This window comes from Manacus vitellinus, unplaced genomic scaffold, assembly GCF_001715985.3.
Source record: "Manacus vitellinus isolate BGI_N305 unplaced genomic scaffold, ASM171598v3 scaffold_6_pilon, whole genome shotgun sequence".
Classification (NCBI taxonomy): Eukaryota; Metazoa; Chordata; class Aves; order Passeriformes; family Pipridae; genus Manacus; species Manacus vitellinus.
In genome coordinates, this window is record NW_021940750.1 from 36,347,639 (window position 1) to 36,488,204 (window position 140,566).

The 140,566-nt window shown below is 44.4% G+C and overlaps 5 protein-coding genes and 1 long non-coding RNA gene across 11 annotated transcripts; 2 read left to right on the forward strand and 4 right to left on the reverse strand.

The window, feature by feature from the left end:
- Window positions 1-959: 959 nt before the first annotated feature.
- On the reverse strand, window positions 960-3,475 carry HSPA2 (heat shock protein family A (Hsp70) member 2). The gene has a single exon (XM_008934686.3). The coding sequence runs from the start codon at window positions 3,424-3,426 to the stop codon at window positions 1,360-1,362; it is 2,067 nt and encodes a 688-aa protein (XP_008932934.2). The 5' UTR covers window positions 3,427-3,475; the 3' UTR covers window positions 960-1,359.
- A 500-nt stretch (window positions 3,476-3,975) lies between these two features.
- Window positions 3,976-13,629, forward strand: LOC108641366. The gene is made up of 3 exons (XR_001921948.3): window positions 3,976-5,232; window positions 9,215-9,298; window positions 12,952-13,629. It is a non-coding gene; the product is annotated as an uncharacterized LOC108641366 (long non-coding RNA).
- On the reverse strand, window positions 9,334-32,637 carry ZBTB1 (zinc finger and BTB domain containing 1). 2 transcript variants are annotated; one of them, XM_008934688.2, is made up of 3 exons: window positions 32,557-32,637; window positions 21,990-23,901; window positions 9,334-11,179 (listed from the first exon to the last, which is right to left on the reverse strand). In XM_008934688.2, the coding sequence occupies exons 2-3, from the start codon at window positions 23,879-23,881 to the stop codon at window positions 11,143-11,145; spliced, it is 1,929 nt and encodes a 642-aa protein (XP_008932936.1). In that variant the 5' UTR covers window positions 23,882-23,901; window positions 32,557-32,637; the 3' UTR covers window positions 9,334-11,142. The 2 variants fall into 2 exon arrangements, with proteins under 2 accessions (XP_008932936.1, XP_017937988.1); XM_018082499.2 differs by lacking the exon at window positions 9,334-11,179 and having other exon boundaries at window positions 20,642-23,901.
- A 3,533-nt stretch (window positions 32,638-36,170) lies between these two features.
- On the forward strand, window positions 36,171-40,556 carry ZBTB25 (zinc finger and BTB domain containing 25). Of its 4 annotated transcripts, none has more exons than XM_018083052.2 (3): window positions 36,171-36,417; window positions 37,613-37,792; window positions 38,964-40,556. In XM_018083052.2, exons 1-3 carry the CDS (start codon window positions 36,362-36,364, stop codon window positions 40,099-40,101), a joined length of 1,374 nt encoding a protein of 457 aa, XP_017938541.1. In that variant the 5' UTR covers window positions 36,171-36,361; the 3' UTR covers window positions 40,102-40,556. The 4 variants fall into 4 exon arrangements, with proteins under 4 accessions (XP_017938541.1, XP_029820206.1, XP_017938542.1 ...); XM_029964346.1 differs by lacking the exon at window positions 36,171-36,417 and adding an exon at window positions 36,895-36,956; XM_018083053.2 differs by lacking the exon at window positions 36,171-36,417 and adding an exon at window positions 37,239-37,535.
- Window positions 40,557-49,084: 8,528 nt separating this feature from the next.
- On the reverse strand, window positions 49,085-53,638 carry AKAP5 (A-kinase anchoring protein 5). The gene is made up of 2 exons (XM_018082159.2): window positions 53,556-53,638; window positions 49,085-53,395 (listed from the first exon to the last, which is right to left on the reverse strand). Exons 1-2 carry the CDS (start codon window positions 53,636-53,638, stop codon window positions 51,469-51,471), a joined length of 2,010 nt encoding a protein of 669 aa, XP_017937648.2. The 3' UTR covers window positions 49,085-51,468.
- Window positions 53,639-57,972: 4,334 nt separating this feature from the next.
- Window positions 57,973-99,910, reverse strand: MTHFD1 (methylenetetrahydrofolate dehydrogenase, cyclohydrolase and formyltetrahydrofolate synthetase 1). Of its 2 annotated transcripts, none has more exons than XM_018082615.2 (28): window positions 99,784-99,910; window positions 91,364-91,448; window positions 88,981-89,040; window positions 88,242-88,295; window positions 87,735-87,871; window positions 87,506-87,606; window positions 87,052-87,188; window positions 85,553-85,664; window positions 80,851-80,978; window positions 80,060-80,157; window positions 78,896-79,069; window positions 78,256-78,392; window positions 77,920-77,966; window positions 75,523-75,630; window positions 75,347-75,421; window positions 73,506-73,608; window positions 72,271-72,347; window positions 71,190-71,330; window positions 68,261-68,329; window positions 67,593-67,704; window positions 67,257-67,396; window positions 66,776-66,817; window positions 65,674-65,774; window positions 64,581-64,758; window positions 64,234-64,341; window positions 63,382-63,534; window positions 59,365-59,473; window positions 57,973-59,189 (listed from the first exon to the last, which is right to left on the reverse strand). In XM_018082615.2, the coding sequence occupies exons 1-27, from the start codon at window positions 99,822-99,824 to the stop codon at window positions 59,384-59,386; spliced, it is 2,808 nt and encodes a 935-aa protein (XP_017938104.2). In that variant the 5' UTR covers window positions 99,825-99,910; the 3' UTR covers window positions 57,973-59,189; window positions 59,365-59,383. The 2 variants fall into 2 exon arrangements, with proteins under 2 accessions (XP_017938104.2, XP_017938103.2); XM_018082614.2 differs by lacking the exon at window positions 99,784-99,910 and adding an exon at window positions 93,439-93,506.
- Window positions 99,911-140,566: the final 40,656 nt, after the last annotated feature.

Here is a 140,566-nt window from a genome sequence, read left to right on the forward strand (position 1 = left end):
GGACACCAACACTCCCACACACAAACGAGCAACAAACCAAAACACGGCGGCCGATTCCCTCCAGCTGCCCACGGCTCCGCAGTTTTTTCCCTTAAAGGACAAGCCAGCCCGAAATGTGCGTGCCATCAGGATCCTCCATGAGAGCTCATTAACTCGCAGCGCCTCGGACTCTGAAACGCTGCCTGCGGAGGTTTTTTTTGCTTTCTTAAACAAATGAACAACTCTGCAGACAGTTTGCAGCAAAGTCAGACAAGTTTAACTACTACAAATTTTGCCTATTCTATTAAGCCCAGCACACCGGCTCCTTACTCAGCGCTCCCAGCGCTGGGGGTGTCTTCGCCAGCTTAACTTTTGATTATCTTAAAGAGGGGGGAAAAACACGTTCAGTAAAGTACTGAAAGCTCAGCGTGCAGACAAGCAACCCAAGAATATCTCAGCACTTTGTACAGCTGCCCACAAACCGATCTCTATTTTATCGAGCCCCACCACCTGCCAAGCAGGACTATTTCTGTTGTCCTCGTTTCCCCGCTGTTCTCCCCCAGCCACACGCACACAACCAGCATTCCCGTGCCGGGCGCTCCAGCGCCAGACACCAGTTGCGGGGAAGAGCAGGTCCTGCCCAAAAACAGCACCCGCACCTCTGGGGAACTTTTCCCTGCCGTGGCAGTGCCGGGGACCACTCTCCCACTGCCCCAGCCGCAGGGTTTGGGGGCTGTGACACCAGCACCCCCTCCCCAACTCCCAGCCCAGGCTGGGTTCCCCTCGGGAAGCCCCCGTGCTCTCTCCCACTGCCTCTCCGGAGCCGAACATCCCCCTGCTCCACTGCCACCACCCTCGTCACCCCAGCAGGGCAGGTCCCAGGAACCACAGACACTGCCAGGAAAGTTTTTCCTCACCTGCCCCCCCACCCCCACCCCCTCCGACTACTACCCCTTCACAGAGAGGAGAAAGAGGATAGATTCATGCTTTAAATACATTTTATTTATAACCAAAATTTCCAGAACCGAATTTGGCATTTTCTCTTTTAATCTTCTGTAAAGATTTTCATGCATAACTTGAAACTTGTCAACTGCAACAGTCAAGTGGTAACTTTAAGAATAGAGACAGAGACAAACATCCAGAGTACAAACAGCTGTATCTGAATTAACAAAACTTGTCTATTACTAACCTTATAAAGCAGGACGTGCCTTCCCTCTTATCAAAACCAAGCTGACAGATCTGCCTTTATACACACCCAACAGAATAAACTCTGTTATCGGCAAGGACGTTTTCCTTAAACGTTAGAAAAAAAAAAAAAAAAAAAAAACAAAGCAAAGAACGGAGCAACTGTCCATAAACCAGTCTGTGCTTCAGTCTTCTTTAATCTACTTCTTCGATGGTGGGGCCGCCAGAGCCGCCTGCCCCGGCCCCTCCGTCTCCCCGGTACAATTTTGTGACGATCGGGTTGCAGAGTTTCTCCAGCTCTTTCTGCTTGTGCTCGTACTCCTCTTTCTCAGCCATCTGGTTGCGGTCGAGCCAAGAGACCACCTCCTTGCACTTGTCGAGCACCTTCTGCTTGTCCTGGTCACTGATCTTTCCCTTCAGTTTTTCGTCCTCCACCGTCTGCTTCATGTTGTAAGTGTAGGACTCGAGGGAGTTCTTGGCTGCCACCCGATCTCTGTTTGCTTCGTCCTCTGCCTTGTACTTTTCTGCCTCTTGCACCATGCGGTCGATGTCGTCCTTGCTGAGGCGACCCTTGTCGTTGGTGATGGTGATCTTGTTCTCCTTCCCCGTGCTCTTGTCCACGGCGCTGACGTTCAGGATACCATTGGCGTCGATGTCGAAAGTGACCTCGATCTGGGGGACTCCTCGGGGTGCCGGGGGGATGCCTGTGAGGTCAAACTTGCCCAGTAAGTTGTTATCCTTCGTCATGGCTCTCTCACCCTCATACACCTGGACAAGGACGCTGCTCTGGTTGTCCGAGTAGGTGGTGAAGGTCTGAGTTTGTTTGGTGGGGATGGTGGTGTTGCGCTTGATGAGAGCAGTCATCACTCCTCCAGCTGTCTCGATGCCCAGGGACAGAGGGGTGACATCCAACAGCAGCAGATCCTGCACGTTCTCAGACTTGTCTCCCATCAGGATAGCTGCTTGCACGGCAGCACCGTAAGCCACAGCCTCATCGGGGTTGATGCTCTTGTTGAGCTCTTTGCCATTGAAGAAGTCCTGTAGCAGCTTCTGGATCTTGGGGATACGAGTAGAGCCACCCACCAGCACAATCTCCTGGATCTGGCCCTTGTCGAGTTTGGCATCACGCAGAGCCTTCTCCACCGGCTCCAGGGTGCCACGGAAGAGATCAGCATTGAGCTCCTCGAAGCGGGCACGAGTGATGGAGGTGTAGAAGTCAATGCCCTCAAAAAGGGAGTCAATCTCAATGCTGGCCTGTGTGGAGGAGCTGAGGGTGCGCTTGGCCCTCTCACAAGCCGTGCGCAGCCGCCTCACCGCCCGCTTGTTGCCAGCGATGTCGCGCTTGTGCTTGCGCTTGAACTCTTCCACAAAGTGGTTCACCATGCGGTTGTCAAAGTCCTCCCCACCCAGGTGGGTGTCACCAGCCGTGGACTTCACCTCAAAGATCCCATCCTCAATGGTAAGGATGGACACGTCAAAAGTGCCCCCTCCCAGGTCGAAGATGAGCACATTCTTTTCTCCGGCCCGGGTTCCTTTCTTGTCCAGACCATAGGCGATGGCAGCTGCTGTGGGCTCATTGATGATGCGCATCACGTTGAGGCCAGTGATGGTGCCAGCATCCTTGGTGGCCTGGCGCTGGGAGTCATTGAAGTATGCCGGCACCGTGATCACAGCGTTCTGCACCTTGCGCCCCAGGTAGGCCTCAGCAATCTCCTTCATCTTGGTGAGCACCATGGAGCTGATCTCCTCCGGGAAGAAAGTCTTCATCTCCCCCTTGTACTCCACCTGCACCTTGGGCTTGCCGCCCTCGTTCACCACACGGAAGGGCCAGTGCTTCATGTCTGACTGCACTGTGGGGTCGTCATACTTGCGGCCGATGAGGCGCTTGGCATCGAAGATGGTGTTGGTGGGGTTCATCGCCACCTGGTTCTTGGCGGCATCACCGATGAGCCTCTCGGTGTCAGTGAACGCCACATAGCTGGGTGTGGTGCGGTTGCCCTGGTCGTTGGCGATGATCTCTACCTTGCCGTGCTGGAATACGCCCACGCAGGAGTATGTGGTGCCCAGGTCGATGCCGATGGCCGGCCCTTTGGCAGACATGGTGTCGGTTCTCTGTGCGCTGCTGCCTCGTTTCTGCCTCCCCCGCCCGTTCCCGCTGCCGCCGCGGCGCGATGTGCCGGGCTGCGCTCCACCGCCTCTTTTATGCGCGCGCGCCGCCGGCTTCTGAACCTGTCCAGGACAGCGACGGCCCATCCGGAGCATGCGAGAGCCACCGCCCGGCCAATCGTCCCGCGGTCGCCGGTCAGCGCCCGCCCGCCTCTCGGCGCGAAGTCAGATGGAACGGAGCGCGCATCCCCGGCCCGGCCCCTCCCCGCGGCGCGATCCTTCCGGTTCTTTCTTGTGCGCCTAATGCCTCAGCAAATCACGCCCGCTCTGGGTGCTCGCGTCCGCCCGCGCCGCTTCTGCTGAAAGTTCCAGTGGGGGGCTGACTAATGCCGATATTGACAGCGGCGCTGCCAATGGCGGGGCGGGGCCGGCTTGGGTGGCAGCTTCGCTCGCCGGTCGGACGCCGCCGGGCGCGGTTGCGGGGGCCGTAGGTTCGTGCCGCTGCCGTCCCCCGCGCCTTGGTCATTCTTGAGTGCTCAGTCCCCGGCGCTGGGGAATTTACCGCTTATTGGTCGCTGGCCGACACAATTTCCGCCTTCTGTCCCTCCTCCATACACACCCTCCTTACATACCCGTTGTGTTTAGGGCTGAACGGCCGCCCCCCCGGGCGCGGAGACCCCCGGTCTGTCATGGCGGAACGTCCCTTACACAAACACACACACTCCGCGCCCTCCCTCCGTGGCTGAGGGAAAGTCCCGCCGAGCCCCTTTTTAGCCTTATTTCGGCCGAACTTGGCGGGCTGACACTCCCCGGTCTCCGCGGGGACAGCGGGGCCGGTTTGTCCCCGAGCCAAGGGAGCCTCTTGTCGCTGCTGAGGGGCTGCTGCGGGAGGGTACCTGAGGGCAGGGAATGGCTCCGGGCTGTCCCCTCCTGTCCCGGCACCACAACTCAGGGAATGGCACCGGGCTGGTCTATCCCGGCATCAGAACTCGGGGTGTAACCCACAGCTCTGCCCTGCTGTCCTGGCACCAGGACTCAGGGAATGGCCCCAGTGCGGGATTTGGGGGCCCTGTTGCTGCGTGTTCCTGCGCGGTGACCATTCTTGAAGCGCCTCTAAATTCTTGTCTGTTGCGCTAATGTGAGATGTCGTCACGCCTACGTTTAGCAAAAGCTGTGGAGCTATTAACTCGGAGCTAGGAAAGTGCTTTGATGAAAATATATTAAACATGAAAACCTGCTGTGGGTCCTCCAAATTATTTCTCCTCGCTTTGAGACAAACACTGCAAAATATTCCACTTGTAGGAAGGAGGGCAAAACACCATCCTGAGACCTTTTTATTTTTTTTTTCCAGGGAGTCTTAGTGAGCTGCTCCTTTTCAGTAGCTGTTTTATAAGTGTTACTAAAAGTCTGCTGCCCTTAGACTTTACAAGGTACATGAGAGAAGGATTAAATTCGCTGTGTGATTAAATCATCTTTCATTAGCTTTGTCCCTGGCCCTCAGCACTATGCTGTAGCAGGCCTTGCAGAAAATGTCACAGCTTTTCCCAGAGTGATCTGTACTCACACAGTTGTTACAGGCACTGGAACTCCAGATCAAAAACATCCTTGTTTCCATTAGTGTGTTTTTCAAAGCTTTTTTATAAGAAATGAGGGCTCCACCTCCTCTGTGTATCGTGTGTATGTATTTTTGAGGTGGAAGAGCCTCAATTTCTGACCATAAATATTGTACATGCTTAAATAACTATTATTCTTCCACAGATCCTGGTCTTTTTTTTTTTTCACACGGGTTCTGACGTTAGAGAAATCCGAAAGAAGTCAATGGAAAATGGAAACCATCGGCTGTCCCCACCTCTGACAGGAGCTGCTCTGTATATGCTGTGTGCAGATTTCTTTGATGGGAAGGGTGTCGGTTTCTCTTGTAGTTAGACCAGTGACTGATTCATCCCTGAACCATCTCTTCCTGTAATTCACTGTTACTTCATTCAGTTGATTGTATTATATGGAGCAGGCAATACAAAGAGCGGAGGTGGATAAATTCCATTTCAGCTGAAAAGTTTATGTTGTTTATTATTTGTATCCCTGTGAGGACTGTCCCTTAGGAACACTAGTAATGCACAAGAACCCTGTTTTGATAGCTGCAGTACAAAGTCAGACCTTGCTATTTCAGAACAAAAAGAGGATTCCTGCCCCAAAAACATATGTACAGAAACAAGAGATGGAAAGAACAAGTGGAGGAAGAAATAACACAACAATATTGATTAGCACAATATGCATTCTTTGCAGCAAAATTAGATGGAAGTGTCATTTAAATATAGCTGTAATCTAACAGGTTTTATCAGATTTAGAAGTGACATTTCATTAATTTGGCCCAAAGCTTTTACCTATGCTTTATCAGCCCAGGCACAAAATATGAGCTCCAGACAACACGTGTTTGGGGTTTCCTTGGCCCAGTAACTAGTTTGGTCCTGATGTGGTTGTGCTGATACCCAAATGTGCTGATAACCTGCTAAAGAGATGTTTCCAGAGACTGGATTGCTGCTCACCCTGAGAGTATTTTCTCAGTCCTGTTCATTTCATCACTTTAATTGTTTTGTTATAGAAATTTTAGGGAAAAGATCTTGAAGGAATGTATGAACACACCATTTTAATGCCAGTGGTGTAAATGAGACACTTGTGGCCATTCTCAGGAAAAATCCAAAGGTCTGTGGACTCAGGCTACAAATATTTAATTCAGCCTGTTGCAGAAGTATTTCTTTTCCAGCTGAGTATGCAGGTGCTGTTTTCTTCTTACACAATGATATGTCTAGGTCTGAGCTGTTTTTTAAGCCTTCATTCCTAATCAGAAGTTCACGTGATGTTCTTGCCACTGTCTCTTACTGATGTCCTTAGAGAAAGTCCCGTCTAACGAGAGGGAGCAACCTCTAAAACCTCATTAGACCTATTCTCTCTTCTCAGCAGAGCTATTACCAGCCTGCTTTTTGTCAGCAGTTTGTGAACCAACTCATCCATGCAGTCATCCTCTCATATGGGAAGAGACACATGATTCTCTTTTATGTTGCTTCATATGCAGTCATGCTACAGGTGAGCCAAACCGACTGGTTTGGAAATTAAAGAGTGAGCTTTATGGGGAGGACTTCAGCACAAGTCTGATTTTCGCTTTAAAAAAACAACTGCTGTTGTTCCCCCATCCCGAATCTGTGAGCTGTAACTTCCAGAAAAGGAAGTCAGCACCTCTGGAAGTGGCAGGTGCCTTTCTGGTCCATTAATTTGTGTTTAGGATCGATAAAGCACCCCTGTCTCCTGTTTGGCAGCGCTGTGTAATACGCTGTAGGCTATTCTCCATTACACCACCCAACCAGAAATGAAGATGATATGTAGATTTCTTCAGTGAAACAAGAGCTCAGTATCTGGAGCAGAACTGAGAACTCAACCCTTATCTTTATCTTGATAAAAGGAAAATTTTTCCCCACGTGTTTCATAAGGCACTGGAGTATAAAAATAGGACTGAACCCAAGTTACAGTTCAATCAGACATCAGCCACTCGGATCATTACGATAAAGTTGAAATGGTCTGTTCAGGTCTGACAGTCAGAAGACCTTAGACCTTAAATTCTGATATCCATTTCCCTTGTATCCATTTCCCTAGTACCCATTTCCCTAGAAAAACTATCCAGAAAATTGCATAAGTCAGATTATATTGGTGAAAATGAATTATTTTATAATACAGCAATCAGTTCAGAAAAGTCTAAGCAACTGCTGTTCTAAGAATGAATAATACTTTGTCATAATACCTTTTCATCACTGAAATTCTTCATCTCACTTATATTTACAAATGCATGTATAGTACTTGGAATTCAGACAAGAACTACCAGTGTATAAAATGACAGGGTTCTTCTGACGAGGTGTTGCATTAAAAATCGTGTTTATGTGGGGGGAACTATGTAATTATCTTGTATTTATGTACCTTCAGGTTTTGTGTGCAGCTGCTCCTTGTTAATTTAAAAGGCAGCCCCAAGACATGATCTTTCTTAAATAAGTGTTCCTTTGTTTTTGTGAATAACAAACAGAGTTCTGCAAATCTCTATAACATGTTTTTGGCAAATTACACAAATGCATGATTAGTACTATGGAAGTATTCAGAAGAGCAGAATATAGGGCAGTGTAATTTTGTACTGCCAAACCAGGAGTTCAAAAATCATGAGTCAGATATCTGAAAATTATAAACCTAGTTTAAAATTATGAGCTTAAAAAACATATGTGGCTTTGTTCACCTTCTGGCTTGTTAATCTTTAGCATATGTTCAGATTACACTTTTAGGATTTTCCATGGAATTGGCAGATCTAATTTTTTTTTAATACATAAAATAGCTGATTACACCATGTCACAACTGAAACCAGGCTGCCGCAGGTTGATTAGACTCAATAAAATCATGGAAGTTGTCAACACTGATTAAACTACTGCTTGATGTTTCAAGAAATAATTATTTTATAATTAAGTGGTTTTAAAGCACATTTATTTACACAGACTTCTGACAGTTTGCTGAGGCATGATTAAAAGCTGAGGTTAGTATCACTAGTGCTAACTAGATAAACTGGTGTGCTGTGCATTTAAGGGAATCAGTTCCTTATTCCTTCCTGTAACTGCAGCCTCCTTTTCTTGCAGTCAATCCCAACTCTACTGACAGTCATAAGCAAGTGACTTTAAAGCAGAAAGTTTGCAAGTAATCACAGAATCAGATCAGAAAAGGACCTCAATAGGTCACTTAGTCTCATTTTGTGTTTAACCAAAATTTCCTTTCTTGCAATTTAAGGCAATTATTTTTATTCATATTGACTGTGGATATGAGCAACAGTTCTGCTGTTTTTCTTTGTAACCAGCTTTTACATATATGAAAATCATTGTGTTTTCCCTCCACCATCTCTTCTGTAAAGTTACTTAAAATCATTCAGCCTGTGCTCAAGGAAGAGTAGTTTTCTGTTTCCAGACATTCATTGCTTTCTTCTGGATTCTCTGCATGCACCCTGTATCTTAGTTTTCAAGTGCTATGATCAAAACTGGAGACATCACCAGCTCATGCCTTTGTGATTCTGAAGGAGCAGATTTATACCCCAGTTTAGACATTTCAGTTTTTACCTTTTTTTTGCAACAGCAGGATGCTGCAGACTCATTTTCAGAATTGATTGAGAATAACCCATCAATTCTTTTCCAGGGAAATTGAGAAGGTAGATTTAGTTTGGATGTAAGGAAGAAATTCTTCACTATAAGGGTGGGGAGGCCCTGGCACAGGTCACCCAGAGAAGCTCTGGCTGCCCCATTCCTGGAAGTGTTCAAGGCCAGGTTGGATGGGGCTTGGAGCAACCTGGTCTAGTGGAAGGTGTCCCTGCCCATGGCAGGGGGTCATTAAGGTCTCTTCCAACCCAAACCATTCTGTGATTCTAAGCAATTAAGCCCCTGTTCCTTTACTTACACGTCTTATAATTTCAGCTGGCACTTGTTCCTATTAAATAGTATCTTACGTTTTCAGATCACCAGGATTATTTTGAATTCTAATCTTATCTTTTAATGTACTTGAATTCTGCTTGGTCTTGTTGGAAGATATTAAAAGGATACTCCATATAGTCCAGGGGGTGAATAAAGGAAACTGAGAATTTTCTCTAAAACTGCTGTGATGGGGTTAAAACAATAATTGTTGGCAGTAACTGTAAAACTGGAAAATGATGATAAATCTTAAACAAGGGAAACAGTGTATTGTAAACACAGACAAAGACCAATATTTCATACTCAGAGATCAATACAGTGGGATTAATCTCTCAGATTTACTTAAACGCTTAGTGTGAAGAATTTTAATAATAATTGAACTGTAGCAGGGCTATAAATTTTTCTTATTTTTTTATTCCTAAGATTATTTGATTGTTATTCATCTCCGTTTTCCCTTTTGTCATTAGCAGGTGAATGGGAAAAACACAGGAGCAGATGAAGCAGGCAGTAACTGGAACTTCACTCTGTTGCCAGGACTGTTATAAACTCAGGTATAAGATGGAATTAAATGAGAATAATAAGCAGATTTGTAAGATTATTTTATTAAAGATACTGTAGCAAAGCACAGAATAAGCTTTAAAGATTATGAAAACTAACTTGGAATGTCTTTACTGATACTCTACATAGACTACAAGTAATTGCTGAGTTACAGAACAGTCACAGCCTGTTCTAGGTGTCCTACACTTTGTATACTGTTGAAGGCCTATCTTTAGGTGGTGCTATAATATTCCCTTCTCTCCTCTGCTTCGTGGTGGTCCTACCATGCAGGTCCTTTCTGTTCTCTATGGAAAGGACATCCCATTTTCATTTAGATTTCCCAACTATATTGTGCCTTCTCCCTATAGAGTCCCCAATGGTATCTGGCTTTGCCCAGATATTCAGTCTTCCCCTTTGCTCCATAAAGCCACTAGGACAGAAGTGTCAGCATTCCAATACTGCACTGAAGGCTTTTAAAATGCCTATATTAATGTTTAAGATGTTATGTGTTAATAGAGCTGATGCCTTCAACATCTGTATGCTGAAACTTTGGGGGCTATGTAATTAGATTAAGCAACCACATTCAAAGATACCTGAACATCTTTTCTTGCATTTGTATAGCAACTTTATAAACTATAAAAGAGTAAATCAAGCACAGACACATGCCCTATACAAGCTGCAATACAGACAATATTGTACACACTTTGTAACAACAGTAATGAAAATGATGCCAAATATAAATAAAATTATAGACAGACTCTTCTTGAGATAACAGTTATAGTGAACAATGAAACATCCTTTTATAATCATGAGTAGAATTAATAAGATGCGTAACTACAGCAGAATATAATCAGCATGTTTAGTCTGCTTACATGTCTTAATTTGATCCACTGTTGTTTGGGGAAAGCAAAAGAAATTAATATTTTTCTAATCCATGCTTGCCCTAAGTTGAAACATTTACTGCCTTAGTGGTCTTTTTGTTAGGTTTGGGAGTTTTTTCCCCCATTAATTTAGCTGGAAACATTAGGATTCCTAAGATGTTCAAATCTGAACATGAATGCCTGATTCTCCTCTTCAAGCCAGCTTTTGCAAGGCTTAGATGCAGAACAAGGTGCACCCTGTGCCCTATGAAGATTATTTCACATTTATTCATCTCCTTGTTGGTAAAAACTTTTCACCATTCTTGTAATAAGACCAGAGCACCATTTCTTTACTTTCCACATACAAGCACTGTGCTTCGTGGAAGGTCCTCTTCAGCTTGCAAATGATGATCATGGCAGCAGGGGGAATCAGGTCAGCTGGATCTCTCTCACCATCCTGTCCTTCCTCAGGGCCCCTCTGTCCTCAGTTTTTAAGATTTTTTTTTCACTCTTTTTGTACTCTTTTCTTTTTCTCTTTTTTTTTTTAACACTTGATAGTTTAGCATTGTACACGAGTATACACTTGTAATGTTTAAACTAAAAAATCTAAACAGTTTTTGACAGCAGCTCTAAGAAGCCTCATTTCAGAAAAGGAGCACTCCAGCACATGAATAGCAAATTCTGCAAACTCATTTCAGTGCAGCCCTGAACACCTGGCATCTGCCTCTTTTGGCTGTCTGCTCCAGGAAAGACTTCAAATTTGTTTGTAACAGGTGTAAATAAGAGTCACAAGGAAGTAAGTTTTATAATACAGAGAAGAGTCCAAAACAACTTTTACTGCATGTTCTAATTTGACTGCTTTGGTGCCTTTTGCGACTGCTGCAGTGTGTCAAAAAAGCAAAGGTGGTGCCAACTCAGATCTGGCACACGTGGTTCTGAGTTTTATGAAATCTTTTGACGACCAGTTCTTCCTCATGTCTTCTTCAAACCTGGTTCTCTCAGTTGTTCAGAAGCTTAGAAGTCCCTATTTCACTACTGCCATGCAGAAAAGAAATGCAAGAAAAATATTAAAAGTCAGAAGCCCGCACTGCAGTACTGTATTTGCTAGCACGATGTGGTCCCTCCCACCTCACCATGTGTGGTTTTACTCTAAATACCCATCCTTCAGTTATATTCAGAGCACCCACCACAGTCAGGAGCTCTTTTTAAATGCCATACAGTTCATTTCCTTCAACCCTTACCCCACCAAAACACAGCCTTAAACAATGTTGTGATATCGTTTCAGAAACTTGTTTGTTTCTTTCTCCTTTGCCTTCCATTTTCAAAACAGCTAAAGATTTGCTGAACAAAACCTTCACTTCCCAAACCTCACAGAAGTTATTTTTGATACTGTGTGTGTTACTTTCCAGTAGTGGTTTATGGCTTGGCTTAGTGGATGCTCAAAAAAATTGCACGAGTATAATTTCCCTTAAGCCTGGACTTCTCATAGCTTGAAACGTGCTCACTCTGGAATACTTCTTACTGCTTCATATTTGCCTTTATTTTTGGTTGTGGGTTTTTTTTCCCTTGCCTAACTCAGACGTAACTGCTATGTATTTACTTAGCCCCCTTCCTCAAATTCTTATTTTAGGTTAAAAGCAGATAAATTATACAAGTATTTAAAATTTCTGTCCCTTTCGACCAAAATATTTTATGACAAATATGAGCAGCTTTGTATCCGATATGAACAAACAAGAAATTGGAAATGCATGAATGTAACTTTTGAGGACATGGGGGTTTTTTTGGTACACTTTTTTTCTGTGGATATGTAAATCACATTGTACAAAGTATATGACTGTTCCACTTCTAATTTACACTTGATGTTTCTATGCACACTGTGGCACTCCTGGCCCAAGTGGTTATGTCTACACTGCAGAGCAGGGCAGGCTTCGAGGCTGCACATGAAGCCGGGTTTATCGGCTCTCTGCATTACTTACCTGCCAGGGCACCCTCAAGGCCAGCTCAGGGCTGAATTTCCTGGCACACCTTTGAGGGGAAAGCCTGGAGAGTGATGCTCCACACTTGGTGTGCACTGCAGGGAGCCCCGTGTGACACATGGCCAGGCCCTCACCCACAGCATGTGCCAGGCCCAGGCTGCTCTGTGTGTTCTGTCTGCCCTCTGTGCCATGTCACACACTTGGTGGGGGGCAAAAAAGCAAACTGGGACAAAAGGCTTTTGTTGCCTGCAATGAGGGTGATGTCAACAGGGGAAGCAGGCCTTGGGCAAACTACTACTGTCAAAGTACTGCTGGTTCTGGTGGCAAATCCATTTGTCTACCTAACACGTTCTTAAAATCTTGGAGGGGAATCCACTGGACCAATGCTGTTATCGCAAAGTAGCTCTTATATAACTTGCTCAAAAGCCAGGAAGTACCTCTTTTCTTTGTAAACTAACAAAGGAGAAAAGCCATTCTAACTACTGTATGCATGTGAGCATTATTTTTCCCCGGGCAACATCAGTGTTTAGCATTGCTGTTTATGAGGATGCCGGGCTGCATTTTGCAGTCAAAGATCTCTGTTACTTGCAGATCACACACAGCTCACGCACACGACTGAACTTCATTACACCACCACCCTCAGACACATTGACTGTGCTGTGTGGGACCACCTCTGAGTGCGGGAAGGTGGGCTGCCTGTGAATATTAAATATTTTTCCAGTGATACCCCACTGGGGTGGGGTGGTGAGCACACAGAGCTGCTGGCACTGCCGACAGCTTGCAGCCCACAGCAAGACAGATTAGAGGTAAAACGCTGTGCCCTCCTCGCAGGCTCTAAAATCCCCCAGCTGTCCTAAGAACGGAAGCTGTTTTGGGGATTCACAGCTGTGTGAGGATCGGCTTCACCCTCCTCTCAGCAAGCGGAAACGTTCGAGCCTTTGGAATGGGAACATGCGCGTTCCCAGCGAGCCACGAGATGGCACCCACAGCCCCATTCCCCGTATCCCTGAACATCTGCAGAATTCCAGCCCTTCGGAGAGGTTAGAGGATGCAGCTCCTTCCACTTCATCAAAGTCAGAGGAAGCCTGTGATTAGCTGGATGTTTACAAATAAAAGGAGGATCTGGAGACAGATCAAAGAGAACTCTCCAGATTTGGCACAGACACCGTATACTTGTGCTAGCAGCATCTGCATGGGTTCAACTGTTACATGAAGTGGCTGAACTTGGTGTATCTCATCATATATTAAAAATGCTTTTATATGCTTAGTGCATTTATTAGAAGTCTGAAGAGTCAGCCAGCTAAGGACCTCACAAAAATGAAAAAACAACACCTCCCAGCAAACAAGATCTTACAGACTCCATTTAAGAGAAGCACCCACTGGGTTCTTCCTCACCCTGTTTTCTGCAGTGTAAAGGGAATCAAGAAGCAAAGCACTGTTCCAAAATCCAAAGGATGTAGTACTTCAGACTCAGTAAACAGGAGCAGTAGCACTCAAAGCCTGTTCTCCAGTAGTTTGGCTGGCCCAATCACACGATATACACTCTTCCCTGGAAAGTCTATAGTTCATCCAGGATCTGAGTTACTTTGGCACAGCCCAAATGACGGGGGAGAGAAGCAGATGGGAGATAAAAGATGTGGTGTGTGAACTACACTAAGTTAATGTATATCTGTTCTGAGGGACATCTTTGTTTTGACTCTGTGTAACAAACCAACATAGCCTGTGAGGTCTGGAAGGCCACACTAGACTATTCCTACTTTCATAGTAGTGCTCTGTTTGAAGTTGGTATTTCTATTTGGGGTCTAAAGCCACACTGAACTTGATCAAATAAACATTCTCCAAAGGAAACTGCCTTTGAACTATTTAACTCTTTGTACAGCAAACTAAAGCTGAAAGAACTGTAACAATCACTGTCAGATCTCTTGTGTCTTAGAGCTGAGTTGTTTTCCAGTTTTTAAGTTACTGTTCATCAGGACCTGTGTCTTTTCTGGCAGAACTGACTGTGGTAGCAACAGTCACTAAAATCTGAGTGAAACACAACCCTGCCTGAAAGCAGACTAGATGGGGTTAACCCTCAGGCTTGCAGGCATGCAGACTGTGTCATATTTTACAGCATATGTAAGTGTACACAACTTCTATTTAATCTACCTGATAACAATGCAGCACAGATATCCGAGCTCTCTCCTGGGCTGTGGGGCATACTAAGACAATTCCCTCATCAGCTCCAAGGGATCCTACCTTGTATTTCCTCTTCCTCCAGTGCTACTGTATTTATCCTTTTCCCGAAGGAGGGATATTTTAGATTCTGTCTCTTAAAATATCTCTGCTTTGCATAATGGCTAGAGAACCTCAACAGTTTGGTAGCTGGGACTCTCTACCAGCAGGTACCAGTAGGAAACCCATAGGGAGGAAGGGAACAGTCATCATCTTTAGCATCCTGAATAAATGCTCTAACGATGACTTGTGTAAAAGGGAGGAGCGTAACCGATACCAGAAGTCTGGGTATCTGCTGCCAAAACCAAAAGCAATCTATGGTATTCAGCAAACTCTATTTTTAGCCAGCGTATCTGCATTTCCACAAACTTTCATGGTCTTTGTGGCTTTTGCCATGGAGAGAAGGACCTTATGTTATTTCTCCCATTCATTTTCTGGGGAGTCAGAAGCAGAAGTCCCACTGGTGACCATCCGCAATGTAGTGGGATGGTTACCTAAAAAGGAGAGAACAGGTATTACTGAGTTGTATAGGTTCAACTGAACAGGTGAGAACTATTAAAAAAGGCAAGTTCTTAGCCCTAGTCATTGCTTTAAAACAGGAAGAACGCAAAGCTTCCCATTACAAAAAAAAAAAAAAAAAAAAAAAAAAAAAAAAAAAAAAAAAAACCCAGAAGGCAGATAGAAGAGTCAAAAGGATGAATTTTTAAAAGAGCAACCCTGTCATCAGGGGAGATGGGGGAGAAGAGAGGGCGAAAGACTGAGTTTTGCATCTTTCACGTTGGCAACACTGCTGCTGCAGAGACCTTGGCAATGGCTGACACTGGTGGCACACTGCCTGACAGACAAGTTGAGAAACCAAGGATTTACAACAGTCCTGATCTCCAGTGGATTTCCTACAATCCACACAGCTTCCAGGATTTGGAGGCCTTTAAAGAATGCTCTCTTCTCACTGCCTGTCAGGAGTCTTGCGATATCGACAGAACCACAAGACACACTTATCTAAGATCATGTCTTATTTGCAAACAAAAAAAGTACACCCCAAAATCTCATTGATGCAAATCACAGTTGAGTTTGAGTGAAAACAACAGCAGCAACAGGACTTTGTCAAAGAGGAAAATTCTTGAACTATTTTATTTTTTTTCCTCCCACCGGAAAGTCTAGATGCAGCATTGTTGTTGTGGTTGTAGCTGCAGGAAGATTTATTATGGTTTTAGTAAGCCAGAAGGCACAGGAAAGGATTAAAACTTTTCATTTTCCTGCAAGGGAATCAAAGATATTGACCACGTCTGAACATGGAGGTTCTTGGGGTGAGGTGTGCCACGCTGGCTACACAAAGCAGACAGTTAAAACCTGGCCTTGGACCACCTGCTGATTTCTCATCTCATAATTTTATTATGTTCCCTTGGATACATTAATATGAAACTTTAAAAACATATTTCCAACTGCTCTTACATAGGGAATGTGCGTGAATTACTGAAAACAGCTTCTCTAAAAGCATGAGGCAAAGTATTGTTTTCCTGTGTCTTTAATTTTAAAAAAACCAACAGAATCCACCCCACAAGACATTTGAGAGCAAAAATAACTGAAACAAATATCTGATAGCTTTTCTCCTGTAAAATTGGCACTGGTCATTCAAGTATATGAAAAGGAACATGGGGCTGTTTGTTTCAGGGCTGAATATTTATAGTCACGATGAAGTGACTCCTGAGTCATGAGCTCTCTTGCCCTGTTACAAATTAAGATTTGTCTTTCTTCATGAAAAAAATAAAATCACAATTAATTCCAGAATTGTAGAAGCGACTATAAAAGTGGCAAAAGACACTTAATTTATAAAATGTGTGCTGATTTCTGCCATCTTTCCCCTACAAAATCTCAGCCTACTCACATGTCTCAAGAATACACTGCACAGCAAAATTTTAGGAGTTTTCTGGAAGCTGGAAGAAAATACACAAAACTGGTTCATAGCCGAGAACTACAGAAATGTCAGCTTTTAAAAACATGTTCCTAATTTCTAGCCTTCAGCAGACTTTATAAAGTCAAATTAGTCATGCTTCATCTTGTAGGCTTCCAAGTCTGTGAGAAGCATCAAACCAACTGAGAACTAGGGAAGTCAGAAGATTTGATTTTTAGCCGTTTCAGATTAAGAAGTACTTAAAAGTCAGGAGCAGGCACACAGGGATAGTAACAGATACTGCCAGCATCTCCTTAATTCACACATGGAATTATCCTGAGCTTCCAGTATCAGACCAAAAATGAGATTACTTTCTCCCCTTACGAAAAGCAGTGAGGGACAGAGGGCAGCAGGAGAGCTCCAGAGCTGCTCCTGGGCCCACAGCTGGAGGGCATGAAGGCCAGAGGAAGGTGGGAGCCGTTCCTGGTGTTTGGCCAGACAAGGGGCCCAGCTCATTCCTGGCCCCGGGCCAGGCCAACCACACAAACCCAGTGGCGTGGAGCACTGCACAGCCTGCTTCAGGGAGGACTGAGAAAACTCCAGAGCATATTTGTGGGATGAGCTGAATGCAGGAAGGTTTCCAGTTCTCACGAAGAGGGCAGAAAGCAAAAATGTGTCTCATTTGTAAGAAGCTGGGCTGCCTTTTTCCTTATCAGGAAACAGGACACGAATGTAAGAGTTCAGCTTCCCCAAGGATGCTTGGGGGAGACAGAGACCAAGTTAAACTCAGGACAAACTTTGAGTTCTGGTACAGCTTGTTTAAGCAAATGAGCCCCCTCCCAGCCACTCATTCCTCCCCTCATGCCACCCCTTCTATTGTGCTTGCACAAGATCTGACACAGAGATGGAGAGGGAAACACAGCGGGAAACTGGTCCAGCCAAAGAACAGCCCCATAGGGAATAAAAAAAAGCCCCTTTTTTGATTCAGTTCATTGTGAAGCGACATAAATACGTGCTTTTTTACAATGGAGAGGGTGGCACACAGGGGATATGAGAGCTGAAACTAATGGGGAGGAAGAAGAGGCTGCCAGGGCTCAAGGTGGCACTGCCTCCAGGAGCAAACTTGTGTCCTCAGCAATAGCTGAGACTCTTGATGGTTTTGCACTAGAGTATTCAAATGCAATGCTGTAGTCAAACTTTTCACATTTATAACAATGTATTTTTAATATATTCTCCAGGGCAGTACATTTTCTGTCTTCAGCTTTGATTAAAAAATATGCTGACTTGTATTTTCACCATCAACTGAAAATATTAAAAAGGGAAGAGCCGTAATAAAAGCCTCAATTCTTAGAATTCTGTGATGTTCTAATCTATTCAAATCAAGATTTCTCCACAGACCTGGCTACAAATATCATTATACACAAATGTAAATACTATTTGAACCAAGAAGTTGCCAACAAGCATTTACAAGTATATATATATATTAACATTTGAAAAATCTCCTCTGAAACTGAGAAAGAAGTGCAACAGCTTTTGTGATATTTTAAAGCTCATTCTAGGTCTTTGCTAACTCCCTTTTTTTACCTTTCAGTAAATCCTGAAAACTAAGAGCTAGGCTGGATACTTATAAATTATTTTCAGGGTTGCAGCCCACACCACTGCCAAAATGAGAAAAACAACAGAACAGAGAGAAGGTCTCCAAAAATAAGAAAAGCAAATCACTTAAAAATATAAGTTAGAGAACCCAGCAAATCTTTCTTTCTGGCTATGCCTTGTGCAATGTGATACACTTACACCTCCAGTTTTAAAGATCCTTAACTGCTTTAACACTCTAACACTCCCCGTAGTGCACTAAGGAGATGCAAAGGAACAATGTTATGTGACTGAAAAGTACAAATTAGAGGAAACAGAACTCTCAATGAAATATTTTTGCTTCCCCTTCAAGTAACAGCAAAACTTCCAGGATATCATAACTGCTGTTGTTTTTTTTTTCATGTCTGCTTTCATTCTGTCTCCACATTAAATCATTTTTATCATGGTAGGAGCATTGAAACACCATCGCTTCACTCTCCTGAGGATGCTGTCCCCATTCTGGGAAGAACACTCGGGACTGGCCAGCCCAAGGCTGCCTCAGCACCCAGGCCTTCTCCCCGTTCACAGCAGCCGAATTCCTTGTCACTCCCAGCCTTTTCTTTTAACGCTGCCATTCTGCTCCCCTGCACACTTTTACATGTCACCTTAAACACTCTCCCCATCCACTTGCAAGCCAGGTTGACTTGTTTATGCCTTAGTACCTTTGATTTGTTCTCCTATACTGCCCTTGATCACTTCTCAGCTACTTCAGTCATTCTGATTTTCTCTGCCTACGCATAAGTAGATCTGCTCCCAAACTTCCCTGCAGTGTAATTCATGCTCTTTTGTGAGCCTTAGTCTGGACATTCATACATGTGAACTCCAAGGTTTTGTTTCATTAGAACAGGGAAAAAACCATCAAGTTCAGTTGGAAAGGTTTAACAAACTGATTTTGTTACTACAACACAGCTTATCACTGAAAACAAAGGTACTCCAAGGTGTTTATAAAGTTAGGTAGTATACATAAATACCATCATTCCCAGTTCCTCCATTTAACTTCTGTAGTTGGCAGGTCTACTTACACTAGGAAGTCAACTGTTTTGGGAAACATTTCTGGGTCAAGTTCAGACCAATACGCTGTAAACAAGGGCTCCTGATCCTGAGCAGGAGGCTCCATAAATCACCCTTAGCCCTTCACTGTATTCAGGAGTGATCCCTTAGATTGCAGAGGTCACCTCCTCCTTTTCAGCGAGGTCTTTAATCTGGGCCCTGCTGTGGCCCTGCAGCCCTTGGGGCAGCGGGACCGGCCGTCCTTGGTACGAGCTCCGCAATCCGAGTTTGTGCCGTAGTGAGCTCATGGCTCTGGCCAACAGCTCTCCCAGCCAAGCTGAGTCATTCTCACTCCGCTCTCACAGGCATCTACAGGACATTTTATCCACTCCTTCAGCCACCCCCTCCATGCCACCTTTGGGATTTGCTTCCCACTGCACAGCTCTAATCCTGCCCCACTGCTGTTGCCACTCCGTCCCACTCAGGATCTCTTCTCCCACTCAGTCTTCCCACTATTCCAGTGCCACAAGACTCTCTCACCAACTCCCCCAGTGCTCTCCAGTTCTCCCTCACTTCCCTTGACTGCTTTTCCCAATCCAGCCACAGCTGATACCGTTAAGGATAACATGCATGTCAGAGAATCACAGTGTGCAGTGTATCAAGCCCCCAGCTCTTCCCCTACAGCACCTGACTAACTGCTTCACCTCTAAGACAATCATTATAGCTAAATATTTTGTCTTTTGAAGAGTCTCATCATCACCTTAGCAATAATTCCAACACTAAAAGGTGTTAAAATACCCATCCCACTTACTCTTCGAACCCCTACACACTGAGCGTCGGCCTGGTTTGGGATGGGGAGCATGGAATAAATCCTAAGGGGGGAAAGTTCTGAATTAACTGAAAAGCTGGAGTGCATCCATGCCTGTGCTCTTTTTGGCCCCAGTGTTATTCAGGGCTGGGTTGGCTTCAGCATCACACAAGAAAACACAGGATTGAGCAGTTAAAGCAAAACATTAAAGGTCTGAACTGCACCAGAAGCAGTCGGTGCCTGGGGCCAGCTGCCAGTTCAGGACTGAGGTCTGGTGGGGGAGCCTCCTCCATCACTGCAGAAATGTACACATCTGCCAGCCAAGAGAAATCCTAATGAACATTTAAAAGTGAATAAATGCAAGGCAATTCATACTAATTTGAATAGTTACAGTGGAGATTCTGTACTGTGTTCACTTCTCTGAACAGTTTAACATTAAAGCTCAATACTCCTCATAATCCCCAAGAAACAAAAAGGAATCCAACTCAGACAGCAACAAGCACATGAAAGCCCTGGACTAGACCCTCAGCTCCTGGCTCCTATTCACAACCCCACCACTGGCACATGAGGTGAACAGAGTATTTCAGTTGGAAGGGACCTACAGTGATCATCTCATCCAACTGCCTTAATTGCTGATTTAAATTACTTTCCTCCCTCCACGTCTCAGTAGGAAATAGCATTACCCACCCTCTTTGATAAAGTGAGATCTGCTGGGAGAAAGTACTGCTAGGTTTTATTTTTTAATCGTTTTCTCCACCATTACACATTAGGATCCTTTCCTCCCCCCCCATCACAAATCACACAATTAACAAAGGTTTAGACAGCTGGTTCCTAAGAGTCAAAGCCAGTAGTTCTCTCAAAGGCCAAAGTGCCTCACTGAATTGATGTCAGCAGGTACTTAGCAGGATTTTTAAATTCAATTAAATTAAGAGACAAGCTACGCAGATTAGGGCTCTGCTAGAATCAGCAAGGAATCTTAAAAGGCATAAAATGTCTTTACATTTATTAAGCAAACTCTGCAGTCTTTTCTTGTTATATTCTTGTTGAAAAACAGAACATTCATAAAGTATCATGAAAACAAGAAGCAAAAAAACTAAGGTTCACATGAGCCACACTCCCCCTTCCCCTCCCCACCCAAGCAATGGGACTATCTTCACACCCATCCTGCTTTTAACTTTCCAACACAAGCAGCAAGGCACGGTTCACAGCTAGGCTGAGAATGCAGTCTCCAGTGCACATGGCCACGCTGCATTCCTAGGAACCCGCCACGGCTGCTCCTCCCTTGTATGTTAGGATAAGCAGGTTAAATATACCCACAGAGGTACAGACAGTAAAAGAAAGGCCAATGTCAGTTGAACAGTTCTGCTAGGACTTCAAGTCTGGAAAACGACCACTGTGCTGGGAACTCCTTGGTTATCCCGACAGTCAGTAACTCCCTTTCCCTTTGTGCACTCCAGTCCAAGCCTGCGAGGTTTAACTGAGCCTATGTGCTCTCACCCTGGGATGCACATTCCAACAAAGCCAAGAAGCAGGGGACCAGGACAGCCAGCTCTGCCTTTACAGCAGAGACAGAGCACAAAGGATTATTTCTTGGCATTGCTGGGTTTTTTTTTTTCATTTGGAAAATTAATTTGGGGATTATGAACAGTTATGCTCTTGCACATTAATCACTGAGATCTAAAATTTTCACATGAAGAAACAACACATGGAAATATTAAAGCACTCATCTTATGGACATGGATCCGAGAACTGTTTAATAGCAGTCAGTGAAGGGGTAACATTGTGCTTTTAATCTACAGTTTAAAAATAATGATTTGTATATCTACTTAGTAAAACAATAAAATTAAGAACAGAAACTGATATTAGGAAACAGTGAAAATGTAATAATTAAACACATGATGCTTTTCAAAGCTATATACTTAATGAGCCTAAATAGACACCTATGGTTAGGAGGGTCTTAAAAAAAATAATAAAAAAAGAGACTTATTTTCAAATTTTTTTTTTCCTTTTCAATTTTTTTCTACTATACTTATGCTTTGCTTTGGTGTTCTCTCTGCTGCCAGCTTAATGCTTTAACAGTATGTTTATGCTTATGTTCTTTTCAAATGCTTGGCATTATAGTGAGATCTCATATCTTTCCTCAAATTAAATTTTGCTCCACATACTCCACATGTATACAGATGAACATCCATGTGCTGCTCCAGTTGCTCATTATTTGGGAATATCTGAAAGCAGACCTGGCATATAGTCTCTCCAGCTGATAAGTGAGATATCATATGCCGTACATGGTCATGTTTTCGGAAGTTTCCTTGATCACAAATGGAACAGACATACCTGGCCATGCCTTTGTGCATATCATTGTGGAGCCGCAACTGGCGCTCTCTTAAGAACTGCTTCCCACATGTCTGACAAACAAACTGTTTTTCCTTGGTATGAACGGTATAGTGTTCCCGCAAGTGGCAACGCTGGTAAAATCCTTTCCCACAAAGATTGCAGAAATGCTTACGTCTGTGATCCCTCTCGTTCTCTTCCAACATGGAGTTCTTGAACAGATCTTGCTCCAGGCAGTTTGACATATGTTCAACCACCAGGTTTTCAGTTTCAAAGCGCTGACCGCAATTAGGGCACCGGAAAGGACAGGCAGAATGCTTGTATAACTGTTTTTTTTGAAGGCTGTTCATTTGGAAGTGACTGTCCCTGAAGTCCTCTAGCATCTCTGCAAACATCATGTCCCTTATTTCCGACTGCTCCTCAGGGTTTTCTTCTAAGTCCATTTTCTCCTCAGAGTTTCTGATTCCGTTCATGGTCAGATCCTGGGGTTCTCCACAGGTCTGTGCATGATCCTGTAACTGCTTGCCTTTGACCAGTATTTGACCACACTTGCCACAAGCACATATATTTTCTATGTGTTTGGATAAATAATGAGAGGACAAATCTTCCTCGGTGATTGTTAGCCCACAAAGTTCACAGGGAGCGTTCTCCACGTCTTCCTGCACTGAAGGAGCCTTCCTGTTAAGGTGCCGCGGACTTTTCAAACACTTTCTTTCATCCTCGTCCATGGATAAACGGGGCTTTAAAGTCTTTCGAGCATTTCTCTTCTCTCTCATCTCTTCCTCGACGTAGTATCTGTAGAGCGGCTCTTCCTGCTCATCATCCAGGTCGTCGTTGTCGGAAGACTCATTGCAGTCTTTATCCGTCACCTTGATAATATTAAAATCCTTCAGCTCATCTGTAGGATTGTCCTCAGGTTCCATCTTGATGATAATCCTCTTCCTCTCAGAAGCTCTGTTTCCTTCTTCACCTGAGGTCTCGGAGGCAACCGTGCTGCTTTTCCTGCTCGTGATGTTTGACACGGGAGATGAAGAATCGTCTGCGGCTTGGCTCGAGTCCCCCTTGTATTTTTCTGTTTGTGTGGAGATCATTTTAGAAGTAGAGTCCTTTTCACTATAGTCTATTTTCTCAGTACTGTAGTACCTGGCACTTTGGTAGGAATGCCTGTTGGTGCACGTTAACACGTGCTCATCCAGTAGCTTTTCACAGCTAAAACTAAACCCGCAGCTGTCGCAGGTGAAGCTCCTTCCAAACCGGCGCGAGTGGGACACGCGCTCTTTCGTGTGAGAGAATTTGGACGTGGTGCTTTTTTTGCAGGCATCAAACAGTTGTTCGGGGAAGCTGCTTAGCTGCAAAGCTTCTTCGTCAGGCTCTTTGTTATGGGATGTATTTACTGTTGAACTTGGCGGCTCCATGCCCCACCTGTTTGCTTCGCTGCCATTTCTAGCGAGCGCGTCTTCATACATTCTCACGCCAAATATCATTTTACTATTCTGGGTGCTAGAAGCAGAAGATGAACATTTTAAACTAGATGAGTCTGTATCCTGTATATCTTCTAGACATTCGGGTACGTTATACAGCTGTAAATAGTTCATGGCCACTTTAAATTGTTCAAAATTGGCAGGGGCTGTCATGATTTTTCCTAAATACATGAACTGTAAAATAAGATCAAAGCATTCAGCGCTAATCTTCATGTTGCTTAGATTCAGCTGGGCTGTAGTGTGTTGATGGTTCATAAAAAACATTCTAAAATAGGAGCTGCAGGCAGCAAGGACTGCTTTATGTGCTTGAAAATAAATATCATCGATAGCGATGCAGCAGTCACACAGAAAGCCCCACTCTCTTTGGTTGTTTAGCTGCTGAAGGACATAGTTGCTATGGCTGGTTCTTGCCATCTTGTACTTCGATTATAGCCCTGCATAGAGAAGAAGATAGCTGTTAAATCACAAGCACAAACCCCAAAACCTACTTGAACGTAGGGAGGAAATGCCATCGTTTTGCTCTCTAGATCTTCCTACTCTGACAGTTTGCGGTACAGCTTCCTGTCTGGAGACCTTTGCTGGTAACTACTTATGAATACTGATGCCAGTGAAAACATCCATAATTCCATGTGCTCACCACTAGACTTACAAGACTAGTAAACTAATAAACATAACTACCACACATGTCAATCAGAGCTATGCTGCTAGAATATAAATTAGCAAATATATCTCAAAGTCCCCCAGCCAAGATTTGCAGATATGAATTCTGAATGCAGAACTTCAAAAACTTCACAGGGTAAGACTTCTGTAAGATGGCCCCGGGACAACACCTATACAAGGTAAACTGGCTGTCAGAAACCACTCTTCAGTCTCAACTTGCCTTTTTACCTGTCAGTCCAACGGACACATGATGCAACTCATACTGGAAAACAGGCCAGGCTCAAACTGGTCTGTCCCTCCTCGTTAAAGGAAACTAAGAGGCATCAGTGGAGCACCCACACAAGCTACTCCACACATTCTGCTCTTCATGGCAGCTCAGGGACTGCCTCAACCTTCCTGCAAACCCGGAACCGCAGAGTCAAACGCCTTCTGAGAAGCAGAGGGCAGCCCGGCTGCGGTGGCACGTCCCACGTACGAGCCCGCTGCAGATGGTGACCAGGCGAGCTGCGTGACAGCCACAGGGGCTGCACAGGCAGGAAGTGGTGCACGCCGTGCCTCCAACTGCTCTCAAAACCACCCGTTCAGAGCGCTGAAACGTTACCAAAACACATAGATGGGAAACCGGACAAAGAAAAACTCAGCAATGGAGAACTGAGAGAGCCCGCGGGGCAGAGGTGGAGCCACGGTGAAATGAAGCCTTGACAAGACTGGGGAGAAAGGCCTGCAAGTGCTGAGGGTTGCTGTAGTGTGAAAGGACTAACTTGTCCTCAGGAGAAAAGAGGAAGAAAACATATTGGTTTATATTAACAAAAATATCCAGAAGAAACGCATTGTATACAGGAGGTGTGCATTTGATTTACAGAAGATAAGCTTAACCAAGTGTGGCCAGATCAACAGTTAGTCACGACTCACTTTACTGATTGTACATAATCTGTTCTAACTGCACAGGGTGAGGGGGTGAGAAACCAAAAGAAGGTATAAAGAACGCCCTAACTAAATGAAAAACAGAAAGCAGTAATGAGCATTCTTAACATTTTGAAAGGTTATCACAAACAATGCAAATAACTGTAAGAGATTTGTACAAATAAAGTACAGGCTAGCAAATTACATATATTAAATGGCATTTTATGACTCAGTGAAATGCATGGATTGATTTGCAACCAACTCTTTCGACTGTTCAAAATTTAAACACAATACACACACAAATGCTCCCTTTTTCTTCTTATTCCCCTAACGGCTTACATCTCCCAGGGAGAAAAATGGATAGAGAAATTAAATTCCACAGTTGGTGTTGTATTCACAAGTCATGGGCGTTGCCTGGCTTGTTAAGCAGCAAGCCTAACACTAAAACCCCGTTCTCCATTCCACAAAGGACTGCCATGGAGGAAACACACTCAAGCTCCCAAGACAAGAACATGCTCACCCCACCCAGCAATATTCCCTACTGCCAACTCGTCCAGCAGTACCTCTGGATCACCACCAGCATAGGACCTTGTCTGGCAACAGGAACCTTGAGATTTGGGCTGAATTACAACTGACTACGAGCATCTGCATGGCAGCTGCTCCTCTCCTCTCAGCCCAACCCTCCACACCCAGAACTCCAGGCAAGCACCCTGCCATAACAATTCTCGGACTGGTTTGGCCCAGTGATGTTCACTGTAGAAATGCAACTCGTTGCATGGAATTCATTTAATGGCTTTCTCACTAACTTGCAAAACAGTGGCTTTGAACATAGGAGAATCTCTGAAACCACTTCACACCTTTTCTACAGACACTGATCATTGTCTAGGTCACTGGGTAATTTCAGATGTTGCTGTGTAGCAAAGCTCTCAACATCAATAATAAAAGTGCACTTTGTATTCTTCCAAGGGGTAACATGTTTTGGACTTGAGGCAATTCATTAGATGCTAAATGTAATTCAGTCTACTGTACCAAGAACAGCAGCTGCATAATGAGGAAGAACTGACTTCAACTTCCACATTGTAAGAGTGGAAACCAGTGAGAAAAGAGATGACAGAGTCTAAGGTACAATTGGCCTCTTGTTGTAAACTCCCAACAGAACAAGAAAAGGCTCAGGACGACTCAGGTTAATCTCCCCATCCATATAAAGTGGCAAGTTTTAAATGTAATGTTTACTTGTGTTTTTTCTACACTAAAAGTGTTCCATCATGTCCACCAACAGCAAAACAGCAGTCCAAGCAGCAAGCCTGTACCAAAAAGGTGGCCACAAACTGTCTGCAAACACCTGCAGACAGCAGCATTTCCAAATGACATGAATGATGAGTGACAGCACACAAACTTGCCTTTTTTAAATATTCTTCCTCTTTTAAAAAGGTGAAAGGTATTTCTCCTTTTGACAGAGGAATTCCTGCAGAGCTTTCAGCATGTGGGTCCCAACACACAACAAAGACCCTTTGGCAATGGTTCCCTCCTAGGAACTCTGGGAAGAAACAGCTGGAGCACGAGGTGGCTTGAGCAGGATGGCAAAGTGCTCAGATACATATCCGGCTTCTACTGCAGTAGTACTACATGTAGGTGTTAAAAGACTGTTTGAGGTTATTTATGTTAATGAAAGTAATGGCATCCTCCCTCTGGATGCTGTATTAACCTGCTGCATGTAACTAAGTATTTACAAATGCCAACACTTCCCACCATGAGAGCCTGGGTTGGGCTATTTAAAACTTTAACACATTTCAACCAGCAAAGGCAAAACTTTCCTTCTGAATTGTCTACTTCACACTGATTTATTTGCCCCCCCCACACCCCTTCCACAGAAAAGGTCAACTAAAGCAGTTCACAAAACGAAGCTCAGAAAAAGCTTTCATATATGTAGATTAATATTCTTTTAAAAATAAAAAATTTCTCTTCCAAAATCTTTGAAGAGACACTTTACGTGGGAGAAAGCGTTATATCTTAGATATGTTGTCATGATATAAAAATCTGCCTGAATTTGGCCAAGCTTGAGGGAGAGAAGATAAAAAATATCAGTTTATTCACACTTAAAAATTTTGCTATTTATTAAAATCTCAGATTACAGCCTGGCTGAGAACATTTCATCCTCTCGCAGCTCCTTTGTACATGGGGGCCTGCCTGAGCCATCCCACCTGCAGTGAAACCCCCTTTTGCACAGAGCTCTGCCATGGTTTTAAACTACAAAGGGGTTGATTCAGACAGAAGAAAGGAAGTTTTTATCACAAGGGTGGTGAGGCACTGCCACAAGGTGCCCAGAGACATGGTGGATGCCCCATCCCTGGGAACATTCAAGGTCAGGTTGGACGGGGCTCTGAGCAACCCTCATCTAGTGGAAGATACCCCTGCTCATTGCAGGGGGGCTGGACTAGATGGCCTCTAAAGGTCCCTTCCAACCCAATTCCATAATTCTATGTGCCCCCTCACAAAGGCAGGAGCTAATAGGAGGGCTTGCTGGAGATTGCTAGGCATGAAAATTGCCTGCTGGGTTTTATCAGCCCTCCTGGTAGCTGGATGGAGAGGATACCTAATTCTGGCTGATGGAGGACCAGACCCAAGAGGGGGTGTAGTGAAAACACAGGGAGATTGGGAAATGTAAGAAGGATGTGATGGAAAACCTCTGGAAGTCTGAAGAGCAGGGAGAGGCAGGCTGGGAGCAAAGTGCTGAGCCAAGACAAGGCGACTGGGATTAGGAAGCAGCACTGGGAATTAGAAGTGGGGGCAATGAGGGTCTAAACAGTGGAGGGAAGCTGCTTGGGCAAGGGACTGGGAAAAGCCAAGCTGCAGGGCCTAGGGCAGAAGGTCTAAAAACACAGATATGCTTTTGCTGGGGAATGGGTGGAAAACAATTATAGCATTTACCCCTTCAGAGCAGGAACTGCATCTCAAATTCCCAATCCTGCCATGCCTTTGCTATCAGCAAGCATCACGGGCTTCCTGACAAACTCCTTCCCATCAAGAGCAAGCTCTCAGAAAGTGATCATTTATCATTATTTTGTTACTTTAATTGCTAAAATGGCATCAATCTGCATTTATCACCCATGTGGGTGGTTCAGCACTGCAAACTATTTTTGAAGTTTGCTTTGGAAAAAAAAAAAGCAGACATTAGAATAAAAACAGGTCTTTTTACAGAAAACACAAGATTTCAAAGTTAAATGTGTACACAAGAAATGCTGTAGTTAATGCAGGATTAAGTCAGCTGCCATTTACGTATCATGTATTATGTATGTACATATATTAAGTACAGATCATAGTAAAATTTTCCTTACTCGGCACATCCTTTTGGTCTGTCCAGGCCTGGATCTGAGCAGCAGCAAGACAAGATCCCTGCTCATTTGGCAAAGCATTTGGAGGATGTGAAGCAAATGGGAGGCAGGGGACAAAAAAGAGGATCTCACAGCAATGAGCACTGCTTGGAGAACATCATCCCATTGCTGCCAGTCTCAGGACAAATCACTTCAACCTTTTTAAGTCTGGCTTGCACTGTTTGGATATCCAATTTATTCACACAGGTAAACACCATCAGCAGTAACCAAGGTCAGTGGGAGCTATCCTCTGTATGTACTAAACACTGAGTATCTTGGAAAATTAAAGCTCCATGCAGGCAAGTCTGCCAATCCAAAATTTTAAATTATTTCTAATCCTCTCTGACTCTTCTATTTCAAAGAGAGGAGAAATGCCAGCCACTTGTCCAATGGACTAGTACATTGCCTTTTGTGAAGCATCCCAGTACTGGAGGAACCAACCTCACAAATCCATAAGGAACACAAGCAGCTCCAATTTCAGCAAGGATTGATTTGTGCAGTAAATGCAGCATGGGCCACATTGTAAGCAGTGCTGAGTAATGCAGAGGTGTTCTGAAAAAATGTGCTAGAAAAGCATCTAATATGAAAATGAAAACTGAAGATATCTGAGTTGGGTATTTTCACTCTGATTTTCAAATTCCAAGTCTCCGTATGCAGTCTATTGCCCTAGTAAATGTTTATTTTTACATGGCCACACTTTGATTCAAGCTGTTTATCTGCCACTAGATTTTTTTTCTTTTCTTTCGAGGCACCACTTAGATACTATTCAGATGTGACCATGAACAAGGTAAGTTGCACTACTACACTAACCAAATATGTTGTTTGTAAGTCTGCTAACAAAAAAAGAACAGGTATTTACTACAGCTCCATGCTGTCATTTCCTTAAATTCAAAGTTTTCTGAGATGTTTTAAAACAAAAGAAGTAAAAGATCCTCAAGCAAAGAACTGGTAAAGTTCTTTTGCTAGCTCCTCTGTCTTTAAAACAGACATACCACAAGGTTCAGAATTTAGGAGCGTTTCGGCTCCTAAAATTAGTAGGTGGTTTTCAAAACCCAGCATTTCCACTGCTGAGCAGGCAAAAACATAGCACTTACATTGTTAGTTACTGGCTGCTTTTCTTTGGAAACCAAGAACAGGCTGGACAAAAGTGTAATAAATGAGTGGAGAATTTGGTGCTAATAGAAAACGAGACTGGAAAACCTCAAGCAAACAACGCCCAGTTACCCAAAGAAACAAGCGTGTGGGCAGCAGAAAGCAAATCCCCCATCGCAGTCTGACACAGTACCCCACCCTGCCATGGGTTCCCAAGAACTCTCCCAAGAAGTATTTTGCCTCTGTGGGTCAGATCCACCAAACAGCCCGGATTCCTAAATGACAGCATCGAGGTGCTGCACAGAAAATCCTACACAAGATGCACAAATTCTCCATATGATGCCCAAGGAGTTTAAGTGTTCAGCTACTGCATCAATCACAGAGCTCTCAACAGGCTGCAACTTTTACCTACACATACTCAATAGGAAGCCACTGAGATTGCTCTGGGACTGCCCAGTCCCAAGTGCCTCAGTTCACACAAACACTGCAAAACCAGCAAAGAACTTGGGGCCAGGTGACCACTGTCCACCTCAAGAGTGGCTAAGTTCGCATTGCAAGCATAGGCTAGGTCATGAATTAACACAACTATGGGAAATCCATGTTCTGCCAGGGAAAATGTAATTAAGCTCCATTATTCAGGCTACGAAGGACTGCAGGTATAATTTACCCTCCTCCCATAGCCCTTCCAATCGGCTGCCTTCAGGTGTGCTAGCTGGGAATATGATTCCAATCTAATCTTCAGACACATCCTGGTGGCTGAATCAACTCATTTAAACAGACTCCTGGACAATGTAGAGAACCAAGTTTTATGAAACTTGGGCTAGATCTGAACCAGGGAAAAGTCAGATGTTCCAAAACCCCCAACCACGAGCTGTTGGGGCCGCTCGATCCCCTCCTCAGCCAGCAGTTCTCCACTGATTCAGCCTCTGTGTCCACAAATGAGAAACAGACGTCAAAATTTAGCAAGTTATGATTCTCAGTTGCTTGCTGAGAATTAGTTAAGATGTGTTACATGGTCTTAGGTAAGAACACTCCTCGAAAGACATGGGATACAGTGTCATAAAAGCTTGACAGAGTAAATTAAGAAAAGGGAGTTTGTGCTAAAGCCCCATCTCAACTTCAAACAACTTAAGATCAGTTCTAGGGAGCAAAAGTACTAGAAAGACCTTATGCAGTCCTTTAAAGTAACTTGCTAGCTACAAAGGACTACTCTAGAAAGTCACAGTTATCTTTTATCTGTCACCTTTACAGCTGCCAGGCAACATGGTAATGATATGTTTAAAAGAAACAATTAGTGGGAAAAAAAATTATACCAAATTTATGCCTTGTGGTAGAAAGATGAGCCTTTTTACCTAGGCTCTCTGAGTTACACAAAGTTTCAACTTCAGGAGGCATCTTGGTGGTTTAACCATGTCTTGAGACCCTCAAATGAAGTCACACGTGCCTTCCAGGAGAACATCCTTGGCTAAATACAGGTCAGACATTAGTTTAACAACTCGTTGGATGCACATGAATGAAGCACAGTAACTTGTGAGACACAAGTCAAACTACAGATTTTGTTGGCTCTTTCTGGTCTTAAATGTTTCACATTTTACTTTCAGCACATTAAAAATAAAAATAAGGCTACTAAAGCCTCCATCCAATGAAATAAGTTTAATATGGGCAAAAAAAGGCAACAGCCAGTGAATTCTGGAGTTCTGCAGTGACACAGCACGCAAAAAGAAAAAATTACCAGACAAATATGAGGATATAAACGGTCTTCATGCAAATTATGTCAGCTGTTGTGCCCACACGCTGTGTCTGCAGCAAAGCTCTGGGTGATGGTGTTTACGGTGCCCAAGCAGAGGCAGGGCAGGACAACCCAACTGCTGGGGAACCACTGGCCAAACTGAAAAATGAACACATGGCCTCTCATGCTACAGGAGTGTGAGGTCTGGAAGGACTCTAGTGGGAGGTCCAGTTGTAACAACTAAGAGAAAGGACACCAGGCTTTTATCAGGTAACCTTCACTACCTCAGTTCTGAGCAGCTATTTTATTTCCATCCAGCAGGTAAATAGCTACTATGGCTTTGTCCATCCTGGATTTTCAGGGCTCTCCACTGTCAGCAAGAATGGAAATCTGTGAAAGAAGCAGCCTCTCACATTCAAGTAAGAAAGCATCTAAAAACCCAAATCCCCGGTTGGCATGAGCACCCTCAACATAATCACTGCAAATTCCTGTACCAGTGACAACAGTAATTGAGTCTGATGAAGAAAAGACTCGTGCAAGCAGAGCTGAAGCATCTGTTAAGTCTGTGATCTTATTCCACACAAAACTTTCCAGCTACTAGGAAGAAGTGTCTTCTATTACTTCTCTGAGCGTCCCACGCAGCACAAACCCATGTCTTCATTACCTGCATCCAACCCCCGCGGGTTGGTGCCTGCTGGTTCCCTGTTACCTCAAACATCAGCAGAGTGCAACTAATACTACTTGTTACTCCTCAAGTTTTCTGGCCAGTCACCCAAAAATCTCTCCACAAGCTTGTCAACTCGCTGTGCTGCTGCCTAGGAAAATCTCTGCCTGTGCTGCAACCGCTCGTGTTTGGCCAGTTTTCCCCACGGCCATATGGTCCCAACGCCTCTCCCCCACTCGCCATGAAAGCTTAAGTTGTAATTTGGTAAAAATGAGAAGCCCGCATCCCCCCCGCTCACGGCTGCTGTGTGGGTTTTTCCAAGAGCTGTAATGAGGAATGTTAAACAAACACCTTTAATTAAAGGAATGTTTGTTTAATGTAATTAAATGCCTAAGGAACACCGCACTGTTGCAACCCCGGATAGTTTTGCACTGTGTCCCGCGATACTCTAGCGCGGGGGAAATAATGCAAGCAAATGACATAACCTGCCAGTAAACATCCAAATATTAAGCAGCATCCAAGCCATGCTACCCATTTACCAAATGCCTACGTGTCAAAAGGAACCGGCACTCATCTGTCAGCTGAAACAAAAAATCCTGAAAAACAGAAAGGAGTAAAACCCCAGCCCCAAACCCACAGCGTTTTCAGTCCCTTTTACTCTCTTTACTACCTTTCTATCCGAGCAGAAAAGAGGAGTCCTTTGAGGAACGAGACTTTCAACACCGCTCCCAGAGCGGCACAGGGCTTGTTTTCTATGTGACAAAAGTATTCCCCTTCCTTTCCAGCCGCCTCCGAGGCGATCCAGCGCGCTGCCAGCCCCGAGTGAAACCCAAGTCTCCCGCCTGGCAGGGTGGAGCATTCCCTGGGGCCGCAGCTCCGCTCCGTTTTTCGCCGAACCACCGCAACTCGCTCGAAGTTTTGGGGTGTTTATTTCGTAAAGACAAAAGGAAGAGAAGCGGCGGGACCCACCGGGGAGGGGGGGCCGGCGCCGGGCGCGATAGCGGCACCCGAGATGTTTACCGCGACTTCGAGCCCCGAGCACCGGACGGCGCGGTGCCCTTCCTTTCCCGCTCTGCCCTACGATAGCACCTCCCTAGGCCGTTCTCGCTCCCCAGGCGCATCCCGGGAACCCCGCCCGCCGGCAGGTGAGAGCGCGCCGCCGCGGCCCCTGGCAGTGCGGGAGGGAGGAAGAGGGAAGGATGGGCGGGAGCTGACCGACGCCGCCGCGGGCCGCGTGGCCCCGCGCAGCCCGGCGGCGCGCTCGAGCGCCCCGGCCTGTGCCCGGCCGGCGCGGGGCGCAAAAGCTCACCGCGGCAGGCAGCCAGCCAGGCACCGGCCGCGGCTGAAGCCCCTACCTGCGCGCGCAGCCCACTATGGCGGGCCGCGCCGGGACACGCGCCGTCCGGGCACTTCCACCTCCGCCGCCGGCGGGAGCTGCCGGGCGCCTCCCGCTCCCCTCCCGGATCCGCGAGCCCGCTTACGCGGCGCGGGGCGAGGCAGTGGCTGCCGAGGGGGGAGCCGTGTCCGCGCCGCTCCCGCCGTGCTGCCGCACTGCTGCTGCTGGCCGCGGCTAGCAACAAAGACTTCCGCCCCGCGCCGGCTGCGCGAGTGCCGCGCCGCCCGGCTTACGGCGCGAGACCGCACGGGGCGGGACCCATTCCTCGGCAAGGCCGGCTTCCGGGCCCGCCGACTGCCAGACGAACTGCTGGCCTCTCCGCCAATGCCGGCCCGGCGGGGCGGTTTCCCTGCCGCGCTCCGCTCTCCTCCCATGCGCCGGACGCGGCGCGGCGCAAAGAGGCGGCGCTGCGGGCCCCTCCCCGTGTGTCCGCAAGCCCGGGCCGCCTGGCGGAGGCCCCCGACCGCGCGAGCGCCACGGGAACCCGCGGCGGGCTGTCTCGCCCCGCTGCTCTCAGCCCCGGAATCGCCACTTCCGCGGCACCACGGCTCGCTCACGGATCGCGAAGGTGTCTCTCCGTTGCTCCGACCAGCGGTGACTGGTGCGGACGGGGAGGCTCCGGTCACCCGTGTGGGTGTCCGGCGCTGGGGGGTTGTACCCGCAGCCCCGCGGCCCCCGCGTGGGACAGTTTAAAGGCGAGAAAACCACTGCGAGCTGCGTGAGAAAGTATCTCCTTCTCGCTGCGATTTCACACGTTCATACCACCGCCCGCCCTCCTGGAGCTTCACGGTGATGCAGGAGCACAGGGCTGGCAGCCACCGCCACACTCTGTCACAGAGCCTGAGGACAGCGCTTTTTTTCATCTTCCCAGGAGCTGTCCCAGGCCCTCTTCCCACCAGTCTCTGGATCTCTCCTGTCTGATAGCATCCAGCTTCTCAGGAACTATCCCATGTGAGCAAGTGGGATTTCCGATCTCCTCTGCTACCTGCCACAGATCTGAGAGAAAACATAAGCCAGGGCAGGCTTTCCTCCCGGTCTTGCCACTTGACTTTTCCACCCCCAAAGTGACATTTGTCATTCAGCGTAAGCACTGGAACTGTTTTATCTGCACAGCTCGGTCATTCAGACACAGTTTCTAGAGATACCGTTGGTTTTATGTTGCTGCAACTAAGATACCTCTTAGCTTCAGACAAGCCCAAAGGGCAAACTTAATCGTAGCAAAGTTAAAAGATTTTATTACAAATTTGAAAATTACAAAAATAACAAAAAAAGCAACAAAATAAAATGCCATAATGTTAAAATGTACCAGCATCCATCCCTGCTTCAATGACCTCTAAGATTTTCCTGAAGCATCCCTCCACCGTTTAAGCAAACAGCACAAACCCAATTAACAAAATCCTAGTCCTTCCTCCTGAGTTCGTCTGGGGATTTTCTATCAGCTACAGAATAAAACGGGAGCTTTCAAAATGTGTCTTTCGGAATGTGGCTCAAAAAAAATCCCCTCTCGCTCTGCCTTGTCTCAGGGGTGTAGTAGCAGTGCCAAGGGGAAAAAAAAAACCCTCTGTGGCTGCAAGGCACCACCCCCACAGAAGGTGGAGGGACCCCCACAATACAACTTCTCTGTAGGTTTTCCTGTTTTATAGGAAGTTAAGTAAATGCCCTCCATAAGCTGACACCGTCATGGTTTTCAAATCACACGGAAAAGTTACTTTCCTCATGGCTCAAGGGTCTTTTTCTCCCCAGCTCTTTACACAAGCCAAGAGTGCCCATGCAGGGTTTCTGCCACCTCCAGTAAGATGGGGCAAAAGGGAGTCCCCCTTTCTCACTGCTCCCGTTCTCTCACTGCCGTCCCACCACACTTGCCTTTCCAATTTCATTTATTTATTTATTTATTTATTTATTTATTTATTTGTTCATTATCTGCTGAGGTGTGTGATACCATCACCTGCGTTTTATAGCAAAACACCAGATTTCATTCCTCATCATCGCTTCCATCAGTTTGGCTCCAGCTTCTCTAAAGCTCTTCAAAGTCCTCTTTGGACTACAGTCAACCTAAATAACATGTAAATAATTAATCATTTAAATAAATAACGTGCCATCTGCAAATAGCAACTCGCTCTGTACGCAGATTAATAAATATGTTAAATAACCCAGAGCATGGTACAAAACATTGAGCCACCTCGTGCCAACCTTTTGCAGAGAAGAAAAGTAGCTACTGATATTTACAGGACAAGCAGGAATATAGCTTCATCATCTCTCAATCCTGCTGCTGCGCAAACACAGGAGGGAAAGACTCTCCCCGAGTCCTGTGAGCTCCTGTGAGAAACAGAAGAAATAAAATGTAGGGCAATGGAAAAGAGAAAGTTGTGCTGGCCAGTGGGATAAGCAGCAATCACTGCATGGATCAAAATGCTTTGAAGCCTATGCTTTATTTCCTCGGAGCCCATCTTCATCCTCTGCTCAGGCACAGGCTGCCTGGAAACAGTCTCATAGACTGCTGGATTTGGGGGGCCAGGGGCATTATTTGCCCTAAATATTCAGGAATTGCAATTATGGGAATGCAATAGGACAACGGACTAAAAAATATCAAATGCTGAGAGAAAACCAAGAGGGATAATCTGAGGTCTTCTAAATGTCTTCTGCAGAGGCTCTGAACCAGGAGGGACACCATGGAAGAGGTGGGTGTGACAGATCTTAGAAACTTCACCAAAGTCATGACAAAAGCACACAAATAGCGATTTTCGCTGCCTTTTCCAGCTGAGAAACAACCTGTGGACATCAAATTAACCTGGTGGCAGCAGGAGGCTGGACAGACTGGAAGTTTAAACAGGTTCGGAAAGCAGTTTGGTAACATTCATTGTAAAGACACCTCAGAGGTTGTACTGACCGCCAGAGCAGCCGGCTGGGGCTCAGGGGGACCCTCAGGAGGGGCTGCTGGTGGCCGAGTGACAGGGGTGAGGGTGGCACTGCTGCCTGTGCCCCCTCCTCTGCCAGGCACCTCACGCAGAGCAGCTGCTCTCGCCTAAAACAACCCCTGGTTTAACCTCAGCGAGAGGCGGGGGGGAGGCCTGACAGGGAAATGGTGTGTCCACAGGATTCGTGGTGGTTAAAGCAGCGCCGAGGCCGCAGACACTGGTGAGGAAGCCAGACCGTATCTTCGCATCCATTCTCACGAGCAGGCAGGCCGGGGAAAGCTCCCTTCCACAGCTGTTTTTTCCGTTAAAAAAAAAACCAAAAAAACCCCAAAAAACCAAAAAAACCAGCCCAACAACAACAACAAAAATCCACTTTTATACCGACAGCCGAGGCGCTCAGCACGCCATACTGTGCCACCGACAAGCAAAGTCCCCCCAGCCCAGGGTGAGCCCGGGGGAAAACACACACTCTCCCCAAAAAAATCCCCCCTACGGGGGTGCCCATGATCCCTCCCTCCCTCCCTCCCTCCCTCAGGAGCTGCGGCCGCGCAGGGGCCCGCGCCCATCGCTGCCGCCGGGGCGCGCAGGGAGCGCCGCAGGAGCGCGCAGGGGCCGCGCTCACTTTTTCCAGGAGAAGCCCATCCCAGCCCATCCCAGCCCCGGCCCCGCCCCGGCCGGCGGCAGGAAGCGCGGGGGGCAGCGCCCACCCCATCCGCCGGCCGAGCTAGCGGGGGCGGGCGGCTCGGCGCTTCCTGGCGGGTAAGCGGGGGCCGGCCGGCACGGAGGGAGGGGAAGGAGGAGGGCGCTGGTCCGGCTCCCCGGGGAGGCTGCGCTCGCCGCCTCCCTCTTTGTGTGTCGTTCGCCTCCCCCCCTCCCCCCCCCCCAAATAATTTTCTGCTGAAACAATAGCAAATATCAGCGTTTATTTGCAAAGGGGCCGCCGGCGAGGCGGGGCGCGGGCGGCTCAGCCCCGCACAATGGGGGCTTTGTTGGCCGCACAGGGCTCCTCTGTGCGGGAGCCGCCGGGCTCGGCCCCGCCGCCAGCCCCGCTCCCCCTGTGCCCCCGCGGGGCAGTGGAAAGCGCCATCGGATCAGCGGGAAAACGAGAGCCGGGTTTAAAGTTAGTGCTGGCACCCCACGGAGCGTAGTTAATCGGCGGGAGAAGCAGCTCCGAGTGTAGCTGGGCAGATGGAAAAGTCCCCGAAAGGTTTTTGAGCTCATTGAACGTGATTTTGGGTACCAGCGGTGGTATCAGTAGGAGAAACTATTGAATTAGGGTGCGGGGACCATCTGGAGGAGGGAAGAAGCTCCGTGACAGGCGCCCAACTTGTTTCAGTGGTGAGAAACCCACATTTGAGCCTCCGGGAGCTCTGTGATTTCTTCATGAGATGAACATCTTGTTCTCTTGCTCCTAGGCACGCCATGGATACCACTGGCCACAGCGTCCTCCTCCTCCAGCAGCTGAACATGCAGCGAGAGTTTGGCTTTCTGTGTGACTGCACAGTTGCCATTGGAGATGTTTACTTCAAAGCCCACAGAGCGGTGCTCGCTGCTTTTTCAAACTATTTTAAGATGATATTTATTCATCAGACAAGGTAAGAACACACACTTCTTCTATCCTTTAATCACGCTCAACGTTCTGCTTTTTCTCCTTTCTAAAGGCATCAGACTCTAAAAGACTGTAAGTGGAGATGTTAGATGGCTTGATATTATTTTCCCAACCCACCACAGGCCTTGGCTCCCTAAACATTCCCAGTCCAGAACGTGCTGTCCTTTAAAACCACTCTCTTAGTCAGCATCGGTAACATCAGGCCCTGCATTTTGGAGATGAGACATTTGTGTGACCTGATAAAATAAACATGTAAGTACCACTGTTTTCCTGCAGTGAGAACCTTGCAGGTTTGGAATCCAGGGATAACCTGGTACCTCCTCTGCCCATGTCCACTACTTTGCATTAGGTTGTAGGCAAGCTGGCTGGGTGGGACTGTCACTTCTGGCAAGATCCGTGGGCTTGAAGTAATCGAGAAACTGTAGCCTTATCGCAGTTCTGCTTTTCAGACTCTGGCAGATAAGGGCCAAGACTGAGATCATCAGTTCATTTCAAGCTGTTGTTGAGATGCTTCACCTGGCCAGGTCAGGAGTGGTTCTGCAGGTATAACAACACTGATGCCAAGGTCTGGCCTCTGACCTGGAGCTTGGTGCTTGCAGTGGATGAAACCTTTCTCCATTCCCCTTCCTTTTTGAGGGTCATGGCCTCCACCACCATCGCAAAATAAGCCTTAGGATCAGCCATGCCACTCTTTGGCAGGAAGTGAGATGAGTTAACTGCCTTTCCCTATAAATGTTGTTTGCTGACACTTAAGCGCAACACTCATAAAGATTACACAGCAGCAGCAGCTGAATTTATTACTTAAACACACAGATATTCCTTGCCTGGTGTTACTGGAGTGGCACACCCTGGTGATGCTTGCATGGCATCACTGCGGTGCCACACAGCTGCGGTTGGCTCTGCATGCGAGTGACGGGGTGACCGGGAGCTGGCCACTCGCACCGTCCCCAGCTGTGGTTGTGCACATGGTCTTCAGAGTCACAGAGATGAATGCAGGCTCAGGCACTTTGCTGTGCAAACAGGGCTTATGCACTTCTGCAGGGCTTGGCGGGGAGTGCTGCTCGTAAACCGGGAGGCAGGCAGCAGCACTGACAGCAAATGGGCAGGTAATGCTAGCTTGGATCCCTGTATGTACTTAATCATCTGTTTTGTTTCAGCGAATGCATAAAGATTCAGCCAACAGACATCCAGCCTGACATATTTAGCTACTTGTTACATATCATGTACACTGGGAAAGGGCCAAAGCAGACCGTCAGCCAGAGCCGACTGGAGGAGGGCATCCGCTTTCTCCACGCAGACCACCTCTCCCACATCGCTATCGAGATGAACCAAGCGTTCTCCCCAGAGCCGGTCCAGTCTTCCAACTTGTACGGGATCCAGATCTCGACGGCACACAAACTGGCAAAGGAACGCCTGGGAGCGAAGGACAGCCTGCCCAAGGCGGGGGGCAGGTCTGCGGCCCAGGGCGATCACCCTCAGCTGCAGCTGTCCCTGGCCATCGGCCTGGACGACGGCCCCCTGGGCCAGCAGGTCGCTCGCCCCTCTGCCCCGCCCGCCGCTCTCACTAAGCCGGCAGAGGAGCGTCCAAAGCTCTCGGTCTCCATAAAGCAGGAGAGGTGCGACCCGGAGCCCGTGGTGTCCCAGAGCTGCACCCCTCCTTCTCCGGAGGTGGCCAGCCCCATCTTTGCCAAGGCCAGCCTCAAGGTGCACTTGTGTCACTACTGCGGGGAGCGCTTCGACTCCCGGGGGGGGCTGCGGCAGCACCTGCACACCCACGTCTCGGGCTCGCTGCCCTTCGGCGTGCCGGCCTCCATCCTGGAAAGCAGCGACCTGGGCGAGGTGCAGCCTCTGGCTGAGGACAGGGAGGCTGAGGACGACCACCGGCTCAGGGCCTTCCTCCTCAAGGAGGATGAACATCAGCTGGAGCATCCAAGCTGCAGCGACCTGGAGCCTCTGCAGATTGGCCAGCTCTCCCTCATCTCCAAGGACCACGAACCGGTGGAGCTGAACTGTAACTTTTCTTTCTCAAGAAAGAGAAAAATCATCTGCACTGTCTGCGGCCGCACATTTTTCCGGAAGAGCCAGCTGCTGGAACACATGTACACGCACAGGGGGAAGCAGCACAAATACAGCCGCTGCCAGAGGCTGGAGAGCCCCGCCACCCCCAGGTTTCATCCTTACTGTGACAGCGAGAGTGTGGGTAAGAGCTCCAGTTTGTCCCAAGACCACTTAGATGAATGTATACTGGAGTCAGATCTCATCCAAGAAAGTGTTGATACGATCCTGGTAGAGTAGCTCTCCCCCTGTGTTGCCTTCAGATGCTGAAACTCTGGATATTTTGGCGTTTTCCACCTAGGGAGTGGCTGCTCTCTGCAGCAGATTTTGTTCAACCACCATTCCCCTCACCCCCAAGATAACTGTGAAGGACTGTGTACTTTGATTTGTGTACTTGCTTTTTTACTTCTCTAACTTCTCTAGTTAATTCCCATCTAAGTCCTTCTTGGAAGCCTCTGTGTAACTTGGTTACATTTTTCCTGAATGTGAACTTATTCCTGCTCTGCTTTACTAGAGTTAATACTGTACCGCTGGGTGTGAGGTTTAAACATTGTCCAATACTTTGTGCGGTGCCTAGGACTGTTTGTATCCCATAGAATTGCTTTTCTGAAACCAGATGGGTGGAAATGTAGAGGGAAATGTGCATTGTGTTTCCCAAACAGTTTGTTTGAAAATAAATATCTCAAGGAGATGAATCCTGAAGTTCGTGTTGTATAACTGCAGTTAATATATCTTTGCATAAATATGTGCAGGAGCCATAAGGCTGCTCTTTTCAAGGGAACTGCCAGTGTTGATGTAGGGGTGGCAACCTTCACTTTGACAAGCCCTGGAGTCCTCGTCAGTACAGTCTTCTAAATTTACTTTTAAACTCTAGGGATTTGCATGTGTTTTTCCTCCTTCCTACTCCTCCCTCGTTAACCACTACTGCATGAGCAGAGACAGATTTTGATGCCCCTCTAGGACCATGTCTCATTACTGGACCACCTTCTCTGCAAAGAGGAAGGAAAAGTGCAAAGAAGCTGTCCTCTCTTCTTGGAGAGGAGTCATATCATCACCTAAGTCTTTATAGGATTAAATACCACGCTCGTATTTTCTGAGTGAAGATGATTTCTGACTCTATAAACAGCTTGGAGCAAACACAGTCTTAAATATTACAATCTGTGTATTTGCTAAGAGCAAACATATAATGTGTTATTTCTTCTCTGCTTGCAGAGCCACCATAAAATGGTGACATGCAAGTTTTTTGCCTTTCATGTAATCACAGAATGGTTTGAGTTGGAAGGGATCTTAAAGATCACGTAGTTCCAGTCCCCCTGCCATGGGCAGAGATGTTTCACTAGACCACGTTCCTCAAAGCCCCATTCAGCCTTTCATTTATCATTGCTTGTTATCTGAAGGGTAATTAACTTCAGATTTAAAGGGGTTTAAAATTGTATGTGTTCCTCTTGGATTCATATTTCGTCCCTCTCTAGTTTTTTACCTGAAATATCCCAGGCTTCCTGCCAGATGGGCTCCAGCCCATCCCACAAAGATGCTCTTAATCACAAGGCCCCGAGGAGGCACACAAAGTTCTTAGAGCGCAAAGCTCTCTTCTGCAGCTCAGAGCAAAAGCCTCGTGAGCTGCTCCCATAATCTCATTACCCAGTTTTTGAGAAGCTGGAGGCTCCCTGCCAGTCCTGGTGGAGCGGAGTCATTGCCTTTGGAAAGGGGGAGCCTGAACAATGGCGAGAACAGTTTACTGTCAGAATGCCTGCTCCAAAGCTCTTTGTAGTCGGGACCCTTGAGCCATCTTCTTTGAAACTGTCCTGAAGCAAGTGCAGCAATTAAATCACTGCCGAATTAAAAGACCATCTGAGGTCTTTGTAAGGGCGGCTGCTGCTTCTCCTGGGCAGGCAGTTACACACTCCGGGGGACGGATTGGCCACCGAGAGCTGCCAAATTGTGTTTGAAGACAAAGGAGCAAAACAAACAGGCTCTGAGCCTGCCCAGATGATGTTACAAAATGCAGGCTGTGGTTTGGGGTGTGCTTCCCTGCTAGCCCCAGTTCTCCTCAGTGTGTGTACCCATTAAAGGGGGCCTGGTGAGAACACGTTTTAACTCTGCTTTAGAAGCCTTTCTTTAAAGCAAGCAAACAAACAGAGCGCTGCTGACACCCAGGGCCGTGGATGCTGCATCTGAGCACGCAGCGATTCACACAGAACGTTTCCTAGAAGGGAGCCGTCTGCGTCTCTCCCGGGCTAATAGCATCGGCTAAATCACATCCAGCACGGGCTGCCTGTAACTGGGGCAAATGCCCTCAGGCTTCCACTGACCTCTATTTCTACATGATGGGTTAAAAAAAAAAAAAAAAAGGTATTTTATGATCATTCCCTATTTGTATGTGCCACTTTACCAAGTGGGCTGGCTTCTCTGGGTGCGTCTGCTGAGGTGGCTGTAGCTGTAGAGAGATTGAATATCTACTATTCAGTCAGTAGATAAGCACCTTGGATCGTTGACTAGATGCCTAACTTGCCTGAAGTAATTGGTATTGAAAGTTAAAGGGCTTTTGATGTCTCTGCAGAGATAACAGGGTAGTGGTAATAGAGCTCAGTACAGGGGACAGCAGCGGGGACAGCAGCAAGGATAGCAGCAGCAGTGCTGAAGGCACCTCTAGGACATGCTGCTCATCTTCAGGGGCATGGTCAGGACTGTTTTGTTCACTTCTTGCCCATTAAAAAGGGAGCTTTAATAAAAACTATGGTTTTGTGTAGAGGAGCCAAGTGTCTCTCAGCTGTACATGCCGTGTATGTGCTGTGGCAGTGACTCCGTGCTGCTGACTGCAAACACACCAGCAAAGCCAAAATCACACCAAAACCTGGGCTGTGTTCATGTGTGTGTCCTGTATGTCTTTGAAACATTACAAAAGATTATTTTTTTGTCACCTTCACACCCCCTTTTAGGGTATACTTTGGTTAAGCTTTGTGGTGCTGAACATCTGTGACATCAAACATCTGCCAAAGGCATTTTTTGCATCGTTTGCAATATAAGAAATGCCTTTTCAGCAGTTTTCTACTGCAAACATTAAAGCACTGTTATAATTAAAGCAGCAGAAAAAGCTGGAGACAGAAGTCGTCAGCTCTGAGTTATGTTAACATGAAAATATCATTCTCTCCAAGTCTTATGAATAGAAAATAATTTTACAGGACAGTTACATTTGCTAAGCAAGGGCAGCAGCTGCTCCTGGATACATCATGAGAAGTTTTATTACTGTAATGTGGAAGGCACTTGAATTACTGAGTGCTTAACCTTTATGCTGGTGGATTCTTGGAAATCAGCCCAACTTGCACGGCTGGGTTTGGCAAATACTAATTTCTTGTAGTGTTTTGTTGCTTTTTTTTTTTCATAAAACCCTAAAACAAATTGTCACAGTGTTCAGAATATCTGGATATCTGTAATTGGTTGATAGATACACATGGGCTTAGGCAAAGAAAGACCCAGGGTGAGAATACTTTAAGGCTGGAAGTCTCAAAATTCCAAGGGATCCCTGGACGTCTGTCCTGTGCTGTGAAGGGGTCCCATCATCAGGGGTATTGAGCTGATGAACCACATTCATTGAAGTGCTTTGTGGGCTCTGCAGCTCATGCCTTACGTAAAGATGGGAAGATTGGGGTTCAGATCCCTGCCAAAGCCCCTGAGCATGAGAAGACTCCTCACTGAGCTCAAATTAACCTCTGAAATGCCAATAAGTGCTGCAGTGGCAGTCATCATGTATCTGGGTGCTGGTCTGAAAGCTGGCTCAACCACCAGAGAGCATGATAGGTAATTTGAAATATTTTGAATTATTTTTAGTACTCTGATGGTGAACAGAGTCCAACAGGGGCCAGGTTTCTTGGGCTGCTTAGGGTGCAGTAAAGTGTGTGGACAAAAGTTTATCCCCTTTGCAGCATGGGGTGTGGTTACTTTACTGAGAAACTTACTTTTCCCTACCTGCTATGGTGGCTGGAGATGTGGTTTAGTAGCACTTGTGCAACAAAAGCATTAGGTTGAACTTTTCCTGAATTGCTGGTGTCAGAGGAGCGAGACTTCTGTGCCTGTTACTTGTGTACAAGTTGTGCTTAAAAGGTAACTCATCCCCTCCAGCATTCACCTGCAAATGCTTGGATTTTACCTCTTCCACCTTGAATTTTTGGTCATCTGAGGCAGAGTGACACTGGCATTTCCCTGCTGCTGCTTGGAGGTGATGCTGATGGCTGGGCCATGTTCATCCCAACTCCATGCAGGATAAAAAAATCCTTCAGCTCCTTTTACCTCCTGCACAGACTGTGGGTAAAACACGTGTCTCCTGCCATCTGGCTGCAGCAGCCCTTCGGGCAGGCTCTTCACTCACATGTTGTCTGTCAAATCACTGCAGAGTCGGGTGAAGGCAGCGTGCAGCGGGTATGGAAGGGCTGGCATGCTCTCTGTGGGTGCAGCGCCCCTTGCCAGAGGGGTTTGGGATGTTTGTGCACACTGAGGAGGTGGAACAGGGAAAGGAAATTTGCTGTTGGGATGTAAACCTGAAGCAGCGAGCACTGCAGTTAAAAATAAGACTATGAAGTACTGCTATTGTGAGCTTTCATTTTCATTACTCTTTAGTGTAATGCTGATACTGAACAGTTTTCTACTATTTTGGAGGCAGAAAGTATTAATTCTGTGTAAGTGACACCTTCAGAAGCGCAGTGAAAAGTGACCTCAGCATGTGCAATTCAGCATCATTGAATGGGACCATGGGCTGTCAGTGGCCAAGGCAGGAGGTTTCCTCTTGGCTTGTCAAAGGCCTCCCACGGCAATCTGCCAACAACAGGTTGTGCCATATCACTGCCACGATCTTCAGATTCCCCGTTTAATAAAACTCAGCCTTTCCTTTTCCCCTCTTGTCCAGGGTTGCCAAAAAGGGCTGCAACTGAGCAGGCTTCACAGCACTGGGAAAATACATTCTGAGTAATTAGAAATCGGGAGGAAAAAGGTAATGAGGATGGATGTGCCCTAAATTATATGCCAGTTAAATATTTACAACCAGAGCTGTGTCAGGACTGAGTTCCCTGAGATGCAATCGCAGCACCTACAGGATTTGCATGTTTCATTAGGACACAGTAATGACACAACTTCAAAAGAGCCTACCAGAGGAAATGTTTCCACTAACTGTTCCAAACCAGAGGCTGCACCCTCTGAACAAAGGCGTAGCAAAGCTCTACGACCTTCTCTGCTGCATTAGGCTGAGTTTCACCTCAGCTGAGATGCCCGTGGGAAGCCTTGTGGGGTTCCAGGCAGCACAGCAGCCCATGGCTGGGTGTACCTCCCGGGATGCATAGGGCGATGTAGCAACCAGGCAGTGTTTAGTCCACATGAATCCTCCTGTTATTGGGACAAACAGCCTAAGAAAACACTGTATAAAGGGCTCTGTCCCTCCTGATGCTGGATTTGCAACCCACCATTTTCAGGATGTAGGCACCAGGACAGGGAAACCAGGGCCACGAGGCATCGGGGGTGATGGATGTAGGAGAAGAACCCCCTGGCAGGCAGGACCGTGGTGTCAGCCACCACGACAGGGATCCAGCGGTGGGCGTGCAGCCTCGCCAGGCTCCGGCCGAGAGCGCCGGGGGCGGAGGCTGATGCTGATGATGATGCTCAGCGTCACCCCCGTCCCCGCAGCCACCCCGGGAGGGACCCGCTCCGGCTGCGGTCGCCCCCGCCGCCCCGCAGCACCGCCGGAGCCAGCAGAGCAGGCACCCAGGCCTGTCATTAGGGCCGAGCATCCCCTGCCAGCCTGTTTTTACCCCCGCGGTGCGGTCGTGAGGCTCTGACTCAGCGCCCTAATGAGCGGGGTGCAGCTGTGCGTTCCTGTTGTGCCTGTTGCACCCCCCCAGCCCGCTGCCTCCCGCCCGCGGCCTCACGGCTGCTCCACACGCTCCAGGGGAGATGCGGGACGAGAAGCTTCCAGCGCCTCGGCCTTCCCCGCCTTGCTCCAGCTAGCAAATGGAATGCAAATTCACCTACGGGCTGTCTGGGCTGCGCCAGGGCCCGACGCCTTCGTGCAGCAGCAGTCTGGGAGCATTTGGCAGGCAGAGAGCGAGCGGCTGAGGCTGCCGGCAGCAGCGAGGGGATGCGCTGCTCCTCCTTCCCTGTGGGGATGCTCAGGAGCTCCGTAGGAGTCGGAGTACTTGCGCTTCCCACCCAGCTGCCATCTCCCCAGTCTCCCGTCACGCGGAGCTGTCACAGCACCGAGCCTTGACGCATCGGCTCCTCAGCCTCGTGTCTTCGCTGAAATGGCAAATGGAGAGGGCGAATGTGACACGAGCGGCTGGGGTTCGAGCACGGAGGTGACATCCCTCTCCAGATTTAAATTTTCTCTCGGGGACAGCGGCAAAGTGGCGCTCAGTGTGTCCATGCACAGAGTGTCCCATGCTGGGACTTAGCACGGGAAAGGCACCACCTGAAAGGACACCGATATCTGCAGAAGGGACCCAGCTGGGGCACCCACCTTGGTGGGGGGATGTCACCTCCTCCAGATTAAAGAGGTTTGGAAGACTGATCTCTGAGAGGTCTAACAGGGTGACTGCCAGCCAGATACTTTCATCTTGGCAATCTGAATTGCAAAATGTGTTATCCTAACGTCTCCCTCCCTTTTGTAATCAGCCTGTTTGTCAGTTTTTATATAAAAAACCCCCTATTTTAAAATGCTGGGTTTGGGTATTTCTACTGAAACCCACTTTTCAGCTAAAAGGAGTTTGACCCCACAGCAGCATCCCATAATTTGGCAAGGAAGAACTGCACTCTTTGCAATTTTCTGCAAAAAGAAAGACACATGAAAGCTGTGCCTCCTAAAAAATGTTAACCTATATTGTTGCTTAAATAACTGTGTAAAAAATAACATCCTCTGACTGATTTGTGGGTTTTTTTAAAATCACATTTAATGTTAAGATTTTATCTGTTTGCAAATGGAAATATTTCATTATTTTAATACCACGCAACAAGAGCTAACAAGAACCATTTCTCTGGGAAATAAAGCTGCAGAGGTAAAATCATATTAAAGCAATTATTTAAATCAATCTGTTTTCTAGGAGCACTTCGTCATTTTGAGTTACTCATGTTGAAAGCTTCTAGCTGTAAGACAGGCAGTATTAGGGCTTCATTGCCCTAACACATGAGTCTGTCAGCAGGGTCTGGCTTCCATTCATCCATCCATCCATCCATCCATCCATCCATCCATCCATCCATCCATCCCAAGTGCTGACCAGGATTTCTGTGTATTTCATGAGTTTACTCAATTTCTTACATACATTTGTGGAAAAAAAACCCAAAAAACAAACCAACAAAACCCCCCAAAACCAAACCAAAAAACAACAACACCAACAAAACCTACAACTGGATTTTCATTTATACATAAGGACACATATGAGAATGTCCATCATTTATGCAGGGATTGCATCCTGGATTCAAACACAAGATTCCTGGCTATGGGAGACTCGGTCCTTTGAAGCGTTACGGAGCTGCCGTGACCTCCAGCAGCTGGAGATCCAGCCCTGTGCATTTCTAATGCACTTTGGGTGTCCCAGGGCAGGAAAGAAAACACAGTATTTGTTTGTGCCATCATTGTCTACCAGCAATTTCCACAAGGAACCTTTCAGTGGATACACTTGCTTTCTTCTGGGCTCAGTGTTGACATAACAGAAAAGCTTTTTATCCCCCTGGAAGCCTTTCTGGGCAAGAGTTATACTATTTAAACACTCTTTTCTTTGCTGCTAATATAAAAAAGCTGTGGGAGATGAAAACATTCAAAATGACACAGCCAAAGCAGGGATAGAGAACTTGTTGAATATACAGCCAAATTGTCCCTGCTGTGAGGAGAGCGCTGGAAACATCTGGGACAAAAGCAGCAGCACAGTCTGTGGCATGAGCAGAAGAACCACTTCCATAATTCAGAGAGCAGCAAGCAATGAATTTCTTGTATTGATAAGGAGCCAGACAGCTAAAAAGCAATTCGAATGGGGCTATAAAAATGATTGGATATCAGGAAAAGTTTCGTCCCTGAGAGGATTGCCAAGCATTGGAACAGGCTGCCCAGGGAAGTGGTGGAGTCACCATCCCTGAAGGTATTTAAAAGACACGTGGATGTGGCACTTGGGGACATGGCAGCCTTGGCAGTACTGGGTTAACAGTGGGACTTGGGGATCTTAGAGGTCATTTCCAACCTAAATGATTCTATGATTTTGTGTTTATTCCAGTTTATTTCAGCTGTTGGCAAAGAACACAGTCTTAAATCCAGGCCACCCTTTGGTGCTCTGGCACAACCACACAGCCACATCTTCACAGGTTTCCTGGCCCAGTACTCCTTTACAATAGTAAATTTATCATTCCTTCTCCAAAGGAATAAATGTTTTATTCATGTTCTACTCCCTAATCACAAGGAAGGAGTAGGGAGTCTTAATTAAGTCATTAGTGGCTGTTATGAGCCTATATTTTGTTCTGTAAACCTGAAAGAATAAATAGTATTAATACTATTAAATATGTATTACCTCTTTCCCCCATATTTTCTGAATGCTGTAGTGTCTAAAGAAATTACATGGAAGATGTTATGCAAAAAAAATAAATTAGGATGTGTGGTCCATTTGAGCCATCACAGAACATGTTGACGCACTAAACTCGCTGCTCCCCCTCCCGAGGTCCTGTCCCTATAACAGACCCCATCAGCACCAAACTGTGCATCTGGGAATGCAGTCTCAAGCCTTGGGAGCAGGAATCATGAACCAGTGGCTCACAGAGAAAATCAAACCACCTGTGTGGGATCAGCAAGAGCTGTGCCATTTCATGGGCAGCGGGGTTTGACCCCTGTCAGTCTGCAGAGCCTCAAACATTTTCCTCTGGCCCTACAGGGCATCTAACAGGGAATTTACTCATGGGACAGCAGGATGGCTTTTCTTAGCTGCTAGAGATTTGTGATCCTTCACAAATTCCTTATAGCAGTCCCTGGGCAGCCAGGGCTCTGCAGTAGAAATGATTAGCCAGCAACCAGAGGGAAAGGTTGCAGAAAGAGCAGAGAAAGAGCAAGCCTCCAAAGAATTTGTGTCTGCCACCAACTTTAGGATTTCTTTCTGCTCACTGTACGGCTTCCAGAAAAAGCTGGACACAATAGGGCACCAGTGTGAGTTAATCCCTTCCCATATAAAATCTCTCCATAGCTGCCCACTCAATCACAAGGCAAGAAAACAACAGGTACATTCAGCTTTAATGAAATAATCATCAGTTCTATGTACACCTATAACAGAGAGAAAACCAGCTACAGAGAGGATGCAAACACAACCCTGGGCACAGAGTAACAGTCTCAGGGCAGGGCTGGACCAAAGCATTTCTGCCATTCTCCTCCTCTTTTGAAGACGTGTTTCGCCTAAAAGGCAATACTGAAATAACATGAAATCCTCCCAAAACCGCTTAGTGGGCTGACAGAAGATGACAGCCTGGCCCCACGGGGTCTTTTCCTGTTTATTTACTAGAACTTGGACATCCTCCTCCACAGCCAACCCCAGCAGGGCCGCACAGCAGCCCTTTGCTTGGCACCGACCTACCACAGTGCCCAGTATAATTCCATAAGCAACCCCCAATATCAGTATGGCTCTTCTTGGGTGCTGCAGCAGCTCCAAAGCTACATCTAAAAGTCCTTTAAAAGTCCCTTTCAAAACTATGGCGAAATACCTGGAAGGACCAGTATGAAGTACAAAGCCATTAAAATTGTACACATTGAATTATCGATATCTGATAACTTAATAAATAAATACACAGAAAAAGAAGACACTTTTTTTTTTTTTAACATCCTCTGATTTTTTTAAGTTTTACTTGCACAGAAATGAGCCGTGGCTCTCGCTGCTCACAGTCCCCTCGTAACAACAGAGATGCTTTATCAAGGTTTAAAATGTGGTTGTACACCAGGTACTAGGGACATGTACAGCCCTTGTATTTTAGCAGGAATCCAAATCCTACGCTGGGAAGGGAAATCTCAGCGCACCGCCCATGGTCAGTGAGCAAGTGCCAGGCGTGGCTGCTATTTCTGTATCGGCTGAGAAATACGCAGGAGAATTTTCTCAGAGGAACACACTGCCTTGCCCACAGCTGGACATAAATCCCAGCCATGCAGACACAATCCCAAATTATTAAAAGGCCCCTTTCTCTCGGAGGGCTTATAGTGGGAGGCGGTGCTCACACACACACGCCATGCCAGTGCAAACCCTCTCGGAGCAGGGCAGTTCATGGGTTTTGATGGCAGTGGGTTTGTCCAGGCATTTTCCAGCCATGTCCTCAGGCCCTCCATGTCTAGATTTTTTCCCTGAGGACTTCAGTAATATCGCTCCAGCATTTCACTGCATGTTTCAGGGCGAGCTACATGGCGTGCCAGAGCTGGCCGGAGCCCGGTGGCAGCGAGCCGGGCATAATGCACGTTTCCCAAGGGATGCCTGGGCTGGGATGAAGGCAGGCGGGCTTTGTGGCGAGCGGGGAGCGGTGCAGGATGGCTGCCGCCAGCACCCAGGGACGCCAGCAGCGCCCAGACCAAATCAAAGCAATTCCAGTGCTGGCAGAACATTGCAGCTACCCAAACTATGCTGACTGCTAACACGCATGCAGCTCACTGCTATTTATATCACATGCCATATATATAAAAAAATATGCTACATCTGAGGACAGCTTCACCACGACACCAGGATTGGGAGGGAGGACGGCCAGGGAGGGGAGAGGAAAGAGGCTGCCTGCAGCAGGCACTGCTCCCGCCCAGCCCACGCCGGTGATGCTGCAGGGGGTTTTTGCCCGTTGAGCTTAATGGTGCAAGAACAGGCCCCCCTGGAAGCGCTGTCGCTTTCCTGGCATCTGTGCAGCCCGGGGTCGGCAAGGCGAGCGGCTGATGCTGTGCTTTAACATGTCTGGAGATGCACAGGCTGCTCGTGGCAGGGGGAGAGGCCGAATGAAGAACACAGAACACTGCTCGCTGCAAACCTGCGGCTTCACACGATGTGACGGCAACGGTGACCGCGGCTTCTGGCGCCTGCAGGTAGCAAATGCCTACAGTTCACAACACTAAACACTGGCCTGAGCCCTTCTGACAGTGATGTCTTCATGTTAACACTGCAGTTGCTTTGCTCTCCCTCATCTCCAACACACCCCAGGCAAACCTCCAGCTGTTCCAGCCTGCCCCCGAATCCTGCCCAGCAGCAGGTCGGGCACTCGCTGCCTCTCAGGACCTTTCTTTAAACGCATGATATATACAGATCTACAGCATGAACAGTGGGGGAACCTGGCATGGGTGGTGGCAGAAATGCAGCCTTGACATAAATATGCCAATAAATGAAAATACAGTCACTGTAACACCTTCATTTTTTGCAGTTGCAGTCAATGGTGTTATCTGAGGCCCCAGGGGACACAGTGTATGTAGCAGGGTCTGCCCACATCCCAGGAGCCATTTCACATAGACACACAACTGAATGGGCATGCAGAATTAACTACACCTTGGCCCTGGGAGCCCTCTGAGCTCTCCACACACACCCCCAGGCCAAATGGAGCTTTAAATCACTCCCTCTGCTCTTCCTCTTGGGGGCAAAGCTGCCATCACAGAAAGCTGTTGTGTTTATTCTGTTCCAGGGCCATTTCATTGACCAGCTGCTCTATGGATGACTGAATGGCCGCCTTCACGAGGGAAGAGGCAGTTTCTATGAGGAGCAATTCGTACTGCTCCCCAGTTCTGTGCCCCTGGTCGCCCAGACCTTTGTCCTCTGCCTGGGGACCGCCACCAGCCTCAGGGCCCTCTTTTTTACCAACATCAGCATTCCGGTTGGATTTTTTATTCCCTTTTTGCTTATTTTGGTGCAGAACTGGGGACGGCTCGTAGGCCTGGTCAGAGTCGGTGTTGTCAGAGTCCTCAGCTTCAGTGATGGTGATGACGATGCCGATGCCGGTGCCTATGTTTGCCTCTGATGTCACCTGATGGCTGGAGCATTCCTGCACACTCGCTCCATTGTCTCTGGATGCTGACTCGCTGAACTCTGATACAGTCTCCTCAGCTTTGCACTCCTTGGGAAGATTTATGCTCTTCTCTGATTCATCCCCTTCAGGCAGCTCTGTGCAGATATTGGGGATTTCCTGCAGACCGGTGGTTTCAGGGGCACTGTTGGGTTGATCCTTGGAAACAGGTGCTTTGGGAGCTTCCCTGCTCTCCACATCATCTGTGGTTTGGGGTAGGCTCCCTTCCTGTAGTTTGTCCTGGGCTATTTCATTAACTGTCCCTGAATCAGTGATCTCCAACTGAACGGTGCTCTCTGTACGTTCCTCCGTGTCAGGTGTGGGCTCTGTCAAGGGCTCACTCTTCTCAACAGAGTTGTCACTTTCCTTTGCTGTATCCTGGTCCTCTTTCACTGTATCCTGGTCCTCCTTCACTGCAGCCTGGTCTTCCTTCTCTGTAGCATGGTCCTCCTTCACTGCAGCCTGGTCCTCTTTCACTATATCCTTGTCCTCTTTCACTGTATCCTGATCCTTCTTCACTGCATCCTGATCCTCCTTCACTGCAGCCTGATCTTTCTTCACTGCAGCCTGGTCCTCCTTCACTGCAGCCTGGTCCTCTTTCACTGCAGCCTGGTCCTCCTGCACTTCAGCCTGGTCCTCCTTCACTTCAGCCTGGTCCTCTTTCACTGCAGCCTCATCCTCTTTCACTTCAGTCTGGTCTTCCTTCACTGCAGCCTGGTCTTCCTTCACTGCAGCCTGGTCTTCCTTCACTGCAGCCTGGTCCTCCTTCGCTTCAGCCCGGTTCTCCTTCACTTCAGCCTCATCCACTTTCACTGCAGCCTGGTCCTCCTTCACTGTAACCTGGTCCTCTTTCACTGCAGCCTGGCCCTCCTCTGCAGAGACTGGGCTGAAGGATTCAGATTTGTCCGTCGGGGCCAAATTCTCTGGCTCTTCACTGGCTTTGTTCAAAACACCCACCACTTCGTTTGCTTGAACACTGCCCTCCGACTCCTCCACTGCTTCCGAGGGGCTGGGTTTTTTCTTGCTTCTGGAGAACCGCACACAGGGCATCTTCACCCCAGAGCTCTCCCGTTTCTTCGGGAGGTCTTGTGCACAGCTCTCCTCAGCATCCACCTCCAGCTGCACTTGGGAATCAGAGGGCACCTTCTTCCGTGAGGCGGATTTCTGCCTTCTCCGAGGCCTCGCGAGGTTTTTGATGGCTGCCCAGGCTCCTTTGGAGGACTGTGATGGACTGGAAACTTTTGCCTCCCCTTGGTCGCCACTGACACACTGGCTTTTCTCCTCTGAGGCTCCTTCACACGCATCCTTCACAGTCAGCCCCTTCTTACAGGGCTTCTTCCGCTTCTTAAAACAGAGCATGGAGGGTTTTTCTGCTTGTTCCTCTGGCGGGGAGCACGTTGCCCCTGTGCTGGGAGTCTCTACCTCCTTTGGGTTCTCCATTTGAATTTCCTTAGCTGCCCTCACCACATTCACTCCTCCTTTGTCTGCGTTGTAGTAGCAATTTTGATCGGTGCCTCAGACACCAGAACTGCAGAGATGCTCAAAGTGCATTTTTTCCTCAAATAGTTCTCCAAATAATGTTAGTTGCTTTGTAACGAGTGGATGTGGCAGTGAAAAGAAGTTCTGCTGGAGCAATCGCATCTGCTTTATAACTCCCACTTTGTCTTATTACTCACTTGATCACCTCTCCAAGGAATCCTGGGCAGACGTGGTGTTGAACAGGCTTCTCCTTGGCTTTGCTGGCCACAGTCACTCTCATCTCCGGAATAAAGCCACTCCAAGTTGTGCTTGGTCTAACAGCAGCGACTATATAATGGTCAGTCTGACATACTTTCTTTTTTCCCCCAAAGGATGACAAATCAAGCCAAGAGTTAACAATTTTTATTCACCCCACGGACCTGGAAAGAACTTGTACTTTGTGAGCTCTCTGCGATTCCACATTGCACAAGGGAGCTTGATTGAAGCACCAGTGGAACCAGTGGCTGTTTTCTGCCCCCCAGTGACAAGGTCAGATGCTGCGCTGCCTTGGCTTTGCTTTCTGCTTCAGTTCCCCTCAGAGGTTACATGAAGTTTGCTGTGAAGCGTGACCGAGGCTTCATCTTTTACCTGGAACACAACAAACAAATGATAAGACCTGTAGAGCAATTAAAAAAAAAATATTGAAAACTTTTTTTTCTCTAAATATTTCATTTTGGGAGGCAGACTGAATGCACTATAGCAGTTTATTTCCACTAATTAGCATCAATATCCGAAGACAAAATTAGGCCACAAGATGTCAACCCAGCGATGTTCCACCACAGAAAGTACTACTTTGCTATTTTATGTGGTAAAAGGGGACTTTTTTTATATAACTTCCCATATTATGGTGAATACATATTACACATGCACACACATATATATATTTTTCCTATGGTTTGCTAAATCTTTTCCCCACTGCTCCATATGCACTCATAGTTCCAGCTAGGGAAATTACACCCTGAGACAGCAGATATTTTTATCTTTAATGCACCATATGACAATATGCAAAAACAGAGAATACAAAAAGGAGGCTTGTGGAATACAAAAGCCAAATCACATGGCAAGAAGGGAGCTTATTTATACTACGTGCATGCCTTCCATAGCAACCTCAATTAACACCGCGTGTGCTCATCAAAGAGGTGATGTTGTAAGATGTGTGTCACCCCTGAAAAAAAAAGAAAAAGAAAAAAGGGAAAAAAATAAAAAAAAAGAAAAAGGAAAAAAACCCGCTGCCTCGAAACATCATCAAAACGTTTTGGGATGGAAAGATGCAAAAATATGTTACCGCAAACAACTTCTGCAGGATGGGCTCGGGGGCTCCGGGCAGGGCTTTTCACGGCATTCTGCACTCTGCTTTTCAGGAGCAGGGTGATTTAAGGGAGGCTCCGGGGCGCGCTTCCCCCGCAGCACATTTGGGGTTTTACAATTATTATAATTATTATTACTATTATTTTAATTATAATATTTTAAGGGAGAACGAGCGGAGCTGCCAGAGCGTGTGCGAGCGCGCACCCGCAAGCTCCCGGTGCCCCGAGCGCAGCCCGGCTCCCGCGCCCCGGCGCGCGGAAGTTTTGGGGGCGTTCGCGGGTGCGGAGCAGGAGCCGCTCGGCACCGCCGCTCCGCCCTGGGCAAGGGGGAACCCTCAAAGCCGGACCCCTCCGAAGGGATGGGCACGGGGGCTCCTCGGCAGCGCCCGCAGCGGCGGCCGGGAACCCCACGCGTGTCGCCGCCGCCCCCGGGTCCCCCCCGAGGCGGTGCCGCCCCCGCGCCCCCCGCGCCCTCACCTGCATCCGGCCCATCCCGGCCCATCCCGGCTCCGCTCCGCGCGGCTGCGCTGCGCCGCCGCCGCTCCGCCGCAGCCGCGCCCCCGGGCCGGCGGGGAGGGCGCCGGCAGCCCCCCGCCCCTCACCGCCAGCCCCCGCCCTCACCGCCAGCCCGGCCCGCCCCCCGCCCCGGCCCGGCTCCGCCGGCACCTGCTCGCAGCCTCCTTCCTCCTATGGGAGAGCATCTCCCCCTGTTCGCTGATCAGCATCCCTTCCTTGTGAGCGTCCCTCCCTGTAGCGGGATAGCACCGCTCTTCTGGCGGGCGGCATCCTTCCCTTCTGGAAAGGCAGCATCCCTCTCCCGCTGGCAGAGTAACCTTTCGTCCCCTCCCAGGCTGCGCACAGCGGCAGCAGACACGAAAACCACGAATACAACTCGGGGCAAAGGTCTTCCTAGGAATCGAGCTGTGGTTTGTAGATCCCAATGCACGGGAAGGGAGACGGGTGTATACCACGCAGGGAGGAGGGACCACTGGCGTTTGCCTGGCGGTGTGGGAAGGAGGGCAGGGGGTCTTGCTCTTGGCAGCTGTTTTTCGGGTCCCACCTGAAACCCACACAGCTTTTAGCACACACTGCTGGGGGTGCTGCAGGAGCTACACCTTCGGAGGTGGAGGTAAGGGCAGCCAGCTCTTGGCTTTAAACTACTCCCTGCCCAGAATACCAGAGGAAGTGCCTCTCTCATATAAGCTTTTCTTCTGTCCAAAGCAGCTGAGATCTGACTTTAAAAAAATCATGTCTCCAGCTGTTATGATTGATGGGAGAGCCTCTGGAGAAAGGACTACCAAGTGCAGCTGATGAACTACAGGAAACTATAGTTGAGATGCCTGAACGTCCCCATTCATCTCCACGGGGAGCTGACTGACGCCCACAGAGGTTTTGCAGACATTAACTGCTTCACAGCGTGTTTGCACATAAGCAACTGGGCAAAGCAGCACTTTGAACCTGCAAGTGGCTTCCAGTGTAGGCCAGGCTTAGAAAAATACACACGGCCTCCCCCCTCTTTGGCTTCTTCACTGGAAAAAAGGCACAAAATGGGTTCGATGGGCTGAAATGTCAGCCAGGAGGGCAGAAAAGTGCATTAAGCATCATGAGGAATTGCCTTTTTAAAAGCTCCCCCGTGAGATGTGTTTGCTTGCATTCACTCAGGATAATAAACTTCATTTGGAAACGGCTTCTCCCCCGGCGTGGGTGGTGGGTTCTAATTACAATCCACTTCTGCATTAAAGCCAAACAAGGCCCCTCAGCGTGAGGAGCTTTTCCCTCCTTGCAGTCGGAGGCAGGAGGGAGGGGAGGATGCAGCAGGAAGGAGGGTGGATAATGTGAGGATGGGGAATGTGTGCACTGCCTCAGGGGTGGTGTGATGGAGGCAAGCTCCCATCAACTCCATTTTGGGAACACTTCACATGGAATTCAATTATTCCTGATGCTCCAGGGGCAGATGGTGACACCACAGGCTGTGGTCCAAGGGAAATAAATAAAAGGGTCTGCGGCAAGCCTGGGATCTGGTCAGAAAAAGTTCCTGACCCAGCTGGAGCCAGTTTTCTTTCTGGGCCTACAAGTGCTGGTGACGTGCAACAAGCCAACCAAGCAACAATCTCCCCTTTTGCCCCTTGCACTACTCCAGAAAATAAATCTGTGTTACTTCTTACATGACGTGATGCAGGACTCTCATTACAGCACAGCTCGGGGGACGGATGGTCATAACACCAACTAAGGGCTCTGGGCCCACAAATAGTCCACAGAGAACAAATTTGTACATAATTAGTTTTTTCTCTAGGCAACAGGAGGAGAAGACAACCTTCCAGTATTTAGTTAGAAAAAATTAAGTGTCCTCTGTGTCCTATTTGAAAGGACAAGACCTAGCTGGCATGCTTAGCTGCAAAGGAGAGAGTTAAAAAAACAACCTATCTCTGCAAGACCAAGACCTGGGAGAGGAGAGATCACATCCCAAGGGATTGAAAGTGCAGGTTAGAAAACATTCCCCTCTGGAAACGCTCAGGGCGATTTTTTCGTCCCCGGGGCTATTTTTTGGCCTTCATGCCTTGTTGCCACCAGTCCTGCTGTGCGTAGCCAACCCTCAAACAGCTCCTGCCTGATCCGGGGCTGTGCCTCACTGCAGGAGGTGGACTAGCAACCTCTTGAACCATCTCTCTCAAGCACATGGCTGTGATCTCATGCTAAACTAAAATGAGGCTAATCTTCGCATAAATTTGCACTTATCCCATCTTTCATAAGCATAAAATGAAGGTGGAACACAGAGCACTTGCAGAAAAGCAGTGTAGCAGGGAAGATTAAATGTAGGAACTGACAGCAGACTTGGCAGCATCCACTCTGGCAACCTGCTTGGAAGGGAAGGCTCGGCTGAGAGGAGCTGCAGGTGAAGAGGCCCCGTCACCCAGGCAGGGGGCTGGGGCAGCCATGGGGGAACAACCCTTCCAACCCCCTGCAAGGGCCCCGAGTGTGCTCTGCAGACCTGGCTGCCAATAAATCCTCAGCTGAACACTATCAAAAGGAAGATTTTAGAAGGCTGTGAATGCATCTCAAATGCTGTTACGACTATTTAAACTGTTCTGTCTGCCTGTGTCACAACCAGGTAACTTTTGTATAATTATTCTCTCCTCCTGAATAACTGCACACACACAATATCTGTGTACTACAGATGCTCCCCTGCATTGGTGCACACCTACATCCTGATCCTCCCAGTTCTCACCAAAATCAGAATGTTTTTAGATTCAGTTCTGATACAAGCAGATGGGCCTCACAAGTTTTAATTCAGATATTCTGCAGTCAGCTGCAAGTACATCAAATTCACCGAATAATTCAGGTAGTTTATTTCCTACAGATGACATACATCATCTAGGGAAGGAAACCAGATTAAATGCACACACACCCCCTGGTGCATTGCAGGCAACTTATTACTGCAATAATCACTCCTACTTGTCAATACAAGGATTGCTGCTTCTGTGCAGTTAATCACAGAAATAAGTTCTAATTCAGTAATCTCAATGCATACATTAAAACCCCAAAAGTTGAAGTATTTGCCAGTTTATTCGTATTAGTTTAAAAAAATCAGTAGCAACACTATCTTCATGTTACAAAATGATTTTTGGCCTGTGGACAAAACCTGCTACCACTCACTTGATCACTATTTGCATTGTCTCTCTTCACCAAAAAGGTACCTTTGGAAAAAAGGCTTGTCAGTGGTGTAACTGCACTTATTGTTGAGTATAAAATGAGGCAAAAGACACAGTTGGTACAGCCACGGTCATGGGCCAGAGATCCAGTCCCTTCACCTCTGATATCCAGGTTTCATTCCATTAGCAGTAAAATACAGTAGTCACAGCTGGGCTTTCTAACAGGGAGATCTGACGTGGCTCAGGTGCCTGCAGGAATGATTCATAGCAGAAGGCAGGGCAAGCACTTCTGGAGAGAGATGAGGAGCGAAGGGGATTCCTCCCTGCTCCCTCTTTGAAATGACACTGGCGCAGTTTCAGAGCACAGCGGTTTCCCCCTCAGTGCGAGAAGTGGAACAGAGAACTCAGGATGGCAAATGGGAAACGGCAGTGTACGAGGCTTTCAGAGATAATATATGCTACAAAACCCCTATAGTTAAGACAATTAAGTCCCAAGACTGTTTCAAAGAGCTCCAGCTTTAGGATTTTTAATTATTAAAATCATGTCACTGAATCAAAAGAGGTCACTAAACCCAAGCTTCTGTATTCTGCTTCAGCTACAATTTAGAAGCGGGAGGTCTGTAGAGGAAGTGTTGTTTATATGCTCAGTGTGGACTAGCTTGGAATGCAGCAGTACAAAAATTATTACAGATTAAAAGTTCGTGGTTGATTCTTCAGCACTCCTCCTTCCAGTCAGTTCTTTCACTACATTCTCAGTCATATCTTGTTCTGACTTAAAAAAAAAGATCAGGGCACAAGTTCCATTTACATGATTCATCAGGTGTTCTTCTGGGAGCTAAAAACAAAAATAAATTTAATTACTATTATATACTACTGCAGGCAACTTTCAGGCTGAATTATAATCAAATGCCATTTGGAGACATATGGCATAATATGGGATTGGCTTAACTCCATTATCTCAAGATGAGAAATAAAGCCCAAATATTGAAAGCCTTCAAGAAGGCACCTACCTTTGGTTAATTATTCCTTTCAGAAGAGCCCATTTACTCCTCCTGACACTGGGTCCAAGTCTATATCATAGAAACAGGGTCTTGTAGGAAGTCCTGGCATAGTGCTCATCTGGACAAGAAGAGAGAGAATGTTAAAATGGCAGCAGTATCATTTTGTGCCCAAGATACTGAGCACTACAATGGCAACAGCCTTGCACATGAACAGACCAGCAGGATGCTGGTCATGGACCCTTTTGAAGCACACTGTGAGAACCAGGAAGTCCTGAATAAGTAGATAGATCTGAGGTTTTTCCTTTTTATGATGAGGATTCAGTTTGGTTTCTGCAGCTGCCAGTGACTGAGCCCAAGATTTGGCAAAGTACTTTGATAATCAGCTGACCAGGTCACTGTTAGAGGAGCGTTCATGGACTTCGCTGTGGTGAGATAATTACTTGTGGCAGTTTTCTGGGTACCAAAGTGAGGATACATGTTTGAATACAACTTTGCCGACTGTAAAGTCTGACTTGATTACAACTCTTAAAGAGTCTAGAACTAGAAGTGTTAAATAATTAGGAATAATTACTGTTGAGAGTTGAATCACTTTGGGGTTTGTTTTGTTTTTTGTAAACTGGGATAAAGCTTAGGAAGAGATGAAGACTGGAACATTTTCAGGAGGCTGTGCAGTGGCAGAGCTCACAGAGCAGCTGCCAGCACTAGGCCTGCCTCAGGCCAGTCCTCTTCGCTTGTCCCACTGCCGAGCACCCAATTTCAGGGATGCAGAATGCAAGGCTGGCAGGAACTACACTTGGCCTGATTCATTCATGCAGCTGAGAACATTTCCCCTTCCCTAACTCAGCATTTAGCCCAGCAGCACACACAGGCTAGACATGGATGCTCTACAAAAGTGGACAACTTGTACCCATGTTTGGTAGTTTGTGTCAGTGGTCATTAATTGCTGTAATAAAAAAGAGAGACCTTGAAAGGTCTCATTTTCTATCTGCATCACCCAGCCTCAGCTTTCACAGTCAGTATTGTTATGCCTGTCTCCATTAGATTAAAGATCTCTTTGGCAACCTGGTATTTTCTCCCTGAGCAAGTATTTTGCACGCTAATCAAATTACCTCCCCATCTTCCTTTTGATCTTAAGCTAAGCAGCAAAGGAGGCAAAGCTCTGCTGGTGAGGCTTTTTCTGCTGTTCTCAAAACTGTCTGGGGAGCTTTTGGAGTTCCAGCCCATTTTCCTAAGCTGTTGACAAGTGCTAACTCCAGTCCCACAGGTCCAGCACCACTGCAGGTCTTTCACGGCTTATGCAGAGGCAAAACTCACTTCAGGTCTCCTCTTTCTAATGAATTCTAGGGCTGCACCTGCTTTTTGTCAGAGCTACTGCCTTCCCAGATAGAGACTAGGGGGGGCCACGGAGAGGACCCTCAGTCCTCATTTTTGTGCTTAGCTGTATGAATATTTTGCCCTCAAGAACCTCTCAGGAAGGTGTTAAGAGGTTTAAAGTGCCCAGAGGGGTTTTCCTGTTCTCACCTGCCAGTATCTGGTCATGCAGAGCAAGAAATTTCCTATTTATTTATGTATCACTGAAGAGTCATGGAGCTCTGCAGTTCTCCACCTCCAGATTCAGAGGGCCACAGCATGAGCTGAGAGAGTGACATTCAACAGAGTAGGAGGTGCTGTAGATGTGCCTGACTTTGCCATTTCTTGCACTTTCTATTTTGAAATGAACAGTCAATTTTTCCTCCTTTCTTTTCATCCACAGTGGCTACTCTGCTTACTTAAAGGCAGTCTGTTTAAACCCCAGATTTTCATGCAGTACAGAGTAATTTCCATCCAGGCTACTAATTTTCTGTACAAGTATCTACAATGCTTAATGCACTCAGTTATTTTAAAAGCTGAACTAATGAACTTCTCCTCCATTATCCTCATCCCCTTTAATACCACATGTGCTCAAAAAGAATTCACACTATTTACTTGCATGAAAAATTAGCCCACATGACTATCATCAAACCCCTTGCAAGACTGCAAATAAAACTAATACCAACTAAACATGTATTATTTATTGTTCTTGTGTAACTTACAAAAAAATTTTAGAAACTAAAAAAATAGTTGAATAGAGGATTTGACTTCAATTCAGCAGCAGCTCCAGAAAAAAAGCCCAACAAATCTGAGTCCAATGATTTCTTTTATTTTCACTTCAAATCTAGATAACCTTTGAAATTATATTTACTTTAAAATCTCAAAGTATTTCTTTGAAGGACAATAGTTTCAACTCTGAGCCAGAAAGGGAAAAACCAAAAACTCAGAACCTGAGAAAAAAATAAAATGTGACATCCTTTGTGATGACTTCAGATAACAAGAGTATGCACACACTGGGGATTAATTTCACCTCATATTTACCTCAAAAGCTTCTGCACAGAGCTACATATTTGTTGCATTTTCAGCTCTCAGTTTAATGGCTGCTGCCAAAAATTTACTCTGAGGCTAACACATCCCCTGCTGAATGGGTTTAAAATAGTGATCTGACTCAAAATGCTCTGGATTGCTTCTCGAGAGGACATCCATTCCCTGGGTTTGTAGACACCACAGAAGAGGGATCATATTCCTAACCAGAAGACCTACCATTAACTCTAGCAGAATTAACACCACGATTTACCACATAGCCAAGAAAACATTAGGAAGCTGGGAAAGGAGCAGAAAGGAAAAAGTCCAACTCCATAGAAACTAAAGACATCAGAAAAAGAGCCAAAATGTTGTCTAAAAACATCTCTCTCATGTAGCTCATTAATGCAGTCTACCCTTTCCTTCTCCAATGCTTATGCAATAAATAATAAAAATAAATCATTGTTTGGATTAAATCTTGGCTTGCAAAAAATGCCATTTATAACAGCAAAAGGCATGTTATCTTTCATTCTATCCCAAAACACACATTAGTCTTTAGAATATGGATGAGCCAGACTTCCATCAGGATGAGGTTATTGTATTTATGTTGGGTAACCTGGAAACCCTTACCTACCATTATTAAGGAATTAAAAGAAAAGGTACCCAATATTTGGCTCTAGCAAGCATTTGAAGGAAGAGCGGCTCCAACTCTTAAATCAGCAAATTTCATCATCTGAGTCATGCACCCCTAATGCTTTTGAAAGTCTATTATAATAAATATGTTGCCATTAGGACTTCAGAAGAAGCTTCAGGCCCAAAAAACAACAAAAAGGCAGAGCTGCTTGCTCCAACTGCCTCATCCCCTAAAATACTCTCATTAGTTACTTAACATCTGCCAGAACAGATTCCCCAGGTAAGATTTCCAGCAGATCCTTTCATCCTAATGTTTTTTGTCTATGGATGCAAACCTGAACTTGAGTTCATTTAGCAGGTGGCTCCTCTTTCTGCTGTATCAAAGCTGTTCCAGGATCCTGTTTCCATTGTTGCTACTGTCTCCCCTCTCAGCTGACATTATGCCAATCACGTCAAAGAACAGAAACTAAAAACTCAAGGGCACAGTGAAATGAATTGTTGGAATTCATGCTGAACAGCAAACAGATGGTCAGCAAAACCATGAGAACCAAATGGGAGGAGAGCCTGATAAATGATTAATAGCACAGGTCAGCTTCTCTTTGGAGGTGTCTCATCCAAAGCTGTTTGCTTTGAAAGCTTTGGAGGAGTTGCCTTGTTCTACCCTGATCCACAGGTGCACACAGAGCTCACCTGCAGTACTGCAAAGTGCTTTCATCAAGAATGCAAAGTCCAGTGGCAATCAGGTGGGCCAAGGATTTTTCCCATGCCCTCTGCCAGAGGCTGTTCCTAGAATTCACTAACTACAGAGTTCATTCTCTTCTCAAAATATATGGAGAGAGATGTGGGACCTGAGGGATACACCAGGGGAAAAAACTTAAGGCATCTAATACACTGGACTGCTAAAACACCAACTACTATAAGTGAAAAGGACTCTCCTAATTTAAGATACTTAAGAGTAACTGAGTACTGGAATCAAGTTTTTTCCCCTCACCCCAGCTGAGGGTTCACCCAGTCACATACCGTTCCCACCAGTGGATACAGGAATCCTGCTCCAACACTGGCCCGAACGTCTCGGATCGGCAGAACAAAACCTGTAGGTGCTCCTTTTTGTTCAGGGTCATGAGACAACGATAAGTGAGTTTTAGCCATGCAGATTGGCAGGTTTCCAAATCCCTGGGAAAAGAGAGAGAAAAGAAGACAAATTAGTGTGAAAAAACCAGTAACTTCTCCTGTACCCAAATGTAATTGCTCTGTTCTGCCATTCTCTGCAGACATCAGACATTTTATCAGGACATTTCACTCCTCACCAACTGCTTCACCCACAGCCTGTCAGATCCACTGACCATTCTGCATTCCCATTCCTTCTCTGTCAAAGTCTGTGTCCCCCACTAAGTACTAAAGAAAGAACCACTATGGTCCCCAGCATATCCAGTGAGGAAAACACTATAGAAGTGTTAGATATACAACCTCAATAGCAAACATACTTTCTACTCTCTTCCCAAAACATTAAACAGCTCAGAGTTAAGGTTTTGTTCAGCTGAGGTCAGTTAATTAGAAATGTTTGGTCAATATAATTGCAGGTCATGAGGAAGTGGCAATTACATTCCTATGGGGTTTTGATAGGCTTGTAAAGGAACATACAAGAAGCATGAAAGCAAGAAACTATACAAGGCAGTAGTAAATGAACTGCAAAAGCAAGATTATTTGAACACCCTGTAACCAGCAAATGGCCAGTTCATACACTGTCTTCTCTTCACAGACCTTCAACAATGCAGAAGCAGGTAAAACCACAAGGATGTCATGCTAGAGAAGAGTAAAAGCAACACAGCAACCAGAAAGCACCACTGCTATCAGATGATGTGGAAAACTCACTTGCTTAGTGTAGATGGTGACTTTCTCCTGTGCTTCTGGAAGTAGCTCAATGTCTCTTGCCCCGTAGACCTGCTGGGCAATAAGCCTGATCTTATCTACAACAGGGAGCTAGGAAAAAAAAAAAATACAGGCAAGTCAGTGTGGCCAAACTACAAAGACCTGCAGCATCACAGCAGCTTTACACCCCTTATATGTGTTGTGCAGTGCCCAACTGCAGACGTCAGACTTTATCCCACTTGCTGTAGAACAGAGCTATACAGTAATTTGAGGGTTTTCACAGGTTTCAATATTTCACTGGTTCGTCAACACAACAAGAACTAACTCTCTGTAATACTGCAAGTTCCTACCTCCAGGTTATAGAGGAACCTGAAGTTGCTGGGTGCCTGGGATGCTCTCTGAACAGCTCGGGCCAGTGCCAGCGCTCCTTTCCCTCCCTCTGCCCAGTGAGTGCACTCCACAGCATCGAATGCTCCTGCCTCCTTCGCCTTCTGTACTACAAGGGCCACTTCAGCCTTTGTATCCGTCCTGGAAGGAGAAAAATCTGCATGTTTGTACCAGAATGCACACACGGTAAATTAACTGTTCCTGACAAGATCCAAAACCTGTCCAAAGAAATCACAGAACCCTGCCATCAGGCAGCTGCTCATGGGCTGTCCATCACAGTCTTCTCTACCTTGGTGAAGGAGGCTTACTCCATGGAGGAACACACAGCAACAAGTAGCTCTGGAACTCCATGCAGAGATCCATGACTTCTGACAGAGCAGCATTCCAGACCTTCTGCCATTTCTGTTCTGCTTTCCAGTTTTCACAAGCAAACTCAAAAAGGTGTTAGTACTGCAGATTTAGAGATGCTCAGGTGTGCTGTATCATGGGCACACAACAAGCTAAAAGCCAACATTCCTCCAGATTGGGCAATATGCATTTACTTCATGTGAAGAACCTTAGCTGGCTACTCCCCTTCAGCTGGCATCAGCTTTAGCATCCTAGCTCAAAGGCCTTCTGCTCTTGTAAAATAACCACACAGAGGTTCTATTTCCTGTGCAGTTCAACGTGCAGAGCCCAAAATGCTCCTTAGCAGGGCACAATTATTCCACACAGCCAATCACTGAACACAGTGTGGTCAACAACACAGGCACCTCACCAGCTATTATGAGCTTAGATTCCACAGTCACAGGCACATCTATCCATAATAATTTGGCCAGTAAGGGTGTAAGTGATGGCAGATACTAGCCATAAAATCCTAGGCTAATTCAAAGTAAAGGAATACATTGGAAATGACTAAGCAGAGCTCCTCCCCCACTTATTCAGTGTCTTCCAACAATGCAAGATGCTGCAAACAATACATCAACAGAAGTGAAAACAGGAGTTTGTGCTAAACATAACATACAAAATGCCACAATTTTATACCCATGCCTCACTTCCAAGTCCCAGCTCACTTACTTGAAAGCATTGACAGCCACAACTACTGGGACACCAAACAGCCGTGCATTTTGGATTTGCTTGTTTAGATTACTGCAGCCATTTGCCAACAGCTGAAGGTTCTGTAAAGAAGACAGCAAGCAGGAAGTCTGTTTTATCAGGGGCAGTGGAACTTTTATTCCAAATCCACTACATCCACGGCTAATGGTAAAAACGTCAAAATAGGAATGAAACCACAAAGGCAAGTACCCAGTGGTGCTTTCTGAACAGTCCAGACCACTGCATGCTCCTGATAGAGAAAAAGAATTACTACTTCTAATAATCACTGGTTTCAGCTGTCAAGCCAAGGTAAGAGAAACCATTTTTTGTTATTCTTAGTAAGTTAATACCTGTTCCCATTAACTCCCCACAGTAAAGCCTCAGTCTCCTCTCTGACACATTCCTCTTTATGTATTAAATATCACCAGCAGTGAATTTCATTACACCCTTTTGAAGTCTGTGGCAACAGCTTTCAGTTTACATGTATTTACATTTTGCAGCATCAGAGACTATTCCTGGAAATTCAGACATTTCATCCCTTCCTATGCAAAGAATAATCCATGCAGAACCTCCACGAGTAAAAAAGCTGCAGCAATGTAAAGAGAGCCAGACCAATTATCCAAGTGTACACAACCATTAAAAGCACAAAGACAGAAGGTGAGACTTTACTTCACTTTCCTCTCTTGCTTGCAAAGGTGGGGGGGATAAAACCAGAAACTATAGAGCATAGAGAGGTACTTTGAATATTTTCAGACAGTGTTTCAGCCAAGCAATTACTCCATATTGAGAAGGCTGGGGACACAGAGTAGATATTACTATGAAAAATGGAGCACACAGACAATTGCATGAGTTAAGGAGAAACAAAAAGGCTCTGAGCGCTGGCTAGATCAAGTATAATAAACATTTGAAAGAGCAGAGCCAAAGTAACATCATTAAAAAACCCCATAACATTACAGCTTGTATGAGGAAGCATTTCCATGGCAGCTAAAGAAACGACACACTAGTAACCCAGGCATGCACTGCATGACATCTGGATGTCATGACCACAATTAGCTGGCCAACTGTCACAACACCTTGAAATTACCTCTTCTGTGTATTCCTTCGGTAAAGGTACCCCAGCAGTGACCTGGGGAAAAAAAGGAAAAAAAATGGAGTCCCATCAGATTTTCATCCATGATATCTATCATGTCATGGATTCATATGATTGATTCATATTAAGTGGCATCAAGATACAACATTCTACTCCAAGCTGATCCTTTTTTTTTTTGTAAGAAAAAAATAAATGGAAGAATAAAAGACTGCGGGATGCACTCCAGATAAAATAGATGACCGACTCTGGGACTTTCACAAGTGCCCCAGCACACAGGCAAACAAAACAAGCAGGTATGAACCTGTAATATACTGCAGTGAAGCTGCTGACAAGCAACAGAAACACGTTGATTCCTTTTACAGCTTGAATCTCAAGACAATTTCAAGCGGATCAAACTCTACGGGGCTTCAAGTGACTGGATCAGAACAACAGGAACGGCCCCTCAGGTCTATGGAAAACCTTCCCCAGTCCTTACTGTAGGCCCTCCTCCGTGCATTTTCAGAGCTCGGACAGTAGCAACCAACACCACCACGTGAGGCCGGAGACCGGAGTAGCGGCACTTAATATCAAAGAATTTCTCCATGCCTATGTCTGCACCGAATCCTGCTTCTGTAACTGGAGTAGGAAATAAAAGAAAAGAAGCTTGTGAAAGGTTGCTGGGTGGAAAAATCATGCTCCGATTACATAAATCAGAAGCTTCTTCCAAGACAAAAAAAAAAAAGCCCTAAGACGCTCATGATAAAAAAAGGCGGATCCCTCCCTCCAAAACAAACAAATGGCAAAGAAAATACCCCACACTCCTTGCACTTACCAACAAAACCGTCTTTACCCACAAGTTTCAGTGCTATTTTGTCTGCCAACACAGAGGAATTCCCATGTGCAATATTGGCAAAAGGTCCAGCATGAACAAACACTGGTGTTCCCTAGAAAAGGGGGGGATGTGGGAGAGAGAGAAAGAGAAAAATCAGAGTACAATTTCACAAATCTCCAGCATCTCAGGAGCTAAGTACTGAGGTACCTGAAGGTAAAGAAAAACATTTTTAGAAAACAGATCCTAAAGCCTTCTGATCAGACATTTGTTATCAGCAATAAGGACTACAGGGCAAACAGGATTATTATAATCTGCACAAGTGGAGGTATTAATCCGCTTAGGAAAAGGATGGTTAAATCCCAGCAACTTTGAATTTACAATCTTTGTCATTCTCCTTCATCCACACCATTTAAATTCCCCAAGCACTTCCTGACATTAAAGACAACAGAACAAAGACACAGCGAAGTTTAGTGCATTTCCTCAGGGTCATCCCACATGCCAAAGGCAGAAGGAAGCCAGCCTTCCCCCCTAGCCCTGAGCCTTAGACAGGAAACCACAGTAAACCTCCAACTCTAAGTTAAGTAGGCCCACACTGATTGTGATGAATGAAATAAACCATTTGTTTCTTGGCTCTGAGAATGCACTTACAGCAAATCATCTGTGCTCACCTCTAGAGTCTGCATGAGGTTTGGCTTAATAGCGTCTTTCATCAAGACAGCCAGAGCTCCAGTCACTCCCTAAAATAAAAAAGGACAATCAGTTTCCACGTGTACCGAGACCTTGAGACTGTTCCTATGTTGTGTCAAGGTTCTGCTTTTGTCCTGGTGGGCTTTCAGGACCAGAACCAGCAGTTGCTCTACACAGAACAACCTCTAGTCAGGGCAAGGCAGGAGAACGACCTTTACACTCTTGTAAGAGGATCTGTGATTTCTGGTGGGGGCAGCCTCTTGGCTGTGACCTTGCTGGGCCATCCCTTTGTAGCAAAGGCATAAAGAACAATTAACTGCTGTTTCAATGCTATGGCAAGGTTAGTAAATAAGACCAGTGAGAGAGTAACTTTTCAGTACATATGGTTTACTGTAGCCCATTCAGTGGCACAAAGCAATGTTCTTGGGTTTTGAAGGCAGATTTGTCTTGGACTTTTTTCCTTCTTCTTTTTAGCAACTCAGCTCCTCAGCTCTACAAACTGGCCTTAAAATGTCATAACAGGCTGCTACATTCTGCTCAAGTCTCCTGTGCAAAAATAACTTTTAAAGTGAACCTTTGTGCTCATGAGAACAACCAGGCAGACACAAAAAGCAAATACTGGAGCCCAGGTTTCCTCTGAGGCGCAGCTACGTACCCTGATGAACTCTGATTCCAGTGAGAGATTATGATTTCATCCCCATATGCTTTGAGAAGACAAAAATGAGGGTGTGGTCACCTTTGTGACTGACACAGTCCAGTGGAAATCAAACCAGCTGTTACCCAGCACTTGCAAAAGTAACTAAAATTGCTGTCGCAAGTCCTGAGCCAAACGTTCACAGCAGTGATGAAAACCTTGAACCATGATCTCTTTTTCTTTCCTTTCAATTTCAAGTGGATTGCAGCACTCAATTACAGGAAAGATTATTTTTTTATAAGACATTCCGTGCTTTGTTTCATTAGTTTCAATCTTGCCACATGAAAGCTTACTTAACATTTAATGGATAAGCTTTAAACTTCAGTCATCTCCAGAATAATGAAAACTACAGAGCAAGATTTCCATGGTGACATTTCAGGCCTGTGTCACTCAGCAGCACTTCAATGCATCCCATCTCTAAAAACCTGTTGTCAGTTTTCGATTCCACGCTTCTTCCCAGATTTTTTTGCACTTCCTGGTAGCACACTCATGACATTGGTTTTATCACAGCAGAAGGACCCAGGCTGGTCTCTGCAATCACCACATTTCTGCTTGCATAAGGAGTACTTAACACAGCCCTAACGACAGACACAAGCCACTGGCTGCCATCAGTGCAAACACATAACACACAAGAGAACCTGTTGGACAGGTCTGATACCACCCCCATTCTGTAGTTTCAATGGACAAAAATTAAACATGGTTAGATTAAAAAAAAAAGAGTAAAAAAAAAGAAATCCTGAGGTGAAAAACTTCTATCACTGGATTCTACAGAAAACTCAATCAACTCCCACCCCAATGCACCATCTGCCTCCACTGCTGATGGGCAGTAGGAGACTCCTGTTTTCCAGAAAAAGGGTTGAACTCGGGTACTTAAGGTTAAACTGGCAGCATGCTAGGTGTAGGAATTAAAATCTCAAAGCTGCCTATAGAACTTTGGCACATGCCCTCCCTCATTCCCAACAAATGTATCACATAGGGATTTACAGATAAATGGTTCCCAGCCTAGCCCTTTTCCTGCAAGACCAGAGTTAGGCCAAAAATCTGCTGTTTCTTAGCTTTATCCTGGGAGGAGGTAAAACAAAGAAACAAAAACCCTTAAAACACAAGAAAACAAAAATCCCACAGCAAGATAGTAAGAGCTGGGTAAGCCTTAGTGCTGTGTCCACCTTGCTGGAAACACAAGTCAGGATACCCCCCCTCTGGATTCTTCTCTCTCACTGGAAATGTTCATTCAGAAAATGCAGCACAAACCTCATTAACACCACATCATGCAAATTTGTAATACCCTTGTCTCTTGCAAAGCAGGCTGTGAAGTATCTGCTATACAGGAGAGCTCCAAGCACTAATACTGTATCTATTGATCAGTCCAACAGTCCCGAGCCTGTTCTCCGTCTTGGGGTCAAATGGCGGGGTACAGTTCACACAGAGGACTCAAACCCCTTCCCTTCTCCAAACAGGGTTGCCATCTTCAAAATGTTCATTGGAAGAAGTGTCTGGGGCACAGGCCATTCCCCTGAAACCACGGTGAAGCACCATTGGGGAAAGTGCTAGTGGACATGCTCCACAAACATGCCAAGAACTGTACTATAATTATTGTACGGGCAGCTGCAAGACAGTGCTGCAGCTTGCAACTGCTGCCTAGGACTGCTTTGCACACTGGTAACAGGCATCACCAGTGCTGTGACATTCGGCGTTTCGTGCAATGGAAATAAAGGATTTATGTCCCTCATCAAAGGCTGCCCTATGGAGAACATGCTTTTTTGCAAAGGCTTTGGCTTTTACAGCATTCACAGCCTCCCAGAACAAGGTATTTCACCCTCTTGTAATTAAGTTTGCACAAGGCTTTGTTCCTGCTCAATGTCTTCCTCACTCCAGGGAGCCTGAGAAACAGGATGGCCAGTAGGATGCATTTTGAGTTCTTCCAATTCATAAACGTGCTTTTTACATAGAAGCCACCACGTATTTCCCCAGTAATTCCTATGGTGCCAGCTTCAACCTGACACACAGGACATCACACAGGACCCTCACACACACTCTCTGGACAAGGTGGTGGCCACACTGAAGCAAAAAACTTTCATTAACTGCAGGGACTGAGATTTCATCTTTGATCTTCTGTAAGTTAAGATCTTTTCTGCACAGAACCATCTTTCTGCTTTTCAATCCAAAGACTTTCAGAAGCAGTAGGAAGAAGCAGTTAATAACTGCATGACTCTTACAAGGTCATCTGCTGTAACTGGTTGTCCTTTCTTGCTGGAGGCTACGACCATTCTGCCGAATCGCTTTTTCATATCATCCAGCCCATCAGCCAGCGCTAGGACTGCCATGATTTCACTGCTTACAGTGATGTCAAACTGAGCCTGCAAGAGATGAATAAAGAATGTGAACTCATCAAGATTCCCCAGCAGCGATTCTTACCTCCGGTAAATTCTTGATACGAGGCCAATCATCACCATCGCAACAAAAAAGAGACAATAAAACCCCCCAGATATACAAATATACAAGAAATCCAAAGCATTGCTCTCAGAACACAATTAATTTAATGTGACTGTTTTAAACTGGATCTTTTTACTGCAAAATTAAGTAAAACCTATTTCTTCCGTTGATATTATGTGTCTCTCCTGGGACACACATTAGTGATTCATGTAAGAACACTTAACATTACTAACAATTATATTTTTGAAGGCTGAGCTTACTAACTCATCTGATTATCACTAAACAATACAGCAAATGACAAAAAATCCGAACAAAAACCCCAGATTCTATAGGAAATGAAGGATATAATTCATCTGACATAATGCAGACACCTCCATCTTAGGGAAGCTAAGCACCCTAAGGACATTTCAAGTCAATAGAAAGAGGCTTTTCTGAGCACAATTCATTTGAACTATTAATTTGACAGTTACTTAAGCAACTCTAAGTAAGGATGAGGGGAGTCACAGCTCAATTGTCTATTTTACTCTATTGATTATACAGTGAATCTAGACAAGCTAGTCTAGTTTTGGCCAGATACACCCCACCCAAAGCATCTGCAGTGGTGAAGATGAGCCATTGCCATGTGTCATCTTTAGAAAGGCCACAGTCATCCCAGTTTGGGAAACCAATATTCATGAGAGAACAGGAAAGGAGGGAACAGACAATAAAATATGCACTGATAGCAAATTTAACTGCTTGGTTTAAAGGACTTCCTGCTTTCTCTTTAACAAGATACTGGTAAAAGATGAAAATATCCAGACTTACAGAAAGTTGCCTCAGGAACACATTTTTCAAAGTACTTATGCAAGGAAAGGGAGCATTTACCGTTCGTGAGAAGCCTTTCTCTGTTGGAGACTGTCCAATAGTGATTTTCCTAAGGAACCTGTCATTTGTATCCAGTACTGCAAGAAATGCAGAGAGATAAGATGTCACACTGCAAGTCATAAGTCACATCTATGCCCTGTGAGAAACACTCAGCCAGTTCATCCATGAAGAGAGGACAGCAGTTTGAGATACCATCCTCTCCTGAAGAGTGGCAAATGCTTCTCAACATGATTCCTCCCCAAAACTAAACAGCAATGAAGACAGTCAGAGACACATCAGACCCTGCCACTGCATCCAGAGGGAGTCTAAATCCCTTTGTGTGCACTAACCACAAGACCAAAGCTCCTCTGAAGAGCAGAGCTGTTAGTATTATTCAAATTGATTTTTCGCCATCATTAGTCAGTGTGAATTCAGGAAACTACTACAGCCAAAGGGAAATAAAATTATCATTTTATAAGTTAAGTGATAAAACAGTCACACACTACCATTTAGTGAGAATTGTTTCACGTAGCTCCATTAACTCAAATTGCCTTGGAAACACAAACTATCAAGCAGCGGCTTAAATTTGCGGTGTCTTACTATCTGCTTGGAATATTCTAAGTATTTTGTAAAGTATGTCCCATGAGGCAAACTACTTTAGCCTCATTACAGGTTATGAAGCAAATTTTGGATAATACATTTCACACTGTATTTTAATAAAAAGAAGAAAAAGCAATACTCTTAGAGTCTAGCTCAAGAAAAAAAGTCCATTTTGAAATTTCTTTTGCTAGTGAAATATTAAATCTGCCAGACCAGAGATTGATGTCACCTTCAGGTATTTTAAAATCCTTTTAAAAATCTGTCCTTCGTTTGCTGTCAGTCCCCAACAGAGCAAGTGGGTAGATTAAAACTGAGTTTAATCCCAGACCAGAACCCTCTCCTTTCTCACAGAGCAGTCAGGCAAAAAGACTGTTGGTTACAGTTGCCAAATTCAAGTCGCTCAGTGACTGACAAATCCAGAAACACAAACTCGCACCAATTAGCAAAGTCTTAATCTTTGTGAATTCACTGCAGATTCAAACCCCTGTGTCAGACCCTTTAGAAATGGGATCCCAGCTTCAGGCATCTATCCCAGAGGCCAGCCCTGTCCTCTTTCCTATTCTTCCAGGAAACACAATTTCAGCTGTACTTGCAAATGTCTCCTTTGACACATGGTTTTGTTTCTTAACAATTCTTTCATTTAATGTATCTTGTACCTCTTTGCCACGTTATGGTGCCCGGGTCAATGTCCAATCTCACAAATGCATTTATTTCTTCCTTTGTCAAAGCTGTGGGATCAGTTTTGTTAATGCCCAGTTTCTACGGGAAGAAAGGACAAATAAAAGAAAAAGGGTGTGGTGAAAAAATTCACATAAATGAACCTTTTACTGCAGCAATGAAGCTTTGGCAGCAGCATCTGCATATTCAGAAATAAGGAAGGGCTGCCTTTTTGATGTCCCTTCTCCCAGACCCCACAGCAATGTAAGATGATCCGTATCAGGATGCATCTGGAAGCAGAGCTTGCTGCTGGCCAGCTCGTAAAGGGCAAGGCAGACAATACAGCCCATTAGGGCAGGTTGTCACCAAGCTTTGTGCGAGGCACCTACAGAAAGAGTAAGAGAGAGAGCTCTGCAGCTCCTTACACGCCTTGTTCTCGTCATCAGTCTCACATGCTTACATCCATTTCTCATTAGTTTGCCTGGGGTCACTGCACACAGCCGTACGTGTTTAAAGCCACTGCTTTCAGCATGCTGGTTAAGCAGCACAAAGGAAGAATTAAACAATTCAGTCACAAGGCTGTCAGCATCCCAGAAAGCCGATCTTGAACATACTGAGAGGATGGGCAGTTTGCCAAGTTGCTTAATTGAGAGAAGAATTATCTGAAGAAGCCTGATACAAGTGCAAGCTTAGGAATGGGGAAAACGATTCAGTTGATTTATGAACGAGCAAGGTTGTTTTAATTAACTAAACAGTCAAGTCGTATTTTCCCCCTGAAGAACAGCAGGGAAGAAAAAAGTCTGTTCTCTTTCCCTTCAAGTATATAATTTAGAAAAAGAAATAAACAACAATAAAGATATCATCTTTCTGGAGTATTAGCACCCTGTCACATCTTGACATTTAATAACCAGAAGAGTGGTCAGGGTAGAGTTCCCTCAGCAGTCTGTCAGGAACACCAAGCAGTATGACATAGCTTCTTGCTCAGCAGTAGAAGCAAACCACACGTTGTCTATGGGTTGAGACATTATAGCCAATTAATATAGCAGAGTTTTAGCTTGCTAAGTAGTCTGGCTATTGCTCCGGACTTCCAAATTGGTAACTGATCCAGCCTGAATACTCTGCAAACAGGCTTGTACTTTGAATGGGCTCAGCAGGGCCCAGTCTGTGCTCCTAGCTGAAGGGTTCAAGCCTAGTGCAAAACTATGCCTCTGTTAATCCTCATTTTTTCAGAAGTCAATGTGAACTAGCATATGTCCTTAACTTCTGAGGATAAGAGGAGCTGTGGGCTGCTCAGAGACTGCCACTCAATGACAGGGCTGCTCATCTAACTGGGAATTCTTTTTTATAGAGAGGAGGTGTGGGCAACGTTTTCCTTGTTTTCTCAATCCGGATAAGACAAAAAAATTCTCTCTGTTCTCTTTCTGCTGAATTTTCTAAATTGCCTTTTTTGTCCTGCATTATCTGTATAGCTGTCACATGGGAACCATTAATCTCTAGCTGAAAATGTGTGTAAGGTAGAGAAACCAAGTCTAGTCCTTTCTTAAACTGCATTAAGGACACTGAATTGACACTATTAATAAAGGACACTAATCCCTTTGCCTCTTCCCACCATGTTACTCACAGAGCATATGACAGAGTTATATCAATGATTCTTCCCCTTGGGGCTGCATCTCACTATTTTCTGTGCTACCACTGCTACTCTGCACGCTTTATGTAAAAAATAAATGCCAGCAGAATGACCTAGTGGACAACATGAGGGTTTCTGTAACATACCTCTGCTTATTTAAAAGATGAGTAAATGGAACAGAACCAGAAACCAATGAGAAACCAGTGATCTTACCTGTAGTCTTCGGATCTGAATGTCTGAGAACTTCCTAACACCATTGACAGAAGGCACCAAACGGTTGTAGAGAGCCTTGCAGAATGAAACAGGTAGTTAATTAGCACTGCTGGCACACCCAGAACAGCCTGATGAAATCGGGCTGGGATCAAATCCATTGTAAGAAAGGGTTGTACCTGGTCAGACTGAGTCAGCTCATGGAACATACGTGCGTCAATAGCAGCAGCAACCAGGTTGTTGGCTGCAGTGATAGCATGGATGTCACCAGTGAGGTGAAGGTTAAACTAGAGGAGATAAAACATATCAGTTACCTCATCCTGCTGCAATTTTCACTTATTTCAATTCATCGTAGACAGATGGAAAGAGAAGTATTAATAGTACTGTTAAAGTGGGTGAGGGTGGAGGGGGAGAGATTGCTCAGTGAAGTATGTGGAAGAGAGGAAAGAATTTCTCTAAAACAGAAAAATGCCTCCCCCACATTTATGTCATTTTACAAACTTCTAGAACAAAGCTCCCAAATAAAAAGTTGTTTGTTTTTTTCTTTTCCCCCTCCACAGGAACAGTTCTCAGAAGCTCCTTAACACTTGATAAGACCACGGTATGGCACATCTGCATTGCTCCTCCTTCACCTTCCGACTCCCTCATTTGCACAGCAGGCTTCACACATACATTAGCTGAACTTGCTGCTGCTCCCACAAGGGACTCTGAGCTAAACTGGAACTAGTAACCTTGTGCAGCACTAGCAGTGGAGCTGTGGTTGCACAGAGCTCTGCATAAGGTAACCACCCAAACACAGTGTCACAGGCAGAACTTGTACTACACGGTGACACTGCTAGTAGTTTTCCTAGTTCTATCTCATTAAAAGATAGTTTGAGTGGGTTTGCCTACATGAGTTATCTGGCTGCTCTGTAGCTGTGAAGCTGGTGAAGGGTCTAGATTGGATATTAAAGAAAATTTCTCCACACAAAGAGTTGTCAAGCACTGGAACGGGCTGCCCAGGGAAGTGGTGGGGTCACCATCCCTGGAAGTGTTTAAAAGACATGTGGACACAGTGCTTGGGGACATGTTTTAGTGGCAGGCTTGGCAGTGCTGGGCTAACAGTTGGACCTGATCTTAGAGAGCTTTTCCAACTTAAACAATATGATTCTGTACTGTCAAACAGTTTAGGATATACAGTTTCCATGACACACCTGCATTATGGCAGGTGAGTAAAACGTGTGGTTAAAACAACCCTTTTCCTCTGTAGCAGAGCAGCAAAACAGAAAGATAAAAAGGAAACATTAGAAAAGATGATATGACAGAAAATTTTACAACAGCATTTTATTGAAGCCTTGCTACTTTTGCTGAAACCCACAGAGTAAAACAGAGTGCAGCTAGTCACACACTTATTATAAATCCTAATTACTAAATGCTAATTGTTGTCTCATTCTGCATAAATGCAACAATAAGCTATTATTATTACCTTGGTTCTGCAGTATGAACTCAAAAGTTTTTCACTTACTACTTTTTTTCCTAGGATTAAAGCTGCATGCAGAATTATTAGATGACATATCAAGGTCATTACTGTAACTAGTGACTCCAGATACTTTAATTTTATGAGACATGCATTGATTAAAACACCCCCACAAAACTATGTCATAGGTCATAATTAAAGAAAGCTGTTTCAGCCAGTTTGGTTCCTAAAGTTTGGTTCCTGTTTCCCACTGCTGCATGCAGTCAAGTATTTTGGCTTGCTTTATTAACACTCTCAAAGAGGAGGAGATTATTTTTCCTGTCACATCTGTCATTGACACATGTTCTTGGCACATGACTAAATCAATATTCTGCCTCCTTTAACACTTTTATCTTTTATGGACTTGCTGCATCAATTAGAACAAACAGCCCTTTTGATCACTCCTGCTTTTCTTCCTAAAATTGCCCTGTGTCAATCTATAGTGCATGAGACAAAGGTAGAATTCTACAGGCAATTACTCTGAGAGTTGAGGGAAGCATGAGAGCACGTGCTACACGTGCCTTTCCCTCTAAACACAGAATTTTACTTGTTGCCAAGCCACACTAGAAATATGATCCACTGCCAGGCCCCCAAAGACTGAGGTCTTGACATTGCTGATTCCCAGTTTCCCTTTTCCTAGTTCATGTTAGTAATCTAAAACACAAGAACACCAAAATAGCTCACAGAAAGAATTGGTGTCCACCACAGCTGATAGAACTACTTAAAATGCTTCCAAAAGGCATTAAACCATTACCATCTTCATTTCAATGCTGGGAAAATGAGGCATAGGATGTGCTTTGCTCAAGGGTATGCAGCAATTCAAGACAGAGAGGGAAAAGGGAACAGAGGAACTGGGAATTTGTAGTTCTATGAAGTTCCCTGACCATGCAGGCACACTTCTGAAATGACCTGAAGATGTTTGCCTGTTTTTTTTTAAAAAGGCTTTCCTAAAACCAAGCATGCAGTTCTTGAGAGTGCTACACCAGGCCATAAACTCATGGACTTTCCAAGTTATCTGACTGCAGTATCTTTTAGAAGTCTAGGAGCTGTATGTGCAATGAGGCTTTGTATAAGGAATTACCTCTTCCATGGGGACAACCTGACAGTAGCCACCACCTGCAGCTCCACCTGCAGAGAGACAACAGTCAGAATACACAACTCAAGTGTCTCCAGCCCAGAGTGTTATTACATGTGTTTACTTAATGGCTTTAAGAGGGTAGCTACCATCAAGCAGCTTAGTTCAAATCCCAGTACAGCACTTGAAGACAAAACTGAAGAACTTACCCAAACTTTTCCTTTCTTAAAATAAATGCAATTGTAACTGGGAATTATGTAAAACTCCAGTGCAGCAGAGTAAAATCTCTGAATGCCATCTTTCCCCATTTAGGCCAACTGCAAGCAACAGAACAGCTCATACCTTTTATACCAAAAGTTGGCCCCTGAGAAGGCTGCCGAACACAGGCAAAGACATTCTGGTGAAGGTGAGCTCCCAAGGCTTGAACAAGGCCAACAGTGGTGGTGCTCTTCCCCTCTCCCAGGGGAGTGGGAGTTATCCTGAAGCGACAAAGCAGAAGAGACACAATTAAACCCTTGTAGTGGGTGAGACTTAAACCATGGGGACAAGGGTCATCCAGTGATTGCAATTAATGAGAATTCAAATTCTGGACTGGGTCAGACTTCAGCTAATCTTCATCAGTTCAAAACTGGAATGAGGTTGGCAAGTTATCACACAACTGCTGATGACTTTCCTCTGAAACACCTTTCTAGTTCCTGCTGACAGCAGGCTACTAGACAAGGAGAACTTTGACTAGGAACCAGCCTGCCCTTCATAACCCTGACCTGCAGACCAAATCAATTAATCTCCTGGAGAGAAATGTTAAGCTACATCCCCACTGTTTGCCACAAGCTACTTCCCAAACCACTACATTTTCACCGTGTGATTTACTAAAACCCAAAGGACCCCATCCAGTCACCCTACTGAAAGACAACACAACAGCAGCTAATAAAATTCCTTTTCATCTTGACATCAGGTAAGTCTCAGCTAAGGAAGTACCTACCCAGTAACAACAACGTATTTGCCATCTGGCTGGTTCTTCAGACGAGTCAGAGCTGACAGCTGGACCTTGGCTTTGGTCTGGCCATAGGGCTCCACCTCATCAGGGAGCAGGCCAACTTCACTTGCAACTTGTTCAATGGGTTTGGGTACGCAAGACCGTGAGATTTCAATATCACTTAAAGGGAGAGAGAGAGAGAAAGGTGACTTCTCACAAACTTCCCACTTCTGGATGGCATAAACTACAAATACCTAATCTGTATTTCAGAAGTGAAGCTTTAACCCCTCCCAGTTCAATGAATCAATACCACCAATATCAGCTACACTGGAATAGACACATCCTCAGAGTTGCCTTTTTAAAAATAAAAGAAAGTAAAACCCAAACCAAACAACACCTACACGCCCCCCAACCCTCCCCTACCCCAAGATTGCCTTTTTGTAGGCAATGTGTTATGATTCCTTGTGGTATTTTGCATATTTTCAGCTGCTCCTTGGGAACTTGACACCAACAACTCCTACTTCAAGATGCTATCTTTTTGCCATGTCAGATTGAAAATATTAAAAAATACAAGTGATTCCTTTGTGTTTACAGCTTCCTCATAAGGGAAAGCAGAGTGGCAGAGATGGATCTCTTCTCTCAGGTGACCAGTGACAAGGGATGGCCTGAAGTTGTGTCAGGGGAAGTTTAGGTTGGACATTAGAAAAAGGTTCTTCACCCAGAGGGTGGTTGGGCACTGGAACAGGTTCCCCAGGGCAGTGGTCACAGCACCAAGCCTGACACAGTTCAAGAAGCATTTGGGCAACACTCTCAGGCACATGGTATGACTCTTGGGATGTCCTGTGCAGGGCCAGGAGCTGGACTTTGATGATCCTTGTGGGTCCTTTCCAACTCTGAGTATCCTGTGATTGTTTCACTATTTGCTGAATCAATTATCTAGCGATATTATCAGGATGATCTAAGCCTACACTTCAACAGATGTCACAGCACCACTGCAGGTTAACTCTGCTCCCTCAGGAAAGCCTCACAGTGCTTTCTCTCTACTCTCCAAACTTCAATCCCAGCCACAGTCAACATATACACATATGCCCTGTATTACAAAACACCTGGGAACAGATGTGAATACTACACTGTATAAATACTGCCAGTAGCTTAATTTGAAAGCATTACCTTGGAACAGGCATCTTCAGGTTAAGATGGTTGTATTGGATGGTCCATTTTCCAGGCTGGAACTTCTCCAGAAAACGCTGTGCACTCTCCACTGTGCTCTGAAATGAGGATGAGAATCCATTACAGCAACCACCACTGTATGAACCATACTGGCTAACAAAGAGATCAGAAAGGCTTGCCCCTCTCCTCTGTCTCACTTTGGGATTAAACCAAAGTACTTTCAATAAAGCACTTGTTAATAACCCAAAATGTGATTGTGCTTGTAGTTTTCTTAGAAGGAAAAAAAACCAAACCCCACAGTATTTATATCTCTACTGATCTTCCAGTGTGCTGCATTTTTGGGGGTGTTCTGTACCAGGGTTTCTTAAGCAAAGCAGGGTGAAAGAGGGAGTTAGCTTATACTGTTACTCTCCTTTTTATCCAGTCACCCTATTGATAGTTTTAGAATTACAGCCTTTATCATTATATGACAAAAGCGTTTCTCACTGTTTTGAGTGACCACACTCAAAAACCTTAAAATAAAAACCCCAAAACAACAACAAAAACCAACAAAAAACCCCCAGAAAACCCAACCAAAAACCTCTGTCCTAACATTTCCTTAAAGCCCATCTTTGTCCTCAGTTAACTGAATCCCAATTGTCTGGACTAGAAGTTGGAAATCCTAGATAGATCTCTGTAAGAGCAAGAAGGAAGCACCAGTTGCTTTGGTAGTGTGCTGGTGGGTCAGCAGCAACATATCCCAAAGCCAAACACAGAGGAGATGATCACAACGTCACAGTCTGCCCATGTACCTGCATTAACATGGCCACAGTCATGGGCCCAACGCCACCAGGAACTGGGGTGATGTAGGAAGCTTTTTCCTTTGCTGTATTGTACGCCACATCTCCCACAACTCTTTTTCCACTGGTCTTTGTGCTGTCTGGGGATTCAAGGAGAAAGTAAATTTACAAATCACATTTCACCAAAACAAGAGGAGACAGCACTAACTGAAGTTGAAGTCTTTTCCTCAGCTGGAGTAAACAAAGTAGAAGCTGTGTACCCAGGAAGCTGCTAAGTAAGATAAAAAAAGCTAAAACAACATCATAAGAGGAAGTTGTTACCGTAGTTAACTCCGACAGCGTCAATAGCTCGTGCAACATATCCTCCCATTAAGCACCATTTATCCTCAGCCACACAGAACTCCCTTTCCTGGGGGATACAAGCTGTTTCTTAGTGGAACATGGCCCCCAGGGCAGCCTGAAGATGACTCCAAAACAAATGCAGAGGGACCAAAGCACAGTGCAAGTTTTGTATCTGTGCAGTAATAAAACAAATGGGATGTACAACAGAGATGTCACCTGAACCATCCCTTTGCAGCTCTTGCTGTACTGTTCTGAAGGATTAGTACAGCTTACAGTGTGAAGGAGATATAAACCAATGGTCTAGAAGGAGGTGAGAGAAGAAACATGACTGACTTGTTCCAAAACCCCAGGTTTACATTTGATCTGTTCCATTTTGGACACCTGGGTCTTAATATTGAATAAAATCACCTGCCTTTAGAGGAACTGAAGACAAAGTGCTGAGCTTTTCAATCAGTCATTGCTATTTTAACGATGGACCAGTAAATACTGCAGTTCACAGAGATCAGTCTTGTCAAAACAAACCTCACAGGTGGCTTAAGAGAGCTTCAGTAGAATAATCTCCTTTCTCTCTGGCAAAAAAGTTTGCTACATCCCGCTGCACTACATGATCTGACAATTCAGAAGCAGATATAGCCCTTTTTTTTTCCAGTGGTGACCTTTAAGCTCCCCCATAGAGAAAAAGATAAACCGTGTTAGTAAACTAGCACAGTCATCCAAGAAACCCACTGATTATAGCACATGAAAGCAGAAAATTTAAGTTTCTCCTGGAATGGCAGATTCTCATTTCAGATAAAGGACTCTAGGGAACATCTAAGCAGCATGAAAAACCTGAAGATAGATTTTAATGTTGTTATATTGAAATATTATATTGCATACAATGTGTGTGTGTTTGAACAGAACACAATCAATAACTTTACCATACATTTGGTGAGGGGGAGGAATGGAAGAGAAACCAAACTCCTAAACAGCTGATTATGTTAAAACCAAAGGGAGAACAAGAGCAGCTCCTGCCTACACTAATTTTTAGCTGCATTGTTACTGGCAATTAGCAGCTTGGATGCTTTGCTCTGTTTGTGTTTTAAGCAACACTTCTTCTCCCTAAAGCTCAAAGCCTGAACAACATCACAGTTGTTAACCAGTGTTTCTACAGCCACTGTTAGCTTTGCTGCCCAGAACAGCAGACCAGTTCGGCTTTCCAGCCTAGAGACCAGTCTAATTAAGGCTGCACAAGGTAAATAATGTAACTTTATTTTCTTCCAAGGATGCCAAGCAGGCTTACTGGCCACCCTGGCCAGGAAGACTCCAGGACCAAGAATGAAGCAAAGAAGCAGGCACTCCAAACACAAACAGCCTCATCTGTTACACAGACACAGATGAGCAGAAGCCAAACAACCCCCCAGTCCCTGCTTCTGCATCTGCACTTCACCCCAGCAGGGCTGAGCACAACTTAGGAGCTATTCAATTACCTGTAAAATATTCTTTGAAGGACAGCTCACATTCAAGATTTGCCATCTCTCCCCATAACTTAACCTTTCACAATATTCATCATCCCACTTTTAAAAAAATACAAACTAGTTACAGGGAGTAGCAGTGACACTATAACCATTCCCAGTGCATGTGTCTTCTTTGGCCCTGTAGGTTCTCTTGCCAGCTACATGACATGAAAGAGAACAACCAAGGACTTTGAGATCAAAGAAGTGAAGGACATGCCTACACACATGGAATGAATAGGCATGATGATCTCCAGAGACAGCTGCATGAGAGACAGCCTGACTGCAGCTTCTGGACTGGAACTAATTCACAGCCCTACTTTCACCAGGCAAGGGCTGTGAATATCCCCATGACTTCCAAGAAAACTTGTGCCAATGTACATGCAACTAACAGGTTTCTGGTGGATATATGACTGCAAACACACAAGACCATACATGACCCTCATCTATAGCACAAGGCCACCTTGCTTGAAGTGTGTTTCTTTTCCTGGACACCACTGGGAAGGGTGTTTCGTAAGGGATCCAACACAGACTGATTCAATATGCTGGTGATGCCAGCTTGATTTTCAGTGCATGAAGGTACAAACACAGAAGCAAGTCAAGGCTTTCTACATCTTTCTAGCTCCTCTGCTGTTTGAAGGCCATGGCACTGAGATCCACAGAGGTTGATCCTCCTTTGCTGCTCTCACACCCCACTGTTCAAGGCTCCCTGTTAGCAAAGGCTGCAAAATCCCATAGCAGAGGAAGACTTTGAACAGAGTTGCTTCTTCTATTAGGACCCAGAGAGGGACACTCCAGAGGCACTGCCATCTCTGGGAATATCTTCAGCCTGCATTGCTTTCCCTTTCTGTAGTAGAGCAATTTCTACAGGCTTGGAATAAGGCATTCAGAGCATTTGCTGGACTAACCCTCCAACTGCAGCAGTGGGGAGAGAAAAACAAATACAATCCAGCTTGGAAAGTAAGACACACCTGTCTACTCTAATAGAGGTTTCAGGAGATCCTTTCTTCCTCTCTGTCTACTTGGAGATCTGGAAAAAATTCAGCTGCAGTACATATGAACACAAAGCCAGACGTGCCTAAACTGCCTATTCTAGCCTCCAAACTGGCACCCTTGGGAGTATATGTGCCATCCTCCATTCAAAAGCACGACAGTTGCATTTGTATGGTGCTACATGGCTATAATTTAACTCCCAACTTGGCAAGACTGCATGAAGTTAGTGTCCTGACACACCATATCATTTGGGATCTGCCTGTAGAGGGTACCCTGACTAGCAAAGTAAAGGCATATCCAGAGATTGACGTGTCTTCCAGCTGCAACTCACAGCTAGATCTAGGAGGCACCTAGGTAGGGGCACTTACACCTGTGGTAAAATGTATGGCAACTGTGCTCTTTCTCACCCCTTCACATCAAAGCATTACCACAGCTATCACCAATATTCTATCTGTACAGGGATTTAGCTGGAGAAGCTGTCAAACTGGCTGCTGTTCTTTCTGTAGCCCTGCAATTCCAGCACTGATTTCCCACAGGACTCATCTGAAAACTTTTTTGCAACCTATCAGAGGGGAAGAAGGCGGCAAGAAAAAACTCAGCAGCTTCAGAAAACCAGAGGGGAAAAAGAAAAAAAAAAAGGTCTGTGGCATCCATCATTTTGAAATGTGACAATTTCCACAGTACTCTACCAAGCCCTGATCCCTGAGTCTCACACTGCCACTGAGCGCATTCCGTGCGACACAGACTAGGCTGGGTGCACTGGAAGCTCAGATGTCAGTGCACTGCCCAAGGCAGGCTAATTGCAAAGGAACAGGGACGTGTCCCCAGAGATGCAGTTCATGTCATGCCTGAAAAAAAAAAGGTCATACCATCATATGTCAGAAACACAGTGGTGGTTTTATTTGCAACATGTCAGTTGGGGAGACTCCGAGCCATTCTGCTTCATGCACATCAGCAGTGACCCTGTGGGTTTTGGCAAATAGCCTAAGTTTGGGTAACTTGGAACAAATACACCCAGCAACAAATGGTAACAGTAGATGACTTTTTAATTTTAATTAGACTGAGGACCAATGTTTTTAAATGCAGCTCAATGTCACCTTTGAGGAACAAGACTGCTGAACAGAAATTTCTTTACATTCTGTTAAATAATGGCAACAAAATGACTGATTAATTATGAAAACTACCTTTTAAAAGCCTTGTGGGTGTAGCACAGAGAGAGTGACTAATTTTCCATATCATTCAATATCTGTAATTTGGATTTAAAACGAGATGAAAACAGAAATTGCCAGACTGTCTGTACCTCCTCTATAAGGAAGGAGTAGCTAAGTGAAACCCTACCCTAAAATCCATTATGTTAAAGCACTTTATTCTATGCCAGAGCCACTGTCACCAATACTCTTGCAGAATCTGCTTTGTTTCAAGATAACAGCCATTCAAGCCTAAGAAATTAATGCTGTGATTCAACAAACCCACAGCTACTTTAAGAGACTGCTTGTCATTTCTGTATCTCAAACAGAACAGCTTCATGAGATCTAACTGCAAAGTAATGACAGCAAAGCCATACACTCACAAGTGACAAGAGCAGCAAGACTTTAGTGTGTAGTTGGATATTCTGTTGTAATGTTTCCTAGGCCTCCTCTTTCTTCTATTAATCATCAGCCTTGTTGAAGGCAGAATCAAAACTGTCACTGATCTGCTTTAGGGCAGTACTTCAGACCAGCTTTTTTTTTCTCTGGCATCTTCAGAGATTGCCATCATTGCTTAAGACAGAAGATAAAGAAGTCCACATGGACTAGAAACACCAAGGAAACAGTATTCATGAACTTACTTAGCAACTGCATTTATATACAAATAAACACATCCCCACTCCTTATACATTACCCACACACCTGGCACATGGTTAATTCCACAGTCTATTACAATTGCTCCAGGCTTGATCCATTCACCTTTTACCATTTCAGCTTTACCAGCTGCAACCACCAGGATATCAGCTTTGCCAACCTATTAAAACAAAAAAAACCCAACAAATAAACAACTGCGTATCACACCAGCAGTGGAAAAACGCAGAGCTGCTTCAGCAGCAACTCAGATTAGCTGCAACTGCAGTGAAACTGTGCTCACCCACTGCCATCAGAGGGCTGGAAGGGCATTGTCAGCAATTAAAAGAGTAGCTGGCAGTTCCTTGGCAAGGGGAAAATCCTGCAGCCAGAAATTATGGCTTATTTTCACACTCCTACCCTGAACTATTGCTAGTCAACACTTCAAAACCTCCTCTGAATTCCTCCATGATTCCCAAGTGGATCATATAGACTACATTTAGATAAAATTAAAGCTTTCTGCATATTCTTCCCTTCCTCCCTTCAAACATCCCTGTACATTCAGTGCTAGAAATATACCCAGCCCTCATCAGACAGCAGCCAAGAACAACCCCTGCACAGAACCAGGCAGCACTTCACTTGTGGCAGCACTGTCTCGTGGTTTTCATGTCCAGGACTCTGTAACACACAACTCCAGGGGAAGCTGACTGTATTTCAGCACTAATATGTGTTCAGGGAGTACTGAATTTGACAGATCTGGTCATGAAGCTGGTGTTAAAGACTCTGACTAAAGCTCCTTGTCAGTTCCTGGCATTGCTTCATTCATGTTTGCTTCGGAAGCTGCTATCGCTTGGAATTTTCTTCTTTTAATCTTCAAGGGAGATAAGCTATTTTTTAGATTTCATTAAGAATCAGCACTTCAATTTTTAATCAACCTAATGATGGTCTTACTGAACAGCAACTTAATGGCATGAAGCATTGCAGCGTTTCTGATCTTTGTGAGTTATATTCAAATACACCTACTCCCTTTTCAGCTTTAATACTTGCCTACAGAGCCTGGCAGTGTTGATGGCTCTACAAAATCCAAGTAGGTGGCAGCACAGCAACACACTATTTCTGCCACTCTCACTGCTAAAGAGGAAAATGGTACCAACTCCCAGTGATAGAAAATAGACTGAAAAAAACAAACCAACTGAGAAATCATTTGGCCTAGCATTTCTTAGCCATTAGAGTAGAAGACCACTTGGTCTTTTTGGTAAAAAAAAACCAAAAAAACAAAAGCCAAACACATATGCTGTCTTGCCAGTCCCTACACAGAGATTAGGAAGGGATAATTAAATCTCAGCCCTTGCTCAAAAAACCCAAAAATAATAATTTTATTGTTATAATTAAACCCCTCTAATTAAGTGCCAAAAATAATCAGGATGCTATTCCAGCAGAAGTATTTACACAACCATGCAGCGAGCAGGACTGTGAAACTGTTTCAGATGAAAGACACCCCAGATCTAATGACTCAGAGCAGCAAGACACTGAGCAGCAATGCACATCAAACACCTCCAGCCTGTTCCTACCTCCTCAGCCAGGGTGGAGGTCTTGGAATGGCAGGTGGTGACTGTTGCGTTATTCCAGAGCAGCAGGTCGTGCATGGGAGCACCAACGATCTTACTGCGACCGATCACTACGGCTCTTTTCCCTGTGACCTGGACACCTGCGCCACAGAGAGTCGGGAGAGAGTAAACACAGGTCATTGTGCATCCCAGTACAAACTAACTCAGACTGCTCTGGAGTCTTTTGGTCCGTTTAAGTCCGGCCCTGGTACTTCAGAACACTATTTTTCTTCTTTGTTGTGTGTGAGTTGGGAGGGAGGAAGGAAAAACTGTTTTAAAACTAGTTCTTTTACTACTTAAAAGGAAATGTGGCATCTCGACAGAAGTTTCAATGTGAAGCACAGCCTTGCAATGTGCGTAGCTTCTCCACTTACTGAAGATCACTGCACTCATGAATAATGTATGGAAGCCTCCTTACCTGTCTGCCTGATAAGTTCCATGCATCCCTTTGGTGTGCACGGAATAAAGCAGTCTCCGAGGTCCCCTCTAGAGAGTTTCCCAGCATTGATGCTACTTAAGCTGCATTTTGAAAGAATAAAGGCCAAGTAAGATTCCCAGCCCCACAACCACCATTCAAAAGAAAAGGAAAAACAACAAAGGGTTTTCTGGAGTAGCTGTCGTGCTCTCCAGGGGTGGAGTCAGTTTACCCATCCACATCCTTCTCAGGTGCAACAGCATTGGTTATCTTTTCCGTGTTGATGGGTTTGTCGGAGTCGAGTGGCAGCTGCACTATAAAGCCATGAACAGCAGGGTCTGCATTCAAAGAGGCAATGCACTTGAGCACCTACAACAAGCAAAGACCAAAAAAACTAATGGTTGATAACCTGAAACATGACTGATGTAAAGGAAAAAACATCATTCTACCTGGATTAAAAGATACGCACTTTACGTTTAGTTTTTCCACTCAACAATACATATCACTCACATTTTTAATTAAAAAAAAAAAAGCTGTTAAAGCCCCTAAATTTTACATTGTAATGTTTTAGTTTTCTTAAAAAACCCAAACATCTCAACAGGTTCCAGCTCTTTTCTCATGACTTAATATCTACGGGTAAGTGGTCTTTTTTTATCCAATGACAGGGCAAATATAAGTTCGTATCTTGAGCTCAACACCAAAGTTATATGTTTTTTCATCACTTGGTTATATTACTTACATCAGCTTCTGTTGCTGTGTTTGGCAGTTTTATGTGATTGGCACTGATCCCAATCTGCAAATGAGAATAACAACAAATTATCTCATTTCTGAATTGACATTTGATTGATCTGGCTAATCTTTCTATCCAGCTCAAACACAGCTGTGTTCTGTCACATTTCCCAGGTCTATCTCCTGTTTCTGTGGCTACAATCCTATTATTTAGAAACACCACCAAGAAAAAGATTAGTGCTCTGCCTGCTTAGATTGGTCCGTTCTTTAACTGTCCTATTCACCTTTTGACATGAACAACATCATCTTTGCTTGACAGCAGATTGCCTTGAAATGCCAGCAGGGAAGATGCCAGGTATCACCTAGGGAAATGGGGACTCAACTATGTTTCTGCCCTGCTGTAGCATGTAAGGTACCACTCAGTGATAGACACAAGGCAACTTGTGGCATAAGGCCACAGGCCAGGAAAGACAGAGCATCAGCACTTCAGACACATGTAATCTGTGATGATCACATACAAAGTGGCACCAGCTCATGCTGCTGTGACCAGTGCACCCCACCTGGCTCTCAGGTTACACAAATACACTGCGTCCTTATAACAAAGAATTCAGGCCAACACTGGTTTCTCCAACATGGGCAAAGCTTGGGAAAAGCTTAGACAAAACTATTTGATTTGCATCTGGATTTTCATAATCAGATTTGACTGACTCTAGGAAGGTAAAAAGCAGTACTAAAAGTCTGGGCATTACCTCAGCAGCAGCCTTCAGCTTCATATTGATGTAGAGGTTCGAATCATCCCGATTTCCAACCTAAGGATGAAAAGACAGTTGAATCACAGCACAGAATAGAGACCCAGACACAGGCTGAGATGGGCTTAACCCTCAGCTTCCTTGGAGCTACATCAAGGAGAGAGAGGTATTCTTGGATAACTAAAAGACACTGATGGAGGCCATAAGTAGCTGGAGCTAAGAGGCAGTTAAAGACAAGTTGTCTGATCTCCTAAATAAACATTTGCACCTGTTGAAAAACCTTAGAAACACAGTGGTCTCCAAAGCAGAAAATACTCCCTGCCATCTGATCTGAGAAAGTTAAATCCTTAACTAATTATCATGATCAGCAGGTGCTGATAACATTCAATTATCTGATTAAGGCTCTCAGATAAGTTGAGCCTCTTTGATACCCAAGAATCCTAATTTTATGCACATATGTGTGCTTTGATGGAGACATTTCTTCCACTGCTGTTTCAAACCTTGAGAATTTTCCTGCCAAGCAAAAAACAAAATAAGAACAAAGTGATGCACAAAGAGAAAGCAGCAAGTGGAACAAATGCCTGTAGTTTTTGGCAGTACTGGGTGCTTCCAATATAACTGCCTTTCAGGAGACAGCTTGCATCATCCAGTATGCTTTGTTAAAGGTAATACTCCTTCTAACCTTAAGAAAATGAGGGGAAAATAAGGAAAAGCTGATAAGCAAACTCTTGAAACCCCGTTCCCTGGTACAGTCATCCCTGGTTCTCACACGGATTTACAAGCTGCAGGGGTGACTGTATTGACTGATCACCCAGCAAACACTGGTTCTTCCTCCCCAGGTATAGACAAAGGGGCTGTCTCCCCTGTAAAATCTGATGGATTTAGGAAAAGGTATGCCTTGTACAGGGCAGAAATGAAGGAAGAGTGCGAGCATCAGTAGATGTCAGCAAACACAACACAGATATTGTGCAAATGGGGACGTTCCTGACTACAGGGCAAAACAATAAAGATTAACTGACTTTGTTTTTTTTGAGCTCAGAGGACACCAGATGCCTCCCAAGAAAAGAGCACATGTTGTGTGGGGTGCTACATATCAGAAACAGCTCATTGTCCTGACTTCACTGAAGGATAACAGCAGAATATCAGTATTAGAGATGAACTCCAAGCCCAGACTGTTTGGCAGCTTACAAAAGTGTCAGACAGCCAAAGAGCTTTACAGGTTGTGAAGGACTCTGAGATAATCCAGGATTGAAGACAGCACAGGCCATGAAAAAAATCCAATAACCCAATAAGACAACAATTTTTGAAGACAGTTCATGAGGTCAACAGTTCAGCAACTTTCATCAAAGCATTCCTTAATTAATTTTATTTAAACAACTTTCCTACTTCCTTCTAAGCACCTGAAGACAAATCTTCTCTAGAGACATCCTTCTTAAAGCCAGTGGAAAACAAAACCAGCAAAAAACCCCCAAAATACAAACACAAATTTGTTTCTGGCATCAAAGAGGAGCGTGGCCTTTGTGTTCTATGGTGGTATCAGCACTAGAATTCTCAGACAGGCACCAAAAGCTCTGCAGGAGCCCAAAACACTCAATAAGAACAAAAGTCACTTCTCTAAGCAGCCACTTACATTCCTTTGTGGACACACAGTTCCTTCCTGTTACATGACACGTGCTACTGCCACTCACCTTCTGATATAAGCATAAAGGCTTTCCATTTTTTACAGCTGCAAGGGCAAAAAAGTTCTGCCAAACACAGGCCAGATCCTTGTATTGACTGAGTGTTTTTTATCTCTGCAAGCACTTCTGTGTAGACTCTAACACTTACTCACACTTCTGACAGACATCCAATTCAGAAATGGGATTTTGTTTCATCCCCTGCACTCAAAGCCATGTTGGTCAAAGGTAGTTTTGGTTGGGTTCTCTCCCCTCCTCTGCCCCTCTTATGTCTCCACGTTCCGACACAACAGCAGACCAAATCCCTTAATAAACACCCCACTTGGAAGTTTTCTGCTACAAACACATCTCTGAAAGCTGACAGCCTTTGGGGCTCACTCAAGTGCAGAGACTTGGAACAGAGTCTACAAGCACTGTTAATAGGCAAGCAGCTTACTTTCACCATTTCACAAACACAACACTCAAACAGAGAACAGGGTCTGACAGAAGAAAAAAAAACAACTGAAAAACCCAGAAATGTTTTTGGGCCCCAGTACTTTGGGAAAAGACACTGCAGAACTGTGTTACCGTCCCACAGAGAACTCTGGTCTTCTGTTCCTTATAAAATGCTTCCACTGCAAGCCAGCTTTGATGAAGCTCATCAGCTGTGCACTTACCATTGCAAAGCAACTCAGATTTTCTGTAGCTGTCATTAAAGAAAACAATACCTGCAAAATTGCGAGTCCCGGTCTGAAGCCTGGAAATTTCTCTTTCATCTCAAGAACCTGCTGCTTCAGTCTGTCTCTCACTTGCCTGAAGAGGGGAAGAAAAAAGAAAAAAAAAGTAGAAGTTAATCAAGGGACTGACTTCTGATACAGTGATAAGTCATGAGTTGAAAAGGTGACAGATGGGCAGACTGGCAAACACATAGTTATGCCTTGAGTACACAAGTCCCAGCAATGTCCAAATAAGATTGATGTCCATAAATGATTAAGACACTTTGGAACCAGGTTCATTCAAACGTATCTAAATAATTTTTTTTTAAGTCCACATTGTGCTGCTTCACCCTCCTGTTCATGGTCACACAGGATACAAGGGTAAAAAAAAGTTCAAAAACTGGCATGGAAACCCCATGAATTTCAAACTCCCTTCTCAAAAGGAACTCCTCTTTCCACATATGCTGTACTGAAATTACCTGTCTTCCACAGGCACCAGTCAAGACTGTCACACATACTGTCCTGGTAAAGGATGATGAATCTACAATGGTAAAAATCTGGAAAATAACTAAACAAGCAGGAGGTACTCAAAGATACCCCTCTTTTGCAGCTGGTCAATACTATGCATTTCTATTTCTTGTCTGCCTGGCCTAACCCAGGCTGGACTGGCTGCAGTGCTACATGCACCTTCCTGCCCCCAATGTGCTTCTGAGTGAGAAAATGCCCCCAGCCCAAGGGCTTCCAAACAAGACCAAGATTTTGCCATGAAAGCACAAAGGAGAATGGGAGGTGGACAGGAGTGAGGAAAGGTAGCTAAATCGTGGCGCACAGCTCAGATCAACTCTTCAGTAAAGGCAAGTTTAAGAATACAGTTGTTAAAACACAACTTTGAAACAGAGTATGAGAGGATTCATTGATTAATTACTCTAGCTCGGATGTAAACTCATAGTTTACTAGGGAATGTTTTAGAGATGAGTACCCATCACTGACAGGTTAGCCACAGAAAGCAAAAAGCCACTCAAAAGTCACCACCTTCCCCCATCCTTGCACTGCTAATTTCTCAACCACTCTCTGGCCCCACATGCATGATCCTTCACCAGGGAAGGTGGAAGGGAAGAGGTCCTGGTGCCAGGCCCAACTTGCTTTTTCAAATCAGAAATTCTGTCAAAAGCCCAGGTGTAGACCAGCACCACCACTCTGTGTCCTCACCAGAGGCAGTTGGGGTTCAGAGAGAACAACTGACCATCTTATGGGCTCATGGCACTGAAAGGAGGCTGTGGCACTGAACTGCACATGTAAGAAATACTCAGAAGCAAAAGCCAGGTAAGCAAAACCCCACAGGACATCAGAGGCTTGAGAGGTCTGTCCTCCACATGATCTCCAGCCCATGTTGTACCCGTTATTCTCAGAGATGAGAAGGTGCCACCATCACAATTAACAAATCCACCCTGTGCCAAACACCCTTCCATTTAAAACACAGGTGGTCTCCTCATGCTGCTCTACCCTCAAATGAGTATCACCAGATCTGTTACCTCCCAAGCGGAACCAGATTTCCCAGACTGGAGGATGTGCTGGGGCTGCCAGTTCATTAAAAATGTGAACAGCAAGGGTACAGGGACAGAGTAAGCAGCTGACACCAGCTGGGAGGCTGCGATTCCTGCCACATGGGGAAACTGCAGGATGACAAAAAGCCAGTGAAGCCAACTCTACCCTGCAACTATAAGCTCCAAATCAGAAATGTCAGAGGCAGGAAGACAGGGAAATGGGAGCAGTACACGCTCTGCTGCAACCCAGCAGCACTGATCCCAGGGGGTGGCTGCAGCTGGCCCAGCCAGAAGCAGCCCTAAGGCTGTTCCCAGTCTCATGTCAGGGGGAATCACAGTCTCCAGCTATATCCCAAATCATACATCTCTCCTGCTGCATCCCAAGTCACACAGTCAGAGCTCTGCTGCAACTAAGGAGCAGCTTCAGAGTATTTATAGGTGTCTGGCCAAGTGGTTCAGTGTCTCTTAACAAGTTTCAGCAGAAGAGGCTGTTTTCAGCCTTAGTTAAGAAACAGTAATTCCGAGGCTTCCTTTGGCTATTACCTCAAGATGACTTGACACCAAAACTGGCTGATGATTTCAGAGAATAGTGTCATAGCAAGGCTTGTCCTAGCAATTCTTCGTGCTTAAGTGACAAAAGTTCATCTCCTGGGCAGCAAAATCACCAACTGCCTCTCCTTACAGTCCGGCTGTAAGCCCCTAGTGAAGGCACCTGAGCTGGGTCACGAACAGCCTGTAACAACAACAAAACAATCCCAAGGAGCATCAGAAGGCCCCTGCACATGGTCTGTGAGCTGGGGTTGTGGGCAGCTCTTAGAGGGAACTATTTTTGAGAACAGTCTCTAGTGTTTCAGTAAGGAAAAGGCAGCACTGGTGTGTGCAAACAAAAAGAAATGCAAACAAACATGAAATGTATTACAATTTATGATGCCCTCATAAGGGACAGACAGCTGGAAAGGGTCCCAGGTCTAGGTATTACTTTTATTCCAGTCCTCTCAGTTGAAGAGTAACAAGCCCACCCAATTTCCCCTGCCCTCTGTGGAGCAGGGCTGTGGTGTGTTTTTACCCTCAGGAGCCGCATCTATTCACATTGCTGCCATTTTCTGTAATTAGGCCCTAGCTCACTTCCCCTTCAAGCTACAGAAGAAAGGTAACACACAAACACAGGAAAGTGGTGCTGTCAGTGCTGATTTGCTTTAGGAGCCTTGAATCAAGAAATCACTTGTTAGACAGCCACCTAGTGTTAGGCACCACTGCTCTCCAGTGACCACAAAAGCCTCAGGGGCAAAGGTTTGAGAGAAAATTAAGGAAAAATGAAGAAATTCTTGTTTTAACTCTGCAGACTTACAAAAACCTTATAAAACAATCTTTGCAAGACTGTTTAGCAGCTATTTAGAGATACAGTCTGCAGGTCTTCCCAAAGATAAAAGTTCATATTGATAAACCAACACCACTTTTTTACTAGCTATGTGAAAATTCTTTTAAGTCTTCAAACAAAAAATTTGCAATTCTCTGTGGCTGTTTCTCCAAAAGCCTTCACTCTGACTGAGACCCTTCCTGTGCCCATATGCCCTTCCACAAACAAACTCACACAGCAAACAAGAGTCCAGGGTCCACACAGGTCAAGGACAGCACATGGCTCTAAGCATACAGTGCAACAGCCAGCTCCAAAGATTAAAGAACTTGTTAGCCTTTCTTTCTCTAGGCTGCAACAGTGACTTGAATTTAAATTCATTAAGTGAATTTCCCAGAACAGCAAAGGACAAACCACACTCCTCCAGCTCTGCTGCAAATGGAGAGAGAAGCACAGCTCCCATGCCAGGCAGAAACTCCCCCCCACACCTGTGGGATTATGTACACACATTGCTCATCTGGTGGCACTGTACTGAAGGTGACATCAGGCTGTGCTTCTGTCCCTTCTGTGAGTAATAGGGTCCGGGGTCTATGTGATGCTGCCGAACACAGGACCTGGCAAACACCTCCTCAGAGACAGTGATGTTCTAGAAGATGCCTGTCCCCAAAAGAGGAGGGTTTGGCCTTACTGCCTGGATCATAGATTCCCCAAGGGTTTCAGAAACATGCAGCAGAAACGCTCTTGCTGCAGCCCTGCAGAAATGGCTGTATGAGGCTGATGGTCCTCCCCAGGTCCTGCACCATCCTGGTCACAGCTGTTGTCCCTGCAGCCATTCCTCCTTACAGCCTGGAGCACTGCCACTGCTCACCTTCTGTTTCTCCCACGACAAATAAACACTGTAGCATGGAGAAACAAGCCTTCCCTTCTCCAAGCCACCGTGGCACCACGTCCTAGCACAGGACAACTGCATTACCTTCAAACGCTGCGAAGAGGCTGCAAGCAACCACACCACAAAACACCCCACTGGTACCCTAATGAGGAGTCTCTCCTCATGGGAGTCACAGGTTGGCTGTGTGAATGAAGTGACACTGGGATGGAAAATGCCTTGGGAAAGTCCATCACAGCTGGCAATTCAACAGATGTCTCCAGTTGAGGGAAGACACCACTTAGACAAGAGAGTTGGAACCAGTTCACAAGTCTCCCACCCTTCTGTCTCATGCTCCACCACTGCATGATCCTGGCACACTTGTCATTATCTCCTAGGAGAACTGTCTGCTACTTTCTACCACTTCCACACTCCCAAGGCTTTTAACCACTTTTTTGGTTGTGCCAGCTCAAATATTTTCACAAGCCTTCTTCAGACCAGATAAATACATGAAGATGTTTTTGCTTTTTTAGATACTTTTTCATCATGTCTGGAATTTTAATCCAAGGTGGTCTACAAACAAATCTAAATGTGGGTCTGAATTGCAAAAGCAATCATCTGTAGGGGATGGGAGAGGCAGCAATTGAGGCACTTCTAAATGTGGCTGGCTGCCAACAGAACAACAGAGTTTAACTTTAACATAAAGGTGAGTCTTTAAAACTTAGAAGAGTTTGCCCCAAAGATGAGTAATGATACCACGAACTGTCATGATCAGCTTTCCATGCTGCAACATCAATGACTCTAACCAGGTCTGCTTCCCAAAACGGATACTTCGTACAACACCCAACTATCAGGTGATTTAATTAGAGGAAAACACATGAGAAACAGATAAAGACTCAATCCACCTTTGTGGGGCTGCAGGCATTCCAGACAATACTCTAGGCCCTTCTACAATGCTTTGTCTTCACAAGGAGCGACAGTGAGATTTTATTCGTTCCCCAAAGGAACAATGTTCTTTCCCTTCCATCCAGCCTGGTGCACAGATCACAGCACTGTGACCCTGTTGTCCATCAGACAGTGTTTTCTCTTACCTTATCACCTCTTCAGAGCAGGGCCCCATTTTGTTTAAATTCTGTGTCTGCACAGCACCAAACACAAGGGGCTCTTGCTCATAATTGGGGCCACCCAGTGACACTGACAGTTCACTTTAATTTAGCACATCCATAGTGTGGCATCCTTCAGTGCAAGCCTGAAACATTCTGGGTAGGATCTGGTAAATGAGATCTCACAGATAGGGGAACTTTTCAGTTCAGAACACATTTACCTGGAGTTTCAATAGGAACTCCAAATTTTGAGTTCCAGTCTGAAAATGCTGAGGAATTGTTTACTGCACTGTTACCTCCAGTTATAAGCTGAGCCTGACCATTGTTATATCCAGTTCTTTAAACTCAAAGCACTACTTCTCCTATCCCTAGTGACTGTGAGGGCTGTTAAGTCTTCCCTGTCATCACGACTCATCAGCCACTCTTCTGGACCAGGAATGTTGGTCCATTCCTGGTGCTATCAACCAATTCAGGCCAAGCCAGAGGTTTCCAAACCTGGGCTCCTTCAGATGGTAAAGAGTGAACACACAGCTCACTGCAGTGGATATAAGCTGTAAAGAAGAGCCACAACCATGTTTTACTCTGAGTATCTATTTCAGACACAGAAACAAAGGTTGTTTTTTTTCAGGGAATACTAGCAATAAAAGGTGTATAACACTGTAGTTTTATTACCTTCAACGCTCCATATTCTGCATACTTAAAGCACTGCTTCTCTTCCCCTTACTAATCATTTGTTTACTGTGCTGTTACACAATAACTTGTCTCTTGCAACTCATTTGCCAATAAGGCAAATTTAACTTGTAGCAAAATCTAACGACTAATTACTAAACAGCCACTCAGACAAGTAGAGGAAAGCCTGCCTGAGGTAACTAGCCAGCTCAGACTGATGCATAACCCATCCAACATTTAATATCTTTCACAGACTGTTCCGGCACAAGAGTTTGTGTGTACTGAGAGAAGCAGCCTTTGAGAGATGCATTAACATCAACACTAAAATCCTGTACAGAAAACCACGTCTTCTGTGTTCTCCTTCCCACCCACAACCTAACTACATTCACTATCCTCAAAGGTAATACTCAAAGCCACTGAAAATGTCAATTTTCCTTTGCACCTTTTTTGAGCCTTCCAAGACTTTAGGGTGCAAATTAACTTTATCAAGTTTTCCTTATTTATAGAGGCAAGCAAACTCTCTCAAAGTATTTATTCTCTTTACAAGAATTATAATGCCACTATCTATCTGATTTTTGTTTAAATAGCTGGTGTGACTGTGAATTAGGTATTTCTTTTGCCTGTCTCTGGGGAAGGGGTGCTCAGTGGCTGGAGAAGAAAGTTCACAATAATTATGAGTTGAGATTTGAGACACACACAAAAACACAGAATTATGTAGATAGACCACTACTTGTTTGATTCACCTAATTTGTCAATATCTGTCTGACTTATAAATTTTTTTGCCTGATTAAAGGGTAAAGTAACAAAACCCACCCCCTAAAAGATAGTGACTGGAAAGGTTTTGCAGTTGATGAAAAGTCAGGGACACTGCCTTTCTACAACAGGCAATTCGAGTGAAAATTCTTAGAACAACCATATGCCTGTCATTTCTTCTGCTGCTGCTGCCAGACTCTTGACCAGGAGATGAACTCTGGATAATGAGAATTCTCTGGACCAGCACTTTACTCTAGTGATCTGGAAGAAAGGTACAGGTGTCTGCAGGGCAGATAGCCCAATTCCTCCAGCCTCCTTCAAATACTCCACTAGGAAAAGGCAGAACTAGGCAAGGCCCACTCCTGTGGAGCAAAAGATGTTTTTGCTACACTGGACATAAATACAGCAGAAATAAAGGAACTGAAGGACAGCTGCCATTATTTTTTTCATTTTGTGGTGCCTTCAGGTCAAGATTTGATGACTCTGGAAGACAGATTCAAGCCAAACACCTTAGAGATGTGCTGGAAGCTAAGCAAACTTTTTTCTCCTCTATGTGCCTGTTAAAAGCTCATGCCTCTTCTCAGGTATTTGCACATCATGAATGTCCCCATCTCTGAAAACTGCTTGTTTATAGCTGCTACTATAATACAGAAAAAAACAGCTATAAAAAAATTCACCAATTTAAATAAATTTACATTTAAATAAAGTAAGTAATGCAACATGCACGGCCAAGGAAGCTAAAAGTTTTAACGTGAAAGCTCAAAACACATTCATTGTACCCAAACTAGCATCTTTCTGGTTTCCAGTCACTTTTAACAGCAATAATGTGTAGCTTGAAAGGACCCACTGCACTTCAGGGTCACTTTCTAAGCCAGAAAAGAAACCTCCAACAGGCAAATCACTTAACTCCCACCAGCAGCGTGCACAGGCACTGCAGTGTGCTGGCTTCAACACTGCCAAAAGGATCAGGTGGAATGAAGCACATAAGGCTGAGAGACTGCAATACACAGCTGGTGCTGGCCCAAAAATTACCAGGTAAAAAATACGCAGGCAGACTTTCATCATGGATATTCAGATTCCGGGCACATTAGGCCTACTTTTCAGAACCACTCCACTGTTGGTTAGATGTAGCTGTGTTGTCCAGAGCAATATCTAAGGGCAGGACTAACAGCTTCTCTGAGATTACTTCATGCCATTTCAAACTCACCCTTTCTGTCTGAATTCCCTGATTATAGACAGGAGGTACCCAATGAACCTACCTAACCAAACTCTGTTTGCACAGAATGTAATGGAAACATTACACTGCATTTTCCTAGGGTTAGGGAAACTTATTTGGCTTTCTTATCAGAGGTGCCTGTAGAGTGGCAGCAGGAAAACCAAACAAACTAGAAGACACAACACAGGCTCACCTATACTCAGGGCTTACCAGTTAAGTAAATGCTGAAAAGTACAAGGAAGCTTTTTCCTTTAAGGTCTCCCAAAACTTTCAAATAGCTTTGGCAGGACACCGGTGAACGTTCAGCTTTGTATTATCCCACGCATGGATTAATTTATTCTGTTTTTAAGAGGAATGATCAACACCTGTACCGTATGAACAGAGACCATACCTAAAGCACATGTTGCCAACTCCTGCATCCCAAACAGCCCTGCTCACACACAGAGAGCCTGTAGGTCAGCCGGCGGCTTCACACCTGCCTAGGCACTCATCTCATCTCATCTCAATCTCATCAGCACAGCGATGCTGAGCGGTCACCACCTGCTCTGTGGGGCTGGTGCTGCCAAAGGGACCCCAGCAGACTCACCGCCGCTTTCTGGGGAGGAGGGGGCACTGACAGCACTTTACATTCTCCCGAAGACCTTTAACACTGTACTACATCTCACAACTCCCGGTTTCCAGCCAAGAAGAAGCGAGCTTTGACTGCAACGCAGTTAAAAAGCTTCAGGGCGCCTCCAAACCTGATTCGCCCCCACAGAGCCAGAGCAACGGCCCCCACAGCCCCAGCAGAGCAGGGGCGCTCCTCAGCTCCCCAACCACATCGGCTCCTCCCCGAAGGGCAAAACCCCCGCGGCTCCCAGAGCTTCCCGCCCGAGGGAACCCGGCCCAGCGCGGCGGGCAGGGCGGGCGGCCGGCCCCGGGTACGTACGCGGAGACAATCTTTCCGCTGAGGATCTCGGCGGGGGCCATGGCGGAGGAGGCGGGGAAGCAGCGGCCGAGCGCGGCGAGCTCCCTGAGCGACTGCGGGACGCGCGACCCCCGCGGCCGCCCCACTCCCGCCCCACGTGGCCCTGAACTTTCGGCGCACCGGCCCCGCCCCGCCGCGCAAGCGCTGCCCCCGCCCCGCCCGGCAGCGCTGGGCCCCGGGCTCCCTCACGGGGGCGGGGCCGTGTCTCCTCCCGCCCGCCGCGCAGGGCAGCGGGGCTGAGACCCGCGGGGAAATGGCCGCCAAAAGGGACTCCTGAACGCCTCCGGGCGCCGCTCCCGGCCTCTCCTGGTCCCGGCTCTGCGGAGGGCGGAGGCTGCCCCGGAGGGAGTTGGGGCTGAGGGGTGCCCGGGGCTGGGCCCTGCACAGCGAATGCATAAACGTATCTTTAAGAAAATCCCGAGTCAGCATAAGAAGAATCTGCGTTTCATGTCCTGTGGTACTCATAACAGGTTATGCTAAGACTAAGAAGCTAATAGCTGAATCATAGAATCACAGAATGATTTGGGTTGGAAGGGACCTTAGAGATCATCTAGTTCCAACCCCCCTGCCATTAGCAGGGACACCTTCCACTAGACAGGTTGCTCAGAGCCCCATCCAGCCTGACCTTGAACACTTCCAGGGATGGGGCATCCACAGCTTCTCTGGGCAACCTGTGCCAGTGCCTCACCACGCTCAGAGGATCACATTGTGATATATAAATAATCGTGATTCGTGAAACCAATGGGTGATTACATCAAAATAAAACAAACGGATTGTAAAACTTAATTACACCCCCATAAAGAAATAAAACAGACCCTCACAAGGTCAAGAGGCCTAAAACCTCCTTACTATCCTAAGAATAAAATATAGTAGAACTTTAGTAAATCTTTAGGTACCTGTTCGTCCAAGAATGCATGAATTATGACTGGTTGTAGAGATAACCCTTTTAGCTTTAGCTGTAAGAAAACCCATATATTAAATAGTTAGCAAAAACCTGTAGAATGTGTATGTATATTATATAATTAATATGCATGAAGTAGCTAAGATAAATACTAAATGTACCCTGTAGTAGGGGTGTGCAGATTTGGGAAACTGGTCCCATTTCTGTCACCCAGCCGGCTGCTTGCTTTTACTATATAATAAACTATTATTCGAAACGTATAGAAACTCGAGACTTTGTTTATCACAACAGGATCACAGAATCTGCTGATCTGAAGGAACTTATCAGGATCATCAAGTCCAGCTCTTAGCCTTGCACAGGACCACCCCAAGAGTCACACCGTGTGCCCAAGAGGATTGTCCAAACGGTTCTTGTGCTCTGTCAGGCTTGGAGCTGTGACCACTTCCCAGGGGAGCCTGTTCCAGTGCTTAGCCACCCTCCGGGTGAAGAACTCCTTTCTCATATCCAACCTAAACCTCCCCTGACACAACTTCAAGCGATTCCCTCAGGTCCTTTCACTGGGCACCACAGAGCAGGGCTCAGTTTCTACCCCCTCCCTCTTCCCCTCACGAGGAAGTTGTAGCTGCAATGGGATCTCCCCTCAGTCTCCTCCAGGCTGAACAGACCAAGTGCCCTCAGCCACTCCTCGTACAGCTTCCCCTCAAGGCCCTTCACCATCTTTATTGCCCTCCTTTGGACACTCTCCAAAGTAAAGAATGTCTTCCTAATACCTAATTATCGAGTAAAGAATTTCTTCCTAATATCTAATCTAAATCTACCCTCTTTTACTTTGAAGCCATTCACCCTTGTCCTATCACTACACGCCCTTCTCTCATTCTTATTTGCATAATAACAAGTAGTCCTTATTTTTCAGGATTTCAACACATTTGTCCAACATAGAGTCACCAAAACAGTGGTTAGCCAAAAAGAGGGCAATGATTCAGGCTTAGATTGTGGCCTGAAGTTCATGGGAGCTGTCAAGAGGGAGAAACAGGTTCCTAACATTGGCCTGCAAGGGATGTATTTGCAGTAAGTAATCCCATTAGAACTGGTGAAGGTGCAGCTTCCAGTCAGATCCCTGCAGTTGTCCATGTGTACTGTTATTTGTATAACCAAGGCTTTTCTTTACTCTGCAGGCCAGTGCAGATGTTCTAGGACCTTGCTTAGAGAGTCGGTGGTTTTTCTCACACATATGGCAAATAAATGATTAGGGTCCAGCCAGAGGTGGAGATGGAAAAAGCAGTTAAATGTCACTGAAGCAGGCTTGCCCAGGCAAGATAACTCTGAGACCCAGAGAACTGTTAAGGAACTCATCAGTGTTCCTTGATAATGTTTAGCACATGGTTAGATAGCAGGTCCGTGACTCAAGAAACTGGTGATAAAAAGTTCAGAGGCTGAGAACTGGCAAATTGGAATCAATGCCGGGCTGGCCCTACAGCATTAGGTTGTTGTAGGGGAGTAGTAGCACATTCCTCCAGTAAAGCAGTGCTCTTACTGTTTTGAGACCTAGCAACATCTGACACGTGTTGGCAGTACAGCAAAGAAATGGAGTAACCTCGCTGCAAATGAATAAGCTGTGGAGAATCAGGGCTGGATGCTAAAACAGCAGTGTTCCTGCTGAGAGTTAGAGGCTTAAAAGGCCTGTGTGAAATGCTTTCCTGTAGAATGCACAGGTTAGGAAAAATAAAGTGCCTGTTCCCAAGAGTTTGCTGAGAAAGCATTCAATCCCACTACTCCATAATGTAATTGATTCAAAAAGGAATTTGGGGAACTGTCAGATTTTGAGAAGGCAGAAGCACAGGCCTCGCAGCTTCCACCTAGGCACAAAACTGTGAGGATGGAAATATAAGGGCCCTTCTGTCTCAGAAGCTCTAAGGCTGCTTTTCCAATATTCTAGGAGGAGAATATAAACCATACATAGTTCAAAAGTTCTCTCAGAATAAGGCTTTTCTTCTTTTTGTTTCCTTTTATAGCCTAACAAGTGACATATTTTCTACTTTTTTCTGATTTCTTTCCTATTGAGGGTAGAGATTGTTACCTTGAGTGATTAGACTACCTTAAGTTAACAACATGTTGTAATTGTAGGGTTAAAGGTCAGAAATTTCTCTTTAAAAGTGACTTGACAAAGAGTAAAAACATTATGGTTTAGGACTTTTATATGCTAAATAGAAAAACATGGGAAAAAATAGAAAAGTCTAGAAAGAAATTCTTTTCCTCTTTCATTATGTATTCCCTGTATTTCCTGGAATGCTCCAACAGGCACTTGCAGTATTATACAGTCAAAACTGAAATACGCAATTAACAGAGAGAAGGGATTTTTCTGGGCTGCTTAAAATTCTGTGCCTTATTTGTTTCTTCTGGTGCCTTTATCTGAGGCCTGAATGAACTCTTGGAGGGGGAAATGACCCTGTGTTTAAAAAAAAAAATGTGAAAGATGAACCCTTTCAGTTAAGAACAGGAAAAGCTCCCAAAACCAACTTTTGCCAAAAAAATAAATGATTCGACACTCAGGATGGTAGTGTAAAAATATCAGGCAGGAAAAGGAAAAAAAAGAAAAGCACTTTATTTAAAATATTCAGGTGACCTTATTTGAAGAGTGAGCAGAAGAAGCCATTGCCATCAGGAGCTGTAGATTCCTATGCAGAGCTGCAAACTTACATGATTTACAGGTGTGTGTGAGCAATAAATCTCCCTTCCTGCTTTTCTTAACACCCCAACTCCTGAAAAATAGATGTGTCATGTTGATAGATAAAGCTCTGAGAATTATCTGAATTTATTGTAGGAAAAGAACTAAGAATAATTCCAAACAACTTCTTCTACTATTTCTTTACTTTTGATCCAGATTCTCACTTTCAGGAAGGGACAGACTCATGAATTTTAAATTCTTATGCCAGAAAATCAGACTTGCTAACCTCCTTTTATCATAGCAGGAAGTTCTTTTGTATTTCTAACTTGTCTCATGTGGCAGTCAAGTACTAAAGCTGAAATTGTTCCTCAGAAATTGTGCCCATTGTGTCTTTATGTAAGAACATGTTCTTTAACTTTTATTCTTAATTGTCATCCTGAGATCAAAATACTGGAAAAGGAGTGGGAAAGGAACAGAAAAGGGATTATGTGATGAGAAATGGCCAAACAGATCCTTCTGCTCAGCTCATATCAGAGCCACATCCAGCCCCAAAATGCAGTAAAAAGGTTAAAGCTACTATTCACGTATAGGAAATCTCAGAGAGACGCAGTGGCAAAGGAGACAAACATTGTGAAAATGTTTACAAACAGCAAAGATCAACATTTTAAGCATTCAGCACCAAAGCAGACTTATTATCTAAGGGTTGTTAGAGTAAGGAAGGATAAAAACAGTTACTTCAGGATTGGCTGAAGTGTGAGAGATCTCTCTGCTCTGAGTGTTGCCGCAGCACAGTTATTCTCCCTCACCTCCCTGCCAGCATACTTGGGTTTGATTTGGCAACTCCCAGAGTTTGATTGTTTACCTTTGCATCCACCCCCTCTTACCCAACATGACAAAAACTTATGAAGGCTGCAAAATGCATGCCAGAAACACTTGCAGTGTTACTGGTGAGCCAACATCTGTGCCTCTGACGGCACAGGGCCCCAGAAGCTGTGATTTGTCATGAGAAACTTACCCCAAATCATCAAACTGAGGAAGAACATTAAGCTTTGCTTCACCCCTTAAGTGGGATGGTTAGGATAGGACATTGTCTCCAGTAAAGGAGGAGGAACAGAAAAGTTAGATTAGCTTTATAAACCTTGGTCAGAAAAGAGATTTTGAGGAAACCTGTTTGCAGGAGCACACCAGAAAACCACTATTAGACTTTGATTCTTCAAATGTTTACGGGGAACTTTTACCGCTTAGAGATGCCCCACTGAACAATGAATGACATTACCCAAGAATGTACCTTATTTGTATGTACCATGACGAGGAACACAACTTCGTAACAGATTAACAGCGACACATTTAAATAGATGCTATTGGTCAACTCTCCCTTTAGTCAGAAAATGACTAAACTTTGACATAAAGCTTGAGATTAACTCAACATACATGCTTTCAAACAGCCCTTGTAGCTAAGCTGTGATGAACTAGGAGATAACTTGAGCTGTGATTTGTTCCAGTGCAAAGGCAGATAGATTAACCAGATCACTTCCAAGAGCAGTTTTAACTACAATGAACTGATTTTCTGTAAAGCCAGTGAAGGGTACTTTAATCGTAGCTATTTCTGGCAGGGAGGTAGAGCTGGTTGTGTCCCACAGAGTGCCAGTAACAAACAGGCCTCTCAAGTGCTTTCCTGCCCCCTGTCTCAAGATTCCTGATAGCTTGACTACCATAAGGGAGTTTCATATTGATTATCTGTCACTCTAAAGACAGCAATAACCAACTCTGACTGTCTCTGACCTTCTACTTGTGTTACTATGCCAGTGACACAAATCTGTACATACTTGAGTGGATTTTCCATTGGCTGCTTTTCTTGTTGCTCTTTTAGCTGACTTCCTTTAACTACATCACCTTGCCTTTGCACAGAACTCTTCCAACACTTCCCATTGACCTCTTTGGGATCCTGCAGAAGAAAGATATCTTGTTAACTGCTTGAAGACTTTTTCATCACACTTGATTCCACTGAGACCTGTGCTGGAGTCTGTGATAAATACGGGCTCTAGGTTGTCCTGACTCTTTGATGTTAAGAGATAAAATTCAGAGCAAAGAAACAATTTTCTAACTAGTTCTCTCTCACATATAGTAACCATTTCTGATACTTCTGCAGTATGCTGGGGCACTCCCTGCAATAAACAGCCTAATTCACTGTCCCAGCCTGCCTGTGAGTGGTTTATTGCCACATTTTCCAGGAGGATTTATTGATTGCCTAAAGCAGAATAGAAACATAAGCAATAGAGCTGTGATTAACTACCTTGCCATTTCCACATCCTTCTAATTCTCTCTGGCTAATAGTTTTTAGTTAATGGCTTGCAGCTACATGGGCCATTTCTTCTTTTTCCAACTGCTAATTTTCAGTAGAAAACAATGAAAAAAGCATTCCCAACATTTTCAGTAGAAATACCATACCAATTCCACCTTTCTAACCGCATAGGGAGTTGCACACACTGACACAGGCAGAGCTAGGCTAGATTGTCCAAAAGACAATATTTCCATTGCAGTTTAATCCACACTGCCTCCCAGATAATTCTCCCAGCCCAACCTTGCTTGGCAGAGCAAGGTTACATAGATGGTTCTGTGCCATCTCTGCAAGAACTTTCACAGGGCACTCTCTCAACCAAGCTAATCCTGTCCCGAAGAGACAGGAATAGGGTGAAAAGATCCTGTTAAGTCTGTGGTGGTGGAAGTCCAAGAAACCAAGTTTTCTACAGACCATGCTTCCAGGAAGTGGTCTCTGGAGGAAAAAATAGGTAAATTTGCTCTTCAGACCTAGGTGATACAGTCTTTATGCTTCTCTTCATATCCAGCTTGACACACTGAGCAGTGTTTGATGATGCACACAGTTCATAGTATGAAGCAGACTTAAGAAACTGTGCTTCTACTTATAGCATTCCTGATGGTATATACTTGCTTCTAGATCATTGAACTGTCTATAACAGATCAGACAAAAGGTTATCCCATCACAGGGTCTAATGGTAGCCAGATGGAGATGTGTAACGAAGACTATAGGAATGGGGCAACCATGGTCTCCAACCATTTACAGCTGAAAGAATTTCTAAGACAAACAGAATAATGGAAATGGGGGAGAAATAGAGTAGTTAGGGACAAACAACAGTCTGAAGCCTGTGCCTTCTGTTCTCAGAGGTTCATGAGAGCCATAGATAATTTCCTTTTGATATATAATATATAGAATGTATTGATTTTTCTCAACACACAGGATCTTAGTGTTCTTCCCCTTTTCCATAACACCTCTTGGCTATGTGAGTCTGTTGATTAGTTTTAATGGTAACAGGATAAGGTACCTTTGCACACTGCAGTGAATGTTTTTTTCCCTTATTTGATATGTACATGCTTTTTCTGTCTCTGAAATGTGGATTTATTTGCCCATTGTGCTTCGTTTTCTCCCTACTGGAGTTGTTCATCATTAGACTTTAATTACCCCCAGGTTGCAAGCAACAGGACAAGAGGAAACAGCTTCAAGTTGTGGTGGGGAAGGTTTAGACTGGATATCAAGAAAAATTTCTTTATAAAAGGGTGGTCAAGCAATGAAACAGGCTGCCCAGGGAAGTAGTGGAATCACTGTACCTGGAAGTGTTAAAAAAATGTGTAGATGTAGAGCTTAGGGGTGTGATTTGGTGACGGACCTGACATTGTTAGGTAATGATTGGACTTGATGATATTAAACGTCATTTCCAGCCTTAATGATTATATGATTCTTAACATTAAAAACAAAAATCCATATTTATCCCCCACTGCCCATGTTCGATGACTGTTGTTTGCAGTTAGAAAGGAACAGTAAATTGAAGGAGGAAGAGGCCTAACTGAACTGCTCTGGAAAAGCAGATCTTTGTGTGATGTGCTGATCATATGAGCACATGTCCACACATACATGAAACAAAAAGATTTTCCTTTCCTTGAAGGTCTCCTAATCAAAATATTTGGAACTCAGCTTCAGATTTGCGAGAGCACAGCTTGAAAAAGTCAAAAAGTGCTAATGCACAGACTATTCAAGTATCTCTATCTTGTATCTCTGAACAGTATGAACATAACTGATCTCAGTGAAATCTTGTTCCACAGTCATTTATATAAGTGCCTGTGTCTATGTGCATGTATTTCCCAGTTTCTATGCTTTATATTACAGACCATTTTATCCCAAAAGCTTTTTGGCTTCTAGTCAGAGTGATCATGTTTCTACAGTTTCCTTTTGCCTAAGAGCTGTGTGAATTGTCTGGTACTTAAAACAAGAAGTGCTCCATTTATAAATGATGCAGACCCTGGTGGAGGCACCAGGTTCAGAGACACATGGCTAATGTTTGCCCTGAAGCTGCAACGTGTGTCACTTCCCTCATACTCAGATGCATCAGAGAAGAAAAGCAGTAAATTAACCTCACAAGTCTGCAGAGCTTTAGTGCCTGTCCTGCACATCTCTGGGAGAAAGATTTCTCAAAAGAACAGCAAGGCTTGCTCATGTCTGCTGCTGTGAGCTCTCTCTGAGCTTTCTGATTCACAAACCAGCTGGAGAACTCATTGGAAAGTCTGTGCCATGTCCTTTGCTGCTGTCTCTGAGAGCTTTAAGTAGTCCAGCAGGGCAGTGTAATGATTTGTCCTATATCAGCCATAGCTGGCAAAAAGCACAATAATGACCCTTCTGGTCCCCTCCAGCCATCCTTTTGAAGCTTTGCATTTTGACATCTCTAGCCTGAGCAGCCTGATGCAGGTGCTTGCCCTTGAAGTAGTTCTGCTCTGCAGCCCCACTGCTTTGCAGAACAAACCATGGGAAGCCTGTGCTCCCAAACTGTGCCTGGGGAACAGACAGTGCCTGACACTTGCCTGGGCCACAGGAAGATGCAGAGCCCGTAGACTTGCTGTGGAACAGGAATACGGTGAGCTCAGCAGGGAGGAGTCTGCTTGGCCTGTGATTCTTCTTTATCACTTAGAAGCCTGGATAAGGAAATGAATAATCCTTCCAAGAGGAGCTGTGCCAAGCCAGGATGTTTCTGGTGTCTTTTGTGCCTGCCATAGCAGTGTAGGACTGCCAGAGAGATTATGAAGGAGGCTGAGTCCCTGTACTAATCATACAGGATCAGCAAAGACTATATCGTAGCAACAAGTCAACAAGACAGCTCAGGCCCCGAGACCTTTCCTGCAGTGTAACATTGACACTAATGTAGGCATTGGCCCTGTGGACATATATGGTAGGATGTCAGTATAGGATAAGATAAGCAGTATGGTCTGAGTCACTGCCATAGGGCCACATTTGGGGCCTGAGCCTTCCTTCCCTTTTCCTCTGAGAATTCAGGAGCATTCCTGGAGCTTTTTGAAAGGATCTGCTGAATGGCGTAAATAAGAGGAAGCTGCTTTCCTGCCCTGCCCTGGGATCTGAAGAGGGGTGCCTTGACATTTGAAGCAGGAACATTTTCACACAGGACTCCATGGTAATTTGGACTTTTTCTTTAAAAAAGCCTGATTCTGAGACAGCACACTTGTGTCCTTCACTCAGGCACCGCAAGCATGAGCGCTCATGACAGAGAAGCGCTACGGCTTTGCCTGTCAGTGCTTCCTAAAGCCTGAAGAATCATCTCGTGTTCAGTGCCTGGGAAATATAGAGACACATAAGCAAATAAATAAGACCTTCTTTTTCTGTTTATATGAATTAAGTATTCAACTGCCTCTACCTATTCCAGGGAGAAGAGAGATTCAGTTATCACCAGCTTAGGAGGTTATCATAGGAGGAGGTTATGGTTTGCTTGGATTCCCCGCTTCACTTTGTGTTTTTGGTCTGTTACCTGGTGTCGGTGATTGAAAGAGGCTGAACTCCATGTACCACCAATATATGTATCAGTGATGGCAGGTATACTCACTGACTTGCTCCTGGAACTAGGAGAACTCTGAGTACGAGGGAAATAGATTATGGGAAATCAGTGAGTGTCAATCAGTGAGTGTCAATTTGGGTGACATTGGGTCTTTTTAAAAGAGATGGAAAATGAAGTGCTTGTTTACTGATAAATATGAACCTGTTTCCAAATTTGCTTATTAACACTGTCATATGAGAAGACATTTCCTGGTTGAAATAGTCACTTTAAAGCTAAGTTTATAGCAGTTTAATTTGAAATGTGCTTACTAGCTAGGATTTCTGTACAGTGGGGGTGCACAAACCCTGCTGAGACTTAGGACTTGGAAGAAAATGTCTTTTTCTTTAGCTCAGCCTTGGAAAAAACTGACTTGGCAGAGACCTGCCCACAGCCTGCATCCACAGTGGTGCTGAGTGCCCAGAAATGGCTTGGAATTCAAAGGATCAGGCCTTGAGGATGGAGAGGAAGAAAGAAGCCTTTACTGCTCCAACCATGTGGCCCTGCCCTGGGATGGTTTGTGCTTCTCAGGTGCACCTGCACTACCATTCCAACTTCTGCTTTCCATGGAGGTAGACAGCTCTCTCTGCAGGAAGAAGTATCCCAGAATGTGTTGGATGGGACGGGGGGGGCTGGTTTTATTGTTTGTGTAGGAATACTTTTCTGGTTTGGGAAAGCACTTTTAAATATGTTTTTGGCCAAAATCCCTCTCGAGCAATTCTTGCTTAGGTGGGTCCAAGTGCTGTTGAAACCAGTGAGGTTATTTCTGTGCCTGTTGGTTCAGGAAATTTGTGTGTCATTCTGTCTGCATCCCCTCACCAGTGGATTTCTCTTCAGGTGTGACCCTGTTCATCATCATTGATGTTAGCAACATTAGTGGAATTTTTAAGAGTGAAAAAGATAAAAAATAATAGTTGGTTATCCTGTAAAGGGAAACCACCATTCTCATCCAGGCCAAGGCCTTAGATTTTGCTGAAAAAGGAGGCTGTCAGGGGCATTACTAACATAAATATTTCAATTGATTTTATGTAGAGAACTTTTTATTTGCACCAATGACAGAATTAAGCCTTTTAAACTGAGCATATCCAGCCTTACTACTGCTGTTTGTTAGGGCTGGATTAGTGGAAATTGGGCAAAGCCTTCTCTGCACACCTGGGAGCAGCCTCTGCTCCTGTAGCACTGGCATCTCCCACAGCTGCAGCTGAAGAACCAGAAATTCAAACCAGAGAAATGACTCTGTGCTGGAATTGAATCGACCAATCTGTCAGTAACCTAACTAGTCACACAGGAAAGGATTCATTTTGCGTGCTTTCTCTTGCTGCACGTGGGCAAGCTGCACGGTGGAACAGGGGTGTGAATCCTGGGGGGTCACGGCTCTCTGTAGTTGCAGGCCTGAGTCCAGGCACAGGGAGCTGTGTGTACATCTGCACTGCCCTCAGCTCATGTCTCAGCAGCTACAGCTCCTTCCCCACCTCACTGCTCCCTGTGTGAGGCATTCCACAATTACCTTTGGAATGTAACAACTGATGCTGGTAGCCCGCAGTGCGATGTTTATTACATCTTCTTTAAGTGGGATTGTTACAAGGGGAAGAACATCCGTGCTATTAGCTAAAATTGCTTACAACCACAAACACACGTTGCTTTAGTCTCAGTGATTTACTATTTTCAGTTGCCCCAGTGCTGCTCAGTGAGCAGGAAAAGTAGTTGGGATATGGACCTTGGCTTTTGTCCTAGCTGATTCCCACCCATGCCCATATTACAGATGATGCAGGCTTAGACTTGGAAGATTTATTTCATGTTATGACAGAGGGATTCTATGAAGGAGAATTGGCCAGTCTGTCTGCTTGACATTGGCCATACGACATCCCTTGAAGGCCCTGGGGAGTAGGGAATGGAGGAGTCTGGTGGGCAGCCAAACAGCACTGCGGGGTAGATGTGGCAGAGCCTGTGCTGAGCATCTGGATGAGCTCAGGCTTTCCTTCTAACTGTCCCAAATCTCACCATGACATAAACATTTGCTTCCGAGCTTGGACTTGAAACTAGGCAGCTTGACTGCAAGATGAATTTGGGCTTAAAGCTGAGCAGACTGACTGACTTAGAGTGAGCCAACAATGGCACACAGATCCATACCAAACCTCCCAGCTCATACTCTCTTGTGCTGGTCACTGCAGGCCTACTGTGCCCAGTCAGGGAAAAGGTACCTCGTGTGACTTCAACCATTATTGTACTCATGGCACCAAGATTTTCTGCAAGGAGACACCAAATGTCTCCGTTTGTGCAAGGGGATGCAGTCAAATATATGTATGCAGTCTCCAACTGTTGACATCCTCATGCAAGGATCAATATTCCCAATGGGCAGAGCCAGTGTTAGACCCATGGGTTCAAGGTATTAGCATGGGGGCCCCTCCTTCCTATCCACCTATATAATCACTTGCATTTCATTCTGGATTATTTTAGCCCTCCACAGCTTGAGCTCCAGTTAATTATGTATCTATCCACTGTGAAGAAACTTAACTCTACCCAAGACTAAACCAGTGTAAAATGGCAAAAAAAAAATACATTTCAAATTTCTTTATAGTCATTTTCATATTGGAAGAACAAAAAGGCTGGGGACAAGTGGCCACTCTTGATGTCCAGGCTTTGTTGCATCTTTGAAGCCAAGCAAGTTGTGATGGGAGAAGAATGAAGAAAATTCATATAAGGTAGGAGACATTTAGGGAAAGCACTTTCTGCAGTGACATTTCAGAGTGGTATTTTTCTTCAGTTTTTGGGTTGCATTATGCTGATTTTTGCAAAAGGTGACACTAATGAGGACATGCTCTTCTGTTGACTCAGTGATGAGTGTACTCTGGGTTTATGGAAGATGTGAGGACGATTTGCTCTAATAGCTGCCACCTTTGGCACAGGGCTTTCTCTAATCTAAAATTTTAGGTGTTCAAAGCCTTTTTAGCAGGAGTTTTTTCTAGATTTTCATGGGAACAGATCTCTCAGGTAAGTACTGCATGTCCCTTCTTTAATTAGCCAGAGTTCTCCAGGATGGAAGGACAAACATGTGAACCAGTGTCCTGTTTCTACAATGCTCCCTACAGTTTTACAATTGGTAAAGTCTGAAGGAGAGTGTCTTGATGTGTGAAGAAATTAGAAAATGTGAGCACAGTTCAAGTGTCCATGCCTCCCTGATACTTTCTAAGGAACACAGTGAACTCTGGAGCCCTTAGCACTTCTGATGTGGAGCTTGCTGTTACACATTAGGAATTTGATTGCATCACTGGTCCCTTCAGAAATTATTTATTCCCAGAATCATCAGTTGGGAACATTTGAGACATTTATGTCATAATCTCTTTGTAACAATGTTTCCTGACCTTATTTTAGCAAGTTTTGCTAATGTCTTCTTCTCAGTCCTAGCATCTGGGTCCAGTTGTTCTCTCTGCTGTTGTGCCAATACTTGAGGCTGGAAGGGACCTTTTGAGAACCTCTGGTCAAACTGCTCTACTCAAGCAGTGTCAGCTAGATCAGTCTGCCCAGAACTGTGTCCAGTTCAGTTTTGAAGATCTACAAGGATGCAGAGCCCATAACCTCCCTGGCCAACCTATCCCAGTGTTCACATCTCCCTTATTATTGTTGGTTTTCCCCTTTTGTCTCAGCTGTTGCCTCCTTGAACCACTCCTTATGCTGGACTGTGCACTCTGTGCTCTGACCAGCTTTAACACTTGTACTTCTTCCTCCTGAGCCCCACCTCATGTTAGGAAGCTCTGATCCAAACCAGAACAGTTGGTATCCCACCACAGGACAATATTCCTAGAAAGCTTTTCTTCTTGGCACAGCTTGAATGTGTAGGCTTGGACCAGTCAAGAAATCATAATTTGTTTTATAAACCCAGAGCATTGCCTATCCACTGAGAGTAACTTCTGTGCTTTTTCAGCCATGAGCAATCTCCTCAAATTCTTGAATACTTGAATTCAGTAGGTACCCTGAATGTTATCAAGGCAAAAAGACACCTGAATCTTGCAAGTTCTTAGACAGGGGAAAGCTTTACAGAGCAGAATGAGCAATTAATTAGTACATAAAAAGGACAACATAACCTCCTATCAGTTGCTTCATACTTTTTCATCACTGTATTTTAAGAAGTTCAGAGCATTGTTTTCTTTTGTGGGATTTTTTATAGCAAGGTTGCTATCAGCAAGGAAAAAGGCTAAAATTCAACCCAACCTGATTACTTTTTAGTCTGGAGTTTGCTGAACACTTTGTACGCTCACATTAAGTGCCCAGTGAAAGTTAATACTTCTGATGGGAGGAAGAGGGATTCTCCTGAAGAGAGGGGCAGGAAACACTACTCCTTACAACGAAGTCACAAAATTATGTCCCATGCCCAGAATTAGCTGATCTCAAATACTTCTTTACAGCAGGTTAAGAAATGAACAAATAGAGTTGAGTGATGTGAAGAGTACCCCTACTGAAACTTATACGTGGGCCAACCATTCAAACTTGAGTTTGCCCAAGATAACAGGCTAAAAGTCCCTCACTGGGTTTTGGATGCCACTGTGCTGTGGGACCCCACACATGGTCCTGAGGTAGTGCTTGTTCCTACTGTGGTGCTGTGATGGAATACGTGTGACATCCCGTCCCAGTGACGTTGGTGGGAATCTTGCAATTTGTTCTGTGACTGTCAATGACTTCTGTTATCACAGGTGATGCAACGTCTGTGCTACAGTGATACAAACATCACAGTGCTGGTGCTTGACCCCATGGCAAAAAACCAACCCAACAGTAGCAGCAGCCACCAGCCAAGGCAAATAAAGTATTGGAGGCAGGCAAATTGCTTGGGATTGTTTTTTTTCACTTTTACAAAGTGTTCTGGATACACACAGGGCTTCTGTTCTTGTTGTTAATTAGCTCTGAAGAAGAATTTGTCAACATTTTTTAAGTATTGAGAAACATTTTGGCTATAGCAGAAATCCAAAGTAAATGCTCCTCACACAGCAAGGGCGGGAACCAGTGCTGGAGAAATATGAATGTCACAAAGAACTTCTTTAATTTTAATTTACTCTGTGAGGTCTAGATTGGGTTATTTTTCTTCTGTGTCCATAGACATGCTATTCCCCGTGGGCTGAGACCTCTGGAAGCCAAGGGGCCAGCCAAAAGCAATCACTTCAGATGTGGTTTTACACTTTCTTAATATGGCCCTGACTCTGCACAGGTATGGCAGGTACTGCATCCAGTAATGGTGGAGGTGAGCACAAGATGAAAATAAGCACAGAGCAGAAGGGACATTTTAAGCTGCGTGTAATGAATGTCACAAGCTCACTTGGTGCTTTTCTACAACCCCCCAACAGCTGCATTTAAACAATCCTGAAGGACTCTGCTGGTAAAAGGCAGTGCTGTCCCTTCCCGTTGTGAGTGAGCGATGGATATGAGCTGAGCCTTTCCCCCACCCTCTCATGACAAGTGGCAGTGACAGCACATGCTGAACCCATTCAGACAGTGGCAGTATTCCCATGCTCCCCTGAGCTTCAGGAGTGGAGCTGGCTAGACCAGACAGCATTTTGCCCAAGGCCTTTCCATGCTCCCAATTCTACTTGGAGAGAGCCAGTTATTTATAGAAAGCAGTGTGAGTTCTCCTGTATCGGTCTCTTCCCTGCAAACCGTTGGCACATTAGCATTTCAAGGAATTTTTTGGCAATGCTATGTCCAAGTGGTAATATAGTCTAGATATCCTGCAGCTTAGTTGGAGAGTCCTTTGCACCATTCCAAAAAAAAAAAAAAAAAAGGAAAAAGGAAAAATATCAGGCTGAGTTCAACAGCCTGTAAATTAAGCACAACCCACCACTCAAGCCTGTTTTATGAATATTTATAGTTTTCATTAACAAGAACTTTGTGGATCTGACTGTATTCTACCATTTGTCCTATTTATTCATGGAATAAATCTGGTAAAATAGAAAATGTTAAAAGGCAAATCAGTTTCCCAGTGTCTGATATAAGATCAGTAGACTGAGAATAGTCAACAGAGTGCTTTTCTTGTGAAGTGACCTGCCTTTGGTTTTCTCCCCAGAACCCCTCCTACAGCTGTAAAAATGAAACAGGTTACACACATTCCCATCAGAGTATTTTGGTACTGCATTTGCACTTCAACATGTAAAAAATATGCTCCACTGTACACTGAGTTTAGTGACCAGATGGCCCTTGCACGCCAGAACCTGGATGACAGGACCTGAGGTAGACGCAAATAAATTGTGCAGCTGAAGCTGTTATTCAGATGTGTGACACGAAGGGGAGCTCTGGTAACAGAGAAGAGAAACTTGCCCTACATCACTGAACGGGAAAGGCTGGTGTAAGGCTGTTTCTAGCATTAGCCTTGTCCTACGGCTTTATTTGCAAAAGCTAAGTGTATTTATCTCATTTGTTAATAAAGAGCTCTTTTTATGCAGGCGGCTAAAGCTCGTACAGCTAGTGAGATAATCTCCTGTGTCTGCGCTATGGAGCTCTTGCTTGTCTGGATGAAGACAAAAGATTTCTTTTTGTCTTTCTCATCTTATAGGTTTCAGGCACAGTTTTATTGGCTACAAATTAGTTCAGTTCATGCCAAGTTTAAAAACAGGGTACATACTTTATCTGAAGGTGAGATCATCTGTTGTAAGATGACCTCATGTGTATCAAGATCATATATTTATCTTAACAAAGGAAATAAAATACTCACATTTAATTACTTCTTTTCTGTTTTCTGATGGGCAGAATAAAGGCAGAAGGAAAGTTAAGAATAGCTTAAATTTTGGGGAATTGTAAAATAATTGTCAGGGAACAGAAAGGGCTGGTTGCTCCCTAAGGGAAGGTGAGCTGGGAGCAGAGGATGACTCCAGCCTGGTCGGTGTCTTCACTGATGGCTGGTCATAGAATCACAGAACGATTTGGGTTGGAAGGGACCTGAAAGACCATCTCGTTCCAAACCACCTGCTATGGGCAGGGTTGCCAGCCACTAGATCAGGTTCCTCAGGGCCCCATCCAACCTGCCCTTGAACACCTTCAGGGATGGGGCATCCACAACTTTTCTGGACAGCTTGCACCAGTGCCTTACCACCCTCACAGTAAAGAATTTCTTCCTAACATCTGATTCTGTCTCTAATCCTTTGCCCAAACACCCCCTGGCTGAAGAACCTTTCTTTAATATCCAACCTAAACCTCCTCTGACACACCTTCATGCTGTTGCCTTGGGTCCTAACACTTGTCCCAGAGCTGCAAAATCTGTAGTTTCTGTTATCTTTTATATTACTGTACCCCAGTTAGCCCAGTAGCACTTCTCTCCTCTGACTGTCCAGATTGTTTAAGGAAGATGCTGCTTGGTGTAAGGGTCTCACCAAACACTTTTATTTGTGAAAGACACAAATCTTGTGTCTACAGCACAAGATGTGATGGTTCCTTGTTTAGTTATTACTGTCTTCATCACATCTAGGAGGTCTCTGACATTTTCCTGTTGGTCTTACAATCCTCACATTTTGTCAGGTGGAGCTGTGTGATTGGACAGGTGCTGTGGTAGCAGGTAGGTGTCTGCACAAAAACCTGGTTAGTTCTTATGGCAAGTAAGAATTTTTCCCATGAAAAAGGTTGCTTGTGTCCTTCCTGTTTTAGATGCCCTGCATGTCCAGTCACACATCTCTTGTTTCTGATACAAAGCCATCCATGATTGCTTGCTCCTGTTATATGTATTGCACCTGCCTACTTAGTCATTCAGATGTTTCACTTCATGATTTTGGCTTTTCTGCAATCTAGTCATGCTCTTTATACATATGTAGACCCATTAAGATCATATGGATAATTTCAAACCCACAATCTCCCCAATTAAATTTGTATATCATTGCCTAAATCAGAATTTCGCTGGGTTTTTTTCTGACTAGATGGTTGGCTCCTCTGTTAGATCAGCTTATTGAAAAGGATCCCACAGAGTGGCAGAGTTGGTTTTGAAACTGAGAGCTTTTGTAAGCTGAGAGACTACTGTTGCTTTTCAGGGCAAAAAGATCATGGGTCGTCTCCAGCTGCTCTCGTTTGCACTGGCCAGAGGATGTTACCAGACTTACTAACAGTGGCATGACTCAGCCGGGCCTGATCCAGATAGAAGTGACTTTGGGATACTTAGTAAGTGATGAAAACCACTCTATTATGTATGACTGGTCAACTTCATCCAAAAAACAGCCAGGAAATAACTATCAGTGACTGATTGGATTTTGTAATGTGTTCAAATAGATTAGAATTTCAAAATAGTTGCAGTAGCACTTGCAGATTCATACTACATCAATTATAAAAAGATATGATAAAGACTGGTAATTTGTTACCTGGAGACTGTACCAACCACCTCATACATGCACAGGTTGAAACTTATTTTCTCTCACTCCAATGAGTGCACCAAAAGAATAGCAAATAATTGATGTAGGGAAAACATCTATCAAATATCATATTTAAAAAAAAGAAGGGGCACAGTCATACCTATACCTAATCATGTTTTTTTTTTCAAAGGACTTTTTTAATACGAAACTGTGATTAGTTTAAAAGTACCTACTTCTGGCACTTGTTTCCATGACAACAAGAGCAGCAGCCAGAAATTACATGTTTTGAGTTCTTATTGGTTGCACAGGCGCAGGAAACTGCAGATGTGTACAAGCACTGGGACCAGTCAGTGGAGTGTAGTTAGGAGAAGAGGAAGGTTTCATGGTGTGTTAAAATCCCTTAACATAATTATAGGAACTCCTTGCAGCTAATATTATTGTTATTTTTTAACACCAACAAAAAATTAGGATAATTTTCAATTTAAAGCTAAAATTATTAGTAAGAAGTAAATTTTGCTTTGGAAAACTGCACCTCTCAAGCAGAAAATAACATTAGGCTTGAAAAAGAGACAACATGATTGTATTATTGTGATGACATTATTGTATTATTCTGAGCCTGTAAAACTGCCTGATAAGAACTTATTTGCCTTTTATCACATCCTTTCCTTAATAGCATCCCATTACATCTAATTTTAATATGTGGTGGCAAAACATCTTATTATGTGTTGCTGAATCACATATTTACTTTGAGTGAGTTACAATGAACAGTCTCAGTTTTCTATGTGATTTGCCTAAATATTTTCTTGGACCAGAAGTGTTTTGCAATGCAAAATTTAGGCATGAATTCCTCCTTAGTTGGGCAATACTGTAAAATCTGGAAAGTAACATAACCAGCATGATGGAGTGTTATACCCCTGAGGAAGTTGTTCAGATGTCTTTCATGTATAACGGAGCTGTGGCTATTTGTGCAGTCATTTAAAAAATCTTGTTTCAGGCTTCAGTGCAGGCAGAACCTCAGTGACTGCAACTATAGGTACAGGTACTGCATCAAACCATCAAATCTCACCTTTTCAACTTTGATTATGAACTGCAAAATTTCTGAATGTTTGCAAAGTATCAGATCTGAGCAGCCCTGGACTAGGTATGACAGCTTCCTGCTTCTTCCACAAGTTCCCTCTCCTAAGAAATGCAGAGCATTCCTTCACCTATAAAGTGTATTAGAAACATAATTTATGAGTCATAACACCTATGAATTAATACGAGGTTTAGAACAAAGTTCTACTTAGAAAAATATCTTGTTTCTCTGGCTGGTCAATAATTGATGTCCAAGAAAAAGGGTAAGGAAGGCTCATATGACTCCTTCTGGCAATCAGTAAACTAAGTTTAATTTTTGTGTGCAGGTATAAAATCCTTTGTCCTGTATCTGCTTACAGGTGCTTAATTGTGCAATCTTTTTTTCTAAGCTCATTCTTCAATAAGTTGTTGCATGCCACGTTTAACAGTATTGAGTTAATTGTGCTGTGCCTATATGGAGGCAACTATTTTTTCCCGAAGGGAAAAACCCACAAGGAACAAAGCCTGGAGACCGCAGGTACCTCATGTGTCTGCTGCTTTTGCAGGGAGAGGTTGGATAGCTTGTAATTGATGCAATTTCTTGCAGTAACAAAATGTTCCTGACCGTCTGTTGATCAGTTTTGCAGCTTTTAACAGTTTGGTTGCACCAGTGGTGACACGTGGTGCTCTAAATAACAGGGAACCCACCCATGATGTGTCTCTGCCAGGAGTTAGGACAGAGTTCAGGCATCACTCAGCCGTAGCTGTTGTTGTGGGACTGCATGGAGTGGCTAAGGGATGTGAACTGTGATGGGATTTGGACTATTGTTACCCTGGAGTGACAAGATGTGGATCATCCAAGCTTTTCCTGAGATTACTGGCTTGAATGGCACGAGTAATAATTATAATGAGTGACTTTTTTTGTTCTTTTCCTGACAGACAGTGTGACAGGGCCACTAAGCAAGTTTCAGTGGTGTTTTCAGAGCAGATGAGTTGGAGAATCTCTTTCAGTAGAAGTCTGGGACTCTTCCTGGGGACTCCATTCTGCAGCGGAGGCTGCACCATGGGGCAGGACTGGGAGCACTGGAACTCTCCCATTCTCCTTGTGGTACAGAATTCTTTACCTGATCACAACCTCTCTTGCCCCCTTCCCTACCCCCAGAATGGGAAATCAACAAAAATAATGCTGGCACCCTCTAGCAGCAGGACATATGAGGAGACAATATAACAGGTTGGTACTGATTAAATTCCACCTAAACCATGGAAAACAGCAAGGGTGGTATACAAGAATACTCTTTCAAATACCATCAGAGTATGGATAGTTTGTAATTTTTGGTTTTGAGTGGTATCATGTGCATTTAAGAAGTATTATACTACCAAAATATCAATGGATTGCCTCTCACTAATAGAAATGACTGTAAGAACAGTATGTAAACAATTTATTTTACAGTTTCCTCTAGGGGGAGGCAATTTGGACAACAATATTAAACTCTCAACACTCACTGAAGCTGTATCTTAACATGCATTTTCAAATATTTTAATTAAAAAGTAACTGTTACGCACTGTCATGTATAGTCCTATGTCCAATCCATAAGAGCATTCATTGTCTTTGGGGAGATCTAGCTGCAAAGATATTCTAGCCCTGACATAGGCTATGCTGCAGCTTGTTGTAAACAAAAGTAATTATTCTTTGAAATGTTTTCCTAACTTAAACCATCTTATCCCTGAGAAGCCAAGAAATATGAAAGAAGTGTGCAATTTTAACTTTGCTGATATTTGCTTATCCCTAGATACCATTTTCAGCCAATTTTGTTCTGAAGAGTGCTCATTCATATTTTATTCTGGATGTCCCTATAGTGAGAGAAAAAGAAGAGCAGCAACAGCCTAAGAAGAATCTGAGAAGCCAGAGGCAGGTTATCCTCTTATATGACGTTAATGGCAAGAGGATCTGCTGGGATTTCTACTAATAAAGGTGAGGGTATTCAAGTCCCTCTTTATTTGCAGATATTATGATGGGAATCATTGCAATGACTTGCTGGGGTAGTTTTCATGGCTGTGCTCCTCTGTGCTGCCAAAGGAAAGAAACTTTTGTCTGTTATAAAACTCTTCGCAGAGGGGACATACTTTTGTTGTTGGCTCTGGTCAGATCCACGATTCATTTAGTAGGAGAAGGTGAAAGAGCTTTTGTGCCCAGCTCATAAACTCCAGCAAATGTAGAGCTTATTTCTGTGTCATTGGGTGCAACTGACTTTCAGCTGAAATAATAATCCTTCAGGGTGACAAAGACTGAGCACACGCTCCCTGCTGTGCAGTTTTGAAGTCTTAGCTATTAAGGAGGTAAGTTGTGATATCCAACTGTGAGTGACATTCAGGTAAAGTCACAGATGAATTTAAATTCTCATGCTCCTGCTTTGTACTGACACTTGATAAACACACCCATAGTCAGTAACATGTAAAACATGCTCCTAATCCTCTCTCAACTGTTAGTACCAGCTCCCACCTGAGACCAGTACTTTCTAAGAATGCACAAGTGGATTTAGTTGTGTGTTAGCATCCCAAATCTTTCTGTACATGCAGTGTATCAACAGTCATGCTGTGCCTGGGACCAAGACCTCAGTGAGTGTGATGAGAGTCAACAGCTCCTCTAAGAAACCAGTAGTATCTCCTCTATAAATTTAAAGCAATTTGTCTCTCTCCGCTCCTACCTGAGGTGAACTCTAGGTAAAAAAACACAGTGATAGAGCAATGCTGGCAGAGCATCCATGGTACATATTTTTTTGTGCTGAAATTAAATTTCTAGGAAAACCTGGTGCTCTCTTTGAAGCTTTATGTACATGGATTCCTCCCTGCAGCCAATACGTTCCTGTAAAGTAATTTCCAGCTGGTGAAATGTCCCTAGAAGAAACATCCTCACCTGCTGCTTCAGGTCTGAGTAATCAAAGGCATCTCAGAGGTACAAAATAACTTTGTTGACTTGCCATTCACTTGTTATACCCACAAGTACATGAAAGTTTTGTGTAAATAATAAAAGGTGTTTGCTGTTGAGTGACACTGGTGTTCCCATATTACATTATATAATGTTCATTACTTTCATTCCCTGACTTGAACCATAAGTAGGACACCAAAATGTGTCACTTTCTTTGGGTATCTGCCTCTTCTAACTCTATGATTCACAATACCTAGAAAGAACATTGACTGGGGAAGGCCAGCACTGCACTCTTGAAAAGGGATTGGCTGCTCAGGAAATTAAACTTAAAATTACTAGGGAAGCTAAAGTGACTTCACCTTGAGAAACAGAGCAAAGGAACAAGCAGCAGCAGCTGGCTTTGTTGAACAAAAAGTAATATAATGTAAAGGTAGGAAATTCTTCTTATTTATCTCTCCTACTGATTGCTATCAGTTGGCTGCATCATTGTGGAGAGCTATGTTATTTAGCAAAGAAGGAAAGCATGATGCCCTTTTTTCCTTGTGAGAAAAACAGCACTAATTTATGGTAGCTTGAACCATTTATGCTACCTGTTGATGTTCAAGGGAGTACTTACCAAGGGCAAAGTATTTGTTGTTCTCAAGTTCAACAATGGGTCACTTTCCCCTGTTGTTGGGCTTTAGTGTCCAAATACTTCCTGGTTAAAAACTTATGGGAGTACTGGATGATGCAGGTCCTGAAACTAATCCTTCAGCAAGGAACACAAAGAACAAGTGCCAGCCTTGCCACAGGCATGAGCAAAACACTGTTTTTCCCCCAATAAAATAAAACAAAAATAAAACCAAAATATTCTGAAATATAAAAGGGGTTTTATCCTTTTTGGAGATGCACAACTTGAAGGGAAACAGAATACCTTCTATGAAAATTGTATTGTGAGAATACTGTTGTATTTAGGAGTCATAAAAATATTTAAGAAGAAAAAAACTACAAAGTTACAATCTTTGTCTTATAAAACAGTAGTAACATGCACTATTTAACAGGCAGGAGAAAATGGTTGCTGTGTTTTTCTGAGTGAAGTTGGTAGCTGCTGACCATTTTCATAGCCTGAGAAGAAATACCTTGATGTGGTTTGGTATTGTTGACAGAGATGAGCTGGTACTGACCATGCAAAATACTGAATGGAACAATAAATTTTTCCTAGAGACAGGTAAAATATTTCCCAAGGTGTAATTCCACAAAATTCCACATAAAGAAGAGAAAGAAAAAACCCCAAGTTAAAACTCTGTTTGACTTCAAGGACAAGACCACAACTACCTAGAGCTTACCTTTGCTGGCTAAGCTTCTGAGCAACAGATTCCTGACAAACTGAGACAGAAACAGTGAAGAAAAAAGATAAAATAACTCTGTGGCAACAAGTATTCCAGAAATTTGCAAGATGGATCTCTCTAATTTAAATTGCCATTTCCTTTAGGTTTTATAGTAAGTCCTCAAATGTAGAATTTTGTCTCTTCCATTTTATCATTGGGTACATCACTTTTCTGCAGTTTTACAGTGTAAATTATTTCCAATAGGATTTGAAGTGCTGCAGTTACATCAGCTTGAAAATTACAGCATACAGAACCATACGCCTTTTTCTAAAAGAGTCTTTATTTCTGTTTTTTGCTTCACTTGAGCATCATGAAAATCCACAGGCACTGTAAGCAGCTCTGCAGAAAAGGACTTGGGGGTTTTGATGGATGAAAAGCTGGACATGAGCATTACCAGTTGACATTCAGGGTGAGCACTGATGTGGAGTGTGGTCTTTTCTGAAGAGGCTGTGTTTGCACCATATCCTTAAAGGTAAAAATGTTATTAAAAGCCTAAACCTGAAAAAAAATTATTTTCAATTTATTTAAAAATACATACCAATCATAGACTGCTTTAGATGTGTGAATTCTTACCCAGCCTGGCAATAGGGAATATTTTTTCAGTGCCTTTTGATGTTATTTGCAGCCTATTTTGAGCATCTTCCCAAGGTGACCAGCAGTCCTGGAAACCATAGATCACCTTGTCCTTCCTTTCATGTGCCTGGAGACTTCTAGGGTTACATTTCCCTGGGCAATTTGTGGTGCAATAATCAGATTTTCTCCATCATTCTTTACCATAGTTTGGGGGAATGCTGGACATCCCCAGGACCTGCCCCCAGGAAGGACTTCTGGGGAGGAGGAGTAGCTATAGCTTGTCCTGCAGTGAAGGCAGGGCCAAAGGATTTTCAGGAGCAAACAAGCCAAGAGATGGCCAGATGAACTGTCAGCTAGTGCAAGCTCCAGCCAATCACACAATCAGAATCATTAGGGTTGAAAAAGATCCCCAAGATCATCAAGTCCAGCCTTCAGCTAAATACTACTATGGCCACTAAACCATATTGTGAAGTGCCACGTGTACTTATTTTTTGAACGCTTACAAGGATGGTGACTGCACCACTTCCCTGAGGAGTCTTTTTCAATGCTTAACCACTCTTACAGTGAATAAATTTTTTTTAATATCCAACTCCACTGGAGTGGTTTTCACAACGCTCAAAATATTTTAAAATGCAATATTTAAAAAAAACCCCAAAACCCAAAAAACACCAAAACCAAAGTGTGACAATCTTGAACATATGCATTACTGAAGATCAGCAGCACAAGGTTTGGACACCCAGCATAAGGAAGGACCAGGCATTTTGCTGCCTCATGACACACAGGCTGTTTTCCCCTGTTTGTAGCACAAAATCTGGTGTTTGCTGTGAGGAGGATGCTGTGGGCTCCCTTTGCCAGCATAATCTTTATGCCCCCTCTTAACTAAGCTTGGAAGGCTAAGGAGTGCACGTGAGGAATGGAAAAATGAACTAGTCAGATTTGAATTCATAATTTTTCCTTTCTGAGATTCACATTTGACAGCAAAGCTGTGAGCTCTGGAGCAGGCAGTGGCTTTTAGAGAGCTGAACAAGGCATTGCTGTGGCTCCCAGGGCAGGCTGCAGACTGGCAGCCCTGCCAGAGTTCATCTTTTCCTTTTTCCCCCCAAAACACCTTATCTTGTAGCCATGGCAACATGCTCCCAGGAGCAGGCAGCATCCCTTCATGGGCTACAGCATCCTCTTCTGAGGCACAGCATCCCTTTGTGGGCTGCTCCCACATCCATACCAGGGGTGTGGAGATGCTGGATGAGACTCCACATTAAATCATAGCAGAAGAATGGGTCTGTTTTCTTTGGAAGGGGTGTTATCAACATTTGTGTTTTCTGCTGTCACAAACAGCCCTGTACCACAGTGCACATTTTGTCTGTCTCAAAAAAATTACCTTTCCAGTGAGATGTATATTCTGGGGTGAAAAAGGAATCTGATCCTTCTCCAGCAGCAAGGTTAAAGGCTTTAAAGGGATGAAATTGTGCAGCCTGGGATTTTGCTCCTAGGCTTCTTGCTGTTGCTTGTTATTGCAGACATTTGTTATACCCTGCACTAGTTGGGTTGTCCTTTAAGATGTATTCTCACTCTCTCCCCCCTCCCTTAGTGAAAATATCTTAATGAAGACTTCTTAATGAAAGCCTTTACTTAAGGTTTCCAATATGTTGCTCTTCTTTATTCACATGAGCAGCCCAAACCCTTTCCTTTCATTGCCTTGAGGAGTCATCCACCTGAGGGTCTGAGGAAAGAGAAGATGTAAGAGAAGAGTAAACCCCCACACTCTCTTGATCCTGACAGCACCTTCTTAGTCCTGAGAGAGGAACTGGGGGCAGCTGCCTCAAGGCATCACCCTGAGGTGATGGGTGGAAACCATGGGTGCATCCTGACCTGAGCCAGCAAGGGAGCAGCCTTGCGTGAGGCCTGGCTCCATCCTTGCTGTGCACCTCCTGCAGTTCATCTCCTGCTTTGCTTTACCCAAAAGCATTGCTGTAATCAGGAGCTGCAGCTCCACAAGTCTCCACACTGATCCCTGTGGAGTCATTCTGACTTTGCTGGAAGAGGCAATGCTATGCCTGCAGAGCCATGTGTTCCAAAATCCAGAAAAAAGGCCACACAGGAGCCTCAGATCTGCATTGTTCATGGTCTGCAGTGCTGATATTTCTGTGTGCCCAAGTGCCCACCCCTGGGTTTCACACCAAGTGTTGTTTCTAATATAATGATACTCCTGGAAAAGTGCGAATCTCTTGATTCAACACATCCATTATGACAGTGAAGATGGGGAGACCAGACTGGCTGAAAAAGAGATGAAACTATGATGACACTTGTAAAACTGAGAGCAATCCATAGGCATCATAGAATCATAGAGTATGCTGAGTTGGAAGGGACCCATCAGGATCATCAAGTCCAGCTCCTGGCCCTGCACAGGATATCCTAAGAATCACACCATGTGCTTGAGAGTGTTGTCCAAACACTTCTTAAACTCTGTCACACTTGGTGCTGTGACCACTGCCCTGGGGAGCCTGTTCCAGTGCTCAACCTGGGTAAAAAATCTTTTCCTGATATCCAGCCTAAATCTCCTCTGACACAGCTTCATGCCCTTTTCTCAAATCCTGCCACTGGTCATAAGAGTGAAGAGATCAGTGTCTGCCCCTCTGCTTCCCCTCATCAGGATGTTGAAGACCACAATGAGGTCTCCCCTCAGTGTCCTCGCCTCCAGACCAAACAAACCAAGTGACCTCAGCTGCTCCTCACACGGCTTCCCCTCCAGACCCTTCACCATCTTCGTTGCCCTCCTTTGGACACTCTTTAATAGCTTTGTATGTTTTTTATATTGTGGTGCCCAAACCTGTACACAGTATTCAAGGTGAGGCTGCACCAGTGCAGAGCAGAGCAGAGCAGGACAATCCCTTCCCCTGACCAGCTGGTGATGCTTTTCCTGATGCCCCCAGGACATGGTTGACCCTCCTGGCTGCCAGGGCACTGCTGACTCACAATCAGGTTGTCATTGACCAGGACCCCCCACGTCCCTTTCCTCAGGGTTTCTCTCCAGCTTCTCGTTCCCCAGTCTGTACACACAGCCAGGGTTGCCCCACCCCAGGTGCAGAATCCAGCACTTGCCCTTGTTAAATTTCCTATGGTTTGGGGTTGCCCATCTCTCTGATTTGTCGAGGTCTCTCTGCAGGGCCTCTCTGCCCCGAGTTGACAGCTCCTCCCAATTTAGTGTTGTTGGCAAACTTACCTAGTATTCCGTCAAGTCCTGTGTCTAAGTCATTAATGAAGGCATTGAAGAGAACTGGGCCGAGGATGGAGCCCTTCGGAACCCCACTTATGACCGGACACCAACCTGATATTATATTATATTTGAATATATTATATTATTCCAAAGAGAGGAGTCTATTGGCAGATTATCAGTGCCTTCTGGATCTGCACAGATCTATTTGATCTTGTAAAGGTGCACAAATGATTCAAACATTCATAGACTAGGGACTGTTGATGCGGCCTTCTTGCTTCAGCTTCCGGAATCATCGTGATCGCTAAGTATCAGCCTGATTTCAATCTCAGAGACATCTGGTGGGAGATCAGAGCAGCAGGCTCTGAATGTCTGAGGAGACTCCTGAGGCTTCCTTTGCCTGGTGTGATACCAGACCACAGTGAGCAGGGCCAGGGTCACTGCAGTGATCCAACACGGCCACTGCTGCTGCAATGTAGAAAGGAACGTGGCTTCCTTCTTCCTCTCCTCCATCTCCTGCAGCAGACGGATCATCTCCTGACGCAGATGCACTTCACGCTCCAGCATGTCCTTGGCTGTAGCCACATCCATCTGGTGATCCTGCTTCAGGCCAGGCTGGAGGGCCAGCAGGAAAAGGAAGAGCATGGTTGCTGCAGACATGGTCCTGAGAAGGTGTGAGAAAGGGGGTTCATCAGGTCTGGGTGGGAGGGAATAGGGAGCTGAGGGCACCCAGCACGTCCCCAAAGTCTCGCTGGGCACCTGCCACCACTGGGATTTACAAGTCTCTCTGCCCCCAGCCCTGAGGGCAGTACTGTGCCCTGCCCAGAGGGGCTCAGCTCTCTCTGTGGGTTAGAAACCCCTGTGGGGATCTGCCATCCCCCATCCAGCCCAGCCTTCCACATGCAAGTGTTACTTGCCATTTGTCCGAGTCTGACTGTGGTAGGGCTGGGGCTCTCTGTGGATGCCCCTAGTGACAGCTTGCACAGCTGCTTGTGCAACAAGCTGGTGATGGCCCCAGTGACAGCTCCCATTGTGACCCATCCTCCGTGATGTCACAGCCACCGGAGATTCATCCCCCAGCTGGAAGCCCAGTCCTGGGCATCATCACACCGAGTGCAAACCCACCCCAGGGTCTCCCTACCCAAAGCTGGGACTGAAGCAAAATGCCAATCGTCTCCCTGGTGCAAGTGTAAAAGAACCACCACTAGACCATGTCCCCAAGTGCCACATCAGTGCATGTCTGTGTTAAGGAATGGATTCATTATGAAGAGCTGTGTCTGAGGAACAGCCACAAACAGCTTGAGAGCCTGTGGACAAAAATCGTGGACCAGACCAACAAAGGGCACTTTGTGTTTGGAGTCTGCTACAGGGGCCTGACCAGGGGAGGCCAGCTTCAGCTACAAAAGCATCATGTTCCCAAGCTCTTATCCTGATGAGGGTTTCAATCCCCTGAATTTTCTGCTGGGAGAGCAGCACAGCTGGCTGTGAGCAATCTGGGAGACTCCTGGAGAGTGTCAACGACAACGTCCTGGTCCAGGTATTGGAAAAAGAGCCAGAGGAGAAGCGTTACTGGACCTGGTGCTCACATACACAATTAAACTCATCAGAGAAGTTGAGACTGGAGCAGCCTGGGTTGTAGCGACCGTGCCCTGGGGGGAGTTTGTGATCTCAAGGAACAGGCCTAGTGAAGGGTAGAGTCAGGACCCTGAGCTTTGGAGGAAAAACTTCCAGCTATTTAAAGAATCAGTGTATGAGCAGTGGGCAGGTGTAGTCTGCTTTGTAGCCCTGTGCTTCTGAGAAAGACTAAAGGCAGGATTGGAGTAGAATATGTGAGGTTTACTTCAGTGAAGCGTTCTTCCTTTTCAGGCTTCTTTTATACCTGCTACAGCAGTTCTGTTATTTGCTTTTTCTCCATATATGAGATTTGGATTGAACATAATCACTTTTCATAGATGTGGCAGACACCCCTGCTGCTTTTCAGCCTTTCTGATAAATCTGAAAGCAATATATCCTGCATGATATATGACTGTGTTGAAAACTGCTTAGTCTCCAAATGCCTACCCTATTAGTTTTTGGAATAACCCTGAGTGACAGTGCACTAATTTCATCTACAGTGAAATTTCACAGATTATGAAGAAAAGGTAAGATGGATGAATTCTTCCTGAAAACCCTTGCTAAAATTATTACAGTGAACTAGATGTTTTCATAGGAAACCATTTTGTCTTCTTTTTTTTCCCAGAAGTCAGGAAATGTCCTTTCTTTCCATTCCCACCCTCAGTTTACCCTATTCTGTTGCTTTCCTGTAGTGCCCTCAAAAAAATACCTTATTCCCTTTCTTTGTAGTTTTTGGATTAAAGACAGTTGGTGGAATGTAATTGTAATATCAGTTCAGATACTGTTTGCTGTCAAATAACATATTCTTTACATAAGGAAAGTGATAGTAATAAGAATGTAATGGATTCACTTTGCTTTAAATTACAAGTATCTTTTTAAAAAACATTTTGTGACTCTAGAATAATAACAATCACAGTTGGTGAAAAGTCAATGATTAAGTTTCAGTTCTATCAGCTTGTGGAAAGATCCCTTCACTAATTATATTGTTCCGGAAAGTACTTACATAACATTTTTCTCAATGATTTTTTTTTTTAATTCTTTTCCTCCTCTTCCCTGTTGTATTATAAAAGAAACAGATGAGTAATTGTGTAATATAATTTTGATGAAACCATACTAAAGATAATAAGACATTTAGCAATATTTTTGCCATTTAATCTGTTGGATTTGCTTTTGTTCTCAAAGATTTCAAATTAAAAACAAACTCATGGCCAGTTCCCTGTGAAATTTTAGAGTAAAACGCACTCCTACACAAATTGACATCACGTCTGCTGTCACTTAATTAAAGATAATTATGCAATCTTCAGAATTCACAATGCAAGCTGCTGGTAAGCAGGAAGATGGGCTTGCCCTTCTGCAGAGCACCCTCTGCACTACCCTGTTGAAACATTATCAGTGGCACCAAAAGCCTTCCATGATAGCTCTTCCTGCATGGATTTGTTTACAAGGAACATAGTCCGTAAACGCTCTTAGAGGTGAAAGACCTGAAAGAGAGAAGACATGAAGGAAGCAGTGTCCAGTACCAGAGAGAACTGATGAATTGCAGCAGCTCTGCAATCACCTTATGTTGACCCCAGTAAATGGTCACCAAGACTAATAGAGGGATGGAGCAAATAATCACAGAATCAGATAATGGGTTGGGTTGCAAGGGACCTTAAAGATCATCTAGTTACAATCCCCCTGCTGTGGGCATGGACATCTTCCCCTAGACCAGGTTGCTCCAAGCCCCATCCAGACCAGCCTTGATGCACAAGGAGAAGCCAACTGAACAGGTTTTTTTTCAGCCTGGAGAAAGGAGTGATCTAATTAATCTAATTCAAATATATCTATGAACACTCACTAGAAAACACACCCAGACTTTCCATTCATGTGAACACTGAAAGGACAAGAAGCAACACAAACAAATTTCAGCAAGGAAAATTCCAATCAGATATAAAGAAAAAAATTCTTCACCATGGGACTGAACCAGCACTGTTACATACAGCCCAGAGGAGTTCTGAAACCTCAGCCTTTGGAGATACTCAGAATTTGACTGTGCTGGGCAACCTAATGTGACTACAGAGGACGCTCCTTTAAGCAGTGGAGTTGGACCAGATGACTTAAAAAAAATTCCATTACTAACCTGATATGTAGAACAGCAGCTACCCCACTGACTAATTCAAACTATTTAGCCTTGATGAGGCAGTGACACAGGGTATAAAGCAGGAAGGAACCATCTCTTAAGGCACTGGAAACTCTCTGATTTCCTAGGGGTTAAAAACCACTCAACACCTCCAGGGAGTGAAACTCCTCCAGGAGGAAGGGGTGGATTTTAACAAGGCAGAAGAAGAGCCTGGTGAGCAAATGAACTGGGAAATCTGTTATTCTTTCTTTCATTATGTTTTTTCCCTTGGTGGTTTTTTTTTTCATTATCATTCATGGCTCTTCTCATTTCTCTTTCCCATCAATTTCTCTGATGCTTCATCCAATCACACACATCCATTTCTTCTAGGAGGTTATACATGGGTCAATGAGAAGACAATGAGTATGAGTGTTGATTTTGGGGTCCTTCTGGCAGCATCCATCTTCTCCGTCCCCTTTGCTGCTGCACAAAGTATGAAGGAACATCTGATTATATTCTTTATGCCCAGATACATCTCTTAACTCAGTTTAATGGAATAATCAAATAGAATTGAGGTATTTCTGTTTCTCATGAGATGCTTTGGGATTAGAGCTTTGATGACATTTCTTATAGATACAGTAGACGCCACTCATATCTTTGTACATGGAATCTGAGATAATGTGCCTTAAAGAAGGGAATTCTAAACAGATTTCTAAAAGACAGAGACTAGTAGTTGATTTCTTAATAACCTTGTCTACAAGGTTGTTCTTGGAAAAAGTGGAGCAGGTCGAAGAATGAGACCCGACTATCTGTGCTCCTATGAATTGTTGCACATCTAACCTACAGGGAAAGTCAGTGTAAGTTTTCAATTTCACATGCAAAATCAAGTGTGATTGATTTTAGGATGGTGAATCAATGTTACCAGGAGGTTGTAGTCTTGTGTCCATTTTTGCAATTCCATGGGAAACTATGTAATAACTGGATGAGCAGAAATGTAATATATTGAGAGATGGATTATTGATCTAATGAATACTCATTAGTCAACATTAAAAATACAAACATATTCCCCTTTCTACAACAAACTCTTCCTACAATATACAGAAATCTGTAACTTTAATTTGCAAGTACTTCAGATACATTATTGGTTGCAAAGTACTACTAAAAGCAACAATACATTCCATATGTTAAGGCAAATTTTCTTGAAGCAAACTTCAGATGAAAAATCTGATCAGTAGAGTTGAAAAAAAAATCCATTTTTGCTAATCTTATCTGAAAGTAGAAAGGGAACATATAACATGTGAAGCTCATCCAGGTCTTTGACAATATTTTCCCGGTGAAGCCTCATCATGGAAGAAATTTGGTCTTCCTACTGTTTAGAGGAACACACTGCTTTTCTCCCTCAGAGGTTGCTGGAGCACTAGGACATTTTCAGTGCTTAGAAACAGTTCTAGTTTACTTTCCAAGCATCATATAAGCCATTAACTGTTACTGAAACAGTAAATTCATAAATTCACGAAAGCACTTTGTAATAATAATATATGTATGTTGAGAAGAAATTGTGTCATCTTGCCTTTTCATTCAAACCTGATGGTTATCTTTGTTTCAGGGAAGAGATGTCAAATGGAGGAATTCAAGTTTTTCGTGGTACATGCTCTATAAAATTAATTCTTGCAGTATGGGTAAGGTTTCCTTTCAGGGAGGGGAAATAAATGTGCAGAATAGTACATAAACACCAGAGATTTAATCAGCCTGAGAGAGGTGAAGGCCAACAAGGTTGTTTCAATGCTGGAAGTTTCTCAGAACCTCAAAACTCACAACAATGCTGAGAAACTTCAGGAGTAGCTCTGTGAAAGGACAATGTCAAATCAACAGCTACAGCCTCAATTCACAGTCTGAACAGTAAGTACAGCAATCCTATTTTACTGACCAGGTAGAGGGCATTGCTGCAGATTGCTTACACAGCAGCACCAAGGCAGTTTTTGACAGTTCTTCTCAAGTCAGATAACTGAGCACAATGTTACCCAAGTTACAGCAGTGAGCAAAAGGTATCAGCTGATGAAGTTCTAACATTTTAATCCAAATCTGTATCAACTGGAACAATATGTCTCCATCTGACTATAGGTGCTTCAAGCAAATCAGTAGGTACATCTGTTTCTTCACATACTCCACAAAATTTACATACTCTGCACCTGCATACTTCACAAAATTTAGATAATAGTTTGAAAATTTGCCCTATCTTATTCTTTCCACGTTAAACTGCTTATTGGATGAATTACACCCCAGATGTGTCTGACAAAGCCACTAGTTTGGGGAACTTAGCTTCTTGTTCACAATTTGAATGTCTGAATGTAATTTCTGGATTATTTCCTGTATTTATGAAATATGTTTTTCAGGAAAAAGACCCGCAGCGGAACCCTAAGTATTTTAGAATGACTTTAGAGGACTAGAGAAAAAGAAGTATCTGGAAAGGTGATCAGTTTGAAAACAGATCAAGTTTCCACAGGCTATGAAATAGAAAAAGATGAAGACAGCATATTGGAAGCAGTCACTGGTGAGCTGCACTCGGCCAAAAGAGCACTTGAAGAAGTAGCAAGATGGGGAAAAAAAGAGCCAGGTACTTTTTTTCTCTGTATTGCTATTACAGTGAATCATTAAGGTCTCTTAAGACACTCTCTAAAACTTTATTAAATAGTTTCTGGATGCTCTAGCTAATGCAAGTTGGCTCTCAGTTCAAATGATGGTAGCTTAAGGATTTTTTAAGAGACTTCTTCAGCAACCTGAAAAAATGAGTTTTGTCACAAAGAGAGATAGAATACATTGCAGAAGTACTGTTGGTAATAGAGGAGTCTCAAGAACTGTATTGTTCCTTTAAAAGGCAATCAGGAGTTGGTTTATTCAGAGTTTAAAAAAAAAAAAGAACAAAGAACAGTTTTAGAGTTTTAATTAAAAACAATCTTGATCTTTTATTAAAAATCATTCTAGTAACAGTCTCATTGCTTTCATTTTTTTCTGGGAATACTATTATTAGCACATTGCTGTGAAAGTAACCACATTCAGTGGTTCACTACAGCACGCTGGCTTCACAGAATATGGTATGAAGATTATGTGCTTTAATAGAAATGCATTGATTGTGTCAGATTTAAACATTAGATGCTTAGAGTAATTGCTGCAGTCACCTAAAGAACTAATCAGAACTTTCAGCTGTTGGGTTCTTTAGCATCAGAGCAACTAGGATGTCAGGAAATACATTCAGTAAAATCAGAATTGGGACGATATGGACACTAGTTTCAAGTGATCAAAATGTGAGACCATATTTATGTCTGGCTCTGCTCTTATTTGCAATACACTGAATAGCACTCTTTCCCTTTGCTTTTGTATTTATTTATGTCAAGACTGCAGGTGTTCAAAATATTTTGGACATTTTAAGCTAAAGACAAAACAGGTTCTTTTCCTGTGGAAGGTAGAGAGATGAACACAGAACCAAGGTTCAGTGAATAGGTACACCTTAGAAGTAGAATTATTGGAATATCTCTATAATTATGTTTTTCTTAAATCTTCTTCTCACTGTTCTGCCACAGTTCTATCTTATAATTTTTCTATACAAACCACCATTGCTATGATAACTTTCTAACATTCATTCTTCTCACAACATACAGAGGGGTTAAAAATATCCTGTGAGCGTGGTCAAAGAAGTAAACCTAAATAAAATATATAATAAAATAAATAGATGTAGTTGTAGATCTGGTCAGAGGAAATGTTCTATGGGGTAAAACATAGAGAAGGAAGAAACTCAAACCCAAGGAAATTAAATAATTATGCCACCTTTTTTTTTTCCTAAACTTTTCCTTCTGAATGAATGCCCAAGTCTAATTTTTGAGAGAGACATCAAACTGTAGGTACCACAACCACATCATTGTCTTCTCAAAGTCCAACAGCTTTCTTTAAAATTGCAAGGGAGCCAGTGAAGTTCATGCCTGTTGCTGTTGAATCTGAATAACTTACAGAAGAAGAAGGAGAAGGTATTCCAGAAGAACAGTTGCCAAGCTGGAAAAAAAAAGTATTAAAAAATTCTTGAAATTCTTGATTTCATCCCAGATGCTCTTATTGTTTAAAGCTGGCAAAGAATATGCATAAGCTCTAAACAGAGGAATTAACACCAGGAACTCTGAGTTCTACCTACATTCTAAAACCAACTTTCTGCATTATCCTTCACTGACCAGTTGTCTTGCAGAAATCCTACAATTCTGCTGCACATCTATTTTAGACACTTATTTTAGGTAGTCTTCATGCTGCTTTCAGTTCTGTGGTCTCTGTCTCAAATATTTGGACCAAATTAGGCATTTCTGGGGCCTCAAGAATATATGCCTTCAGTATCTGCAGTGGTGGTTAACATAAATCACAGTAAAGGAACTATTTGTTAACTGTTCTTGTGTATTTTTGTGACTGGATTATTTTGATGCAGGGTAGTACAAGCAAGTGAATGTCATACTTCATGAGAGAACATAACATATGCTTGGTAAACTTTACAGCATATAACTTGTGAAGAAAAACATATTTTTCTCGTGCTAAAATTTAATGAATGGATAGCCTTTGGACTTCTAGCAGTTTGTGGTAGACAGTAGCCCAGCTTAATGTAATGCATTTATTATTAGCTACATTCTTTCCACGTGTGGAAAACAAAAAAAAAAATCTTATTCAAAGCATATTACAAAATGAGAATATTTATTTTCCTTAGCCATTTAAAGTACATAATGTGAGAGGGATGGTTGGTTGCTTGATAGCACTTCCAGAATTGCAATGCTAATCTCACCCAGATGTGGATTCACAGATTTATTTTGAAGTACACTCCTTTTACTTGCTTGGTCCCCTCATTGAGTTCTTACACTGCCATCCTTCCTTTAGGAGCCTGAATGTTAAAAAAAACAAGCAGTATTCCAAAAGAAGCCCTCCTCCTCTTGCCTATTTACTGGCATATTTTCATGACTGAACGAGTGGTAGAAGTGGTAGAAGAAGAAGAAATTATCACAAGTAACCAGTTGCTGGTCCAAAAATGGAGAAACACCTAGGTGAGTGTCTTTTGTTTTGTTCTTGCAGAACTATACTTAGATATTAAAATATATCTGGAAGCAAGTAAAAAATACATACATATGTGTGTATGCATATTATGCTTAATTTTATGTTTCAAGCAGGCTTTTTGTTAAATTGGTTGCATCTTCAGGTGCAGGCGGATAATGATGATTGTAAGAGATGCAAAGTTGCTTTTCATGAGAGAAACCTAGGGATTACAAAGTATATGGAATATTTTAGGATCATTTTTAGGGTGGCAAGCAAAGACTCACAGTTTAGAAAGTCATTTAAACAAACCTGTATACAGATTAATATCTCATGTCCCAGTACATGGAAAGTATTTACCACATGCTTTTCCAATTACAGTCTTGTAAATTGTCTACTCCACTTTTCACTGGATGGGAAATTGGAAGGAACTAAAATGAATTAAAAATCAAAAGGAGTGAAAGTTTTCAGGAGATAATGAGGTCTATTACATGTAGATCTAATACATGTTTTTTTTCTTCCCAAAAATGTAACTGAAAAAATAATAGTCCAGTCCTACTTCATGCTACATCATGGTAAAACAGTCTGTTTCCCCACAGCTATGTATTGTGACCTCTAGGGAAAACTACTTTTTGCTACCTTTGGACCACCTTCGAATTGACATATTTCAGGTTATTATATCTTAGAAGTGTATTCCAGCTCTGGAAAATACGTTTAATCAAGGTTGTTTCACTAGTGGAAGTAGAGTTGTGCATAACAGTGCTCTTGAGGCACTCACCCTGTGACACAAATGGGTCTTGGCAAGTAGGTGCAGTCAAGGTTGGCACTGCTGGGGCTGCTCTTGGCAGCCCTCGAGCATTCCAGGGATGGGTTTAGTTTCCCTGAAACACAGAAGTAGTCTACAAGCAGCCTTCAAATCAAAACCTCTTATGGTAATACAAAACCTCTGTTGTTTTGGTGGGCTCAGAAAACTGGCTTCAGGACATTTAGGTGCTGGGAACCTGAATATGCTTTGTCTTTGCTCTTCTTTGGTTAATCTTGGCACAGAATGCAAGTAAAGCCTAGTCAATGGAGTCTTGGGATGATTCTGGATTTTGGATGCTGGTTTTCTTGACTTTTAATCCCATATGGAAGTAGTGATCCTGTCCCTGGTGAATTTAACAGCAAGACTTCCACTGACTTCAACAAGGACAGAACTTCTCAGAGAGACCATGCCCTTCCACCAGTAACAGCATCATGAAGCTAAGAATTTGGAGACGTAGCTAGAAAGAAGGTTACTTTCCCAGAAAAAATAACTGAAATAGTTTTGAAAATGATTTTTCCAACACTAATAAAGAAAATGTAATAGACCATTTTATGCTCCTGTCCTTAGGCTGTGCCTTATAACATGATCAATATAAAAGAAAATGATGTTTCCTTGATTACTCATTCAAGCAGAAAATGAGTCCTTTTACCTGAAAATTTTGGAGTTTCCTGAGTAATTGGATAGCCTTTGTACATCTTCAATTTTTGATGTTATTGGGTAGTTTATGGTATTTACTAAGATGTTTTAGTCTAATCATTTTTTTGACAGGTTAAAATATCACTATTACAGTGGGAACATTCTCTTGACAGAGGAGATCATTTAACAAATTAGATGCTGAATACAATTTTCTGGTCAGCAATGCCGAATATACAATGCATGTGCAAAAAATAGTTTAAATATCAACTAGAAGCTACTTATGTAAATTACACAAAAGAATCCTGCATTGTGCTGGCTTTCTCTTTCTTCCAAGACTGCAGAAGACACTGGCAGAAATAATTTGAACATTGCAAATAAATTACATAGAAATCTGTCTGCTCCAGAATTACAGGCTCTCCTTTCGGTGCTGAGCACACTTAAAAAAAATAGAGTTTAAGATTTGAAGGAGAGTGGATTAACCAGCACTATTCACTCAATTCTCTCTGGTTCTTATAAAGTAGTCATCAGCCTTGAGGGGCATCTACCAAAGACAGGCTGATATCTTCCAAAGCATTCGCAGGGAAGTTCTGCCAACTTGGCTTGCAAAAGCGTCCCTGAGGCACATCAGCTCTGGTGTGGGTCCTTGTTTGGATATGTGACTAGTGCACAGCAACAGCAGCAATTCGGCAGGTGACAAAGAAAGATCTCCCAGTTCTTGCACCTGCTGAAGTTTCAGTAGAGTTGTGGTTTAACTCCAGCCAGCACATCGCCACACAGCCACTTGCTCACTCTTTCCCCCTCAGTGGGATGGGGAGAGAATCGGAACACATCCTCATTACCCACATCCCCCTTCCCATTCCTTGATACAATACAGAAAAAACATTCCCTTAGTCTATGGACCACCCCTGCCAAATGTCTGTCAAATGTCCATAAACGTCCACAAAATGCCCAATCAGTTCAATCATTAGTCCATGATTTTGTTGCTCCATCTGATATGGTGGCCACTCAGGACACTGCTGTGTTGTGTGGAGTTACTGGGCACCAAAGCCAGCTCAGGTCAGGTCACTGCTGCACTTACAAAGCTTGTCCTCAACTGCTTCCTCCCACTATACAAATTCCTTAACATGCAACCCAAGTCCCAGGTTAAACAATTTAAAGATATTTCCATTACAGTCTCCAACCCTGGTCCCTTTGAGAAAGATTATATGGTTTAACATTGTGATGTTCCTGATTCAACTTGCCTTTATCCACAAACTGCAGTTGCTTAGGGTTGTACTTGCTCCAAGTGGAGCCTTATCCATGAGCCACAGTCTCTCCAGGGCTGTACCTACTGCAGCATAGACTTACCCACAGCCATAGTCCCTTCAGAAATGAACCTGCTCCAGCATGGCCTTACCCTGCCTGCAGTCCCTCCAGGGATGGACCTGCTCTGTCTGGTGTTTATCCATAGACACACATTTTGAGGTGCTCCAGCATGGCCTCATGCACAGCCACTCATGCCTCAAGCTGTACCTTCTCCACAGTGGATGCATCCTTGGCCCACAGTCCCTTCACAGCTTCAGCTGCTGCAGTGCAGACATAACAACGGCCACAGGTGCTTGGACATGTTCCTGCTCTGGCAAGGGCTTATCCATGGCCATAAACATTTTGGGGTGTCCTGCTCCCATGGGCACTCATCCCCAGGTCACCATCCCTTTGACTCGAATGCACACTGGAATTCCAGCCTGCCCGGTGCAGCACAGGAACAGCAGTGTTGCCCCTGCCAGCCCAGTGCACTGCCATGGCCATTCCCAGAACATTCCCAGGCACGGCAGGGTGAGGCTGTTGGCAGCACAGCACTACAGCAGCAGCAAAAAGCAGCCACTAACAAGCACCAGACCCTCATATATGGTCAGGCAAGCGAGATCCATGGCAAGCACAGGAGCTGCCAATTAATAGCTAAACAGCCCTGACAGCTATAAATTCAATTTAGCACATTCCAATCAAATCTATAATTATTTTGAACCCTTTGAGGCTCCCCTTGGGTGCCAAAAAGGTCTGACGTGGTTTAACCCTAGATGGAAACCAATCACAACTCATCCTGTTGCTCTCTCCCCCTGTGGGATGGGGGAAGAGAATCAGAAGGGTAAAAGTGATAAAACTCGTGGGTTGAGATAAAGACAGTTTAATAGGGAAAGCAAAAGCCAGGCATGCTAGCAAAGCTAAATATTGAGCACAGAGGCAAAACTAAAATGGAATAAAGCACTTCTCATGTTCGCCTCTCAGCAACTGGCTAAGTGCCATGATCTTCCAACAGATACATTGTTTGCTAAAGGAGAAGTCAGCATGGTAAATATGCAACAGCTCACAGACTACTGTTATTTCTAGATTTTATTTGTGGTCCTGGGAGATGAGTGACTTTCACTTAGTCAGAGATGTAGAGGCAGCTGCAGTTTCTCTTCAGTTCTATAACCTGAAACATGCTGCAGAGTATAAGAGAGAATAGTTTCCTGAAGCCTCCTTCTTCCCTATAAATCTACTTCAGTTGTGCTAAATGCTGTGACTATATATTTCCAACAGTTAAAGGACCTAGTGTGTCCAAGTTTAACTTCTCAAAAAAACTACTGAGTGCTTGTAAACACTGATCCTAGCTCAGTTCAGTTACGTGCTGCCCCTCCAGTGTCATCCTGTGAGAGATGTGATGAGAAACTGATGTGGGAGGTCATGGAATGCAGATTTTGGCATGCCTTTTCCTTCTTGCCAGGAAGATAAAACTTCTTCTTTGGTCTCATCTTACATGGACCACCCTTGTGGGAATTGGTTGAAACTGTTGAAACTTTCTTCTACTTGGTGGTGGACTCTGCAATTGCATGAGATCATTGTTTGTCAGTGAGGTAAGGTAGTGGGGTGGGCTGTGCAGTAGCCCAAAGGCCTTCTCTAAAATTAAACAAGCTGGCACTGTATGGTAAATTCTAAGTATGTTTGAACAGCAAATGGTTGTGGGGCTCTTTTAAGTGTGCTTAGTGCCCACTAGATTGAAATGTTACCAGAAACAATTTAAAATCCATATATATATATATATATATATATACACACAACTACCTTTGGAATAAATTTGAGGATGCTACAGGTAGGGGTGGGAGAGACAGGAAAAGTAAAGACAGTTTTATTTTCTAGTTGCCTTTCATTCTTATATTTTTCCCCGATCCATTTCTGATATTTTACTTTCTTCTTCAGGCATTGGACTCAGGTATTGTCTTCTTGACAATTTCCCAATTAGCCCTAGACTGGATGTGTTTTTATATCTTGTTTCTCTAGACTTTGTCTTCCTATATGTACACTTCTGGTTTTGCTTTTTGTTTGCTCTTTTGTGCTTTTTTTTTTCTCTGAATCTTTCAAAAGAGATATATTAGCCAGATGATTTTAGTTTGCATGTTACAAAGGTTTCATCTGTATGGAATAATTGAATGGAGTCGTTATTTTATGTGTAAAATTTGTTCAGGAATGGAATTCTATTGAGAGGCCTGTTCTATTCCTTCCTAATTCCTACCATCATTATTACTACATCTCTTCACAATGCTGCCCAGGCAGAGTTTGACAAAATAGGAAATTAATTAGTGAAAAATCTCTCATGTTCATGATTTTTTTGACTGTTCAAGATAAA

What these genes read in the sequence shown, in the direction of transcription:
- HSPA2 (XM_008934686.3), bottom strand. Translation starts at nt 3,426, where the DNA reads ATGCTCCGGATGGGCCGTCGCTGTCCTGGACAGGTTCAGAAGCCGGCG.
- ZBTB1 (XM_018082499.2), bottom strand. Translation starts at nt 23,881, where the DNA reads ATGGCAAGAACCAGCCATAGCAACTATGTCCTTCAGCAGCTAAACAAC.
- ZBTB25 (XM_018083052.2), top strand. Translation starts at nt 36,362, where the DNA reads ATGGTGTGTCCACAGGATTCGTGGTGGTTAAAGCAGCGCCGAGGCCGC. An exon ending in CGCCGAGGCCGCAGACACTG is followed by an intron (nt 36,418 to 37,612) that starts GTGAGGAAGCCA and finishes TCTTGCTCCTAG; the next exon opens with GCACGCCATGGATACCACTG. An exon ending in ATATTTATTCATCAGACAAG is followed by an intron (nt 37,793 to 38,963) that starts GTAAGAACACAC and finishes GTTTTGTTTCAG; the next exon opens with CGAATGCATAAAGATTCAGC.
- AKAP5 (XM_018082159.2), bottom strand. Translation starts at nt 53,638, where the DNA reads ATGAGAGTGACTGTGGCCAGCAAAGCCAAGGAGAAGCCTGTTCAACAC. An exon ending in TTCCTTGGAGAGGTGATCAA is followed by an intron (nt 53,396 to 53,555) that starts GTGAGTAATAAG and finishes TTCTGGTGTCTG; the next exon opens with AGGCACCGATCAAAATTGCT.
- MTHFD1 (XM_018082614.2), bottom strand. Translation starts at nt 93,491, where the DNA reads ATGACACTATTCTCTGAAATCATCAGCCAGTTTTGGTGTCAAGTCATC. An exon ending in CAGTTACAGCAGATGACCTT is followed by an intron (nt 68,330 to 71,189) that starts GTAAGAGTCATG and finishes TTTTTATTTTAG; the next exon opens with GGAGTGACTGGAGCTCTGGC. An exon ending in CGAAGGAATACACAGAAGAG is followed by an intron (nt 65,775 to 66,775) that starts GTAATTTCAAGG and finishes TCTTCTTTACAG; the next exon opens with AACCTTCAGCTGTTGGCAAA.